Source organism: Pseudopipra pipra, chromosome 20 (genome assembly GCF_036250125.1).
Source record: "Pseudopipra pipra isolate bDixPip1 chromosome 20, bDixPip1.hap1, whole genome shotgun sequence".
Taxonomy (NCBI): domain Eukaryota; kingdom Metazoa; phylum Chordata; class Aves; order Passeriformes; family Pipridae; genus Pseudopipra; species Pseudopipra pipra.
In genome coordinates this window covers 5,602,767-5,738,873 of record NC_087568.1, presented here as the reverse complement: position 1 = coordinate 5,738,873, position 136,107 = coordinate 5,602,767, and the positions used below count along the sequence as shown (strand labels likewise).

At 49.4% G+C, this 136,107-nt stretch overlaps 7 protein-coding genes across 14 annotated transcripts in view; 4 read left to right on the top strand and 3 right to left on the bottom strand.

Moving 5' to 3' along the window:
* Positions 1 to 1,803, bottom strand: part of DOLK (dolichol kinase) — a 3,508-nt gene extending 1,705 nt beyond the window's left edge. The window contains exons 1-2 of the mRNA XM_064676978.1: positions 1,694 to 1,803; positions 1 to 124 (exon numbers count right to left, since the gene is read on the bottom strand). The exon at positions 1 to 124 is cut by the window's left edge and continues 1,705 nt beyond it. Coding sequence (XP_064533048.1) covers positions 1 to 38 — 38 coding nt within the window. The 5' untranslated portion in view covers positions 39 to 124; positions 1,694 to 1,803. The remainder of the gene's footprint in view (positions 125 to 1,693) is intronic.
* NUP188 (nucleoporin 188) lies at positions 1,768 to 30,666 on the top strand. 3 transcript variants are annotated; one of them, XM_064676963.1, is made up of 44 exons: positions 1,768 to 1,856; positions 3,727 to 3,781; positions 4,377 to 4,450; positions 4,670 to 4,754; positions 5,415 to 5,495; positions 5,946 to 5,990; positions 6,572 to 6,664; positions 6,793 to 6,912; positions 7,283 to 7,494; positions 8,236 to 8,350; positions 8,573 to 8,773; positions 9,520 to 9,609; positions 9,905 to 9,970; positions 10,491 to 10,610; positions 11,029 to 11,155; positions 11,263 to 11,418; positions 11,766 to 11,892; positions 12,494 to 12,581; positions 12,672 to 12,748; positions 12,889 to 13,003; positions 13,144 to 13,264; positions 13,496 to 13,562; positions 13,986 to 14,114; positions 14,277 to 14,410; positions 14,799 to 14,905; positions 15,725 to 15,931; positions 16,576 to 16,745; positions 17,059 to 17,128; positions 17,709 to 17,776; positions 18,391 to 18,586; positions 19,074 to 19,151; positions 19,509 to 19,594; positions 20,065 to 20,210; positions 21,268 to 21,449; positions 21,838 to 22,038; positions 22,657 to 22,749; positions 22,908 to 23,066; positions 23,633 to 23,770; positions 24,180 to 24,254; positions 24,955 to 25,164; positions 25,855 to 25,986; positions 26,121 to 26,191; positions 26,636 to 26,765; positions 29,697 to 30,666. In XM_064676963.1, the coding sequence occupies exons 1-44, from the start codon at positions 1,831 to 1,833 to the stop codon at positions 30,018 to 30,020; spliced, it is 5,367 nt and encodes a 1,788-aa protein (XP_064533033.1). In that variant the 5' UTR covers positions 1,768 to 1,830; the 3' UTR covers positions 30,021 to 30,666. The 3 variants fall into 3 exon arrangements, with proteins under 3 accessions (XP_064533033.1, XP_064533035.1, XP_064533034.1); XM_064676965.1 differs by lacking the exon at positions 29,697 to 30,666 and adding an exon at positions 26,975 to 27,820 and having other exon boundaries at positions 1,770 to 1,856; XM_064676964.1 differs by lacking the exons at positions 1,768 to 1,856; positions 3,727 to 3,781 and adding an exon at positions 3,992 to 4,135.
* On the bottom strand, positions 29,986 to 54,629 carry SH3GLB2 (SH3 domain containing GRB2 like, endophilin B2). Of its 5 annotated transcripts, XM_064676988.1 has the most exons (13): positions 54,502 to 54,629; positions 46,518 to 46,659; positions 46,081 to 46,209; positions 44,857 to 44,990; positions 44,283 to 44,375; positions 42,446 to 42,457; positions 40,751 to 40,813; positions 36,519 to 36,542; positions 33,854 to 33,943; positions 33,361 to 33,461; positions 32,847 to 32,861; positions 32,075 to 32,336; positions 31,260 to 31,418 (listed from the first exon to the last, which is right to left on the bottom strand). In XM_064676988.1, the coding sequence occupies exons 1-13, from the start codon at positions 54,562 to 54,564 to the stop codon at positions 31,311 to 31,313; spliced, it is 1,236 nt and encodes a 411-aa protein (XP_064533058.1). In that variant the 5' UTR covers positions 54,565 to 54,629; the 3' UTR covers positions 31,260 to 31,310. The 5 variants fall into 5 exon arrangements, with proteins under 5 accessions (XP_064533057.1, XP_064533053.1, XP_064533054.1 ...); XM_064676987.1 differs by lacking the exon at positions 42,446 to 42,457 and having other exon boundaries at positions 29,986 to 31,418; XM_064676983.1 differs by lacking the exons at positions 32,847 to 32,861; positions 42,446 to 42,457 and having other exon boundaries at positions 29,986 to 31,418; positions 54,502 to 54,628.
* A 254-nt stretch (positions 54,630 to 54,883) lies between these two features.
* On the top strand, positions 54,884 to 72,013 carry MIGA2 (mitoguardin 2). 2 transcript variants are annotated; one of them, XM_064676974.1, is made up of 16 exons: positions 54,884 to 54,994; positions 56,034 to 56,276; positions 56,896 to 57,106; positions 57,986 to 58,098; positions 60,334 to 60,445; positions 60,923 to 61,062; positions 62,465 to 62,582; positions 62,766 to 62,866; positions 63,361 to 63,476; positions 63,900 to 63,972; positions 64,530 to 64,616; positions 64,841 to 64,939; positions 65,305 to 65,439; positions 66,142 to 66,195; positions 67,037 to 67,153; positions 67,795 to 72,013. In XM_064676974.1, the coding sequence occupies exons 2-16, from the start codon at positions 56,181 to 56,183 to the stop codon at positions 67,996 to 67,998; spliced, it is 1,776 nt and encodes a 591-aa protein (XP_064533044.1). In that variant the 5' UTR covers positions 54,884 to 54,994; positions 56,034 to 56,180; the 3' UTR covers positions 67,999 to 72,013. The 2 variants fall into 2 exon arrangements, with proteins under 2 accessions (XP_064533044.1, XP_064533045.1); XM_064676975.1 differs by having other exon boundaries at positions 62,468 to 62,582; positions 67,795 to 68,137.
* A 2,871-nt stretch (positions 72,014 to 74,884) lies between these two features.
* On the top strand, positions 74,885 to 89,964 carry DOLPP1 (dolichyldiphosphatase 1). The gene is made up of 8 exons (XM_064676993.1): positions 74,885 to 75,009; positions 83,549 to 83,649; positions 85,258 to 85,342; positions 85,610 to 85,709; positions 86,558 to 86,656; positions 87,944 to 88,072; positions 88,606 to 88,695; positions 89,141 to 89,964. Exons 1-8 carry the CDS (start codon positions 74,934 to 74,936, stop codon positions 89,175 to 89,177), a joined length of 717 nt encoding a protein of 238 aa, XP_064533063.1. The 5' UTR covers positions 74,885 to 74,933; the 3' UTR covers positions 89,178 to 89,964.
* A 2,204-nt stretch (positions 89,965 to 92,168) lies between these two features.
* Positions 92,169 to 108,130, bottom strand: CRAT (carnitine O-acetyltransferase). The gene is made up of 15 exons (XM_064676970.1): positions 107,956 to 108,130; positions 105,641 to 105,732; positions 104,249 to 104,515; positions 103,687 to 103,805; positions 101,586 to 101,639; positions 100,529 to 100,694; positions 99,783 to 99,957; positions 99,247 to 99,425; positions 98,457 to 98,557; positions 97,888 to 98,007; positions 97,263 to 97,385; positions 96,996 to 97,131; positions 96,469 to 96,531; positions 95,820 to 95,957; positions 92,169 to 95,292 (listed from the first exon to the last, which is right to left on the bottom strand). Exons 1-15 carry the CDS (start codon positions 108,113 to 108,115, stop codon positions 95,077 to 95,079), a joined length of 2,109 nt encoding a protein of 702 aa, XP_064533040.1. The 5' UTR covers positions 108,116 to 108,130; the 3' UTR covers positions 92,169 to 95,076.
* A 221-nt stretch (positions 108,131 to 108,351) lies between these two features.
* PTPA (protein phosphatase 2 phosphatase activator) lies at positions 108,352 to 135,289 on the top strand. Its single transcript, XM_064676995.1, has 10 exons — positions 108,352 to 108,473; positions 110,537 to 110,637; positions 111,818 to 111,904; positions 116,858 to 116,983; positions 117,713 to 117,830; positions 119,301 to 119,400; positions 120,257 to 120,381; positions 120,880 to 120,980; positions 125,382 to 125,489; positions 130,692 to 135,289. The coding sequence occupies exons 1-10, from the start codon at positions 108,449 to 108,451 to the stop codon at positions 130,764 to 130,766; spliced, it is 966 nt and encodes a 321-aa protein (XP_064533065.1). The 5' UTR covers positions 108,352 to 108,448; the 3' UTR covers positions 130,767 to 135,289.
* Positions 135,290 to 136,107: the final 818 nt, after the last annotated feature.

Below are 136,107 nucleotides of genomic sequence, written 5' to 3'. Positions count from 1 at the left end.
ACCACCAGGGACTCCACCAGCACCGGCTTGTTCAGCATGATTCCAGCTTTCAGAATCTCTCTCAGGAGTCCTGATGTGCTCAGTTGTCCATTAGGAAGAATTCCCTTCCATGCTACTGTAATTCCTGTTAAAAAGAAAAGAAAGAGCAAACAGCTAGAGCAGCTTCACTTTTTAGAGCAGCTTCACTTTTTAGAGCAGCTTCACTTTTTAGAGCAGCTTCACTTTTTAGAGCAGCTTCACTTTTTAGAGCAGCTTCACTTTTAGAGCAGCTTCACTTTTAGAGCAGCTCCTAGGAAAGGCTAAAGCTTTTGCACATCCTCTCCCCCTGTCAGTACCTTAATTCCTGTTTTCTAAGGCAGAACCCCACACTCTGCCATTATTCTGGCACCTCTTTTAGGACCTTTGAAGGTCTCAGTTTCTGTATTTCTGTTGGCATTGTTATGGCTGATACAGTTGTGTGTATCCCAACTAAGACACTGCATTGCCTCATCCTTTCTGGCCCAGCCTTAAGCTGATTAGCAGCAAACTCTCATTAAATTCTGCTCCCCAAGTCTCATTGCCAATATCTACACCAGCTCCCCAAGAAATTTATTTAAAGTTCTGTTTTGGGTTTTAACTCAGTGTTGAATGGTGTCACCAGACCATGAAGCTGACAGAGATCTCAGTACCACTATCACTGAGGTTTGTACCATCAAACTCCCTCACACTGTGTGTCTGCAAGGTTTAGTTATTTATGATTTTGTAATGAAAACTCTCAATTATTAATAGGTTGCTTTCTGGCATCCTTGTTCATACAGCCTGAAATACTTGATTGCCAAACTTCATTTCATGTACTGTTGCTACATAGCTTGATCAGGCCCAGGGTGAGCTTTTGCCATCACATGTTATTTTAAAACAAGAGAGGAATTAATCATACATTAAAAAAACCCCAAGTCTAGGCAATATGTACCTATAAGTAATGATTATTTTGGGGTCTCACTCTGCTGTTTCTGCACACTGGGGAGGGGGAAGCTTAAGGCTTATTTGAGAAGAGGCAGAGTAAATCCACCTGCCAAAGAGTAAGAGTCCTCCCCCTCAGTCTGGCAACGCTGAAGTTGCAGCCCAGCTCTTGTATCGATAATGGCACATGACAGCGTCCTCCAGCCTGGCTGAGAGACAAGAATTTCACCCTCTGTGAGGTCTCTGCTCTAACGCAGCATCTCTGAAAGCTCTGGCCCCTGAATCTGCAACACGATGCGTTTAATTGCTGAATTATTTCATTTTCTTGTGCCTGCAGCAATTCCCTTCTCCGCAGCTTTCAGGTAGCGTGAAGCTCCTCAGCGCTGCCGCTCTCTCATCACGGAACAGGACCCGTCACGCCCCGATCCGAGCCACACTGAGCGTTCTCTGCCCGTTTCACTATCCGCCTCCCGGCTGCCCTGGGCAGGAAAGCTTCCCACTGATGTGCTGCCAAACGCGCGGTATCCCTCGCCTCGCTGCAGCCCCTGCCTGCCCCCTCTCTTCTCCGTGTGCCCTCAGCCGCCTCACCCGCAACCCAGCCTTCACTCCTGGGAACCTGCGGCAGGGGACAGCGGCCGCAGCCGCCCGCGGAAGGTGTGGGAGGCACTCCCGGGCGATCCCCTTTCCCCTCGCGGAGCCCCGAACATCCCCTGACCACCCCCGGCCGCCTCCCGGCACCGGAGCGCGCACCCACCTCGCAGGACGCCGCCATCTTGGCGCCGCCGCTGTCACATGACCCACCGGCGGGAGGGGGCGTGGCCCGCCCGCACCACGTGACGTCGGAGCGAGAGGAGGAGGCGGGGCGAGCGGTCACGTGAGCGCGGAGCGAAGATGGCGGCGGGCGGGCTGAGCGCGAGGTGCGGGGCTGCGGCCGCTCGGGCGGGGGGAAAGCACAGGGGCGGCCCCGGCTCTCGCTGCGGGCGGGCCGCGCTCCGCGGGGCCGGGAGGGGAGAGGGGCCGGCGGGGCGGCGGCGCCGGGAGGGTTTAACCGCGGCGGGGCGCGCGCCGGGCTGGCCCCGCCCCCCCGCCCCGCGCGCGCGGGGAGACCCCGCCCCCTTCCCCCCTCCTCGCTGAGGGACCCTCAGGGACCCCCCGGCCCCGACGGTCGGAGCGGGAGCGAATGTCGGGGGTTTTGTGTTTATTTTATGGTGTGCGAGGGGAGCGGCCGCTGGGAGCCGTTGCTTTGGCGGGGCCGGGGGGCTCCATCCCCACAGCCGCCGCCGAGGTGCCCCCAGGCCCCGCAGCTGCTGCCCCGAGCGGGGGATCGCGCCAGGGCCGGGCTGCGCCTCCCGCACCTCTTGCAAACGAAAAGTCAAAGTAGACACGTGGGAAGCGTGTCAATGAATCACAGTTTCAGTGATCACCTCACATCGGTGCCTTCGTTTGTCCTCAGAACTCTTGTCGTTTATTTTTGGCATTTCTTGTAACGTTTTTATGCTCTGAAGTTTCCCTGGTGTTTAATTTTTTTTAAATGAATGCCTCTAAGCCCTAAAGGGGACAAGAACACCACTGTTAGTTGTGGTTGCACACAGAGCTTTCCTCCTTTAGCTTCTAATTAATGAACGGGCAACAAAACACGGTCTGTTTATTCACAGACGAGGGAGTGAAAAATGGAAGGGTTGGCTCTGCCGGGCTGGGGCTCGGTTCTTACAGTGAATGACAAAAAACGTGCTCAGGACAAACAAAGGTACCAATCTAACGTGATAACTGAACCTGGGGTTCGTTGAGTTGCTTCCTTGACATTGCTCTTCAATCGCTGGTGAAATTCTGGGCTTTTGGGTGCTCTGGCCTGGAGAGTCTGAACCCAGAGCTGGTGCTGACCGTGTCGGGAGAGGCTCCTGTCAGGAAAGTGCACCCAACTATCAAGGAATGAGCAGGGAGAAATTATGTTGATAAGTGTCCTGGAAGTAATAGCTGTTGCCATTCATCAAGTGGCACCACGTGTCAGAAGTCGCAGGGAGGTACTTTCACTGCCACAGGGAGGTACTTTGATGATGTTATTCTAAAAATAAGGCAATGAGTGCTCTTGCTTTGTAGACAGTCTGTGTGAGAAGCTGTGGTGTTTACCTCCTCATTTGTAATACATTGCTAACAAATAATTTGTCTAAGTGAATTACTCTTTTTGGCAAGCACCTTTTCTCTGGGCTGTTTTAGGGAGACTTACTTTTCTGGATGTATGTGCCAGGGTCAGGATGTGATCTGTAATTCCTTATAGTGCAGGTTGGCTTTTCTGCAGAGTTCTCAGGAAGAAAGAAGAAGGTGAGGGTGAATGTTCTGGAGGCTGTGTAAAGATCTTGCAGTTTTTCACTTCACTCAGGTTTATGCTCTGCTTAGAGTGGAGGATGAAGCTGTGCTGGAAGAGTTTATTTGGAGGAGAGCATTGAATGTAACTGAATAAAATATTGCTCTATACTTTCATTAAGTTTCTTGTTAATGACCTTCAAACGTCCAAGTAGCAAAATCAAATTGAACTGATAACCTGATATAAATGGGAAGCTTTGATATGAGTGCACAGTGTCAGTTGTCACCTTCTTTGGGTCTTTCCTTGGTTCTTCCAGGACGTCTGAAACTCCTCAGCTAAAAGCTGATGTTCCTTAAATCATTTTTCTTGTATTACAGGGTGATCTGCTTTGAGTTAATTGCAGGTTTGAAAAGGCATGAGCTAAATGGAAGCCTGAAATAATGGTCATAATTAAAACACTTTGCACCTTTTCCTGTTGTTTGCAGGAGCAGCAGAGAATTATGGACAATTCTGCTGGGCAGATCAGCTTTAAGAGAACCAGTAAGTCCATGTCCTGCTGAGCACGTTTGGCCATCACTGAAAGGGCTCCGTGGCCAAATACATCATCTGTACATCTGGTTGAATATTAGTGAAAATATTCACTGTTTTGCTGTTTTTCCCTCTTCCTCAGTGTGTTTTTTGTTCCTCTGTCTCTGTTACTTTTTCATTCTTCCACTGCTTGTTTACAGCTGCTGCATGAACTGCCTGGAAGGGTGTATGGAAAAGGTGGTTCCTTTTCTGGAGTGGGCACAAGTGCTGCTTCCTAGACTGGCTGGCCTGGGGTGTTGATGAGTGGTGCAGCCTGCTGCCTTATTTTAAGGGATGGAGCCTGTGCTTCCAAGAATTTGCCCAGAGGTTGGAAATCCAAATGTTTCTGAACCCAGTCCATTACCTCCTATTTCCTTGCCCTTCCTGGGATTAGCAAGGCAGGTCTCTGCCTCCCTTTCCTGGAATCAGTCTGAGTCACAGACACCTGTCTTTTGTTGTTCCTGTCTCTGTGGTGGTGGAATTTCCTTGGTTTCTATAAATTTAACAAATCTGGTACGTGGTAGTGCACTTTGAGGAGTCTGTTCAGTGCTATTTGTTTCTTTTTTAGGCCCAGATTGCTGCAGAGTTGAACAAGCACTGGCAGAGGCTGTTAGAGGGACTGTCATACTATAAACCACCAAGGTACAGTCACTGCCTGATTTTAGAAATGAACTTCTAACGTGAGGTTTCCCAGTAAATAGAGGATCATGTTGAATATTTATCTCTGATTACATAAAAATAGGTTTTTGCTCTCTTGCATGACAAGACTTCAGGAGAGGAGGAGCAAGAGAAATTATGCCTGTTTAGTTCAGTCCTTGGGATTGCCGCATTTTTAGTAATTGAAATTTCTTTTCTCTTTAGTACGACTTCAGCAGAAAAAATTAAAGCTGATAAAGATGTAGCTGCTCCACTAAAAGAGTTGGGTCTGAGGGTCAGCAAGTTTTTGGTGAGTGAAGCTGCCATCTGGTTATTTTTTATTCCTGGAATGAATTGTTACTGGGATTCTTATATATAAGTAATCTTCTTGATGTTGAGTAGAGGCAAATTTAAGGTCCTTTCAATTCAATATAATCTAAAGGATATTAGAATGACATGTTGAAGCTGTAGGTCAAATTTTTCCAAAGTGAGGAGTGACCTTGAGGTGCTGTGGTTTTCCTGGTCCTGCTGCACAGGGCTCTGCTTTTCAGCAGCAGCACCTGCTATTGTCTGTCTTGGGTTTTCCAGGACACCTGCTCAGCTAAAAACTCATGTCCCTGGAATCAGTTGCATTGTTTGACAGCCCTCTCAGTTTACCTGCAAAGTTCTGTTTCTTTAAGCCACAGGTTTAGAGTTCAGGGACTGGTGGTACCTTTGTTTAAATGGCTCTGATGCTCCTTAAGCTGAATTTAAACTCCTGCAGCTCAATGACAGCAAAGCTTGTGTGTTTGGTTTTAAACAGAACTGCTGATTAAAGCATCTGCCTGGTGCAAGAGTGTTCTTTTGTCATATTTTGGAAATTATTTGTTTTGAAGATAAGAGCTGCCTGAGTATTTGGAGAGAATCTTAGTCTTTATTGAATTCAGTTGCCTTTTATTAATTTCAGAGCATTTCTCTTTCTTTTGTTTAGGGTCTGGATGAAGAGCAGAGTGTGCAGTTGTTACAGTCGTATCTTCAAGAGGATTACAGAGGAACAAGGGACTCCCTGAAGGTCCATAGCTCCCATTAATGTTCTGTTTACTCCACATCTGTCCTTAATACCAATAGTTTGTTGATGCCCATGGGCACACGTGAGTCTGAGTTCTGATTTGGAAATGGCTTCGTAGATTTTATTCTCTGAACCTACAATGCTCCAGTGCTGCTTTAAAGAAATGTGAGAGCAGATATCCAGGCTTATCTCTTCCTGCTTGAATCTCTGCAGGAACTCAGCTCCTCTCTCTATCATAGGAATACAGGAAAGCTACAGATTTGTGAATGAGAGTGAAGATGAAAAATAAATATGCAGTTAAAAATTAGGGTTTTGTCTTTGTGCTTTCGTAATCTCTTTCCAAAAGAAATGGAAAGAAAAATTGCCTTTTTTTCATTTCAGTCTTTTTTGTGCATATGTGTTTTGTCAGTAGATCTGTCTACAAGTCTTTATTTTGTTGTGTTTTGTTTACAGACAGTTCTTCAGGATGAAAGGCAGAGTCAGGCTCTGATGCTGAAGGTTAGTCATTTCCATTTGTTTTTTTCCTGTGGAAAAGATCTGTTGGCAGAGAACTCACTTTATTTCTGTGGAAAATCTTAAAATAATTGAAGCATTCCTTCATGTAGTGAACAAATTTTAAAAGGTGCTTTTAAAATTGATGGATGTGCATGTAGATTTGAACAGTGTTGATGATTGCTAGAGGAATGCAATTTTAGAGTATGTGAGGGAATTTAGCAGGGTTGATGTACACTCCCTTATTTTCCAAAGCTTGTATTTTTGAATGTTACTGTCTGAAGTGACAACTCTGAAAGGAAGGATGATGATAATTTTTGACAGATTTATAGGAATGTCTTTTTTCTTTTCTTTTCCAAGTTTTCTCATTTAACAGTGTAATTATAGACCTGTCCTTGTGGCCATGATTTATTGCGTTCCGTAAAGTTAATTAAGTGTTGTTTTTTTTCCAATAACTTAAAAACTGCTCAGTTGAAACTCCACCTGTAATAATGTGTGAGCACCCTGCATTCCTGTCATGGGAGAGGGAAGTGCAGGGGAGTTGGGCACGATATCAAATTGATACTGGTGGCACTGTACACTCACAGCTCGCTGACTACTACTATGAGGAGAGGATCTGCATCCTGCGCTGCGTCCTCCACCTGCTCACCTACTTCCAGGATGAGAGACACCCTTACACAGTGAGTACAGGAGTCCTGGACACCATGCCACTGAAATAGGCTAAATAGGTAGCAATTCCTCACTTGTGATTGTGAAAAGCACACGAGTGGGCACGTGAGAAGTTCATTTCTTTGTTTGTTCCTTTAAGGCACAGTACTTCCAGTGCGTGGAAAAGTTGGACAAGGAACTAGTCCCGAATTACCGGAAGCAGTTTGAAGCGCTGTACAAAGCAGAAGCTCCTACGTGGGAAACACATGGAAATCTCATGGTACTTTGTTTCTTACTCGTATTTATCTGACCTTTGAAGTCTTTCCTTATATGTAGTGCATTGGAAAATACATATGTGAAGGAGCAGTCGAACAGGATGTTTCTTCTGGTGCAAGAAACATAAGATTTATTTTCTCTCTAACAAAACACGCTTCTGCTCAGAAACAGAGGGTTGCATGAAACATATTGTTCCTTGTCATAAATCCACAGGTAGCCCTGGGCTAACAGAGCCATTTATGTGTAGTTGCTCATGATCTCTTTGTATTTATAGTGGCTTTCCTTGCCATTGACACAAGTGCTGGCTACACGGACTGTTGAGCTTCTCTGATTGCTTTGGCTGTCCTGTGATGGTGGAACTTTCCTTTGTGCAGACAGAGCGTCAGGTGTCCCGTTGGTTTGTGCAATGCCTCCGTGAACAGTCCATGCTGCTGGAAGTCATCTTCCTCTACTATGCATACTTTGAAATGGCACCTGATGAGCTGCTGGCCTTTGCAAAGATGTTCAAAGAGCAGGGGTTTGGCACGAGACAAACCAACAGGCATTTGGTGGATGAGAGCATGGACCACCTGGTGGATCGTATTGGGTAAGTGTTGTGTGTGTTTGTGAAGTGGGGACAGAGCAAAGCAATTGTTCTCCTCAGGAAAAAAGCATTTATAATTCTTGCTGCTGCCTCTTAAAATCACCACTATTTCAAACTAAAGATATGAAGGCAAAATAGTTTTTTTTCTGATCATACTGAAGGTTTACAGCAAAATGAAGGTGTGACTGCAAAGTAGAGAGGTATCCACAGACTAACTTTAATCTAGTATATAATTTTGCCTTTGGAAAGATTGGCAGTGGAGATACAGTGCCACTCCTCCTTGGATGGTCTTGTGGTAAAGTGAAATTGTATCTTCACAGTCCTGTGCTGGACTGGATGCTCCCTGTGTGGAGGTTGGTGCTTTCTCTGACTTATATTTTTACCTGGGTCACTTCAACTGTTGTGGGTCTGCCAACAAATGGCAGTGTTGCCTTCCTTGTGCTGTGTGGGACATGACTCGAGGGGCAATGAGAATCCTGCCAGGTGGCAGAGAGTTACAAAGGTGGAAAAGCTATCTTCAAATTTCGTGACTTTTTCTTCTCTGTTCAACCCAGAAATGGTGGTTCTGAAGATTGCATTTGGTCCTATGCCAATATTTCAAGACAAAATTTGGATTATGTGCTCTTAACTCCCTGTAATTTCTTATTGCTTCAAAGAAGAGCTGAACTAAAGGACCACTTACAGTTTAAAAAACCCCAAATAAAGTTTCTGACCTACTCGTTATCATTCTTCTCATGCTTGTAGGTACTTTAGTGCTCTTATTCTGGTGGAAGGCATGGAAATCGACTCCCTGCATGAGCGTGCTTTGGATGACAGGACAGAGGAGCACAAGATGGCCAACAGTGAGCACATCCACCAGGTAAAGCACTGGCACAGTAACCAACCCCTTGTCAGGCCTGAGAGAACAGAATTTGTTGTGATTACCCAGGCACTGCTGTGTCTGTGCATTTCTGATCCTTGGGTGTGTTGACCGGGTGTAGGAACTGGCATCCACATAATGTGAGAGACACAATCAACTTGTTGAGTGTGAACTGCTTTCAGAAGATGTCAGTTATTTTGCTTTTGTCTTGTCTCTGTGCAGGAGATGGACAATCAGCTGCTGCAGTTGGGGGATGTCTCCCATCACGCTCCGGTGCTCTTGGCCTGGGCTCTGCTCCGTCACACCATAAACCCCGAGGAGGCCACAAACGTGATCAGGAGGATGGGCAGCACTGCCATCCAGCTCAACGTGTTCCAGTACCTGACAAAGCTGCTGCGGTCCCTCAGCAGTGGGGGCAAGAATGTGAGTTTCTTATAATCCTGTATGTGAGCTCCTGATTTAACTGCTCCTGGTGTAAAGCTGTGATAGGAAGTGGATGATTTTGAAGCAGTGTTCTTTCAAGCTAAGTCTGCTTTTAAGCAGTGTGCAGTAAAGTGTGGTCTGTCATCTTGCCTTCTTCCAGTGAGGATCAGGAATCAAGTTGGAATGAAACTGATTTTTATGCCCAAAGAGTAAAACAAAACTTTGTAAGTTGTAGCAGAATAGATTGCAGTTAATTACATTTGCTGATTTGCCTATATAGGTGTATTTGCCATTATGGATCTTCAGTACTGGATGATTTAACTCTGCACTACTCTCTATGTATGGTTTCATTAGACAACACTGTGTGTGAGAGTAAACTACTTTGTAGGTAGAAACCAGTGGCAGCAAATAATTTAGATTTCTATGAACACTTAATAAAAAATATGAATCCTTAATAAAAATAAATAAATAATTATGGACACAAAATAAAAAAAGAAGTGCTTTTTTTTTGCTGTCTGGAAGGCATTTCTAGTGATAATGATAGTGATAAGGTTTCTCATTTCAGTCAACTATTTCATGTTAATGTGGAGATTAAGTAATGACTGCTCCCTGTTTTGCTGCCCCTGTGCAGCAAGGATGTATGAGAAAGGCAGTAACTCAGTGTGTAAAGCATGTTGAGTAGAGTTGCAGTGTGTTTGTAATTCACAGCCTTTCCCTTAATGGCTCTGTGTGTTCCTCCCTTGCAGTGCACTGCCAGCACAGCTTGCATGTGTATTTATGGACTTCTTTCCTTTGTCCTGACGTCACTGGAATTACATACATTGGGCAATCAGCAGGTAAGCACCCAAGGCCCCTTGCATCTGTAAAATAATTTAAAATTACCTGTCATAACTGATGCTAATTGTTTGTTAAATTGCAAACTTAGATAAGTAGCATGGCTTCAGGCTGGCTGTGGGGTCTGGGGTTGGGTATGTTGGGTGTGTGTTTCTGTTTCGACTCTAGGAAATAGTTACATCTTGGTGGGTGAACGTGAAAACTTAAAATTCCAAAAATGTTGCAGAACTTGGTTGGGATGAAAACCCGCTGTGTAAAGTAGCTTTGATTTTTTTTTCATCCTCTCTTCCTTTGTAGGATATAATTGATGCTGCATGTGAAGTTCTGGCAGCTTCCAGCATTCCTCAGCTCTTCTGGAAGACGGTGAGTGTGTTGGCAAATTGTTTATAACTAAGACCTGATAAAAGATTCTCTTATAGGAAAGGAACAGACTGATAGTGTTTAGTTAGTTGGTTTCTAGGAGGGCCCGAGGAGCTAAAGTTCTTTTGCATCTATCTTTGATTTACTTTTGCCCTTTCCTGCCTTTTAGGTACAGCCTTGACTTTACTCTTGAAAAGGATACTGGAGCGAGTTTTAATATAGGTGATAGTTGATAGCAGGGCTGGGGCTGCAAGGATTGAACTAACTGCTGGCAAAAGCATCCTGCTTATTTTTTGTTGCCACAGAATTAGGATGACATGTAATGCCTTACAGTCTTACTTCTTGCCTTATACTTGCAGAACTGCCTCATGCTTTAGTCTGTGCAAGGACTGGAGTGATACTTTCGTGCATGATTAATGTTAAATGCACAGCTTAAAAAGGAACTGTAGCTTTGTGCTGTACTGAGACCCTTTTAGCTTTTCTTTTTAGTAATAAGATATTTATTTTCTGTTTCCACCACCAGGAACCTACTGCTGGTCTGGGTATTATCCTGGACAGTGTGTGTGGGATGTTCCCCCATCTTCTCACTCCCCTCCTTCAGCTGCTCCAAGCCCTTGTATCTGATAAATCTACTGCAAAAAAGGTACAGGATCTCTCTTGGTGTTTGGGAGGTGATTTATTCCAAGACAGGGATGAAATGCTCTATGATTCTTTCCATTACATGTGCTTATCTCAGTTGCAGTCTTAGGTAACAGACATTAGCCCTGTGCTGTTGCAGGACTCTGTTGTCTGGCTTTTAGAATTCTTTCCAAGCCTGGTGGCTCAAGATGAAGATGCTGACTAGTTTTTGCATGGTGCTTTACTGATAAGAAGTTCTTGATTCATTAGATGAGACTTGTCTGGACACGTGGGCTGTGTAGTAGTGTTTTGGTAGGGTCGATGTATTAGAAGGATATTGTACATAAAAACAAAACTTGCTGATTCCTGGAGGTGACCTGGTTGATTAATTTTTAAGAAGCTCTGGCTCTTTGGCTGTATTGTTGAAGCTCTCTCTGGTGCAGGTATACAGTTTCCTGGATAAAATGTCCTTCTATATTGAACTGTACAAGCATAAACCTCCGGATGTGATCTCCCATGAAGACGGGACACTGTGGCGAAGACAGGCCCCAAAGCTGCTCTATCCTCTTGGTAAGGAAACTGCACTTCTTTACTTACTGAAATGCTTTGGGGAATTCAGTTCTTTACCTGGCTTATAACTAATTTGTGACTTTTTCATCTACTTTTTTGATCTTTAGGATTAGGTCAAACAAATCTACGGATACCTCAGGGAACAGTGGGCCAGGTGATGCTGGATGATCGGGCTTATTTGGTACGGTGGGAGTATTCCTACAGCAGCTGGACACTGTTCACCTGTGAGATTGAGATGCTGCTCCATGTTGTATCAACAGCAGGTGAGACAGGCTGGGAGTATAAAAGAATAAATAATTATTAATTGGTATCGATTGGAGGTTAGTAGTAGGACTGAATACTTTTGAAAGAGCATGGAATATTTTACCAGAGACCTGACGATAATGATTATTCTGTAAAATTCACTGCAAAAAAAATTTGCTGCATGGTAAGACCATGTAGTGAGACAAGATCCATTTTAGATGAGGAGAAAGTTGAGATAAATAAAATTAATGTTTTTCGGTTTGGGGAATGATCGTGGAGGCTTGTGGTGAGAATAATGTTCATTGTTCCAGGTTTGATTACTGCTTATGTACAATTTTGCATTCTAGTGTTGATTTTCTTTACCCAGATGTGATTCAGCATTGCCAGAGGGTCAAGCCCATAATTGATCTGGTTCATAAAGTGATCAGCACTGATGCATCAATAGCAGATTGCCTTCTTCCAATCACATCGCGGATCTACATGCTCCTGCAGAGGTGAGTCACTGCCAGCAGAGGTACCTGAGCAGGTACAGTGAGCTGGAAGAATGGCTAATTACTGATTTTGCCAAGAGCTTTGCAAGAAGTGTCAGTGCTTGAACTCCCCAAGACTGGTGTTCAGCTCTCAAAACTGTTCTGCCTACACACTGTTTGCAGCAGAATGCCCCCCTTCCACCTCTTTCCTGAATGTGCAGTTTTACCCATTTAAAGGCAGTTTTTATTGGTACCTATATTTACATGGAAGGGGGATAAAACATAGTGTTAGAGCAGTAACTCCTGGGTGTTAAAACAGTTGTACTTATTAGCTCCTCCTAGAGTTAATTGCCAGGGAATTAATGTTCTGCTGTATAATTATTGTTCTCTGTGACAGCCTGCTGTCTTGCCAGCCTTGCCTCTGGCAGTAAATTGATCTGACTCAGGTGTGAGGGGGAGGTGGGAAGTCTAGACTGAAAGTGCAGACTCTGCTGTCTGTATTTACCTGCTTAGATGTTATACATGTGTTCTTCAGTGAGAGAGAAGCTTTTTTGATTAAAAAACCCAGTAAATAGGCTAGACCACAGTTGGCAGTGCATTTCATGCATATGTTTCTCTTTTGTAGGCTAACAACTGTAATCTCTCCCCCTGTGGATGTTATTGCCTCTTGTGTCAATTGTTTGACAGTCCTGGCTGCTCGGATGCCAGCCAAGGTGAGGGAAGGACCTGTTTTTGCTGGGTGTGAGAACTGGTAGACATTTATAGGTGAATGAGAGGGAACATCTGTACCTTTTCTCTTGCAGGTTTGGACTGACCTTCACCACACAGGGTTCTTACCATTTGTTGCCAATCCACTGTCCAGTATGAATCACATGATTAGGTATTCATGATCCCTCCCTACTTTTTTTGCCTGACATGTCATAAGAACTTCTTCCCAGTGTGCAGTCTCTGCACCTGGCATCTCTCACTCGTGTCAGAATCCTGCTATTCATGTGATGAACCCTCTTGCTCCTTCCACAGTGCAGAGGGAATGAATGCTGGGGGCTATGGGAACCTCTTGATGAGCATAGAACAGCCCCAGGGCGAGTACAGTGTCACCATCTCCTTCCTGAACCTCGTGACAACTCTTGTCCGGGTGAGTGCTGCTGGAATGCTCTGGTGTGACACCAGCTGTGAGCTGGTGTGATTGGGAAGTGACATAAGGCATATCTTCCTGCAGCAGTTGTCTTGTCCTTTGTCCCCCTCCTGGTTAAATAACATTTCTGTTTCTCTTAGGGACAACTGGGTAGCACCCGGAGGCAAGGCCTTGTGCCCTGCATCGTGTTTGTCCTGAAGGAGATGTTACCAAATTACCACAAATGGAGATACAACTCTCATGGAGTGAGAGAGAAAATCGGTAAGGATCTTGAAGGAGGAAGAGGGAGGAGAAGGGAATAGAAAGGATCACCTTCCTTCTCAACAGAATATGTGAATTTTTCTTCTTTTTTTATCATACCTTTTCTAGCAGCCATTTGGGATTTGTATTGTACGTCTTCTGGTATTGTCAGATGCTGTGATTTGTTTGAAAATAGTAGGAACTAGGCAGAAGTTCTCAAAACCTGACTGACCCATTTTATCTCTGTTTTAGGGTGCCTAATTCTGCAGCTAATCCATGCTATACTGAATTTATGCCCTGAAATGGATCCTCGCAGCAGGTAAGACAATTGATGGGTCTCAGATCTGCACTAACCTGACAGCAGTGCAGAATTCACTATTATTCTGTGTCAGTTTTGAAATGCAAACAACTAGGAGGGAGCTGGCATAACTGTGTAGTGCTGGTTTCAGCTCTTTGCTGCATTACTGAGTACAGGAAGGGTAGAAAAAGATTAGGGACAGACAAAACCACAGAGGTTTCTAGAACACCTGGTGAAAAGGAGAAAAAAGTACCTAGATTTCCTGGGACAGACTGCCATCCACTTTTCCTATTTGGTGTAGCCGCTGTCATGAAAGTAGAAGGGAGAATAAAGGAAAGGACAATGGGGGTGTAGAAATGAAGAGGTTACTTTGTGGTAGTTTTTTAAGTCCTGTGTAGCAAAATCCTGCTCCTCGTGACTCTGTCCCGTGTTTGTGTGTCCCAGCAATGCTCCCAGCCTGCAGTCCTTGTGCATCTTCAGCCTGGCCAACACGGAGGCAGGGCAAGCTGTCATCAACATCATGGGCATTGGGGTGGACACCATTGACATGGTGATGGCCTCCCAGTCCAGCGGGTGAGTGGGATGTGGCTGTTTTGGCATCTTCTGTGTGCTGACATGACACTCTTGAGTGAAAACATAACCCCCCATGGAGTGCTGAGTTTCCTCTTTGAATGTTGTGCAAATAATAAATGTCGATTGCCAACACAGTGACTTTGGTTTCCTTTGGGAACACAGTGACGAGTCCCAAGGCCAGGGGCAGCTGCTGATCCAGACAGTGAAGCTGGCGTTCTCCGTCACCAACAACGTCATCCGGCTCAAACCCCCGTCCAGCGTGGTGTCTCCACTGGAGCAGGCACTCACTCAGCATGGTGGGTATTCCTCCCTGGGGAGCTGTGCTTTTGGGTTCTTTGCAAATGCCAGTGTGTGTCTCATTACAAACAGTAGTTAAGGTTTCCAAAAAGTGCTTGCTAGTGATGGGAGGAGGACTCTTCTCCCTCCCCTGAGGCATTCTGCCCCGCTGGGACAGCTTCTAAAGGATTAATCAAACATGGCTTATTGTTTGATGCTTTGTAATGAGATTAGTGTAATTACAGAGTATACTAAATCAGCTGCCATTAGTGCCTCTGGCTGGACCCAGGCCTTGTTCTTTTGGGAGAACAACCTAGTTCCCACTTTCTGCTGCGGAAATCATTATTTGGTAAATAGTTACATCTTGTTGCTGTTTCTTCTCTTTGATTTCGATTGTGTTCTCTCCAGGTGCTCATGGAAACAATCTCATTGCTGTCTTGGCCAAATACATCTACCACAAGCACGACCCTGCCCTTCCACGCCTGGCCATCCAGCTGCTCAAACGACTGGCTACGGTGAGATGAGACACACCAGTGCTCCTTTGCTTCTCCCCTTGTGACTGATTCCACCACTGAAATTCTTTCCAGATAATTTCTTCAGGCTTTTTTTTTATCAGGGAGCTTAATCAAGTCAGTTGAAGCAGGGTGGCCTGACAGCTGTAAGGTAGAGCACATCAAAAATCACCTAAAGGGCACTTCAGTTTTTTAACCTAGTCTGCTGTTTTCAGAAGTCACTCAGCACTCACTGAGAAGTTTCCCATGAGTGGGATGTTATCTGCAAAGTATTTGCACCTCCAATTGATCTCTTCCCAATTTTTGAGCAACTTTATCTAAAGTCAGAATCTTAGATAAAATTTCTATGCCTTTCTACCTGGAATTTTAACATCTTACTGAGAAGAGCATCCTATTTAAGTTTTTATTAGGACCTTTCAAATTTTAGACTTACTAAAAAGCAAACTCTAGATTTACTAAGCCTTTTAGACTTCCTCTCTTTGGCTACTAAACTTCTGAGTATTTGTAGTTTTCTTAAAGAATATAAATCCAGCTCTGGGTTTATTTGTTTCAAGAAATACAATTCCAAAGCTGTTTTACTCTTTCTAATTTTTTGATAACCTGGGAGAAATAGGTGAGGGAGAGGCCAGAATTGCCAAAGACGAAAATTTGGATCACTTGGCAGCTTTCTTCCCGCTTGGTGGCAACTCACTTCTGAGTACCCCCTCACAGACTGACTATTAAATATTTTGGAGGTTCATGACAGTGCAAATCACCTCTTATCTAGACAAGCATTCTGTACAGGGTGGTTATTTTTCCCTGGGGTGCTGTGTCCCTGTGCAGGTCGCTCCCATGTCCGTGTACGCCTGCCTGGGCAGCGACGCCGCTGCCATCCGCGACGCCTTCCTGACCCACCTGCAGAGCAGGATCGAGGACATGCGCATCAAGGTCATGATCCTGGAGTTCCTCACGGTGGCTGTGGAGACACAGCCTGGGCTCATCGAGCTGTTTCTGAACTTGGAAGTGAAGGATGGCAGCGATGGGTCAAAGGTACAACGGCAGATACTTGCCCAAGGTCTTTTCACAGTAGGATTACAGCACCGGTCTCTGAAATCTGGTAGTTCTTACTGTGTGCTTAATGTAAAGATAAATGCAGCTTGTGCTTGCAGTTAATGGATGTGGTGCTGTCCCAGTTTCGTTTTTCCTTATAACCAAAGAGAAACTTCCCCCAATATTTCAAGGCAGATACTGAGTTAGCGTAATAACATGTGCTGAGTCAGACCAAGGATGCCTGTGACCCACTCTTGACTCTCTGTGGGGGTGTTTTTTAAGTAACCTTAAAACACTCATCTGTGATGCTCTCGCTGTGAGAAAGCTGAAGATTGGGGTACAATGGACAATATAATTTTCCAGAATACCCACTCTGATGCTTTGCAGTTCAAGGTCTTCTGGGACCTTTTGAAGGCACTTGGCCACACTAAGTCTCAGTTTAGCTTACATTCTATTTCCCAATAAATTTTTTTGTGTCTCCTGTGCTGTGACTGCGTTCACTTGTGGTCCTATATAAAATACATGACAGCATCATATACTCAGATTTGTTTCTCTGTGTAAGTGGAATTAAGCACATTGTTCTCTGACAGGTGCCTACACAGTGGTCCTGTGGTGATGTAACCTCCTGTTTCCTTTTGCTTTAGGAGTTCAGCTTGGGGGAGTGGAGTTGCCTCCAAGTGGTCTTGGAGCTGATTGACTCCAAGCAGCAGGAGAGGTACTGGTGCCCTCCCCTCCTGCACAGAGCTGCCATCGCCTTCCTGCACGCGCTGTGGCAGGACCGGCGCGACAGCGCCATGCTCGTGCTGAGGACAAAGTGAGTTGGGGCTTTTCTACAAGGCAGTTTCCTTCCCTTTCTCCAAAAGTTTGGTTCATCACACTTTTCAGGGACATTTGCATCTTAGACTCTGCGTGCCCTGCCTCAAAGCCCATACAGTGTGTGGGTTTTGAGCTTGCAAGATGAGAAGCCCCCCTGTGCACGTTCAGAAGCAAATATCTTTCTGTTTCTTTCATACAAAGCTATATAAATTTGTGTTTACCAAAGCATATTTTCTGTGAAGTTTGGAATTGTCAAAATGCTGCTAGGCATGGGAGAGGTAACTGATGGTACTTCTGTATGTATCTTTTAGGCCAAAGTTTTGGGAAAATTTAACTAATCCCCTCTTTGGGACCCTTCCTCCGCCTTCCGAATCATCAGAGGTGAGCTACATCCAAACAAAAGTGAAGGGAGTTATGCACTTCTCAGAAATGGTTTCTAGGTGATGTGTGTGGCTGTTCCCTCTGCTTGCAGCTTTCTGTGATCAAGTTGGTTAAACACAGGACATGAAGTGAATGTTTTCTGGCTTTGCAGAGACTGTACAGCCATGAACTATTTTTTGGAATTCTCTGCTCTTAATTCACATGTCAGACAAAAATAGATGTTTCCTGACAGCTGTGGTGACACTCACTGGGTGGAATTTGTGCTGTCTGAAGTGTATCCATAGCTCAATCTGGCTGGTATCACAGAGGAATCGATCAGGTTCTTGTTATTCTTCCTTTCTGTGGGAGTTTTTCCCTTCATTCTGAAGGCCCAGTGCTCTCAGAGTTTGAACTCTGCTCTGAACACAGCATTCTGTCCTTACTGTCACTAATCCATGGTCAAATGACATAACTGTTGCTATTGTGGGAGAAACAAGTCTCCTGTGCAACTGGAGTATTAGTCATCCCAAGTGATAGGGATAAAGCAGAATTCCACTTACTCTTCAGAGCTCAGATTTTGCTTTTTTTTTTGTCTTTATAGCTCAGTGTCTTGGATACCTGTGCCTTAATCATGAAAATTATCTGTTTGGAGATCTACTATGTTGTCAAGTGAGTCTTTGGGAGTTTCTCCCTCATCCCTGTACTTTTTAATTGTCTAAACTCTGTGTGTTAACTCTTGACAGAAAGTGGTCTTTGAGGGACAAAGCACATGTAATCCTGTGAAAATGTGGGAGTGATTTATGAACACATTGCAAACATGCATTTCAGAATCTTGCAATCACTAGTTGCAGAAAGATATTAGTCTTTTTGCAACCTTTAGGTGAGAATGTATTAGTATTTTCCTTGTATCCTAGAATGAGAATATACAGTATTTGTTAAAACTAATTGTCAACTAACCTAACTAAACCTTCTGTATTGGTTGCTGAATCACATTTAGTAGTTTTCTCCCACTTGATTTGTTTTCCTGAACATAACTGACATTGAATATGTTGAAAAGTTAGGATTAACTAAAATCTCTGCTTAAAAAAAAAAAAAAAAAAATCATAGATTTTCTTCAGAGATCATGTTTTTCCTTCACATTTGATGCAAAAAGTGGGATTCCCTGCACAGGTCTAATATGTGGAAAACCCTTCACTTGCAAGCTGTGTCCCTGAATCTCAGAAGAAGTGTATTTTCTGACCCAAGAATAAATGAAGATAAACTTCTCCTCTTGATTTGGTCAGGGGCTCTCTGGATCAGTCCCTGAAAGACACGCTGAAGAACTTCTCCACCAAAAAGCGCTTTGCCTACTGGTCAGAGTACGTGAAGTCACTGGCACAACACGTGGCAGAGACCGAGGGCACCAGCTGTGCCTCTGTGACAGAGTATCAGATGCTCATCTCGGCCTGGAGGATGCTGCTCATCATCTCCACAAGCCATGTAAGGGCTGCCTCTTGCCTGGCATGACAATTTGATACTAACATTTTGAATAATTCAGCGTCAACAGCTAAGAATTCACTGGTTTTCCTTTCAGTTTTGTAGTATGTGTGATTTCAACACACGTTGGCACGAGCGTGGCACAAGAGGTTAGAGTGGGTGGTGTTCTGCTGTTTGATCAAAATGAGCACATTGTCTGTCTGAGCAGAGGAGGGAGGTAGTAAATAATTTTTAGAGCAATTCTCAGTAATTAGGTAATGCTGAAGAGCTTTTCCTGAGTCAGGTGAGGCAGGGATGCACCATTAGGGAATTAATCATTGCTGACTTCTTGCCCATGGTTAATGAAAAACTTCAGTGATTTCTGTAAAACTCATCAGCTGCAAAATTTGGGGAGTTCTAAAAGTGATAGATTGAAACAGTGAACTGATGTTAGGCTGCTAAGAAGATGCATCTTTTATTGTGCTTGTTTGATTTTTCTCTTTGGATCTAGGCGGATATCATGCACCTGACTGATTCTGCAGTTCATGAGCAGTTGTTTCTGGACGTGCTAAATGGCACCAAGGTTTTGGTAGGTGCTGCTTCCTATCAGCTCTTTCATTTTCTAATTGTTCATCTTCTTTGCATTATGAGGGGTTCTATTTCTGCAGTTGCTTGCTGTCATAGAGCTTTTTTGACCTGGGAAATTGGGCTGAAACAAAGTGTCTCTTCCTGAACTGATGAGCTGCTTATAAATCTTTATTTTGCATGTGTCATTCTTGTCATCACTGAGTGGACCTGTGAGGGTCCTGGCTCTGGCCCCCTCAGTGCTGCTGAAGAACAAACCTGGTCATTTGGTGGCAGTGCTTGGGCTGAGCATTCTTGGGCTGAGAGTTTCTGAAGTGTTCTTACATGTTGCAGCTGTAACTCTTGCAGTATTTCTCCTTAGCTCCAGGTTCCTATGTCAGTGGCCTGCCTGCAGCTGGGCTCTATGCTGTGTACCCTTCTTCTGATCCTGCTCAAACAGTGGAAGAGGTGGGTATTTTGTTTGGTTAATTTTTAGTCACTGCTGGAAGTAAAAACTTGGGAGGTTATGTTTAAGTCTTTTGCTCTAGAGAGATGCCCGTAGTGATTTGGGGAGGAAACTTAAGCCTTCTCATAGAATTTTCTTTTGGGATGTAAAATGTTCCTAGGTTGTTGTTGAAATTCTGTGGAATCTCTAGTAGCCAATACAGTTTATGGTTTGGCTTTCTGCTTGCTGGTGAAAAGTATCAAAAGAGCTTTTGTGATGGTTAGTCCTGCATTCTCACAGTGAAGGGAAAATGCATTCTCTCATTCTGTGGAATGTCTTTAGTGAGATCCAGGTGGTGACTTAAACTTTACTTTGGAAGAACTGCTTTTATTTGTGTGGATCATGTAACTTATGATCCACACAGCTCAGTCGAGCCAGTATATTTATTGAGGGATCTTGTCTAATCTGAAGAGCTCTCCCTTTTTGTTGTCAGCGAGTTGAGTTCTGTGGATAAAATCATAAACTCCTTGACGCAGATTCTGGAGGGAGTGCTACAGGCAGATCAGCAGATGATGGAGAAAACCAAAGCCAAAGTGTTCTCAGCTCTTATCACTGTCCTGCAAATGAAGGAGATGAAAGGTGAGGTGGTGCATGTGCAGGGCTGAGCACACCCTGCACCCAGTGTGTGGAGGAACATGTGTGTGGTGCTGGTGGGAGTGCAGGGTGCTGAAGGGAGTCACCAACCTGTGGGACTTTTCTCCTTTTTTCTTCCTTGCTTTAGCTAGTTTTGGAAAGAGATGAGGTTTATCATTCACACTGTGTCCGTGTCTTCTCTTGTCTTTCCCTGACAGTCACCTCTGTGTTTGATCAGTTTGGTTCCCATGTGATTTTGGAAATACCTCAGTGGGTGTGGGAGGGACACTCTGGTCAGGCTCTCTCACAGAGGGAACGAATGTCTAGTTAGAAATAACAAAAGACCTAAACACTAGAAAGAGTTTGTACATTTTGTTACAAAATGACATGTTTCTGACATTGCAGTAGCACTTGAAGACCCTCAGTGGAATCTGAGCAGTATTTCCCTGTACAGCACATACAAAAGCACTGTGATGAGAAGTCTCAGCTTGTCTTGTGTATTCCTTGTCCTACTGCTTGGGCCCTGCAAGCCCACATGTTTTGGAAAATAGATAGAAAGTGGAAGGTTGGGTTGTTTTTAGTTGTTTTTCTTTGCTGTTGAATTTGAGTTTGTAGTCGTGCTGGTAAAAGGTGGTGCAATTTATTATAATGGTTTTGATAAGAATGTAATATTTATATGGACTCACAGAGCACAGACTGCACCCAATCTGCATGGGCCAATACCAGAAATCTGGAGCAATTGGTGGGAATTGCTATAAGGAGCAGTTATGGAATAATACATCCACAGTAGTGCTTGATTTGTGCTTTGACATGAGTTTGTATGACTTCTGGGTAAAACTACATGGTTTTATTATCCAGATGACCATTTCATCCCTTATTATATCCTCCTAGACTCAGTCATCTAACTTAGTCACAGTTCATCACATTCTGTTTGGTAGGTTTTGAAATGAGAGCAGAATAAACACTTAACTCCAAGAAATGTGGCTCAGTGATGCTGTCAGTTAAACTGGAAACCCGAGTACAGGGACTGTGTGTTAACTGGTGTCTGTTGTGTGTGTCACAGTGAGTGACATCCCCCAGTACTCCCAGCTGGTGCTGAGTGTGTGTGAGACACTCCAGGATGAGGTCATTGCCCTGTTCGACCAGACTCGGCACAGCCTGACCTCGGGAGATGCTGCGGATGACAAGGACAGTATGGAGACGGACGATGCCTCCCGAGTGAAGCACAAAGACCAGCGAGATGGGGTAAAGGACCTGCTCCTCTCTTCTGCAGTCTGGTTTCTTCTCTCTAAGCAAAAGTTTCATGATGCTTGGAACAACTTTCCCTTGCAGCCTGATGCCTCCAAAGGAAGTGTCAGCAGTTTGTTTCAGAATCACTCCATGTCTTTTTGCTCATTTCAGTCTGGGAAATCAGCTGTTGCTGCCTCTCCTTCAGATCTAAAAAATATTGTCATGAGTGCTAATACAGCCACCAAAGGGTGTGCAGAGTGTAATGTGAGAGATAGCAGGGGCCTTAATTTATGATTCTGAGAATGACTGAAGTTTAGGTTGTGTTAGTAAATGCTTTTGAGATTTCTCTTGATACTCGTGTCATCCCTGTAACCCCTGTATCTGGTTCTCCTTGACACTGAAGGTGTGTGTCCTGGGTCTGCATCTGGCCAAGGAGCTCTGTGAGGTGGATGAAGATGGAGACTACTGGCTGCAGATTACTAGGAAAGTCCCTGTGCTTCCTACTATCTTTGCTGCATTGGAGATCAGCCTGAGAGTGAAACAAAACCTTCACTTCACAGAGGCCTCTTTACATTTGCTGCTGACCTTAGCAAGGACTCAACAGGTGAGAGATGCAGAGGAGTGAGAGCACATGGTTGTACACTTTGAATAGGAGATGTGTATTCATGAGTCTGTGATGCAGCTGAACAATGAGCTGTAGATAAAGGGGGTTTTTTTGGAAGCTGGGAAGCACTAGTTCCTGTATGTACACCTGCTCAGTGTACCTTGTTCTCCATAGTTTTCCCTGGCTCAGATGGAAAAGCTCGAGCCAGCCAGGGCAAACCTGTCATTTAGAGCAGGCACTTTTTCTGAATGGAAAAAGTTAAACCAGCATTGAATATTGGATCCTGTTTCCTCATTAGTTCTGATAAAGTGTAATTTATCTATTGCAAATTCAACTTGTGTGGGGCTTTAGATGAAAGCAAGGTTGTTCCAAAGCCCTTTGCAAAGATGAGGTACATACCAGAGCAGGTGATAAATGGGATTGAGAGTATAGTTATGCAGGTTAGATTTTACTGTTGCTTTTCTTGATGTTGAACTTTTAACAGCATCAAAGTGGGTGTAGATGAAAGCTCTCTAAAAGGGCAGTGACAGTGCAAAGGACAGAAATACCTAATGCAAAACAAATCTCTTCAGTCTCAGGGAGGCAGATTCCAACAGAAGTTTGTTCTGTGTCTTGTAGGGAGCAGCAGCAATGGCTGGAGCTGGTGTCACCCAGAGTGTCTGCCTGCCCCTCCTGAGCGTGTACCAGCTCAGCACAAACGGAGCCATTCAGGTGGGTGCTGCTTCCTTCCATGTGGGAATGTGCCCAGAGAGCTCCCCATGCCCTGCCTTGTGGGCTGTGGCTGGAGCAGTGCCACCCCTAGAGACCAGAGGCTGCTGGAGTGGTGTGGAGGGAAATAAGTGGCTTGTTCTCGTGTGTGATCTGTTCAGACATCTGCCTCATCCCGAAAGTCTCTGGATGCCCCCTCCTGGCCTGGGGTCTATCGTCTCTCCATGTCCCTCATGGAACGCCTGCTCAAAACACTGAGATACAACTTCCTGACGGAAGCGCTGGACTTTGTGGGTGTCCATCAGGAGAGGATCCTTCAGGTAGGTCACAGACTCCCTCTGGGATGGTTTGCTTGGCTTCTCTGTCCCAGTGACAGTGGAAAGATGTCAGAAAACAGCACTGACAAAGAGGCTCCTGCCTCAGGAAGGGTCACAGGGGAAGTAACACAACAGTGGGAGAAGGAGGACAGAATGCACAAGCCATGCAGTCAGGTAGGGGTGATTGTTATGGTACCTGTTAGAACTGGACAGTCCCATCTGCTCATCTCTTCACTCCTGGGGTTGTAACTTTGCTACAGATGTTTAATATGCCAACTCAAGAGTAGCAGAAGTGGGAGTTTGAGGGGAGCTCACTTTGTGGCCGTGGCTCTGGAAAGAAAAGTACAGGAGCCGTTCTTGGAGGCGGCTTCAGCTCAGCCTGGCTCAGATAATGAGGGGTCAGTCACCATTGGGGTCAGCAAGATTTCGTGTCCTGCAATGCTGAAATACCTGTCCTGGCTGGACTGTGTCACTGCAGACTGCACCTTCAGCTTTTTCTTCTAGAGGAAGGAATGGGATTTTTGTGATTTATCTGTCGTGGCCTTGATTTACTTCTGTCTCCTTTGCAGTGCCTGAATGCAGTACGGACAGTACAGAGCTTGGCCTGTCTGGAGGAGGCAGATCACACTGTTGGCTTCATTCTTCAGCTCTCAAATTTCACAAAGGAATGGCATTTCCACCTGCCACAGCTTATGAGGGACATGCAGGTAGGAACCAGGATATACATTGCCTTGGAGTGCAGGGATTTGGATGTCTTGTGAGAAAATGGCACTATATCACCTTTTTATTATTGCTCTTTTAATAGGAACTTCAGCTGAGATTATTTAAGTGTGTGTTCTATCAGTACCTTGTCTGAGTTGAGTGAGGAAATAAAGAGAAGTTATAGCTTGGGAAAATAACTTGGGGAATTCAGTGGCTTACCCTTAGTTCTTAGTGCCAGGTGATTCCAAGAAAATACTGAGAAATGGAGAGAATGCACGGATCCTTTATGATCACAGTGCTCTCTTATGGATCCTTTATGATCACAGTGCTCTGTTTAACTGGATTTTCCAGCTTCCACATGTGGAAGCTTTTAAGAGATTTTAAGAGATTTCTCCCTGATCTTATTTATTTCAGGTGAATCTGTGTTACCTCTGTCAGGCCTGTACCTCCCTCCTGCACAGCCGCAAAATGCTCCAGCACTACCTGCAGGTGAGGATCCCAAACCAAACTGTGAGTTCAGTGTTGCCCATGCTCCCTGTTGGAAGGCAGATGTTATTGAATAACCAGGCTCTTGGATATTGAATGGATTGTTGGTAATCCTAGTGGGAATTACTGACAGTCATCAACAGGTAGGATTTGCATTTCTCCACAGTGAAAAAAAAAGTGTGCAAAGAGTAGTCTGGAGTCTAAAAACCTCTGGGCAGAGTAAAGCCAGTCCTAGAGAACCAGCAACCTGTGTTGAATGGTGCTGTTGTCCTTATACACTGCAGCAAGAGGCTGCATTGCTGTAGGACTCTGGAATGCCATTAATAAGCCACTGTTGCCCTGGTGTCCTTGATCTGATTTAATTTGTTCAAGGGACATAGTTCTTGTTCTTGGGACATCCTCAGATGCACGAGATGGAGAAGATGCATTGCTACTGCTGTGTTATTTCAGCGTGGCTCAGGCTTGGTGTGCCGATTATTGTTTTCCTAAAATTGTTGAACCTAAACAGCCTCTGCAGCTGGCTCCCTGCAATGCAGAGCCTCCCCAGTCCATGCCAAGCGTAGATTCTCAGCTGGTGGCAGACTTTGGGAGCCTTTTTTCCTCATTCTCTTTGTTCCCTACATTTTTTTTTCCCTCAAATCATTCGTCTTAGTGCAAAATAACCGTGTCAGTGTTCAGGGCTTTCTTTTTTCTCTCTCTGCAGACAAAAAATGGCGATTCCCTTCCATCCAGTGTGACCCCCCGAGTGCAGCGGAATCCCCAGGCCTCCTCCAAACATCCCAGCCCCGAGTCAGAGGCAGCAGAGCAGAAGGCCCTGCTCACAGTGCAGTACAGCCTCCTGAAGATCCTCAGCAAGTCTCTTGCTGCCCTGCGCCACTTCACCCCCGATGTCTGCCAGATCCTCCTTGACCAGGTAGGGACAGAGGAGAGGTGCTGCTCCGTGAAGGGGGGAGATTCCAGCATTTCTAGGGATGATCTTTGTAGTGAGGCACAGTGTGTCCTTCTTGAGACAGTGACCCCTGTCTGATTCCTGCTGCACAGAGCAGGAAGGCAGGACACAAGGAATTCCCACTGGGAATCAGACACTGGTCAGTGTGAAAGGAAGGCTTGGCCAAGCTTTTGTGGGATCTACACAACACTGTCTGTGTGACCTCACTGGAGCAGACAATAACCCAGTGGGTTTGTGCCCTCAGTACACCACTCTTCAGGAAAGAATCCCCTTGCTGTCCTCCCACTGTGGTGTGAGCCAGTGCCTGGTCTCCAGGTTCAGAAAAGGAGGGTTTAATCCTTGACTCTGGCAGTGTCCTGCTGCTGACTATTGGATAGGGATCTTCCTTCTCCTGTGCCTCTGGGTACATACACCAGTGTGGAAGCGGTCAGTGCCTTGGTGTGCCAGTGATGGGAGCTGTGTGAGCAGAGCCATGGAGTCTGGTTGTGCAGTGCTGTACAGAACACTTCACTGCTCCATCTGTACACCTGAGACTTGTGAAATTATCACAGTGCTTATATAAAAAGCGTAATGAGGGACTGGATATTCCTGTTCCTATGGCAACAACACGCTCATGGCCTCGAGGGTCTCACACCTCTTTCTGTGTCTCCACAGTCGCTGGACCTTGCTGAGTACAACGTGCTCTTCGTCTTGAGTTTCACCACACCAGCCTTTGACTCGGATGTCGCCCCTTCCTTTGGGACCCTCCTGGCCACAGTCAACGTGGCCCTGAACATGCTGGGAGAGGTACTGCCCCTTTCCTGTCTGGGAGCACAGCAGGTCCAGCAACCCCAGAGTGCTCCTTCAGCTCATACTTCGAAGAGCAGGAGTAGTTCTTTTTTATCTCCTGTCTCTAATGCCTGTCTTTTTTTCCCTCCAAGCTGGATAAGAAGAAGGAACCTTTCCCTCAGGCTGCAGGGCTGAATATGCAAGAGGGAACCAAAACCCTCAAGTAAGTTTCTAATTATTTGATGTAGTCACGGCCAAGCAGCAGAACCCAGAGCTCCTCACATCAGAACTGAAGTTGAGAGGTATTTGTGTAGCTTCAGAGCTTCTCACTCTGAATCCAAGGACTTCAGGTAGCCCATCAGCAGCTCTCCAAAGCAAGCAGGGTTTTTTTGGGGGGAGGATGTGTGAAGTCATCCCATCATAAATCAACCACTGAAGATGCAAGTAAAGAGGTGTTTGATGCTTATTTACTGGTACTTCTAAATCAATTCCCTGCTGGCCACAGGGGTTTCTGGTCTGCAGAGCACAGCTTTTGGGTATGGCTGCTTGAGCAGAATGTGCACAGTAACACTATTCCCTCATGTGTGTGTGTGTGTGTGAAGCCTTTCTATGAGCATTTGACCTGGGAGGTGTTGTGTGCTGACCTTTATCTGTGTTCTTTGCACAGGTCTCTGCTCATGTTTACAATGGAGAACTGTTTCTACCTGCTCATCTCCCAGGCCGTTCGGTACCTGCGGGACCCGGCCGTGCACCCCCGGGACAAGCAGCGGATGAAGCAGGAGCTCAGCTCAGAGCTGGTGAGCACCTTGTGCCGTCCTCTGTGTGGGGTCAGGGAGTCCTGTGGGAGAAGGTCACTTGTCTGTGGCTGCCCAGTAAACCCCAGCATGAATGAACAGCCTTGGGCTGCACATACTGGCACGTTCCTGTGCCACGGGAAGCTGGTTTGGGGAGGGAGAGGGCGTATGGTGGGAAGAAGCTCTGACCTGTTCCACACTTCTGATTGCAGAGCACGCTGCTCTCCAGCCTGTCTCGTTACTTCCGCCGGGGTGGTCCCTCTTCACCTGCCAGCGGGGTCCTTCCCTCTCCCCAAGGAAAGTCTGCCTCCAAGCTGGGTCCGGAGGGGCAGGAGCCCTTGTTCCAGCTCGTGCAGGCCTTTGTCCAGCACGTGCAGAGATAGATTCTGTCCTGGCCCTGCCTCCCTTTTCAGGACCTGCAGCGGAACGATTCATGTCCACCACAGAAGGCATCACCTTTGGCAGAGCTGGAACAAGGACTGGGAAGGGAGGGAGGCCAGGTGTGGGCAGTGGTGTCACCCGAGCAGTGGGATCCCATGAACTCTTGCCACCCAGGAGCAGAGTGAATGTAAGGAGAGCCCAAAGTGGCTCTCTGGTGACCAGCCCGCGTGCACAGCCTGCTCACTCCCTCTGCCAGAGCATCCTGCCTGGGTACAAGCACTGAACAGTCAAAACCTTTATTTTTATAGCTTGTACCTCAGCTGGGGAAGCTGTGGCTGGATAGAGAGAGGAAACACTTTCTGCTGGGCATTAACTCTGCTCCTATCACAAGGTGCAATCTGCCTCTCCCGCACAGAGTCCAGCTAAGGCACACCAAGGGATCAGCCAGCAATTCAGAGACCATCTTTCTACTGCTATTTTTGTACTGAGTGGTTCAAGGCACGATGGTGTATGTGTGCTCACGCCTTCCCTTCACCCTGCAGTCTGTGTGTTGTGTGTGTTTCTGAAGAGCAAGGCCTCACTTAAGGTTTTTACGTCAAAATTCCATTGCTCCAGTCTTGCAGTTTTTTTGTAACTGTGCCCTATTTATACTGATATTAAAACCTTTATAGACAGCAGCTGGGTTCGTGGGTTTGTGTTGGACACAGCAGCAGCTCTGCAGTGTCGGGGTGGTGGTTCTGCTGGGCTGAAGTCCCAGCAAAGGCTGTGGTTTGGGAGTGATGATCCAGTGCTGTTTGAAATGGCTGTAATTAAAGGCTGATTCCCTCGGCTTCCCCACACCCACTCCCTTTCTCATGTTGGGGAACTTGTAGGAGGTTTTAAATGAGCAGCACTATAAAATACTCCTCGGGGATGATTCCCCCTGCACATCCCCTGCCTGTGCAGCACCAGGGAGGGCACAGGGTCACACTGGAAGGGACACTGTCTACACTGAAGTGTGTAGACACATTGTGTGTTGTGGCTCTTGGGTAAGTCAACAAATTCTTTAAGGTTCTGAGGCTCAGTGATGGAGACATTAAGAGAAGGTCAGTAATTACTGCTTAAAATAAAGCCTGAAATCTAGAGACTTCTCTAAGGTAAAAAAATCAAATTTCAGTGTAGCTGTGAGCTAGTAACCTACTAGTTCTTTCCTAAACAGACACTTAATTGCTTTACCAGCCAGAACCTTTTTAATCTCAATGGTTTTAAGAGACTGGAGTGAGAAAATGAGATAACCTTGCTTTGAGGTTTGTTTTTTTTACCTTGTAAGCTTAAGTGCAGGCAATATTCTGGCACATTTGCTTTATCTAGTTTCACATGCCCTGAAGGCTTTGGAGAGATCTGAACTAGCTGGCTGGAGCAAAATGGTCTTAAAGTGGAAGGGAGAGGGGCTTGTTTACCTACCAAAACTGGAGGTGAGCTGACAGTGAGGGAGGTGGTGACAGTCCTAAGCCTGGTGGTGGTTCCATGGGGAGGTAACTGTGGCTGTGGGGGGACTGAGTGTGGCCATGGAGAGTTGGAGGTAAAGATCTGTGCAGGGACAGCAAATGGGTGAGGGGAGCTGTGGGGAGGGGAAGCAAAGCTGGAATCTGGTACATCTGAATAGGTTGTTACAGCAGGGGCTGTTTCTGGATAACTCTGGTAGGGATCATTCCTTTTGTTACAGCTTTGGAAGGTACAGGGTGCTCATCACTTCACTGGTGTTTTAACAAGGATGGATAGGAAGAGAATTTAGAGAGAAGTCATAGATTCTTTTAGATGTTTACTCAACACCAGAGTGAGTTTGTGGTGCTTGGCAGGAGCCTTTGGTGCCAGACAGAGCAGTTGATGCTGTTGGTTACACCTGTTTCAGAGCCACAGCAGCATTTCAGTCCTGAGTTGTCCCTCAGCCACAGGGGGGATGGATGCAGCCAGGGGGAGCTCCCCCTGACATCTGCAGAGAAGCAGCACAAGTGTCACCTTCCTGTACAGGGGCAGGAGCAGCAAAAGATTTTTCATGTGCTCTTTTTTCTACTGCAGAGGAAACAGAATTCCTTCTGGCTGCTCTGAGGGAAGAGACACCATTTTCTGCATCATTAAGCTGCTGCTGTTTTTGCTCAAACTGTTCTTCCTATTTAATGTACCAGGGAGAGGAATAACAGGGAAACACTGGCCTGAGGGAAAGGCACACATGCTGGAAGGTGGGAGGGAAATAGATAGGGGTTAGATCTCTAATAGATTATGGGAGTGGTAATCCTGGCAATTGGAAAACCAACTAAAACAGGAACATATTTGATTTCCCTGTTCCCTTTTATTTAAGTAGAACAGGCGAGCGCTGTTGCTGCACTACAGAGCCTTTCAACAGCCTCTTCTCCCAGGAGTTCTTCCCCAAGCTGGGTGTGAGGGACAAGGCTTTAGGATTTTAGATCAGCAGCAGATCTAGTTTCCATAACAACAACAAAAGTCTGTTAGATCTAGAATAGCACTTCAGTGTCTCAGCAGCTGAAGTCATCCTGTGCTCTATTTTTGCTTCAGGTGAAGGAGGAGCTGTTGTTTCTCAGAGCCCCTGAAGCTGTAGTACAACTGAGATGTGTCATCTGGGAGAGGAACAGCAAGACATTTCCAACCCTACAGCATATTGGGAGTTTTGGGTGGGACAGGAAGAACTGGCAGCTTTGTTTTGCTTTTACCCCCAACTTCCAAGGCCAGGATAGCAGGAGGGCACTGCTCTCCCTTGAGCTGCTCCCTTTGCCTCCCTGCCTGTCCCCCTTTTTGCTGGAGAGCAGGGACAGCCCTGAGCCCACAGAAGATGCTGAGGCAGGAGGTCAGGCAGTTTGTTTATTGGCAAATAAGTGCTGAAACCCATGAGCCCCACAAACACAGGTGCTCAGTGCCCTGTTACATTAGAGTGGTCACGATACCATTGGGGAAAGTGCAAAAGATCAATAAACAAGCAAAGTTAGTTCTGACATACCCAGGGGAAGGTGGTGAACAGAGAGCTCGGTGCAGGTGAGTTTCTTTACCATCCAGCTTGAGTGGAAAACCAGTGACACAGCAGTGGAAGTCCTTTGGGTGAGCTCTAGCTAAAAGTTAATTGCAGGATGAGCAGGCACACACACACACCTGAGCTAAACCAGCACGTCCCTCCAGGGCAGCCTGGGCTGTGGGGGGTGTGTGTGTGGCCAAGAGCAGCTCCTTGCTGGAGGTGACAGCAGGTGGGACTGTCCCTTTCTGCACTAGGTGCACCAAGTCTGTTCACTGCTGATATGGGAGGGGAAACATTCATTAAATCAGTGATTCAGGGTGAAAATAAAGTCAGGCTAAAACATGCCTGGACAGACACACACTGAAAGAAAAGCCTGGACAGTAACAGGGGCAGCAAAGCTGTAAAAAGGCTTGTAAACTTTGCAGTCCAAGAGCAACTTCTCGGAGGAAACGCAAGCGAGATGATGGTCCCTTGCACTGAGGTTTGGGGTTGGGCCCTATGGTACCAGGTTGGTCTCCACAAAGAAATCTTCCAGCTTCAGAGGACACGTGTAGGGAGGAGCCACCAGGCCCCAGGACAGAGTGTGGCTCTAGGCCAGCCCTGCCTTGCTGGTCTCCCACAGGTGGATGGGTTTAACAGGCTCCTGAAGCTTAACTGCAGCTTCCTTGCCTTACGTGCTGGGACATGCCAGAGGGGGTGTGTGGGACACTTCCCCACTGGAGTGCTCAGTGGTTGGACTTGGGCAATTCTACTGTTGGAGAAGAGAGAGGAGGGGAGGGGCAGACAGGCACTAACCCACAGCAGACACAGGGAAGTGTAACTGGGACTCCATGAGCAGCTGCTGAGGGACACAGCTCGCCCTGGGAAAGCCACTGTGAGGGACAAGGCTAGGGCAGGGAAGGGAAAATAATCAAGGAATCTTGTGCCATCAAGACTGACCTCAAAGCAGGCTGCACTGGTAGGTAACAAATTCAGTCTCGGGTGCCATCAGCCCTTTCCCAAAACCTCACCATAACGGTTTTACCACTTCTTTCCCACAATTCCCATATTAGCAATGGAGTGTCAACCCTGAAGAGAGCAATGGTCTCGGATGAAGAAATCCGCATTAGAAGTGCCAGGAGATGAGGGGTGTGTTCTGCTTGTACATTCTTCTTGGAAACATTTTAACTCAACAGTTCCAAGTAAGTGACAGGAACTTTCCCTTTCTGGTTCCCTCTTTCCCCTATGAGCCAGTCTGGATCCATGCCTGGCAGGCTGTACACAGTGATCATCTGGGGAGAGAAGACAGCATTAGACAGGACCTTACTCTGCAGACAGAGCCAAGAAGTTCAGTCAGAGGGGGACTGAAAGAACAGTAGTTCCTGAAATTCATTTAACAGGCATCTGTGCCCTTTCCCTGGAGCTATCTGCAGCTTTAACACAAAATCTAAGGAGAGCTGCCCAGTGATGTCCCTTTTCACTTGCCTTTTCATTCTCCAAAGTGACTTAAGGCATTTTTACATGTTGCTGTGTCATCCCTTCTGAATACAGAAGTTCAGTCTAGAGAACAGAAGAGTTTGCAACTTGCTGAATTTCCTTTTTTTCTCAGCATGATTAGAGCAGGCCTCCAGCCAGCAGCTTATCCCATGGCTCTGGATTAGGCAGCTGTATTAGAGGGTCACAGTGAAGATATTGAGTATTGGGGTATTTTATTTTGGGTCCAGTTGGACTCCAACAGGAATCAAGGAGTTACTGGGGCAATGTTAAATATCAAATGGCCGAGAACACAACTCACTGCAACTCAGCGGGTACCTGTGTCCACGTAAAGACTCTATTAGTGCCATGAAGCAGGTTTTTAGAGGCAGGGGAAGTAACCAAAGGCCTGCTGAGCACACAACAGACTGGTGGGCAGTAACAGCCAAAACCAACACATGGGAAAGCCACCAACCTCATCTGCAAGGAGGGCCAGCTCGGTGCTGTCGGCGGCTTCGTAATCGTAGAGGACTCTGGCCTTCCGCGTCCCACTGGCAGGAGGCTTCACTTCGTTGGGGTTCAGCACACCCTCTGCCACTGTGTTGGGCACCCCAACAATTGTGGGCACAACTGGAATGGTAGGCACAGCAGGGAGCGTGGCAGCAGCGACAGCCGGGGAGGAAGGAGCAGCTGCAGGAGATGTGGAGTCTGCGTTGCCTACGAACGTGCCTGAAAATCTTCACAGGGGAGAAGAGAGCACAGTTCAGTGAGGCTCCAGGCTGGGGAACCACACAGAGCTCTTACTTTCAGCAGTTACACTGCAGAGGTGATGATTGAGAGTCCCAGCCTGCAGCTGTAACAGATCCACACTGCCCTTCACGTGGGGACACACTCAGCTCTCAGGTGCTGAGACTGTCCAACGGGTGATATTTGTCCGCTTATTTTGACTCCAGTGCCCTGTTTCAGGACTGGCACCAATCTTGCAGAGGACCAGACTGAAGTGTGGCACTGGGCTGGGCAGGGGTTTGACTGAGTCCATTGCACTGTGTCCTTGCCCTGCTCTCACATGGTCTGTGTTACCTGTTCTGCCTGCTCGTTCTTCAGGAAAGGGATGGACATTGCTGCTGTTAAACTGGGTGCCCAGCTTTGGCCCTTACTGGCCTTTGAGGCAAGTTCTCAGAGACCCCAGAGTGGCTGACAGGAGAGAGAGAGCCCTCAGAGCTCGTCCTGGCCAATGTGGTACTTACATTTCTCCTTTGGAGCTGCAGCATGGAAAAGAATGGAACAGGAGCAGTGAGTGATCACAGAGAGGCAACAGCCCCTCCTGGGTCAAGCCCCTGTGCTGGTGTGACAGTATCAGAGAGAATATCCCAGCCCACCCCAAGGGATGTGCAGCCAGTGGCACTGAATATGGAACATGGAATTTGGAATCCGTTACTGCTGCAGCCGAGCACGCTCAGGCTCATTGCCTGGCAACAGGAATTTGACTCCCATGTGATTTAACTAATTTAGAGGAAGAATGTTCAAACCCCCATGGCCTTCGTGCTTTGAGAGGAATGTATAAACCCCAGATGAATCCCCTGGCAAAGCCTGCTCCAAACACACCACCAGGACTGGTCACCACTCTGTAAACTCTGTCAGAGCTGGGAGGGGGCTTTAAAATTCTACCCAAGGTTATGAGACGTGGGAGGGGAAGGAGGGCTGAGCTGGAGTAATGAGATCAATAACCCTCAGAGAAGTAAAAGCAATGTTTTGTCTTACCCGCCCAGTTGCTTCTGCAGGTCCAGCATGAATTGGTAGCACTGAGCATAATAGTTGGTCTGAGACTCCACAAACTCGTGGAGACAGCGAAGGTGATTCACCTGGAGGGAAAAGGACCATCAGCTTGACTGTGTTTGGTTGCCAGGCACAGAAACTCTCCTGCTGCCACTTCTACCCCCCAGAGAAGCAGACTCGTGCATGCCTGTGTGGCCACCCCACAACTCCAGTCAGAGAACAAGGTTTCCTGGCCTGGAAGCATTTTGAGGGCTGCAGAACTGCAGAACCCACAGTGGCACTGCCTGTGCACACTTCAGTGTGGTTTTAGTTTGAACATTCCGGGTCTTAGGAGGATGTTGCTGTAGCATCTAAATTTACCACATCTTCTACCTCTATTCCCAGTGCAGGGCTCCACCATCCTCTTGGCACTCTTCTAGGAAGGAGCCAAGAGTCTCTGTGTTCCCTGTGACCCCCCCAGGTGCCCGGGAAGACTCACGTGTGTGCTGCTGATCCCCTCCAGCAGCAGACGGGTCACCTCTGCCTGGCGGTCGAACTCGGTCTGGGTGAGCCTCAGCTCGTGCTCCGCCTGCAAACAGGGTGGGGGGCTCAGGCAGCACAAGGCAAGACCCCTGTCCTGCCTCTGCAACCCTCCCCAGCCCTCCACCACCCCCTCTTTTGGCACCCACTGAGCGTCAGGCACAAGACACCCTGGGTTGGGATCCCAGAGGCCTCAGGCTGTATTTCAGCTTGATTCCTGCTTGATCCTACACCGGATCGCTGCAGGTCATGGAATGGCAGCTCAAGACTGATGCATCCAACTAGGAAGCTCCTGCTCCCACAAGACTAGAACATGAAGATGGAGAGGCTTTGTTAATCCTCAGGTATGTGGAAAGCCAGTCCCATGCCAGCACCAGTTTGTATCTCCCTCTTTCTGTGCCTGCAGGCATAGGAATGTGACAGCCTCCCTAAGCTTCTCCCTGGAAGTGCAATAGTTTCCTTTTTATCACCATGAAACAAAGGCTGAGGCCAGGCAGCATTTATCAGATGGCTGCTGCTAATTAAGTCTCTCTGCAATGGAGATGAACATCCAAGTCCAACTTCTACTCAAGACTCTCCTTTGGAGCTACTTACTGCTTTAGAGCTAAGAGAACTGAACACCAGTGAACAGAAGGCAGCTCCACAGCAGGAATTGGGAATTCATAGACAGACTGACACTGGAGACCCTTTTGACCAGCCACACAGAACATCTCTCCCCCACCAGCAAACAGTGCATTTACACTGGGGCAGTTCTGCAGTACCAGAACACCTGGGTGGATCCTGGCAGGAAGAGCTCCAGAAGTGCTGGAGCAGCCAAGTGCTCTAGTACAGCTCCCCCTCTCCTGCTGCTGGATGGTGACAAACAGGCCCACGTGTTCTGTCTAGCACAGTTCACTCCTTAACACCAGGCACCAGTTTCTTCTTGGGATGTGCTGTGATGGGTCACAGAGGAGTGATCCCCACTCAGCTCCAGCTCACTGGAAGGGGAACCCTTTCCCCTCCTCCAGGAGTGTGCAGCCATTGGAGAGCTGCCTGCCTTGCTGCAGTGGTTCCTTTTGCTGCTCTGGAAATGCCCTGATCATTCTGGCACAGGAGTGACATGTCTGGAATTGAGCCCAGAGGGCTGACCCAGCCAGGCTGACAGTCTCAGAGCAGAGGCCACATGGCTGGTGACCCCAGAGGAGACCCAGTATTCCCAGCAGGACAAGCTGGAGGGGCTGCTGGGGCCAGCACAGCTCTCATCTGGTACCAGTGCTACCAGTACCAGTGCAGAGCCAGGCTGCAACAAAGAAATGCTTTGACTGTCTTTTAATCAGATTTGTCTATTTTAAGCTACAACTGATCTATTTTCTTCCATCCTCTGTATGAAGGGATTATTTAAAGGAGAAGGGGGAATGTAACAGGATACACCAGTGCAATGCCTCCAAAGCACCAAGAAATTCTTGCCCCAGTGGGCTGAGACTTCAGTATTCAAGCTATTCAGAACCTGTGCCAGGCAGACCCAGCTCCATTGGCACTGCCTGGGATTTGCCTCTCCCTGCCAGCTCTGAGCAGCTGCAGGATGTAGTTTCCTATAAAGCCAGCACTGGATGCTGCCCTGGGAGGTCCTTCCAGTCTTGTGCTTCTCCAAGACAAAGAGAACTTTGATGTTTGCTGACATACTTTGGTCTATCCAAGCAGGATAGACCAAAGGGAGAGGATAGAGGAGCAGATCCTTGCATGGTTATAGCTGACTGCAGTCAGCTTGTTTGTTTGAGGGACTGAAGGGTTTAAAGAACAGGAGGAGCTGGTTCAGGAACTGCCAGTCCAGTCTGCCAATGCCTTTGGAGCAAGGCAGGAACAGCTGCTCTCATGCAGAGCAAGCAGGAATGTGCCATTCTGCCACTGCCACTTCAGGCTTCAGGCCAATGTCTGCTGGGGGTGTTCGAGGAGTGAAAGCCAACAGGATCCCAGAAGTGTCTCTGGAAGCTCTGTTCCATGCTGGAGCTCCACACAGAGCTCATCCTGGTCTCAGTCCACCACCAGCCCTCCATCCATCTTCATGGACAAGTCCCACTCCCCTTGCAGAGCCCAAGACCTGGAACTTTGGCTCTATGGACCCGCTCAGAAGGGTAAGTGCAGTTCACCCAGATAAAACCAACTCCAAACAGGCTCCAACCCTCCCAGCCTGCCCTCCTGACAGAGCTGTGCCCTCCAGCAGCTGGGGCTGTGCACAGGGAAACTCTGTCCTTGGTTCAGCTCTGCTTGGAGCTGCTGATCAGACCAGGGGCTCCCAGAGGCACGTGGAGAATGGGGGGAGCAGGCAGGGCCTTGGCCACAGGAGCAGAGCTGAGTCCCACCTGGTGCATCACCTCTGCTCCTGCCACACAGGGCAGGGCTCTGAGCTGCCTTTTGCTGCACAGAAACCTGGGAAGTCTCTCACACCAGGGACAGCCAACAGGCCCTGGGTAAGGCTCTTCCCAAGTGCACCCAGCCACACTGAACAGCGGGATCAGGACTGGGGCTGACAACAGCAACATCCCCTGATCCTGCCCGTGAGCAGGAAGGGTTCCACAGCACCCCTGGCCCCCAAACACCCCCAGCACACCCAGAAGGTTTGAGCACAATTCCAGCTGGGTACTTACTTTTTCCACCTCGTCGCTCCAAAGCTGCAGGGGCCACAGAGCAACAGGAAAGGAGGTCAGTGTTGGAGACGTCGAGAGGCACTTGGCACTAACACCAGCGGGCAAGGATGCTCCGTGGACACAGCAGGCCAACTCCAGGGACAAGCTAGCCCTTCACCCAGCAGCAGCTGCCACATCCATGCCCCTTCCCCTCATTCCTGCACCCTCGAGCTCAGTTTCACAATGGGAGAGCAAATCCACGTCACCAGAGCCAGGGCTGGTACAGTCACTGCATTCCATGGGCTCCAGAAAACAAGGATTTATAGCAGAGTCCTCTGCAGAGCAAGGGTCACTTTACTGAAGCTGCAGAGGTTGGTGTTGAAGGACACCCCTTCTCTTTGGATTGTGGGGAGGCACGTGAGGTGCTCGAGCCCATGGATAGGGCCTGGGAGCTGCCATGAGCTCTGGCCAGACAGAGCCTGGTGTTCCTCACCCACAGGTCCAGAGAATTCAGATAAATGGGATAATCGAGGCAGTCTGCACTGCCAACAGGTCTGTTTAGTACAGCAAGGAGGAAACAAGGGCTGGATGTTGCCTCTGAGCCAGGCACAACATCCCACAACTCCTTCCTACTCCCCTCACCCACGGGGCACACTCAGGGCAGCTGCTCGTGGGATCTGGCCCCAGGACATGAAACAATGGACAACAGAAGTCACACACAGCAATGGGAAAGGGAGAGAGGAGGGAGAAAAACACATTGATCCTTCCCAGAGGTCCTCGGCTTGGCCTTTCCTCAGCAGACAACTATTGCCTCACTCCTGGCAACCTGAAATCCCCCTGGATTGACTGGGAGCCAGCAAGCAACACCCCACAGCAGTGGGGCCAGGGGAATGGCCTCTGTGGAGCTCAGCTTCACCCCTGGTGTCACCTCTGCAGGCCAGGGAAGGTCACCAGAGCAGGGCTGAATTTGCAGTGGGGGTACCTGTGCTGGACATGGTGTCAGAGGGAGAACAGGCCCTGTTTGCACCCAGGCTGTCCCAGCTGAGCCTCGCTGAGGTTTGCTCACCAGTCCTCAGGTGCTGAGACAATTTCAGCAGCCAATATAAGGAGCACCTGCAGGACCTGCCTGCCCTGGTGAAGGCCTGAAGCAGGAAGATGTCCTGTCAGGCTGCTGGGCTTGCTGCCTGCTCTGGCTCCTGCCCCAGAACTGCAGCTCAGCTTCTGCTCCAAGGTACGTGGCCTGGCTGGCAACTCTTCTTATTTGAGCACAGCTATTGTGGTGGTCCCTTGGGGTTGTGGGTTGTCCCTGCTCAGTGCTCTGGGTGCTCAGGTGGGTGTTTTCTCTGACCTTTAGGGGAATGTTTTGTTAGTGCAAATCAGGAACTGGTTCAATTAAGGCCTGGGTCATTTCAGCCATGTGTAGGGATAAAAGCCCCTTCCCCTTCTCAGCCTAAGAGCTTCTACTCTGGAAGGAAGTGGTGGGAATATCCTGTAGGAAGCTGAGAAGCAGGTCCTGAACTGCTGCTCTGGCACAAGGCCTCTGCCAGCACATCCCCATGTCTTAGGAGCAAGGAAAAGCCTTCACTCTGGTCCCAAGTCTTCCTATTCAGATGCTGTGGACAGTATTTAAGCCATGTCAGCCCCATTTAATCAGTGCAACACCCACTGAATTTGTAGCCAGATTTCCTCTTCTGTTGCCCTTGCTGTGCCACCTCCAGCTCTGACCCTGCAGTGCTCTGGGGCAGCCCAGCTTTGCTAGGATCTATCCCTGGGCTAAGGCACTGTGTGGCTACATTTTGGACAGCTCAGGGAGCAGAACAGGCCATGATCTGCACTTGTCTTCCTCCTCCCCAGCTCAGGCCAGAGGAACCCTCTCTAAGGTACTCAATCTGTTTTTCTTGGAATCATTCCTAGGAATACAGAGCACAGCAGGTCTGAGAGAAAGGGATATTTGGGTTTACACAGCCCACTTACACCTTCTTACACAAAAACAAAAGGTCAGTGTGGGAGAGAGGAGAAATGACTCCTCAGCCTCCAACTTATACAAAACAAGGGAGGTGCTTTTCTCTTGGATCTAATTTCATCTGAGCCCTCCTGTTATGGAAGGGGAAAAAAAAATAAAAGCACTGTGTTATCCACCTCTCCAGAAACTAACAACAGGAATTTAGAATCCAAATCAGAGCCCTGCTGAGGGTGTGTGATCCAGGGGAGAGCTGAGCTGTTTGCTCCCCTGTAGTACCAAGCTGTTCCCTGGGGCACAAACAATCCCTCCCTCCAGAAAGGAGCTGAGCTCCCGAGGCAGGGGAGCAGCAGCCACTGCTCTGCACTGGCAGAGCACACTAAGACTGAATAACACAAGGACTCTGGCCTGGAAGAGAAGCAGAGCAACAGGATGAAGAGCTCCTACCTTGCTGCAGTGCCTGACCCCTTGGGATGAATGCTGGGATTAGAGAGCTCGCTGCAAAGCAGCTCTGCCTGCATGGGGAGCAGCCTGGGCTCAGCCAGTGTTTTGCTAATTAGAGATGCAAACTGTTATTCAGGTCACCCCTGCCAGTGCAGGGCTTCAGGGGGCCCTTCACCCACCAACTGCAGCCTCTGGAATAGTCTTGGAAGCCACAAGGCCTGTCACTGGCCGGGCCAGCACATTTCTTATGGGCACTCCTGGCTGGAGGCCCTGCTGTGCAACCATCCAACATAATCCAGTGCTCAAGGTCAGCACTGGCTGCTTTCCTGGAGCCCTGCTCTAACTGCCCAGCGCCTCTGATGAGGGAGCACTGAACTAGGCAGAGACATCCCAGGGCTGACACTTGCCAGCTAAAAACCTCTTAAAATCTATTTTTCCTGCTGTGTTACTGTACTTGGCACCTGCTCCCCAGAACAGCTTTGCAATACAGCAAAAGCAGATCCAGTTGCAGTTTGGTGAGGGCTGGAATGTCCAACTGAGGATCTGGGCACTCCACAAGATGCCAGTGCACATTTGTACAAATGCTTGTCTTCAGGTCTGCTTTAGTCTTGGGGAATGGCCAGGATACCCTGGTCTATCCAGAGGCAGGGAAAGCCCAGTCTCTCTCCTCTGATTCTTCTAGAGCTTAATTGCAGTCCATTATCACACTGCCCTTGGAACAGACCTTCCCAAGGGAGAAGCCAGAGCCACAGGCTGGCTGTGAGCTGCTGCACTAGGAAAGGAGAGAACTGAGCAGTTTCTGCAGCATCACCACTATCAGCTTCTTCCTCAGGGCTCTCACCACTGAGCCTGTTACCGATGGAAATTGTTTTCTAGGTGTTGTGCAAAGCTAGTTCTGATCCCAGCATCACTCTCCAAGAAGGTCAGGACAGATCCCCCTGGGAACTAACACTGATGCTATCAGCTCAGACACACCTTTTTCTCCAAATGGGATGGGTTTTCCATTAACCAAATCCAGCTTGTTTCCATGATGGTTTTTGTTTGCGAGAAGGCTGAGCTGCCCTTTTTTGTACCTACAGATCCCACTCCCAGATTATTCTATTACCAGGCATCAGTGTTGTTCTGAGTGCTAGTTAGGAAGCAAGATGAGCGGTTTTCAACATTTTAACGAGAAATGTGACATTGTGCAATGGGGAGCCATGAACACACAGCAGGGGCAGCCAATTGCTTGGCCACAACCACTCAGTGCAGCAGAGCAGAGATGCCACGGGCTGTTCACCCGCCCCCGGCACATCTGGCCGTGTAACAGCTGCCAACAGACAGGCCCCAGGATGGAAGGGGGGAAAAAATTACCTCTATTTGCAGAATAGACAAGCCTGCACTGTCAGCCTGAAGTGTTACTGACACTGGTGGCAGAGATTCCTCCACCTTTGCTTCTCTTGGCCAGCTACAAAGCCTCTGGCACCACAGCACAGACCAGGTGTGTGACACTGCCAGTGTGCAGCTGGAACCACCCAGAAAGGCCAACCTTGGAGGCTTCTTCTTTTCAATTGCTCCCCTAGCAATAAAAACCAGTCAGCAGATTCCCACTAGAAATGTGGAAGAGCACTGGCAGAGAAGCTGGTTTGGGAAGCAAACGAGGCAGCACCAAGGGCCAGACCCTGATCTCGCACCCCCACAGGGGTGACCTGAATCCTTGAGGTTGAGTCAGAGGAACCTGGGGCAGCCCATGTCACATTAAAATGTTGAAAACAGCAGAGCACTAGGTCTAAGTTGAAGTCAGGTAGAGAGAGGGGCAGGAAGAGGTCGGAGAGGCAACACCCAGGAGGAGGCAGGAGGCAAATCTTACCGCTGAGGCGCTGGCGGAGAGCACGTAATTACGAGGTCTGGTTTCCTGAAAGTCAGGCACAGCCTGAGGGGGAATAGAGTGTCATGTACAAGGCACCAGAGGAGGCAACAGGAGTCAGTGGGCGATGGATGGAACAGGAGACTAAAAGCTTTTGTCCTCTCTGTGCTGGGAGCTGAGCTCAGGCTCTTGAGGTGGCAGGAGGGATCTCTCCTGACGTCTGAGCAGTGGTGTGTGGAAGCCAGGCTTGAGCAGGAGGAGGTGGACTGGCTCACACAGTCACACCTGGTACCTGAACAGCAGCTACTTCTACTGTTAGAAACTGTCCCTGTACTTACAGCTCACACAGCAGCCTGCAGGCTCAGCCAAACCAGTTCTAGCCAAAGGCAGTGAGTGAGTTTTCATCCCAGAGGTCACAAAAACCTCCAAGCCACCTTCTCCATAGCTAAACCTCTGCCCTGGGGCAGGAAGACTTTAAGCCCTCTGGAGGTTTTCCTCATTGAGAATGCAATGGATTCACCCATCCCCACACAGGTGTGGGCTCACTAACTACCACATAACGTGGTCTATTGAGCTAAGACAGGACTAGGCCTCCTCCTAGGACGGCCTTTGGCTGTAGCATCACCTGAAGAGAGAATCCACCAAGCTGCCTTTTGTTGGGAATACTCAGGGCATCCTCCTGGTCAGCCCTTGCTGCACAGTGGCTGCTGTGCATGGCTGGCACAGCCCTGCTGGATCCCAGCTATGCTGTTAATCCTCTCAGATCCCACGTTTCCTCTCCCAGGTTAATCTCCCTGCAGTCACCCAGATCTACTTATACACACTGACCCAGTTTGCTGGGCCCTGAGCAGCCTACAGGAACGAGTGACCAGTGTGTGCAAGAGCAGTCAGGCAGGCCCAACAAGAAGAGATTTTTTTTTTTTAATATGCCATTTAGGAGTTTTGGGGATGGCTGGAGGAAGGAATAAGGAGGAGCAATTCCTATTACAAGTCAAACTTGAATATGGGGAGAAAAATGCACCAGTGAGATTTGAGGCCAGCACAGCAACTGGGCTGGACTCCTCCCTGGGGGGAGAAGGGATGTGTCACAGATATAGCTGCTTATGCTTTTTGGTTTTAAAAGATTAGGAGCAACTGAAGAAACCTCTCCTCCCATTCCCTGGTCTCCAGGGAGTCCCAAAACTAGTCATAGCACATGGGATGAAGGAGGCAAGCTTCTCTTGTACTTCTGTGCACGGAGAAGTTGTATTTGCAAGCAGTGGTCAAAAGGGACCCACCTCCCTCCCCCTTCCACCCTTGTAAGAGCCTGGAGGATAGAACAGCACCACAACCAGATCATCCTGCCTGTCATTGTCTCTGGGCTGCCCTTCTGGGATTGGCCACCCAATCCCAGCTCCTCCTGCCTGGAGTTGGAGGAGCCCAAGGGGATCTTTAGGGGAGCCCCTGCCTCTGTTGAGCACTGCTTGCAGGAGCGTGGATGGACTCAAGGGATGCTCCAGAGGGGCTGCAGGCAGCTGGGATCCTTCTGGAGCACCTTCCCGGGCAGCCACAGCCCTGACCACGCTCAGAACATGCTGCAGGGCCAGTCCCAATAGGACAAAGGAGATATGAATTTTCTTTTAAAAATGCGAAAGAGACAATGAGAGGTGTTGAAGGAAAAAAAAAAACCACAGCACTGTTAGCACAGTCAATACTCACATCTCCCTCACACTGAGCAAATTACAAAGGAACAAAACAAAAAGGTTAGTAAACAAAACAGCATCAACAGGAAGGACAAAGCACAAAGTCCGTGGGAAATGCACAAGCCCAGATGCTCCAACAGCAGCTCCCAGGTCTGGGCAGCAGCACTGGGAGAGCCATCATGAGACAGAAGCTGTGGGAACACCAGTTTGCACCACAGAGGGGAAGAGCAGCAAGAGAGGGGTGAGCTGGGATATCAGGGATACTTCAGCTTGGATGGGGAGGTGTGACACAGAGCTCCAGGCATGTTACAGGGGATGCTGTGGTCTAGTGATGAGTTAAGGTCCCTAGAGCAGGGGCAGCAGTTCTCCCCAGGGCTGGGAGCTTCCACCTTGTCCTCTGGCAGTCAGGGAGGCACCCAGAACCCCGAGACTTCATCTTCAAGCTAAGTTGGGGGAAAGATGGGTCCCCACAGAAGCAGCTGAGTTTGCTCTGCTGTTGTGTGATCTGTGTTTCAAACTTGGCTTGGGGAGAACACCCTGGAAAGCCTGGACTGGCTCTGCACCTGCCTGGGGCACCCCAGCAATTCCAGTGGGAAACCAAGTCTTTCTTTTCCAGCTACAGGGAAGTCCCTCACCCAGGGTGTGTGCAGGTGAGAGGCCTTGGGATTGCTTCCTGTAGGAAGCAAGGTAATGAGGGTGGAAAGGGAGGAAACACAGGAGGTATCTGAATTCCTGCTCTGATTTGAGTTTAAAGATAAATCAATGGCCACCAGTTCCTTGAGACTGGGGCACTGTCCCCTCCAGAAGGGGAATTGGGATCCCTGAATTTACCTTCAGAGGGATCTGGGGGACCTGACTGATTAGAGGAGGCTTTTTAAAAGGGCAGCTCCTACTTTTGTTCACAGCTTTCCTGTGTAGGCCTGAGCACTGTCAGACCTGCTGGTGGAGTCTCCTGAGCTTAGCACAGCTTGCCCATCTGGCAGGGAGGTAGTTAGAGCTGGAGGAAAGGGAAAACATGTGGGAACTGGTTATCCAGGGAGCTGCAAGGCCAGAGGCCCAGCTGAGCAGATGGCTAGAACAGAGGCTCATAGCAGGGCTCCTAGGCTGGTATCCCAGTGCATCCCAGAGACTGACTGACAAGGGTTGCTGCCCATTCTGACTGCACACATTTGCTAGTTGAGCTTGTGGCCCCAAGAAAGAAGCAGAATTTGGCAAGTGCCAACAGTCAGAGCACTACAGGATGACAATCTGCTTCATCCAGGGACCCCAGCAGTGCCCAGTATGGTGACTCCCCCAAAGTCAGAAGGCTCTAGAGAACACCATGAACTGAGTGAGCAGAGAGGCTCAAGGAAGGACCTTGGTAGCCAGTCTGACCCTTACAGGCTCCTGCAGCATTCCTGCCTGGGGAAGACTGAGTTGGCAGAATCTTAACTGGTCTGACAGCCTGGGAGTGCTGCAGAGCCCCAACATGCTTTTCCCTCGTGCACCTCCCAGCTCAGCTCTCTCTTGCTTTCTTTGAGATCCCCAGGGAAAGTCAGCAAGTCCTCAGAAGAAGCAGCCAGTAGGACAAATCATCCAACAACCCTGATCAGTCAGGAGGCAGGAGCCTGGGACAGGTACAAGTTTCCAGACTCTGGAAGCTCAGAACTGTTTGTTTCAGCAACTCTCCCCAGGGAGGAGATCTCGGGAACAGGCATGTGGCTCCAGCTCCCAGTTCCCTTGCACACCAGACAAGGAATTCCCCCACCCCTGCCTGCCAGAGGCAGGACATAGTAGGGCAACCTGATTTTTGACCGTGTGAGCCAAGCCCTGGGGCCAGAAGGGACAGAGGGGGGAAGGAGGGGAAGAGTTACCGCTGCTTTTGCCTCGGCAGCTTTGGCCTTCTTCAACCTGGCCTTGCAGGCGTCCAGGTCCAGGCGGCGGTTCTGCAGGATCCTCCGCTCTTTCTGGAAGGGACAGAACTTGGGTAAGAGCAGATTGCCCAGGGGAAGGGTTGGGGAGGGAAGGGGACATGGTATCATCTAGGAATGGAACCTATTTCTCTGTCAAAAAATGCCAGAGAGAAAGAAGCAGTTGCTACGTTTATCTCCTTGAGGAAGAGTTTTGGGCCTGGCTGCCAGGGATACAGGATAACCTTCTGGAAACAGGGCAGCCTCTGGGTGGGTGGTGCCCACCAGCTGCAGGAGCTGGGAAATGAGTTACCTTCCTCATGTACATCAGCTGGTAATCCTTCTCTGCTGGAGAGGGAACCCTGAGCAGATCTAGGATTGGTATTCTCCCATCCTTGCATTCTTTAGGGGGGAGGTGTGGAGTCATCCGTTCTCACAGGGAAAGAAAATGGGTTCTTCCAGCACTGTTTCCCTCTCCCCCTGCCCTCCTCAACTCCAGTGATGTGACAACCTCCCCCTTCCCTGCTTCCACACTCACAGAGATGGTTCTCCAGTCCCCTTCCAGGAAGTTTCGCAGTGGGGTCAGGAAGTTGATGGAGGCAGAGTGGATGAATTCCCGTTCCGCTGCACCCAAGCGCCTCTGGGTCTCTCCAACTTTTATCAAGGTCTTTCCTGCAATAACACGAACCCTCAGCTCCAGGAGAAGCCCATGAACATTGTGTTGGCTTCAGCCAACTCCCCCAGAGCCACGAGGCTCCTGTGTCCCTGCCTGGGTGAGGTGACCGTGCCTGTCCCACACCAGCTCCAGCCCTGACCACGGTCTGCTCTTGGCCTGAGGCCTCTTCTCACTGCTCCCAGGGCAGCTTTGATCTTATCCATCTGCTGAGGCACTTATGTCCTTTTACTGCTCTACCTACTTGCACAGAATGATCCTTCTTTGCCTCATAAAACAGAGGCACAGGAACAGAGCAGCAAATTAAAAAGCACCAGAGCAGAAAACATGAGTTGATTAGGCAGGGTGGGCTATGGATGCAGTTACAGCTGCTCTGCCTGTAACAGGATTCGATATTGAACCACTATTGACCTGGAGAGAGAAACAAAGCTCGTGGCAGAGGCAAGGACAGCTGGAAGGGAAGGCTGGGTTTCTGTGCAGGTCTGCTGCTTAAAGAAGCCCAAAATTCCCCCAGGAAGAGACAACTATTCGGATTTAAGAACAGAAATATGTTCTGTGTGGTCAGGAAGGGGCCTGTGGAGGCTTGTAGCTAAGCACCAAACTTCCAAGTCTGTTTTCCTGTTCTCTTTTCTGCTGGAGAAAGATTTCCACCGTCCACTTGCAGGATGCAGTGAGAGGATGGCTCTCCTGCTCAGTCTAGAGAAACTCTGTGTAGACACCAGCTTGGACTAAAAATATGCTCAAACTGGATAAATCTAAAGCTATTCATGGCAATTCCCTGTTCAGGCTGGTCTGGAAAGCCACAGAAACAGCACAGAACAATCTCTATGTCCTGTAAGCAGTTCCATGAGCTCCCATGGATCTGTCTTTATTTCTTCTCTAGCTCTACCACAGTCAAGGACTGCCTTGGGAATGGGGAGACTCCTGCCCCTTTTCCCCTGGAGCAGGGAGCTTGGAAGTTAGGGAGCAGGTAAGAATTGATTCCCTACATGGTGTGCTGCATATGTCTTAAACCCAAAGCAGCGTTAGGGATACTCTCCTGGGAAGGGATGAATTCCTAGGGCTTCTTAATTAGCCAGGCTGACTTACCATAAGGTGTCCCTGGCCCAAAGTCATTGGCTGCTTCTGTCATGTACTGTGCCAGCAGCTCCCCGTTGGTGACCCGGGAAGGCACCTTCCGGTCGAGCTTCTCATACAGGAATTCTTCTACTCTGGCACCTGGAATAAGACACCGTGGAGGCTGAAAGAGCGATCCCTGGAGTGGCATTCAGGGAATCCCAGCCCATGCAGTCCTCAGGGATGCACTGGTGACCCTTCCCTGTTCCTCAGGAGCGCTGCCAGGCTGTGGTCACAGCCAGTCACCTCTCAGGGGCACAGAGAAGGAAAGACAGGCCCTGCAAAGACACATTTCTTCTTCCAACCCCCACAAACCCAATGCAACAGGGCTCTCTGCCAGAGGGCAGGTCTTTTAGCACTGAGCTGCAAGTGATATTTGTCCTTCAAGCCTTGGGAGAAGCTAGACTTACTGGGGTTTGGCTGTAGCAGGACCTCAGTCTGACGCAGGATCTTCTCTGTCCAGTTCTTTGTGCAGTCTGCCCTGGCCAGGAGGTTTTCAAAGTGGGCATCAAGTTCAGTCTTCTCAGCCTGGCCCAGCTTTTCTTCAGTAAACTGCAGGAAGAAGGTAACCATTAGGTCTGTCCTTCTAAAGCAGATTTACAGTGTGCTACAGAGCTAGTAAGGGACAGCAAAGCTGCTTCTGTCTTGTGTATTTATCTTAGAATAGAGCTAAAAAGCCTTCACGGTGTCATTCTTTGCTCCCAGGCACCTTCCAGGTGAAGAGGGCAAATTTTTGCCCAAAATTAGAACAAACATTGAGCTAAAAATAGAGTCCAGGTTTGAGAGGTGTTCCAGAATAAGTAACTTTTAATGAGTCTGGTACAAAAATACTGTAGTTGTGAGGGATCTATTTAAATATGCACATGGCTTCCACTACTTCATGCAGGAGAGCAACAGACATCCTTCACGTGAGGGAAGGTGTGATCTCCCTTCACCTCCCACCAACCACCTCCATCCTGTGAACCCAAGGGGGTCAGGAATGCCACCACCACCTCACAAGTGAGGGGGCTCAAACTCAGGATTTAGGAAAAAACAGCAAGTTACTCTTCCTCTATGACACACTCTGAAGCAAGGTATTGAAATATGTGTTTAACTTCTCCCAGCACTCAGATTCACACTGGCAATGGACATTCCCTCCCTCTGCAATTCCATTTTGGTTTAAAATTAGCAGCAAGGGGAAGCAGGCTGTGCAAGTCTCCAGTGTTTTCATCCTGTGCAGTGACATCTGACAAGGTTTGTCAGTCTGGAGGTGCAGTGTCAGATGGCCTGGACACCCCCAATTGCTTCCTTGGGGGATTCCTGAGACAAAGGCCCATTGCCTCTCATCCCATCCCCATTTCCCACTTGTTTCTCTCAGTGAACCTGTCCAGCTTCAGTGTATTTTTAATCACAATTTTCTGCTTTTGATGGAACTAGCATCGTGTTGGATCATACTAAAAGACCCTTCAGTCAGCTGTGCCACTTGGGACCCTACAGAGGCTCCAGATGTCCTTTGACCTTGTTGCTGGTCTCTGGAGCCACTGCTGAGTTACCAGGATGTGGTGATGTGCAATAGTGGTACAGTCAGATGCTAGCTCAGCTCTTAGATGAAAATACAACTATCTGATGTACCACTTGTACCTCTTCTCTGCTCCCCTCTCTCAGAGCTCAGCAATAGATGGGCCAAGATGTCCTTTTCATGGATCTAGTGTCTGCTGCCCCTGCTGAAAGGCTTTCTGGCCAGCTCTGTTCCTTTCCCATCCAGCACAAAGCTGGGAACCAAGTGAGATCAGGAGCAAGCTGGAGCAGGGACAAACAGCCTTGGGGAGTCCTGTTACCAGCCCTGCCTGTCACCAGATGTCTGAGATACACAAGCCCTGCAGGTATGTTTACACAGTGACCTGTTTGGGCACAATTCAAGCTCCAGCCAGGGAAGTGCTTTGCCAGATGTGGGTGGTGACAGATCTGGAGCTGCAAGGACAGTCACACTCCCCCCTGCACTCCCTGCATAACCAGGGATGGCTTCATTGCTCTCTCTGCACCAGTAGCCCCTGGTTACTGGCATGTCATTTTAACTGGGTCTTGCCATGACCCCTGGGCACAGGTAAAAGCATATTCAAGGTGAGAGGGTGTTTGTATTGTGTTGTACCCGTGTCTGTGGTTGTGTTTGGGGGACACACACGATGCGTGAGCGGCTGTCGCTGCCTCCCCCTGTCCCCGCTGGGAGCCCAGGGCTGTTTTCAGACTCTGCCAGGCTGGGCTGAGTCACTGCCATGCAGCAAACTGGGACTTCCCAGGTATTTGGCACCAATTCTTGAGTCATCTGTTTGAGAGCTTTCTTAAACAAGCCAAGACTCTTTGATGCAAAACAGTCTCTCTCGCCCCCCTTTCCCAGACACCTCATCTCACTTTCAAGTCCATCTCTTGTTCCTGCAGTTTAGGCTCATCCTGCACCAGCACCTGCCCTGGAGCTGTCAAGCCTAAGCCCAGTTTCTTATCAGCTGAAATTAGTCAGCTTCTTACAGCATTGCTGCAGTGTCAGATCACTGCTGAAGCCCTCCAGCACCTCCACAGTGCCACTGCCAGTGTCCTGAACCAGCTCTGGGCTCCTTTGCTTTATTCACAAGCAGCATCTTTGGCATCACTGTCCTCTGAGGATGTTTTGTGTAACCCACCCCTTCACCCAGCACAGGAGTCACAGCACAGCACTCAGCCAGGACTCAGAACTCAATTCTTATCTCAGGTCAGGCTCTGAAGCTGTTTGCTGAGGGCAGCACCACTGCAAGCCTGGGGGCTCTGCCAGAACGGGAGGATGGGCAGGAATCTCAGCCACAGCCTCTGGCTCCAAAGGGTCAGGCCAGAAAACAAGCTCTTATTCAGGCTTTCTTTCAGTGTTGGTAAGCAGGGCATGAACATCAGGAAGCCGGTACAAGGGCATGGGAGGTTGTGACTCCACTTACACTTAATTCCCTCAGTGTCTCCCTGACCCCTGCCCGATGTGCTGAGGGCCAGCCCAGGCACTGCTCTGGGCAGTTGGTACCTCACTGCAGGTTGCTGCAGTGTCTGCTCTCCCTCCAGCACACATCCCCCTCCTCCCCTGTGCGTGGGGAGTCGCTGATCCAGCTCAACTTGACCTCTAATGTGACTTTTCAGATCGATTAGAGAACCCATTTGACTTCACAGCACCAGTGGGAATGTGCCATCAGGTGCAGGGGAGACCAGGACCACCTCCTGCAGGAGCACCTTGCTGGAGAGCAGATGAAACTTCTCCTGGAAGCACAGCCAGCACAGGAGATTGCAGGTAAGTGCCACTGACCTATCCTAGGAGCTGGTTCTTGTCTGGGGCAAGTGGAAATCTGAGCTTTTAGGTGACAACAGGTCTCAGCTGCTTGTCCCCTCTTACCTGGCTGCCCAGTGAAAAGCAGGGTAAAACAGCAGGGATTTCTATTCCTAAGAATTTGTTTTCATAACACAGAAATTTCATTGCACAGACACAAGATTTGTGTCCAAGATTTGAGGCCAAGAGGTGCAGAACAGATGAGCTGATCATACACTCGTGGCTCCTGACCGTAAAAGTCAGATTTAGAGGATATTATATCTTGCTGCTCCTGCACTAGAGGCATTGCTGTGTTTTGCAGCAGATTGCAAAAAATGGGAGCGTTATTTGGTTTTATCACATTGATTTACTTGGTGCAGATCCACTGGGAGATAGGCAGGGTCAGCAGAGCACAGGCAATCACAGTGCTGAGGAGAACCTTCAGCTCCTCCACCCTGCTGTGGCAGAACTACTCCCATTTGTCTTCTACAACACGATGATTGGGTCAACAGCTCCTGCCCAGGATCTGCATCCTGGGATCACATGCCAGGTCACAGCTGAGAGGCTCAGGAAACATCCCTGCACTGACCCAGCAGAGCACTGGGAGCTGAGGGGGGATTAATAATGCAGGGCAGCCTTTTGTCAGTGCCACTCTCACTCTCCAGGAAGAGGAGAGAGTCGAGCTGCATTCCAGGACATCAATAATTCAGCCAAAGGTTGGGTTTCCTCTGGAAGGTTGGCTGGCCAGCAGGAACATGAGATGCATTATTGGGGCCCATGTGGGCAAAGAGGGTGACCCAGCAGGAGAGCAGCACTTGGGCTACAGGCCCAAAAGAGCAAGGCAGAGCTGGACTGCAGTTAGGGCAGCTGCCTTGGGCATTCACAGCCTGGGGAAAATCCCCTTCCCCCAAGAGACCTGGTAGACACATGTCTGGGATGTCAGGAGGGTCAGTCACAAGTGCTGGGCTGGAGGGGTCCCTCTGCACTACAGGCACAGTATCAAACAGGCTGGGCCTACAGCCCTCTGACTTAAGGCCACCAGGATTAGGCTTTAAAATAGCATGTGTTGTTTGCTTTGCTGGAAGCATTGGCACCTTTCTCCGCTTAAAAGCGAGGGGAATAAAATCCCAGTGCTCCCACTGCGTTCTGCCACCACCACAGCTGTTCTGGGCCACGCTGCACCAGCTGATATGTGCCTCTTCCATCCCTCCTCCTCCATCTGGCCCAGGCCTGTGCACTGGGAGCTCTGACAGGGTGGCTGCAGCCCCCTTGCAGAGGATCTGGTGGCCCTTTTACCACTTGCAGGGCACCCATTTTTCCCAACTGGACATTCCTTATAACTTTCCACCTTAAATTAGGAAGATCGAACCAGGGCCAGGAGTCTTGCACCAAGAATAGCCTCTTGTACCTGCCAGCAGATTTTGGCTGTTGGGTTTTCTGAAGCCTCCAAATAGCTCAAAACACCCAGGCTACAGTAACACAGGAACATTTGCTCTTCCAGTGATCAGAGGCACAAGAGAATCAACTGAGGCAAATCTACCTCCCACTTGGTACAGGGCTGCAGTAGGAAAGAAGCCACAGCCACTCACTCGGCATCTAAAAACTACCTGAATTTCAACAACCCTGGACTAGATACAGAGTATTTGGCCACCAGGAGTCAGGAAAGCCAGGCTGGGAGCCAAGGGAAACTGTGCTAGAGGACAGAAGGAAGCCATTACCAGGACAGCTTGGTTAACTCATGAGCAAAGCATTTAGGAGAGGAAAAAAACCAAAAAAACACTGCAGTGGTGGGTTGACCTTGGCTGGACATCAGGTGACCACCAAGCTGCTCTATCAATTCCCTCCTCAGCAGAACAGGGGGGTTGAAAATAAGGTGGCAAAGCTCATAGGTCAAGATAAAGGCAGATTAACGAAGCAAAAGTTGTGTGTGGAAGCAAAGGAAACCAAAAGATTTAATTCTCTACTTCCCATCAGCAGGTGATGTCTGGCCACTTCCCAGAAGAGAAATGTTGTACATAATGAATGTTCCCCTTTCTAATTTCTCTTAGGTTTTACTGCTGAGCAGATGCCATATGGTCTGGAATACCCCTTTGGTCAGTTTGGGTCAGCTGTCCTGGCTGTGTCCTCTACCAAGATCTTGAACTTTTAAGGTGTAATGTCAGTAAGCAGAGGGTCTATTTTATCTATCAGTGAAATTGTCTATTTTACCATCAGAGTTCAGGGAGGTGGGGGAGTCTGTCAATCTGCAGGGGCTTCAGGGTAAAGTCAGCCTCTAGTTGCTACAGTAATGACATTAGCAGTGGGATAAGCACCCACGAGCTGTACTCACACTTTCACCCAGAGCCATTTACATCAGAACTGACAAAAGACAGACACCTACAATTATTTCCAGACCTCCTTGAGAGAGCCTGGCTTACAGCCTGTCTAGAACAGAGACATCCAATGTGTTGCCACAGAGCTTCCTCTGCTGAGATTTGGGATCAGACCCACTCCCTGATAACTGGAAGGTGCAGCTGATCAAAGATAAAGACCTTTCTTCAGTGAAGATGAAGAGTGACCTGTCTGAAGTCTGCCTGCAGGTGCTGCATCCCCTCTGAGGATCTGATGGCTGCAACTGGTAGTTCAAGTGTCAGCACAGTACATCCTCAGGTGAGATGCTGAATCCTACAAAAGCTCTATATCCTTGCAGCTGCCCAAGCCTAGAACCTTGTTTCCCACTCCCAGGGTAGCAGAGCTTCCAACCCCAGCTTGAACAGTCTGCTTTGCTTTTCTGAAGAGTACTGCTAACTGATTCCTGAGCTCTGAAGAGCCATGTAAAGGCAGCAGTGGGTTTTGAGGTCTTTTTGTTGAGGTAGGTCAAGCCTAGTCCAAAATCCTTCACCCAGCCACCTACACTGGATTGTATTTGACAGGTTTCAAGCCAGGACTTCTCCTGCCCTGAGCCACCCCAGGGGTGTTGTGCTGACCATGCTCTGCCTCATTTCCCCCTCGCTGGGCCCTAATTCCAGTTGGAGTGAAGCTCTTGTGTGCTGGTCAGAGAGCTCAGGCAGACAGCAGGAGCTAATGCTGTCTGAGTGGTACAGCACATAATGGCCAGTCCATTTATCTCCCAGTCGCTGCAGTTCCAGTAAAACATGACTTTGTTAAATGCCTGGAGCTGGAGAAAGCATCTCCAGCGCTACAGAAAACAGCTCTTTCTAGATAGGTCTTGCTCCTCTCCTAGAAGATCTGCAGTGCTAAGGAGTGCTACAAACCCAGACCTTGCTGCCCACAGACCTCAGCTGTGACTTGTGGCTCTGGGGGGAGACAGGGCAGAGCTCACTCACTCCAGGGCTCTGTGGGGACACGAACAGGCTGAATTCCCCCAGCAATGACACTTCACAAAGTGGGTTTTTTCAGCCTCAGTGATCTCTTTCCTTCCAGCCTCCTCTCCTTACACCAACACCTGCACGCTGTCCACGAGCAGCAGCGCTCCTTTGGTTTCAAGAAATTACTACTGTAATTAGGCACATGAATATTCATGTACGAGCCAGTGGAGTAGGTGTAGAGGCAGAAGCCACGATTTATAAACGCCTCCTTGCTCTGGAATCACTGTGTGCAGACACTGTTCTCAGGCCTGTCTCCTTCCTACGCCTTGGAGCTAAAAAACACTTATCAGAGACTTACAATAAGGCTTCTAAACATGAGATTTCTTCACAGCCTTTCTTCTGCTACCAAGGTCATTTGCATGAGAACGGCATCTTTAAGCCTCCCATCTGCTCCTTGTTTTGCACCTGTAGTTAATATCTCCCTTTTTCATGGCATATGACTTGCTGGCACGGCGACAGGAGGTGATATCTGCTTACAGGAGACCAGTTCCCAATAGAGCCGGAATTACTCCAGTGCACAGAAGGTCTGGAACGAGGCAGCTCTGCTCTGTTTGTTTACCAGCCCCCACACAAGAGGTGGAACAAGAAGCCCAGTCCCAGAGCCACCAGCTGGACTTCACTTTCCAGGCAGGATCCCAACCTGCCTCTCTCTCTTCTGCCCAACTAAAGAGCAGTTTTCCATTATTACGCCCAAGAGGTGGGTACACGCAGCAGCCCCATCTCACCACCTGCTGCTCAGGGATACCCAAATCTCTTCACAGCTCCAGAGGGGTCACTTTGTCCACAAGCAGCTCCTGATCTCAAGTTTGTGAATCACAGAATATCATGAATTGGAAGGGATCCACAAGAACCATCCAGTCCAACTCCCTGCACAGGGCACCCCAACAATCCCACCCTGTCCCTGTGCGCAGTGTCCAAACCCTCCTTGAGTTCTGGCAGCCTTGGGGCTGTGACCACTGCCCTGGGGAGCCTGGTCAGTGCCCGACCACTCTTTTCCTGATATCCAGCCTAAACCTCCCCTGACACAGCTCCAGCCATTCCCTGGGATGATCCTGCTGCCACAGCAGCCCACAGAGACCCGACCTGCTCCATCTCAGCAGCTCCATCGCATCCCTTGAACAGCACAGTGTTTGCCAGGGCCTGAGGTCTCCTGCTCCTCCTGAGGGGCTGAAGAGCAGAGCAGCTCCAAGGGCACCCCCACCACACCCCCCCGGCGACAGGGAGCATCGCACAGAACCACAGATAGTTTGGGTTGGAAGAGAACTCTGGAGATCCCCCAGTCCAACCCCAAGGCAGCGTCACCTGGAGCAGGTGACACAGGAACCAGGTGAGTTTGGGACGTGTCCAGAAAGGGAGACTCCACGCCCTCCCTGGACATCCTGTTCCAGAGCTCTGCCAGCCTTTCCCGATGGGTGTGGGCACGGAAAACAGCAGCTGTGTGCGATATCGGCTTCTCTAAGAACAACCACCCTCAGGTACAGCGTCCGCCCGCACTCCCGTCCCTGCTGAGCATCATCCCCGGGGCTGTTCCCTTGGGACCCTCCCGGGGTGGTGCCTCTGCGAGTGATGCTCCCGGGGCTGCGGCTCAGCCAGATGGGCCCACCCAGCCCCGATCTCCCCCTCCCGCCCCCCAGGCCCGGCCAAACCTCCTCGGCCCTGCCTGGGCCTGCACCCGCGGGTCCTCCTGCTCCCCCCACCCCGCCGTTGCCATGACGCCCCGGCCCCCCTCACCTGCATGGCGCGGGAGAAGAAAACCCCGGCGTCCGACGCCAGTTTCTTCACGTTGAACTCCATATCGGCCGCGGAGCCACCCCGGCCGCGCCGCGCCCCCACTGTCACCGCGCCCGCCGCGCCGCCGCCTTTTATAGAGTCGGCCCCGCACCTCTTCAAAGGGGTCGTTATACTGTGGGGTCCGTCCCCCACCTCGGTCAGGTGCGCGGCGGGCGCGGCCGCTTTAAGAGAGGGAACTGTCAGCGAGCGCCAATGGGCGCTCGCACCGCGCCGCACCGCCCCCTTCCCCTCGCGCTCCGCCGCCGCATCCCCCGAGCCGGGCGCGCTCCCATTGGCCGGGAGGGCGCCTTGGGGGCGTGGCCTCAGGGAGGCCCCGCCTGCGGGGGGGCTGCGGCGCGGGGGAAGGAGACGCTGCCCTTCCGCGGCCATGGCGGGCAGCGGGGCCGGCGGCGGGGCCCGCCCGGCCCGTGGGGCCCGCGCACCCCCCGCAGCGGTGAGTGGGGGGCCTCCCTCCAGCCCTGCCCTGACCTGCCCGCCGGGCCGCACCACGGCTGGGGAGAGGGGGGAAGAAAGGAGAGGGGGACCCCCGGGTGGAGCCGGGCATGGGGGTGCGGGGGGTGGCGCGGGGGGATGCTCGGGGGTGCGCGGGATGTGGGGGTGCGTGGATGCTCCGCGGGTGCGTTGGCGGGGCCCCGAGTGCTGCAGTGCAGGTGCGGGGGGTCCCACGGGGCGCTCCCCGCACCGGGGGGTTTGTAAAGCGGGGCTGGGGGGGTGCGCGGACGGAGCGGCTCCCGCGGTGCCGTCCCGGCGCGGTGACCCCGGGCTGTTTGCTGTGCCCGGGGTCTCTGGCACTTCGCTGTTCTCAGCTGTGCTGTGGCCGGAGCGTTGTGTTTAACCTTGTGGGGAGCCCGTGTCCAGTCCCCGCGCGCTCCCCCTGCCTTGGGACCCTTCCCTGCTGTGCTCCCAGAGTGGGTTTTGGCAGTGGGGGGCGAGGGGTTGTCGGGCAGGGGCAGGGGGTCGTCACACAGGTCTGGGGTCACACATCAGTGCTCTCTGTAGCTCTGCCCTTGAGCACATCCCTCCGGCCCAGCTCCTGGCAGAACTCTTGAGTGAACTCCTGCTCAAACCCCCCTTGGTTGGTGCCTCTGAAGGAAGGCTGTGATGGACAGAAAGCAGAGTTTTGACAGTGAAAACATGTGTGTTGTTATTTGTAATAATTGGGGTGGGTTTTTTATATGGAGACTGCAAACAAAGTCCCCCCAGCCATGTGCAGCCGGCTCTGGTGTGTGTAGAAACCTCTGGCAGGTCTCAAATCCCAGCATGCTGCTGCTGCAGAGCAGTTTGGGAATGTGCCCCTGTGGTTGGTAGGAGAAGCAAAGGAATTGCTGCTGTTGGTGAGAAGATGGTTTAGATCTCCTGCCGGGCACTGCTGCTTCAAGTGACCCGGTGTGTGGTTTGTGAAGTGCAGTACAAGGAGGAGGGGCAGGCCTCGTGTGTCACTCACTTACCCAATTTTTCCCCTCTTCCCACAGGAGGAGGATTGCTGGATGAAGGCCAGCACCAGGACTTGGAGCCAGATGTCAGAGAGAAGCTGGATTCCCTTGTGAGCAGCTCCCACAGCCCCCACAAGTGCCCTTCCCCTCGGCAGCTCCGGGAGGTGCCAAGGTCCCCGCGCAGACATGGCATTTAGGAGGACAGAGGGAATGTCCATCATGCAGGCCTTGGCCATGACTGTGGCAGAGATCCCCGTGTTTGTTTACACGACTTTTGGGCAGGTACAACAAAAGGCTTTCCCATCAGAGTCCTTGGATTTGCTCTGTGGGGTTGTGAGGGATGGAGGCACAGTGGGGTGGTACTGGGGGTTTGCAATTGGAGGGTTTGGAAGAACTGCTGGGAGAGTTTGGGCTGGTGGAAGAAAGTTGCTCAGGGTGGGCTTGGAGAGGGGAGAGAAGCTCTTCCCACATCCCTCCCTGGAACACCTGGGTTCAACCTCTCTCTTCATCAGAGGTGCTAAAAAAAGACTTTTGTTTGAAAGAAGGGTGACACATTTCCCACTTGTAGCAATGCAACGCTTGGAGCAATAAAGCTCAGCTTTATAAAGCACGCCAGGGTTTCAGAGCTGGACTTGGGTAACTGGGATTGCATCTGCTACGGGCTGTGTGCAAATTTGGCAGCGTGTTGTGGTAAGACTAAGTTCTCCAGGTCCTGTCAAGATGATGCTCCGCAGTTTCTCTGCTGCTGAGTCTCGGTTGCGTGGCAGGCGCTGCCTGTGGGTGGCAGGGGAAAGCCAAGGTATCTCGTGTTTAACACTGTATTTTTTTTTCTTAAAAAAAAAAAAAAAGGTGGTGGAATTGGATTTTCACTGTTGCTCTTTCCTATCTTTTGTGTTCAAAGTCTGTGTTCTCTCAGCTGAGACTCTCTCCAGGCCTGAGGAAGGTGCTGTTTGCCACAGCCCTCGGGACAGTTGCCTTGGCTCTCGCGGCTCATCAGCTGAAGCGCCGTCGCCGTCGGAAGAAGCAAATCGCTCCCGAGAAATGTGGATTTAAACCGGGAGGGATCACAGTGCCCATCCTGCCAACCAGAAGGGTCTCCTCTGTGAAGAAAGGTCGGCCTTGCACAAAGGGAAAATCCCCCAATTCCTTCTGTGAGGGTGCTCAGGGAGGCACGGGAAGTTCCTGATGGGAAAGCAAAGGCATTTGTGTAGTGCTTCGATGCAGAATGAAATGAGAAGCCTGAAGCTCAGTGCCATGAACATAAGAGTTTGGGGAGGAAAGGGAGAGACCCTGAGGTCAAAGTCTTTGGGGACAAAAAGATGGCACTGAGGTTTTCACCAAGGTTTGCAGTTCCTATACCCTTTCCTGCAGACAGCCTGTGGCTTTCCCTGATAATAATGACCAGGCACAGGGTGACCTGGTTGCATATTGATCTGGTGATGCCAGTGTGATGTCTCATCCAGGGTCCTGTGCTGAGCTGAGGGGAGGGTGGCCTGGGCCAGGCTGGGGAGTCAGGAGTGTCTGTCCAGCTCTGGCTGGTGGCTCCTGGACCTTGGGCAGCTTCGTTACTTGCTTGATATTTGGAGTAAAACTGGCCAAAGTCCTCAGCAAAGCACTTTAGGGATTAAGGATTTGTTTTTTGAAGTGTATGAAAATCTTTAGGTGTTTTTAATAATAACCAAGGGAGCAATGTCTGTTCTCTGCCTGGCCGGAGGGAAGGTGGAGGAGTTTTTCCTTTGTTCTTTCTACTTGCCTCTTGCTATCCATAAGCACTGAATTCATTCCTCAGCCTCAGTTTCCCACTGACAGCAGTTTTCTTAGTGTTTCATAGCGAAACAGAGCATAGAGAAGATCTATGACTTATTTTTAGGTATTGGATGCTGCTTTGCCCATTTGCAGTCACACTGGACAGGGTGATGTTCCCCTCCCTGTTCACAGCTCGAATCACCTGAGCCTAAAATCCTGGTTTTGTGTGACCTTCCCAACTGCAGGCTACTCCAGCAGAAGGGTCCAGAGTCCTGGCAGCAAGAGCAATGACACGCTCAGCGGGATTTCCTCCATTGAGCCCAGCAAACATTCCAGTTCCTCCCACAGCCTCGCCTCGGTAAGGACCTTCTTGGCAGGGCTGGGAGATGTGAGTGCACGGACCTGTAACGAGATCACCAAGTCCTTGGGCTTGTGCTGGCCAGTGGAAAATGCCAAAGCCTTTGGAGCAGAACAGGTTACAGTGTAATTGTAGGGCGGGTTCTGTCATTAACCTTGCACTGAGTGTCTGGAGTTCCCTGAGTGAAACCAGAGCAGCAATTTCCTGTGGCCAAGAACTCCAGGGAACATCCCAGTTCTTTGGCCAACAAGGAGCTGCAGGAGGGACTTCCCTGTGGGACATGGGCACAATTCCTTGGGGCTCTCTGTGACCCACTGAAGGAGTGAGGTTGGGTTGTTGCTGGGTCTCACAGCAGTGTTTGCTTCTTTGCTTCCCTCCATGGTGGAGGTTTGGTGGCCCAGCAGCCCCTGTGCCAGCACAGCCCCTCCTGTGCTGGGGCTGATCACAGGTTGCTTTGTTGTCAAAACCAAATTGACTACCAAAATCTGATAACTCTGTTCAGGAAACAGCACAGGCTGAAAACACAGCCTTGTCGTTCTACCTCCTCCAAAGCCAAAAGCAGCCTATAAATACAGGTAATTCGGGCTTAGCCAGGCAGGAGAAGCCATCAGTGATTATATCCATCTCTTGTGAGGTTCAAAACGGAAGTGTTTGTGGCTTCAAGACCTGTTTTACATCCCCATTGCTCAGAGCCTCACGTTCTCTTGGAGCAGCAGGGGCACAGGTGAAGTTCTGTGATGGTGAAACCCTCCCTTGTCATCACCCAGGCTTGGAGGCTGGTTGGCACTGCTGGGGAAGGAGAGGGGAAAAATCACCCCTTAGAAGGGATCTGTTGGGCACCAGCACCCTCCAGGACGTGCAGCTATTGCTGTATTTAGTTAAAGCATCAAAAGTTGCCAAAATCTGTGCGGTCCCAAGCGTGTCTCCAGCAGGCGGCAGTGCCGGCACGGCCCTGCTCCAGCATTCCCTGGGGAACTGGGATGTGATGGGACGTGTCAGCGAGGACCAGGCTCTGGCCTCTTTCCCCCTGCAGGGACTTTCACATACATTTAATTCCCCCACGGCTTCTCCATTCCCACACACGCTGTCCCAGGTTTTGTATTGCTGAAGTCTGTTTCTCTTTAGATAAAAAACTATCTAAATTCCTTTTTTCCACTGCTGGTGCCTGGGTGGGGATATTCCCACAGGGAGGGATCTGTTCCCATACCCCCTTCATTGTGTGGGAGCTGAGTCTGTGACACTGTTCTTACTGATTTCATGTTCCTTGATGGACAAACAGCTCATCCCTTGCACAGCTGCAGGTTTTACCTGTGGTCTCATCTGCTTCCTGGGGCTCCTCTCTGCCATCCAGTGCACTGATGATTTGCAATTCTGGATGTCAAAGGGATTTATTAACACTCCACAGGGATCAGTCAATGGAGGTGGAGCAAGAATTCATCTGTGAGCTGATTATTGCAGCTTTTTTCTAGCACCAGGCTCAAGTTTCTCTAAGCCACATGCAAACACTGATCACTGATAGTCTTGAACTCGGCACTTTTTTGGGTCAGACTTCAGGAGACATTGATGCCCTGGTGGGAAATTGGACAAAGCTGCCACTTTTCTGTGTGGACTGTAGTGCCCAGCCCTCCCTGGAGAGGGTTTGGTTCCAAAGAGAAGAGCAAGGATTCTCCTTGCCCTCTGGGGATTCCTCAGCTGTAATTTTGCTGGGAATCTGTTCCTTTATTTGGACTGTGGTTGTTTCCCCCCCCACTTCCAGTGGTTTTTGTACAGACAGCTGGGGCTGACATGAGCTTTCCATCAAAATCCTGGTGCCTTGGTAGGGATTGCTTTGGAACTTTCCCAGGCTGTCACCTTCATCAGTGCTCTCCTGCTCGTGCTCATCATTGTACAGCTCAAGTTTCCTAATGAAGCTTCAGCATGAATTGGTTGGGAAGGTATTTCCCACACAACTTTCTGTGCTTTCAAAGGCACCATTGTGGTGCTGGGTGGAGAAGGGCAGGAATTCTCACCTTGCCTCCCCTCCTGAGCACATCTCCCAAGCAGGGTGAGGGCAGTAACCCTTGACATCTCCCCCTTTCCAGGCAAGGGAGCACCAATACAGGGAAGCACAAGGGAAAACGTGGGGAAGGAAAATGCCTTTTTGTTAAAATTGAACTGTTGGTGGTGTTTGTGTGGTCTTACCATGGCTACCTTTGGAGAGAATTCAGTTTGGTGCCCTCTGCTCCCTCCCTGCAGATGGTGGCTGTCAACTCCTCCAGTCCAACACCCGCAGGAATGTGGGAGGCCCAGGCAATGGGAGATGCTGGAGCCATTGGGGATGCCAGTGCAGAAAGCCTCTATGTTCAAGGTAAGCAAGCACAAGGGGGACATCACCCTGGGGGAGTTGTGGGAGCAAGAAGAGGGTGGGAATTGACACAGAGCACCAGCAGCTCAATGTAGAGCTCTGACAGGAAGCTCTCTCATGTTCTCAACTTAAACTCAGTCACTTGTTAGTTATAAAAATCCCATTTTCTCCTAAAAATACATTTATCTCTTTTGTCAGTGAGTAATTTACTTCCAAAATACTGTTCTTGAGCAACAGGCCCATCTTGTGCAGAGAACAGCATTTTGGAAGTAACACAGCTGATGTTTTAACTGATTTGGGGATGTTCTCCTCAACTTTAATAAAAAAAAGAAACATATTGGGAAATAAATACTTTTATCCTTTCAGCTGGCGAGAGATTTTCCTCTTTGCTGGTTTGTCTGAGTGAGCAAAGACTAATCCTGTATTTCTGTTCCTGAGTGGCCTGGCACTCTCACAGCTGGTATTTGGTTGCATTTTCAGGCATGGAGCTGTTTGAGGAGGCCCTGCAGAAATGGGAACAGGCACTGAGCATCAGGCAGAGGGACAGTGCCAGTACCAGCACCCCTGTGCCCTGGGACAGCAGGAAACAGCAGGAGAGCATATCTGAGAATATTTCAGAGGTAGGTGCCCACTGTTCCCTTGCAGTGGCCAGCTGGGGAACATGCTGAAAGGCCAGCCTGGGTGCTGGAAGGAGTAATTAGGGGAGGTTAAAAGGACAGCAAATTAAGGGCAGAGTCAGGCCAGACTCTGTTTAAGAGCTGTCTGTATCTGCAGCTTCCTTATGCAATGGGGACTGGGTGTTTTTAATTTCTTTCTCTTTTTGATAAGTCTCGCCCCCTCATTCCCCAGCTTTCCTACCCACCTTCCAGCCTCATGTCACTCACTGTCACTCGTGTCCTCCCATGGCAGAGCCTGTGGTAGGAAAAGGCTGGGATGAATTCAGCACTGCTTTGCCTGCCAGTGCTGTCTCTGTCATTTTTTAATGCATTTGAAAGTGGAGAACTTGACGGTCACTGTCACTTCCTGGGGATGAGTCAACTGGGATTCCTGGGGATTCCAGTATTTGAGGACAGCCCCTTGCTGTCTTGGACTTGAGGATTATGCAGGGAAGACCTGGGATAAGAGGAGGTTCATCCTAGGATGGCTCAGTGACAGCCACAAAGCTAAAAAGAGCTGCTGTAGCTCAGGACTGTGGAAGTTGATGCACTCTCAAATCTCCAGTTCTCACTGGCAAAAAGTCTTCCCAGTCCCCTGTAAACAGGACCTGGAGTAGTAAGTCTGTGGGACATTTGTCTTTTGTGCTGGATAATGTTTATCCAAGTCAAATCTGGATTCTGCTGTTGTTGGCTCTCCTTGAAGAGTCCTGTAGGATTTCTAAAACTGCCTTAAAAACCAGTTGATTCCTTATCAAAATAGATTTTGTGCTTCTTGTTAATGCTTCTGTCTTCTGGGTGAGATACTCATGCAAACACAGGGGCATGAAGGCAGGATACTGTGTAAGTCTTATTTTTCTCCCTTTTTTTTTTTTCCTATCCTCCTGTGTTGCTCACAGCAAACTTTGCTTATGCCCAGCACCTTAATCCAAGGACTCTTACTCTGTTATCCAGTTATCCAGTTCTGGATACTCTGTTATATTCAACACAGGTTTCCTGATGGGAGTTCCTCTTGAAATTAGGCTAAAGTCACAAGTCAGGAGAATTAAGTGCTCTGTAACTCATTAAAATACCTGTTTTTCTGGACGGCAGGTTAAAGTTCTTTAGTTCTTTCTTCCTTTTTTAACAGGAAAACAAAATTGTGAAGCTCAAAAGCCAGAGGGTTTGAATAGGCTGTATAGAAGCTTCTCTCCCCTGTGCATTATTAGCTGCATTGTAGGATTAATGATTCCTCTCTCTTTTTATTTTTAATCATTTAATCTGCAAACTGTAAATCCCATTTTTACTGAAAATTCCCTCCCGTATTTCGTGCTGTCAATCTGCCCCTGCCCAGCTGGCTAACTAAGGGTGGCATTTCTGTATGTTCAAGGAGGAGTCCCAGAAAAGGGAGTTTGCTGAGAAGCTGGAATCCCTCCTGCACCGAGCCTACCACCTCCAGGAAGAGTTTGGATCTTCACTCCCATCAGACAGCATCCTGCTGGATCTGGGTATGGCACCTGGGGTGGAGATGCATTAAAATGGCACGTTTTTGTCTGGTTTTACATCTTTTCTGTAAGCCAGGCAATGGAGGAGTGACACAGGGCTGCTTGTGGGGGTGGGAGAGAGCACAGGAGCAGAGAGGAGTGGTAGTCCATGAACTCCAACCCATCCAGGTTCTTTCCCTCCTCCAGAGAAGACTTTAATGCTCCCGTTGGCGGACGGATCGCTGCGGCTCCGGACGGATGATGAGGACAGCTCAGCTTCTGAGGATTCCTTCTTCTCTGCAGCAGAGGTGACTTCAGTGCCAGCTGTGTCACAGTCCAGTTGCTTGGAGGGAAGGCACAAAAGCTGCAGAGCCAAACACATCTGGGTAGAGGAAGATGATAAAACTCAGAGCAACAGCCCCAAGCTGGGGGTTCATGATGGATGTTAGGAAAAGCTTTTTAATTAGGGGGGTGGTGCAGGCTGTTCCAACCAGCACTTCCATGTCATCTTCCTGTCTACTGTAGAAAACACGGTATAACAGCTAGGAAAGTATTGCTATCTAACATAAGGTGACCTGGCTGTGTAAATTTTAGGGGATATTGAGCTGTGTCAGAGCTGAGACAGCTTTTGGTGGGAAAAGAAATAGCTTTGCCTGAAATAATTGTCACTGAAAGACTTTGCTAGCTGAAGATTCTGTGATTCCACGCAGCAGGTCTGTCTTGCTTGTGTGCGGTCTCTGAGCATTTGCAAATATTTAACAAGATCATTTTGCTCTCCCCATGTCTCTTGCCACCTCTGCAGCTCTTTGACTCTCTCCCCTTTGAGGAAATGCCATTCCACCTCTCCAGGCCAGTGGCAGCATATGAAGAAGCCCTGCAGCTGGTGAAGGAAGGGAAGGTCGCCTGCCGGACGCTGAGGTGAGGGGCCAGCTTGTGCAGAGGCTCTTTTGGGCAGTGTCAGCACATCATTTGCCTTTGAGCAGCCCCATTACCAGAGAAACGGGGTCCTAAATTCACAGCATCCTTCCTGCTGGTTTGGACTTTCCAGGGAATTAGCCCCAGATTTTAGGCCATGCATGTTAAGAAAGAGTAATTGTCCCAGGAAATTAGGAATAGGAATGTGACTGTTCTGGGACACTGTTACAGGCAGAGCCCTGCACTGTAACAGCCTGGCAGAGGTGCTGTGGTTCCCCAGGGAGCTGGACAAAGGGAATGTGGTTTTTCCTTTCTCCTATCCATAGACTGGGAATTCATTTTTTTGGTTTTAGGGGACCAACAGTTGGTAGGAACACCAACATCAGGAGTACTGGAATTTATACAATCCTTCCCCTTTCCCTCTAGGACGGAGCTCCTTGGCTGCCACAGTGACCAGGATTTCCTGGCAAAGCTGCACTGTGTCAGGCAGGCATTCCAGGTGAGAACAGCTCCAGGCTCCTGGGTTTCCATGGCATGTGGCAGCATGTTCTCCTCCAGCCTAAACTCCTGTTGCTTAATTCTGTAATCCCATTCTGATCAGTATGATTTGGAAAAAGAGGGGATCCCCTGGTGCCTGTGCCCAGCTGGAGTGATGGTTACATGGCCACTGATGCTGGTTTAGTTCTGGAAAGTTAAAGTTTGGGAAATTCAGAGTTGCCCAGAAGCTTTTACTCCCACTTATGAGCTTTCAAATGGGCTGGTGTCAGACCTCTGAGGTGGGGGAGCAAGGTTTCCTTCTTCCCACAGTCCTCTTCTGGCAGTGTATGGAGCCTGAACAGCAGCTTCCAGTATTCTTGACAATTCTAGTCCTTCAACCTAATTTTGAACTCGTGTCCTGGAGGGAGCAGTTTTGTTTTCTAGACTCCAGCTTATTCAAGGTTAACAACACTGGTGTGTGCAGCTTTGCACTGCTTCGAGTCCTGTCCTTTTCCTTCCTCCCAGCTCAGGATCTGTGTGGGAGAAGGTGCTCACACGACTTCTGTGTTCCCTCTGCAGGAGCTGCTGGAGGATGAAAGCAATCAACTGTTTTTTGGGGAGGTTGGGAAGCAGATGGTGATAGGACTGATGACAAAGGCTGAAAAGGTAGGAAGTTTGTGTAAGAACTAAGCTATGTCTTGAGCCGGGGGACACTTGTTCCTCCATCCCAGCCCAGAGTCTGTCCAGTGTGCTGGAAGAAGAAAATTTCATCTGCATGCTGGTGACTTTTGTGATGTTGATGATAGCTCAAATGGGAGTAGTCAAACTTTGCTGAAATGTGCCCACAGCTGTTGTACCTTCTGAAGTGTTTTGTTTCTCTGCTCTCCCAGAATCCCAAAGCTTTCCTGGAAAGCTACGAGGAGATGCTGCGTTATGCACTGAGACAAGAGACCTGGCCGACTACTCAGCAGGAGCTGGAGGGAAGAGGGGTTGGTAAAGACATTATCTTTGCAGAGTTGCAGAGGAGTTGGAAGATAATTGTTGAGAGGTTGTGGACACCCCATTCCTGGAGGTGTTCAAGGCCAGGGCTGGATGGGGCTCTGAGTAACCTGGTCTAGTGGAAGGTGTCCCTGCCCATGGCAGGGGATGGAACTGGATGATCTTTAAGGTCCCTTCCAACCCAAACCATTCTGTGATTCTGTGGTAAATGGATATGTAGGAATGGCCTAGGAATGAAAGAGCTGAAATATGATTACATTGACTTCAGCTACATTTTGTTGCTTCAAACCAAAAGCGTAAAGTCTCTTTTTTTTTAAACCTGTTCCCTTTACAGCCTGTTCTGCTCCCTTGACAGGTGGTGTGCATGAGTTTCTTTGATATTGTGCTGGACTTCATCCTCATGGATGCTTTTGAGGACCTGGAGAACCCGCCCTCCTCCGTGCTGGCCGTGCTGCGCAACCGCTGGCTCTCCGACAGCTTCAAGGAGACGGTGTGTGAAACAGGGAGTCCTTGTGCTGAGCCTTGAGATCTCAGTGACAGGGCTAGAAAAGAGCATAACCTCGTCTGCTTTGGCTGGACTGAATTCTCTCTTTGTAAATACCATGCTTTCCTCGAGCTCTGAACAACCATCTTCTGCTACATGGAAATTGTTTACAGGAAAGCCTTCCTTGTTTTGGAAGCATCTCATTGGCAACAAGACTTTATTGCTCTGGGGGCCTTTATCAGCGATGTTAAAAGATGACAACATATTTTTATGAATGAGAGTAAGAGGATCAAAGTGTAGGGAAAGATACGTGTGTTAGCACGTGGCCATTCATTCTGGTGGTACCTCATCAGACACTGATGCTCAAATTGCAGTGATTCCCTCTAGTCCTGGCCCCCAGCTGCATGTTTAAGTTTGATAGAGTGGGAATAAGATGGTTGGGAGGCACCTTGTAACAGCTGTCTGTTTACAGTGGATCGTGGGCTGTTGGGCAACTGTCAGATCATATTAGAAATTTAAAAAGCCCTTTGGCTTCTCTGGAATGGATCTAGAGTGGCTAAATCTGCTTCCAGTTCACTTCAGTTTTGTCATTTTAAGAGTTGTTGGCACAAAAGGGCCACTGCTTTGATGTTTTGACAGCAATGTGTTGGTAAACTTTAGGTTTTTTTTAATGTAATCCCAGTAACTGATAGTCTCTTTTTATTGTAGGCTCTGGCAACTGCCTGCTGGTCAGTTCTGAAAGCAAAAAGGAGGCTTCTGATGGTAAGCAAAATGAATTAAAAGGGAAAGAATGTAATGTATTTGAAGATGAAAGGAGAACACCTAGATCTTGACAAAATATAAAATCTTAAGTGGTAGAAGACTGAACTGAGTCACATTTTTTGTGATGCTTTAGAGCACTGGGGTCCTGTTGTCACTGCTCCACTGCCATGCCAGTATTTTACTCTGTCAGATGGAGTTTATTCTCCCTTTTTCTTAATGTGAGCAAGAAAGGTTCACATTCTCCACTTCTTCGCTCCCCAGCACTGATCCTGACTAGTTATTACTTGATGAGTTTAACTTAAATCTCTGACTTTCTGAAGTATCACAGTGGATGAGTTCATAGACCTGGGGAACAGGAAGCTGCAACTTCACAACTTCAGTTCTACCACAGGATCTGTGGCCTCTGGCAGGTTTTCAGCTCGATCCCACAGCCAGCTGGTACCACAGGGCTTGCCCTGTGAGGTGGCACAAAGAGAAGTGAGAGCTTTGGAAGCTGTGCTGGTGTTGTCCTGCAGTAGCTCTGGCTTGGATATTTACATCTCCTTCCCTGGCTTGGGCTGGAGATTTTAAATAGAGGCTGTAAAGACTGGCTGGTGGTTGCTTTTCATTTTCTTCTCTTTGTTTTTCTCCTGACATAGCAGTTTAAAAACATGAAGATAGTAATCCTTCAGGGGATCTAAAAGATAAATTTAGTTCTGCAGGAAGAGATGTTCCTAATAGCTCTGAACTTCAGTTACTGAAGTTCAGTGCTTTCTGGCAGGGAGTTTGGTAGCTGATATGGAATAAGCTGCTAATTCTGTTGAGAATGAAGACCAACCAATTCTTGCCTTCCCTGTGGCAGGTACCAGATGGCTTTATCTCTCATTTCTACTCCGTATCGGAGCATGTCAGTCCTGTTCTAGCCTTTGGTTTTCTGGGGCCCAAGCAGCAGCTCTCTGAAGTCTGCAGTTTCTTCAAGGTAAGGTGGCTTTTCTGTACCTGGGCTGTGTGGGACTCCTGTCTGCTGGCTTAGAGCTGCAGGTGTGTGTTCTTGGTGACTTATGTGGCATTAAGAAACTCGACTCTGTACAAAAGCCTTTTGAAAGTCACTTGGTTTTGAGATGCAGATTGCTGAATTGAGATTGATAAGGATTCTCGGCAGAATTTACTATAGCTGACAGCAAAACTGTGTGATGAGATCAATTTATATCATCAGTATTGGAAAAGATTGTGGGTGCATATGCTGAAAGAATATTTTGTCTAAGAGCACAGGGGATCTTACAAGTTTTGTATTTGATCTTAAAGCCTGAATTGTCTTGTTCTGGTTGATAGTGTTCGGAGACGTGAGACACGAGAACGTGTTGCATCCATTAAATGTTTGCATGGATATTGCCATGGCCATCAGCATTGCTTTCCTGGCTTCAGGAGCTCTGCTGTCCTGTTCCAGAGGCATGAGGGGATCTGTCCACCAGAGTAATCCCCAGCCTGATGCAGGTCTTTGCTTGGATGGCAGATGTGCAGAATTCCTTATGGGGTTCTCTGCTTGCTGCAGTCCAGGCAGCTGGTGCTGGCAGGTGGAAGGAGGTCCCCTGACTGTAAACCTTCCCTTTTTTTTTGCAGCATCAGATAGTGCAGTATCTGAAGGACATGTTTGATTTCGACATCGTGAGGTACACGACGGTGCAGCTGCTGGCAGAAGACATCCTGCAGCTGTCGCGGCGGCGCAGCGAGATCCTCCTGGGGTACCTGGGCACCGAGAGCTCCCCGGAGATGAACGGCACGCTCCCTGGGGAAACAGAGCCACTCAAGGAGGAGCTCATCTGATGTCAGGGGAGGAAAACACTTTTTGTACAAGGACCTTTTTCCCCCCAGAGGTGGATAAAACTACCTGCAGCGTGCAGCGGTGGCAGCAAGACTGTCTCAACACACCTGACGGGACCTTCTGCTTTTTGTAGCCAGTAGTGTTTGCTGGGATGGATCCAGGACCACTTGCCAGCTTATGGTTTGAATTTCTTCTTTGTTCCACCTTCCCGTTCTTTTTATTATTATTACTTTTAATGTGTCATATATACATTGTGTCCTGAACTGCCCGGGCCCAGATTTTTGCCCATTCTCTTGAATAGGGCAAACACACGTTCCTGTTTTGCCTGTGTGTGTTTTCTGGGAGGTAATTCCTGATGTTTACGGTGTGGGAACAGGAATGTCATTAGTAAATTCTCCACTTGACCATTAGCTTCTCAAGGAGGCTTTGCTTGCTTTGGGATTTTATTACTGGTCCTCTCTGCTGTGTTCCTACAGACATTAATTACTGCTGATTTTTACTTTCCCTGTGTTAACACATGCAATGTGACTAGTGAAAATTTCTTTCCTGGGGAGGAAGAAATAGTTCTGTAAAGCACTGAAGCAAAATGCAGTCTGAAGCTCTAGGGAAACTGGTCTGTTCCCTTGGTGTTGCTGCTCTTTGCAGACCAGATGACGGGGTCTGAGCTGTGGTAATCTTTGCTTAGGAGGTTGCTGAGGTCTGGGTTTGCCCCCAGGGCAAGTTAGTGTGAGGAGGGGATTTGCATCCTGCCTGTGCATGCACAAAGTGTTTACCATCCATCAAAGTGCCTTGCTGGATTTAAGAATGAGCCAGCAGCAGGTTTTTGCTGGGTAGAGGTGTGGGGTGTTTGCAGGAGGGAAACAGTGTAATGTGGTGCCTATTGCTGTTATGCTCAAGGTGGTCAGAGGTGTAAAGGTTGGATGTGTGCACAAAAGGGGTTGTGTGTGCAGATAGTTGGAGAGCTGGGGTCAAGCTTCTAGAGAGGAAATGACTCTTGATAGTCTGTCAGTCCTAACAAACAGAGTTTTGGGTAATGATGGAGAGTGTGTGGGTGTATGATGTGGTTCTGCTGGGGTTGGGTCTCCTCAAATGCTGTGGTCCTGACTGCATGGCCAGCACCTGGAATCTGGCTGCTTTGGGATGTGAGCTGAGTTGGATACTCGTGTGGGACAGCAGCAGTGGAGTGTGCTGGACTTGCAGAATCATAGAATATGCTGAGTTGGAAGGGACTCATCAGGATCATCAAGCCCACCCCCCCGGCCCTGCACAGGACGCCCCAAGAATCCCATCCTGTGCCTGAGCGTTGTCCAAACTCTCCTTGGACTCAGACAGGCTTGGTGCTGTGACCGTTTCTCTGGGGAGCCTGTTCCAATGCCCAACCTCCCTGTGGGGGAAGAACCTTTTCCTAATACCCAATCTAAACCTCTCCTGACTCAGCTTCATGCTGTTGACTTGAGGGAATCCTGGCTTTTGTGTGAGGTTTGCAGTGATTTGCTGAGTCCTCTGAATGCAGTGTCACAGGTGAAGTTGAGGTCCAACCTGTGCTTTCTCCTATTTCAGTCTGCATAAAGCTCCAAGTCTGACCCTTGGAATGGGGAGGTCTTCAGGACTTCCACAAAAACATGAGCTTCACTGTTTTTGTTCCAGACTGACTGGGTGCCCCTTGTTCTGTTCCAGGTAAAAGACCCAAGTCTTATCCAGCCATATTTTTGCAAGGGGAAAAAAATAAATATGTAAGAATCTGGAATTTCCATATGAGTGGAAAGTCAGTGCATGGGCTTGGAGAATACAAATCTCTTGTCTCTCTTCAGATATCCAGTGTGGATTCTGCTGGTAAAAGCAGGTAGGAAGTAAACAGAGAAAAAAGTAAACAGGAGGATGTAAAAGGAGCAGATAAATGTGCTGTGCCATGTGCTCTGGGGTCACCCTGCTTGAGCAGGGAGGTGGGACCAGATGACCCACTGTGGTCCCTTCCAACCTGACACGTTCTGTGGTTCCCTGAAATGTTCCTGAGATGTTTGCAAGGGGGTAAGTGTAGAGCACGTAACATCTGGTGCTCTGTAAGCACATCAGGCTGATGTGGCTTATCCTGGAAACCAGATTAATGCAATAAACAGGACAATGCTGAGGCAGAAATGAGGAGCAGCTGCCCAAAGTGAGGCTGCATGGAATAAACTGTTATGGGAAGGATTTAAGAGACAGCAGTTGAAACTAGGAAAGGTCTCTGAGGTGTCTTGCTCCTGGCAGTGTGCAGGAAGAGGAGAAACAGAGGATATTGTATTAGCATGACACGCCTGCTACATGTAAACTGTGATTCAAAAGGATGGTATATTCTGAAAGCAAGTTACTTTGCAGGAAAAAAATGGTTATTGTGCTTTGTGCTCTTGTATGGCTGGTTTAGAAGAAAGAGTCACTTCAGCAGCTTTTGTACAGTGGTTAAAAAGATGCTAAAATGTGAAGATTAATGTAACAAGACGGATTGTGATTCTAAACAATCAGTGCTGTTAAATGCTCATTTTTAGAGTTGTTTTATGTGTATTTATTTACTGTTTTGAGTGTCTTTTGGCCTCAGTGCTCGGGCAGCCTGCCTGCTTTGTGTACAGACAAGAACACTGGCTGCTGACTTTGGGCTTTCTGCAGCCTTGCAGGAAAGGAGGCTGAAACAGGGTCCCCCTGAAGCAAACACTAACTTGCACTGTGGCTTTTTAAGCTGAGAAATTGTAAATTCCTAATCAATCCAATGAACAAAGACTGTTTTATTACAGCTTGATGCTTTTCTTTTCCTTAGCCTTTTTTGCAAGTAGGGCACTGCTGCCCTCCCAGTGAAGGTAAATAGGAATCTGCCTCGGAAACTTCCACAGCTTCTTGAGCATTGAGTTCTCCCTCTCTGCCCACAACACTGACTGGGTCCTGCCCCAACCAAGGTTGTCTGCCCAGACAAACTGGTTTTATCTTTACTGGGATGGATGTTTCATTTCATTGCTGCTCTTGGTCCCTCCCCAGTCCCAGTGTAGCTTGAGAGGAAAGGCAGAAAGGGGTTTGCAGGAATTGCAAGGAGGGAATTGCAAGGACCAGTGGGTTCAGAGGAGTTATTCCTATGGAAGAAGCTCTCCTGACCTCAGGAGTGGTGGTCAGTGACCTGCTGTGTTCAGCTCCTTTGGATCCAACCCTGAGCAGGGGCTTGGCTGCTTCCACTGATCCCAGAGCAGGGCTCAGCCCAAATGGTGACTGTCTCGGACTCACCTGTTTTGCTGGGTAGAGTAAAAGGTTATGTCAGAACACCTGCCTGCCCTCTGGCTTCCTGACATCCCTAGAAAATCCTTTCCCCAGCATATTGTGTTTAGCAAAGGAAATTCTTCAGCATTAGTAGCAGAGATACATATTCAGGTAGAATCCCTAGAGATGAGACATTTGCCTTTTTATGATGAACCCTTACTCTCAAGGGGTTAAATCAGTCTGGGCTGACACTTGCAAGATTTTAACACTGATGGGGATTTAAAGTGGCTTAGCAGCTCTGAAATAAAATCCCTCAGTAGTTTCTGATGCTTAAACAGAATTTAAAATATGCATGACTTTCATTTTTTATGTGGAGGTTGTAACAAGCTTCACCAGTGGTTAAAGTACATACTCAGTACTTTAGTATGTATGTAGAGACTACGCCAAATGGCTTTAGGAGGGTCTTTAGGATCTTTAAAGCACATTAATAAAAAATTATGAGGAAAAATCTGCCTTGTATCTACAAGATCAGTGTGGCTTTGAAGAGCATGACTTGTGCTGTCTCATACAGGGAGGTGGGAAAGCAGGATTTTATTTGCCCCTCTTCAGTAGAACATTCCTCTGCCATATCTGAAACTAATGAATGTAAACTTGTGCCTATTTTTTTGTTGATTTCCTAAAGGTGTAAAAATCTGTTCTTGTTTTGCTTCTATCTTTTTTTCTTTGCAGCTAATTTTTTTTTTAATATCTTTAATCTTAGGATGTGGGCATTACAAGTCAAATAAAACTTTCCTTCATTGATTGTGGTTTTTGTTTCTAAATTTCCTAGCAACACGTGCTAGAAACTTAGTCTTTGGTTTCTAACTTAGGTGACAATTGTGGTGACACCTTTGGTGCTAGTGATGGTATAGAACAAGGTTTGCTCTTCCCAGAGTTAAAATTATGAACTTAAAGGATTTTGATGTAAACTTAAAGGGTTTGTTTGCATGCAGAGTTTTCCATGGGTCTACTGACACATCCATAGACTAAGCAAGTTATAAAATAAACAAAACAGCTCCTGTGCTTTGAGCAGTGGTTGGAAACTATGGGGTTTCATTTTTCAGATTTTTCTGTGGTGGTTTGGCTGTGTTGGGGTGTGGTGTGTGTAGAGTAGCAGGCTGTGATGAAGTGATAACAGGAATCCCAGTGAGGAGCAGAACCTCTTAAACATTGTCCCGGGTTCTTGTAGCACTTATCAGCCCCCCAAACTGCATGAGAGAAACCCAGAGCAAAGCCTGTGGGTTGGTATCAGAGGGGCCCATCTGCTGAGCAATGCAAGAAACTCATCTTCTCGCTCTTCTGAGGCAATTACAGTAGATTTAAATACTCTAATTTTCAGACGATACAGAAACCAGAGTGAATCAGATAGGCTGTTTCTTCCACAGTGATTAAAATTTCATCCCTGTGCTTAAAAATAAAAAAACCCCTGAGCCTCTGTTGGCATTAATGCAAGCCTGTCATGAACTCTGATGTATGCAAATAAAATGTTCAGGGAGTAGGAAAATTTTTGTCTCGCGCCACACCCTGATCATTAGTTGAAAGAGTTAAAAGGAGTTTATCTCAGTTTCCATGGAGTCAGACTCCACACTCATTACAGCTCAGGAGCAGCTCTGTGCTTTCTTATGCTGAGGAGCAGAGCAAAGGCTGCTCCTGTGTATTGACACTTTTTTCTCCTGTTCAGGAAGGAGTGGGTGAATACAGCAATGAAGCCCACAATTTTCAGTACTTGTCATGGTACATAGATCAAATGTAATCCACTCTGCCAGCATAACTCTACATTCAATAGCTTGGAAAGGAGGAGATTTATTTAACCTGAATAATGAAAGCAGTAAATCACTCATGCTCCCTCATAGCAGTCTTCTGTGATGAACTGAGCTCCTGCAGTAAATATTTGCTCTTTCTTTCCAAATAATAAGACTTTAATGCTGTTTTTTCTTCTTGCAATGCCAAGGAGAGTGTCAGCTTGAAGAGCCTGTTGAGTTTAATGGGATACAATCATAATTAAAGCAGGTATATTATAACTGCAGGAAAAGGAGATTTCTCTGTGTTCTGAAATCTTACTTTAAGGCATAGAAATCACGGTCCATGTGTTTTCCTGACACAAATTAAAGGCGTGACCCTGTGCCTGTGTTTATCAATTCTTGCATATTTATTTTTCTGTAAGTTTTATTTTTTTAAATTTAATTAACTTTGGTGGTTTGGTCTGAAGGTGGATTTGCCTTCTGAAAGCTTTTCTGTGCAGTGCTGCTCGTGTACCTCACTTTTGCAGTGCTGCACTGTCTGTGTCCTGCTTTTCCTCAGGCTCCCCAGGTAAGTTTTACCTCTGGGGTCACATATGGGAATATCCCTTTGGCTTGGTCTTCAAAGCGGGTGATTTCAGTAGTTAAAGGTATGTGGGGACCAAAAAAAGGTGTCACCTGGACCATGTGTTGCCTGGCCTTTGCAGAACCTTTAAGGGATGTACCTGATTTTCTTCCAGGGCTTAGATAGTAGGAAGAAATTGTTCCCTGTGAGGGTGGTGAGAACCTGGCACAGGCTGCCCAGAGAAGCTGTGGCTGCCCCATCCCTGGAAGTGTCCAAGGCCAGGTTGGACAGGGCTTGGAGCAACCTGGGCTAGTGGAAGGTGTCCCTGCCATGGCAGGGGGTGAAATAGAGGAGCTTTGAGGTCCCTTCCAACCCAAACCCTTCTGTGATTCGATGACTTTATTCCAGGCTTTTATTTTCATGTGTGCATATTCACAGGGGAGGTGCTCGTTCTTTACAGAGCTGGAGGTGGTTATAAAAATCCATCTTCTTCTTAGTGTTATTTAAAAAAACCTCAAATAAATATGTATTTTCAACGGAGCTTGGACCTTATCAGTGAATCACTCCTGTGTGGTGCAAGTAAAAATGTGCTCGGGGTAGCACAGTGATGCTGCAAGGTGGAGGTGAATGTAGTAATACCCTTTTAAAATGAACGATTCTAATTTAAAAAACATGTATTTTTTTAATGTTTTTTGTTGTTTGTTTTTTTTTTTTTAACAGCGACTGAGGGGGCTGCAGGAGCAGTGTGAGGGGAGCCCGGCCCAGACATTTCTCCCTCAGGGGTGTGAGGGGAGCCCAGAGCGGGACCCGCCGGGGGTGTGAGGAGATCCCTGGCTTTTCCCACTGGGGATATGAGAGGTGTGAGGGGAGCCCGGGCTGTCCCCGCCTGGGTGTGAGTGGACCCGGGGCTGTTCCCACTGGGGTGTGAGGGCTGTGAGGGGAGCCCTGGCTATCCCCGCCGGGGCTGTGAGGGGAGCCCAGCCCGGCCATTTTCCCGCCGAGCCCCCGCCTCAGCGCCCCGCGCCCGCCGCGCCAGCGCCGCCGCTGATTGGCTGAGAGCAGCCACCAGTGCGAGTCGCTGATTGGCTAATCCGCACCGCCCCTCCGGCCAATGACGACGCGCTCTGCCGCCCGCCTTTCTTCCGACTGGCTGCGCCCCTCCCTGTGCCCGCCCCCTGCTGGGCAGCGGTGCCGGCAACCGATTGGCTGCGGCGCTGCCCGGGCCGGGTGTTTAATTGGGCGGTGCTGGGCTGGCCGGCGCCTCACCTGCCGCGCGCCGCCATTGGCCCGCCGCTCCCCGCGCCCCCGCCCATTGGCCGCACCGCCCCTTAAGTGCGCCCCGATTGGCCGCGGCGGCCCGGCCCGGTATCCGGGTAAGATGGCCGCAGTCGGCGAGTGCTCGCTGCCCGCGCCGTGGCGGCCGGTCTCCCTCACTCACGTCGAGTACCCTGCAGGTAACGCTCCGTTTCGCCCCCGCCGGGCCCCCGCGCCGCCCCGTCGGCCCGCGGCGGGGCCCCTCCCGCCGCCCCGCGGCGCCGCCGAGGGCCGGGCTCGCGGCTGCCAAATAGTGAGCCATTGAGCCGCGGCGCTGGGGCGGCGGGGCGCGCGTGCGCGCTGGGGGGCGGCGGGGCGCGCTGCCAGATTGTGAGCCTCGGCGGGAGCAGCGCTGCGCATGCGCGGTGGGGGGCGCCGGGATGGGGGGCTGCGAGGGGGGGGCCCGGGGAAGGGCCCGGGGAGGGGGCGGCTCCGTCCCGGCCCTCCAGTGCCGCCCTCCCCGCTCCACACCGCCTCCTGGCCCCCCCTGCAGCCCCCTGGCCATGTGTGGTAGCCCCCGGCCTCGAGGCGAGGGTCCCACCCATGTTGTGCCGCTCCAATCAGCAGCGCGGTGGGGTCGGTGTCACCTCCCTGCCTCCCGTGTTGGGGGTCTGGCGTGCTGTGACACAGGGACAGCGGGCTCTGGGGAGCCTCGTGGCACCCCAGGGAGCGGGGCCATGGCAGGGTCGTCTCTGTCCCCGGGATGGGTTCGGCTGCCAGTGGGTCTGGGGGCTGTGAGAGGAGTGGGGGTGGCAGGGTGTCACTGTCCCCAACGTGGGCTTGGCTGCCAGGTGGGTCTGGGGTCTGTGAGAGGAGTGGGGCAGCGACAGGGTGGCCCCTGCCCTGAGGTGGGCTCCGATGCCGGGTGGGTTTGGTGGCAGTGCTGGGGGCAGGGCAGTGGCACCGTGGCCGTGTCCCTGAGGTGGGTTTGATGGCTTTTCAGGGAGCACTTGAGTCAGGGAGCGCTGAGGGAGATGCCTGGAGGACTCCAGGCACAGGGTGTCCTGTAGCTCAGCTTGTGGCAAGGTGGGTTTGGGTCCAGGTGGTTGCTTGAATACAGGATGGGCTGTTCCAGCTGGGACAAGTGTGATCCATAAAGGTCCTGTGCCCCTGGATCCCTGTGGTGCTGCACACCAGAGCAGCCTGGCCCGGATTGTGGTGGGATGAATCCCTGATCTGTCACTGTGCAAGAGGAACCAGTCTGTGTTCAGAGAGCAGCAGCATAAGTGGTGTCTCATCAGTAACTGTGGTCCTTTGGAGCTCCCCTTCAGGTGCTTTGTGTTCTGCTGGTTTTAAGTGCTTGTAGATAATAAAAAAATGAAGTGTCAGAGTGTTAGTATTGAACATGTGCTCAAAATCCCACTTTGGTGTTAACACTATTTCAGTATTTCCAGTTCTCCCAGTGAGTCCCCCCTAACTTGCATTGTGCTGCTGTATGTCCCGTTTCGATAGCTGAATTTTAGTTCCTGATGAAAACTCCTCTCAGTAGTGCAATTCCTAAAGCTTCTACAGTGCTTAGGGATCTTCTGGGTTGAAAGTGCCCATTTAGCCAGGAGACTTGAAATGTGACAACAACTGAAAAGATCTGGCACTGGAGATGCATTATTTCTTGGCCCTCCCTCTCATGGTTGTTTTGTGGTTCTGTGAGGTACTTTATGTGAAGTACTGGCATTTCCTTTTCTGGCTTGTATTTTCTTTCACCCTGTACACACTTCTGCCATCCCCCTTCTCAAATATGTTAATTTTACAGTTTGAGGGAGATGGGGAATAATCTTCCCAGTAGGACTGATATATTCATCTCTGTATCTCATCTCCTTATCTGAACCTAGCAGAATACACAGAGCACATTCTGTGCTCCATTTGTTGGATTGGTTTGGGAAATGAAGGTGGTGGAAGTTGTTGCACAAGGGTTATCTGTCAGATCTTGAGCAATGTGACATAACTCGATTATTTTCTCTCTGCATTGAGAGTGTCTTACACAGGGAAAGGGAGGAGGGTAAAATCAGCACTGAGGTGAGGGTTATGTGTGGATGAGGATGGACACTGTGGCAGGGCTGGACAACCCTTTCTATGAAGAAATTTTTCCTACTATCCAACCTGAACCTCTCCTGGCCCAACTTGAGGCTGTTTCCTCTCATCCTGTCCCTTGTTCCCTGGGAGCACAACCTGACCCCCACCTGGCTCTACCTTCCCTTCAGGGAGTTACAGAGAGTGAGAAGGTCCCCCCTGAGCCTCCTTTTCTCCAGGCTGAGCCCCTCCAGCTCCCTCAGCTGCTCCTGGTGCTCCAGACCCTTCCCCAGCTCCATCCCTTCTCTGGACATGCTCCAGCCCTTCAGTGTCTTGTTGTGAGGGCCCAAAACTGACCCTAAGATTGGAGGTGGTGCCTCACCAGTGCTCAGCACAGGGGGATGGTCACTGCCCTGATTCTGTGCCCACACCATTGCTGGTACAACCCAGGTGCCATTGGCCTTGCCCACCTGGGCATAGATGGGCTTATGTTCAGCTGCTGACAAACAGCACCCCCAGGTCCTTTTCCAGCTTTCCAGCCACTGTTCCCCCAAACTGGGGTATTCCATGGGGTTCTTGTGATCCAGGTGCAGGACCCAGGACTTGGCCTTGTTAAGCCTCATACAGTTGGTCTCACCCCTGGATCCAGCCTGTCCAGATCCCTCTGCAGAGCCTTCTTGCCCTCCAGCAGATCAAAATTCCTGCCCAACTTGATGTCATCTGTGAACTGCCTGAGAGTGCTCTCCATCCCCTCATCCAGATCATTAATAAAGATATTAAACAGAACCTGCCCCAATACTGAGCCCTGGGGAACACCCCTGGGTTTAGAGGTGTTGCTGGATTTATCTCCATTCCCCACCACTCTGGGCCCAGCCATCAGCCAGTTTTTTACCCACTGAACAGTGCACCCCCCAAGCCATGGATGTTCTGCAGGAGAATGCTGTGGCAAATGGCTTCAAAGGCTTTACTAAAGTCTGGGTAGACTACATTGTGGTCTGAAAAAATGACTTGCAGTAAGGTGGAAGGTCTGATGCTTTTACCTGGATTTGGGGAAAGTGCTCTGACTTTATTTAGAAAACTGTTTAGGTTCTGCCTGTGTACAGCTTAAGTCTAGGTCCATAAAGCTTCTAGATAATGTATATTTATAAAATAATGATGTTGGCAGCGTGCTCAGCACTGTGGAGTTAATGTGGCCTCGTGCTGCTGAGAGGGTCAGAACGAGAAATAGATCCTGCTTTTACCAACATAAATTATTAAGCTGTCTTGGCATGTCATGCACTGCTGTGTGGCAAAAAGCTTTGGCTCTTGGCTGATCCCGAGGCTGCTGAGCCTCTGTGGCAACCAGCTCTTAAAATCTCAGGTCTTTAAAGACTTCCAGCACAGAACTGCTGCCACCCCGGCTTTCATCTGCCACGAGTGACAGTCCCGCTCGCTGTGAGCAGGTAAAAAGCTGTCACTGCTGATTTGTGCCTGCCACACAAAGCCTGGTTTTGGGCTGCTTCTTGTAAATGTGAAGGGGAGAGGTGTCTCCAGAAGGGTGCTGATCCTCCCTGTCCTGATCTAGTGTTTCCTTATCAGTCGTGATACACCAAACCCATCCTTACTGCTTGTGTGGCTGCACAGCTCTCCAGGGCTTTCTGTGGTGTCCACTTTGAGCAAAATAAATGAGAAACAACAGATGAACGTTGTGGTAATCAACTGCACACTGGTCTGAGGAATGGGATCTTGGAGAGCTGAAATACTGCCCTTAGTGAATGTCAGGATGAAACACAGGGAGAAGAAACCAGCCATGGCAGTGCTGCTTGAGTGTGCTAAAGCATGCTGCTGCAGAGGACAGCCTGGAAAAATGTCAGCCTGGTGCTGCTTTCAGAATTTTTTGATCCTGAAGCTTTTCTTATCAGCAATTGTACTTTGGTGAGACCAAGGGATGATCTGGCAGTGCTGGGTTGCTGGCAGGTAGGCAGGAACAATCCTTCTTCTGTATGTCCTTCCAGTAATGAGCTGGTGATTGCATCAGGACTGTTAAGTCCTTTGATGGATGTATAAAAGCTGTATGTCTAATTGCTCTTTGAATCCATTTCCACTTTGGATCTCACAGTATCTTTGGCACTGAGCTTTGCAGCTTAATGTGGTTATTGTTTCTTCTCTAAGTTCACTTCTTGGTAATTCCATCAAACGCTCTCCTTCTCATGTGCAGTGAGAGGTAACAATTGTTTGCTGTCCATTTCTCCATATAATTCATGACTTCATGGAACTGTTACATTCTCTGCTTTCCTTTTCAAGCTGAAAATCTGAGTTATTTGATGTTTTCTGAATGGCTGCTGTCACATACTTATCTTTGTCCTCTTTCAATTTGCCTTTCCTGTGTGTGCTCTCCTCTCCCTTTTTAGCTGTGACACCAGAATTGCATAATAAATTTTTGTAGTGCTGTAACAGTAACTTCTGTTTTGCTCTTAAAAATGTTCTTCTTGCCTTTTTCACTGCTGCAGAGCACTGGATGCTACTCTGAAGGTATTGGCTCACACTGAGTCTGAGGGATTTTGTTTGATAACAACTGAACTAAATCCTGTCATGTCATGTGTATAATTAGGGTTGTTTTTTCCCGTATTCATTGCTTTGCATGGGATGACTTTGTGCTGCAGGCTTAAAACTCATCTTCAGGAACTTCCTGTCTGTAGGGTGAGTTTCACTGGAGAAACATTGAGTTCCTGGTTTGTTTGGGTTTTTTAATTACTATTTGGAGAAAAGAAAAAAACTTCCTCTCTTCAGTGCAGCTGGGATTCTTAAAGCTCTGGGACTTTCTGGACCTCCTCTTCTCACACTGGACAAATTCTTTAAGGAGACAAACCTGATCAGACCTTTTCTCTGCAGAATGACAGGGAATCTTCCCTTTTTCCCAGTTGCCCAGGTTATTTCCTACAGCCAGGCAGAGCTGGAGGGGCTGGTGTGCAGAGGTGAAGAGGTGCATCAGAGCAAAGGTGCTGGGGCTGTGTGGGTGCTTTGGCTCAGCAGTTTGTGTTGCTGTTCAGCGTCAGCACGTGCTGTTCCTATAGGAATGTTTGTTCTGATAACCCTCCTGTGATTCTGTGCAGGGTGGGAGCTCACAAGTCAGGGCTCATTCCATAGCTGAGCAGTATCTGTTGGAAGAAGCAGATCCCACTCTTGTTTGGCTGCTTTAATGCAGAGCTTTATGTTTAATCTCCCTGCAGAAGTTGTGTCTGATTCCTGCCTTTATGCCATAATTTGAAGCCTCCTGAAGATATTTCCGCTGTCCCACGTGTGCAAGCTGAGGAAATGGCTTTCAGAGCATGAATATTTAGTGATGTAAATGCCCATGACACACACACACCGCGTGTTGTCTGTGCAACTTGCACACATGCACTTGGCCAAGAACACACGACCAGCAGCAGGGCCACAAATAGATGCTTCAATAGGAAGTGGTGGTGGCAAAGCTCAATCTTGTGGTAGGATGTGGTTTGGGGGCTGTTGATTCACATTTTTACATCCTATACAGGTTAGGCTGATGTGGTGGAGCTCGGATATTTCCACCGAAAGAATGCTGGGTAAAATGCTGAATTGGAGCAGAAGTAGATGCTGAATGAAGGCTGAAAAAAATAGCCTTGTGTGTCTGAGCTATGTATAGTGCTGCACGTATTTATCTCTTGGCTGCCCAAAAATGAGCTATTGCCTTCTGTATTTTTGCTTTTGGAGCTCCCAAGGATGTCCAGGGAAGGCTGGACTTTAAAAAAAGCAGAATTTAAAACTAAACAAACCTCAAGGTATACATTAAATAGATTCTCCTTTTGCATTTTTGCAGAGGTTTTGTCTCTGTTCTTACTGGTTGGAGGAATTGCTTTAGAATTCCCAAGCTTAGTAAAATAAAGGAAAATTAATCTTTATAAAAAAAGGGGGGGGGGAGTGCTGCTTGCTAGATCTTACTGGACTTCAAACCGTGGCTCTCCTGCACGTCTCCTTTCCCTGGGAATAAGTCTGGGAGCTCACTGGAGCGTGAGAGGAGATGGGAGTGACATCAGTAATCAGGCTGGGAGGCCCCCGGAGCTCTGTGCGGTGATCAGCGCTGGCCTTTCTCTCAGAGCTCACTCTGCCTCCTTCACTGGGGATTTCCACTCATTTCGGAGCTGGTTTAGTTAATGCAGCTCTGCCTGGAGCTGCTGATCCAGCGAGGCATTTGTGGGCTGCTGGTGTAGCTCCTTCAGATAGTGCTCAGCTATTTATCTGCCTCCTCCCCTAGAAAAAGTGGCTTCAGGATGTGCCTGTTTAATTGCTGTTAGCTACAGTAATATGAAGTATGATTAATGCTATCTGTTCTGCTCTAAATGGACACCTGAAATGTTTGAGGAGCTTTTGTGTTAAGATTGATAAAGGACTTGGTGCTTGCAGGCAACATCTGGGAGTGATGGTTTCTGGTTCTGCACTCTGGGACTTTCTGGATCTCTTCTCACACTGGACAAATTTAAGGAGAGAAACCTGGCCAGACCTTTTCTCTGCAGAATGACAGGAAATCTTCCCATTTTCCCAGTTGTCCAGGGTGTTTCCAGGCAGAGTTGGAGAGGCAGGTGTTAGAATCAATGGGAGTTGTGCAGTCTGGGTGGTTTGATTTATTGGGAATGTTATCATGTGACGTAACAGAGGATCATGAATTTGGTACTGCTGGTCCTATTTAAATTAAAAGACTACTTGCTTAAGTATTCCTCCACCATCTGCACAAGAAATAGAATCCCCCAAGAAGATAAATAATTTAATTTGGTTTCTACTTGACAAAATTACAGCTTCTAGTCTGGAAGTGCTGAGTTTTTATGTACTGTGGGTTAACAGAGTGAATGATCTGAAATGTGGTGATTCCTTGATGATGAGCTCTCTTCAGTTGGTAATGCTGAAAGTGAGACTATTGGAAAGTATTCCTAAGGCTTCTGGGGTAGTTTGATTGTCTGGTGCTTTGTCTCATGAATTCCTTGAAGACGGGATTCATTTTGTTGAGAGTTTCTGATTTATGTAAAACCATAAGGGGCTTGATTTTCAATTGCCAGGTAACTGATCCTGTCGCATCCTCTTTGTGCTGCCACAATCCGTTGCTGTTCTGCTTTGGAAGCATTTGGAACCCACCTGATGTGAGGCAAACCTGCCATATGGTGCAGGAAAAGTTTCAAATTCAGAGTCTTCCAATGCTTCTGAGGTTAAAACCAAAATAGAACCTCACTTCAGTGAAAGCTCAGTGTGCTTGGGTATTTTGTCCTCCAAATCTTCCTAATTTCACTGGTGCAGACTAACACTCCTGCTAGTAATCCTTGCTGATGCTGTTGCTGGTTCCCAAATCTAACCTAGAGTCTGGGATTCCAGAGGCTTCTGTGCACTGTACCTGGTGTAGCCACAGCTATGTGGCAATAACATCAGCAGCATGAACTTTGTTGTAGCAGGGCAATAACTTCTTTATCAGTCCCAGCACTGAGAGGCTGAGGTTAAAGTCCTTTCTGCCAAGTGCTGCTTTAAAATGTGGGTGCGTGGGCTGGGGAGACTCAGTATCTTGCAGTGGAATTGATCTAGGAATGAGTCCAATGCTCAGCCTTGCAGAGGCATCCTGTTTCCTTTAGAGAGGAGAGAGGAAGGATAAATTTGTGTGGAGGCTGATCCTTTTGTGTTTAGTGATGGGATGGAGAGGATCTGGTCTCAGAACCAGTGCACAAAGTACCCATGTCTTTGGTTGCTCTCTGGGTTCATACAGTGGGTTTGTGGTGACTTCTATCTTTAAAGATTCTCAGGTAGACAGTTCTCACTCTTCTGATATGAATTGCTGATCCTGGAGCAAAATTACTCTATTCTTGTGTTTCCCTGGAATTCATGCTGCCATCTTCTCTCAAAATGCTTCTGTGTGTGTCCCTTTTCTGGGAAGAGAGGCAAGGGAAACATGGATCTAAACACACAGCTGCTCTTTACTGTTGCTGCCCGCTTCTGTGTCTGGGATCGTTCAGGATGAAGTTTTTGAGGGATCTTATGACCTCTTGCGAGGTCTCACTGCTGCTCCCTGATTCTCCCTCGGGGACAACTAGACCATTAGTTATTTGGTTTGGAGGCTCAAAGCCCCTTCTGTGTCATACAAGTGGGCTACTGGTTAAAAAGGCAGAGTCTCCTTTATTTCCCTGTTATCTCCTGCTCTGTTTAGCTATTTATTTCCTCCCCATTTTGCTAATGCTAGTGTTCGTGCAGACACATGGTGAGACAGATTAGGAAGCTGATCCAGCTGAAAATGAACCCATTTTAGTAAGGGAATGGGAAAGGATTTGTTTGGGGAGTGTTTGCTGGTAATTGCTGGCATAGGGAGGCAAAATGAATGAGGGGGAGGGAAAGATGCTGCCTCTTTTGCAGCAGCCTGTGCTTATGTTGGATTGAAGTGCCTCTGGGCCCACACCTGTGGTCATTGTTGTAAACTGGGTGGCAGCAAACTCTGATGAAGGATGCCAGGCTCCTCTCATCCCTGATTTTGAGCCTGCATGTGAGCACTGCTGTCTCCTTGCCTCGGCTCCTCCGGGTCACTCTGCAACCCAGGTTTGCCCCTCTGCTCCCAGTGATCCAGGGCTCCAGCTGGGCCATGCTCTGGTGGCAGGCAAGTTACCTGTGAAGTTCAAACTGATTTGTGTCTCTTGTTTGTTTCCCCAGGTGATTTCTCTGGTCAGCTTTTAGCTTATTTGAGTCTTGGTCCAATATTCATTATTGTTGGCTTTGTAACACTCATCATATTCAAGAGAGAGCTTCACACGGTGAGTCCTTCTCTCCCTTCCCAGCCTCTCCTTATGACTAAAGCCTCTTCCTTTGTCACCTGGTGCTGCTGTGTTCACACTTGTTTTTCTCTCTTTAAAGTGCAAGCCTAGGTAAGGCATCTTCCTGTCACAGAACAGCAGGAGACACTTAGCACCAGTACCAGGTTAAAAGGCTGCTCAGCCTTTGCTGATTTCTCTGTTGCTCTGTGGTGTGTTTTGTACATGATCTGTCCAAAACCATCGAGGGAGATGTCTGAGGAAGTAAAGAATGCTGTTTGCAGAGTGGGAACACTCCCAAGATCCAGTAGGATCATAGCACTTAGTAGGTTCCTGCAAGCTGGGCAGCATATGTGGGAAATGGTGTGTGTAACTCAGGAGGATGTACTTTCTTAGAACTACTGAGATGGAAAAGGGGATACAAAATAAAACCTACAGATTCCCAGGGGAGTGGATCTGTCTTTAAGGGCTGCTTCTCAACTGTGAGTCGAATACCAGGGACTGAAGAGGCTTTCTTCTGTCCAAATTCTTGTAACACGTAATGCTTTCTGTCTGCTCTGAAAGGTAGTTGGGAATCAGTGTCATGGATAAATTCTGTATAAACCTCTTGTAACATTTACCCTCAGTAAACAGATAAAATAGGGGCCACTGAAAGGGTTTTGACAGCAGATTTCTAATACAGGGCCACGGTGTCATGGGAACCAGTGGCTTGAGGGACTTGGGAATGGGCCTTCTGACTAGGAAAGGCAGCTGTTAAGTTTTGGCAACCCAAAAGTCTCTTGTTGACCCAAAAGAGAGAATGAGCTGGAGTAACTCTTGAACAGATTTATGGGTTTATACAGGGACTTGTTAGGTGTTGGTAAGGAGACAATTGTGGAGGTTGATTCCTGGTTCTTCGTGTGGGAAGTCACCATTGAGCTGGAGAGAGACACTGCCTGACCCAGGGCTCAGGATATGGAGTGAAAAATTCCTTTGTCATCTGGAATGGGACTGTGTGTTAAGGAGGCAGAGTGTCATCACCAGCTGGGAATCTGATCACAGCAGCAGGACTAATTTAGGGAAGGTGTATGGGCTGTGGAATTAAAGAGTAAAAATAAATGCTACCAGCCTGGCTTAGCTCAGAATGTGAATCCATTTCGAACTGAAGACAGCAACTTCAAGATGAAAATAGGCATAGAGGGAAAAGACAGAAAGCCTAAAAAGTCACCTTTATTTTAAGCTATTTACCCAAATAACAGTGTCTGCACTCCCCCTGTTGGTCATCCGGAAAAGCCAATCCCCAAAAACCTGCCCTGTTAAAAAAATGCCACTTTCTACACTTGCTGGTGGAAATGTGGAAATGTCCTGGCAGAAGTGCTGTACAGTGTCATTTGTGTCTCATTCTGTGTCATCTGCTGAAAAGCTGCATATACACAAAGTGTTGCCAAATACACAAAGTGAGCTGAAAAATAAGTGCTTTCCTTCCTCACATAGTGAATTTGGAAGCTGTTTTAACTCTAGTAGTCAAAAAAGAAAATTAGAAACATAATGTTTGGGGTTTTGTCAACAGAGAGAGCCTGGTAAGTGGAAGGGTCTTTTAGAGGGGGTGACAGAGCTGTCTTGCCTTCACAGATCTCTTTCTTAGGAGGGCTGGTGTTCAACGAGGGAGTGAACTGGTTAATAAAAAATGTAATCCGGGAGCCTCGGCCGTGTGAAGGTAGGGAATGGACCGTGGGTGTTGTGGTGTCAGTGGAGTTCTGAGTGGAGTGCTGACTGTGAGGGGTTGGAGGGTATTTTCCCCTTTGCCTCATGTTGGTTTTGTATGTTTGGATGTAAGAGGGCTGGTAGAGCCATCTGAGCAGGGATGTGTCCTGTGAACTGCGTGCACATATTCCAGCAGAGTGTTCTGGCTTCGCATCTGGAGTGTTCCAGCTGCTGGGTACAGAGTAGGCCTTGACCATACTCTTTCTTCTTCTCTTCCCAGAAGCCCATTCAACAGTGACCACAAAATATGGGATGCCGTCCAGCCACTCCCAATTCATGTGGTTTTTCTCTGTCTATTCCTTTCTGTTCCTTTATTTAAGGTAAAAATTCCAAGTCAGGTTTTGGCTGTTAATATGTTGAAACACCTGAAATATGTGTCTCCCTTGCCGGGTGCCACTTGAGTGGGATAAAGGAATTAAATATGAGGCCCTGCACAATTTACTGTGGCCTGGGTGGATGGAGCATGTCTGTCTCCATCTGAATGTAGGGCTGGAGTTACCAAGGCTGAAAACTGGAGGGTGTGGGTGGGCCTCCTTTTACCTGTTGGGGTACAGGTCTCCCAGTTTTCTTTTTCTAAGCTATGATGATCCCCCAGTGTGAGGGAAGAGGGGGAGAATAGGGAGGAGGAAAGAAGAGCTGCTTTCTCATGTGTCTACTCAGTTTGTCAGTGGGGTCGTCTGCAATCTTTTAGGTAATATCTGTTGCCCACTTGCATGACCTTTTAGTTCACCTCCCTTTCCAAGGACTGGGTTTACATGCTGTGCTGTGCTTTCCTGAGGTTCCTGCTGGGGCATGGCTCTGCCTTGTGGCTCCACGTGTGGAGGAAGACAAAACTCACAGTCCCTCCTGGCTCTGTGGGTGATGGAGGGACTCTGATGTCTTGGCTCCCTGTTGCATATGCTCAGCATGTGCCTCTCACACCAGTTGCAGTAGCTGTGAGCATTCTGCCTTCCATCACAGCAATCCCTGTTGACAGCTGGAGAGACACACGAGTGGCTCTCTGGCTGCTCTGTAACTGCTGCCATGGGACAGGTTGCTGCTGGGATGGGGTCGAGCTGCCCATGGCCCCACTGGAGTAGGGCTTTCCTAGGGTTCCCAAGGGAGTGAGGACAGAGGTAAGGCCTGCTCAGCTCCCTGCCCTGTGCTAATGGCTCTCCATCTCTTTCAGAATGCACCAAACAAACAATGCGAGGTTTCTGGATTTACTATGGCGACATGTGCTGTCCATCTGCCTCGTCACAGTGGCTTTGCTAGTCTCATATAGTAGGTATGGAGCAACTGTTTGTCTTATGCTCTCATACAGTCCCGGGGCTTGTCACAGCCCTGTCATTCCTTATCCTGCTTTTCCAACCTGGTTCTCGACTGCACTGTACAAGTCGGAGCTTTATGGAAGTCGCTTTTTTGCCACGAGACCCTTCCAATAAGCAAAGGTGCTGCATGTGTGGTGCTTCACAGAAGCATTTATAAACCCCCAAATCAGCTGAGCTTGTACCAATTCCCTATGGGCTCCATTCCTATGCTCCAGCCTCACTGCCTCACCCTCTTTCCAGCACTAATCGTGGAATCATTGCCCCATGCCTTGGCACAGCAGCCTCTGCAGCACATGGATTGCTACAGTTGATCAATCTGATTGTTTTGCTTGAGCATTAGTTAATCAAAACATTTATAGCTGTTTGACTTGCAAGATTTGTATTAAGATGAATAAAGAAAACAAAACTTTGATCATGTTTTTTTTCCCCCTTTAGTGGATTTAAAAAAACAATTGTATGCACACACCACAAATATCAAGTGAGCTCCAGTGATTGGAAAACAGACAAATTCAAGCTAGAAATAGGGCCATGTCTTTCACAGGAAAGTAATTACCTGTTGGCACAGTTGACTGTACACTACAGCTGATTCCTTATTACTGATTATTTTAAATCCATAACAGGTATGTAGTCTAATTTAAAAAAAAAAATCAGAGGAAATCAAGTGGCCTGTGCTAGGCAGAGGGTCAGATAAGATGATCATAATGGCTTTATGATATATGGGTGAAAAGAATTTTGAATGTAGCTTGTGCACACAGATAACAGGCAAACAGTGCAGCTTTCTGGATGGCTGCAGTCCCAGTGAGCTGTGCAGCCTTCGTGCCTGTTATGTTGGAGAGCACCAAAATCACAGCAAAAATGCTGTCCATGTTCTTAAAAGCCTTCAAGCCCCAGTTTTGGTGGCTTGGAGGGGACTTACCTTGTTACTGGCTTTGGAAGTCTCCTGGGGAGGAACCAACAGTAACAGTTCCTCACCTGATCAGGATAGATGAAGAAGAATGTGGAGTGTTATTGAGTTAAGCTCAAAGTAGATGTGCTCTAAGCTGAAACTGCTGTAGCAGGGAAGAGTTTTTCCCAGTTTTTTTCCCCCAGTATTTTTACCAGCTTTTTTTGAAAAAAAATACCCACTTTTAACATCTGCAGGATAATTCACTCACAGCATCTGCGAGTCCAGTGGAACCTCAGCTCTCGAGCCTTGCCTCCTCTTGTTTTAAAGCCTGTCTGGTGACTCTTCTCTTCCACTGCAGGGTTTATTTGCTTTACCACACCTGGAGCCAAGTCCTATATGGAGGTGTGGCAGGAAGCATTATGGCCATAGCCTGGTTTGCCTTCACACAAGAGATCCTAACTCCTCTCTTCCCGAGGATAGCTGCGTGGTAAGGCTCTTTATTCTGTGCAGGCTTGTTACAGATGTTAGAAATGAGAATTCCTGGGCTCTGTCCCAGTTTTGCATACTGGCTGTTGTGTAACCTACTTGTTCCTCCATGTTTTCTTGTGCATGCTTATACAAAGGATCATATGTCCTCGATTTAAGGGTGGGGAAGAGAGGGAATTTAATCAACTGCTACGTTTGTAAAGCTCTGCTAAAGCTGAGAGGTGTGGCAAAGTGCTGGAGGAGCTTTGCAAGCAGAACAGACCTTTCTTAATGAATGTCTAATGACCTAGTAAAATTGCAAGGCCATTTAACATGTGATATAGTCTGGAAATATTGTATAAGGAAAGAAAAGAGCTTTTGATTAAATGTAATGAAGAATCTTTTTCCCAGCCTGAAGTGATAGGATAGTACTGTTAATTCTGGAGCATATTTTGTGCCTTTTTCTTTTTGTTTTGGTTGTTTTTTTGTTAAATCAAAATCATGGTGGAGAAAGTCTAATTATTTCCCCCTTTCCCCCACCTTGTCTGTTTTCAGGCCAATTTCAGAGTTCTTTTTAATCCGAGACACCAGCCTCATTCCCAACATCCTGTGGTTTGAGTACACAGTCACGAGAGCAGAAGCAAGGTGAGTTCTGTTGGGGGATGGAGGAGCTGTTGCTGGTTTGACTCATTAGATGCAGTTATTAATTAATTTTCTGATACGTAGCCACTGCCGTGGGTAGAATAGCACAGAGTAAAGAAAAATACCAAGTTGTGGGTTAACAGCTGCATCTGAGAGGTGAATCCAGGGAGTGTGGGACTTAAGAATGTTTCATATAAGCATTATTTCAGCTCTCTGGTGTTTGCAGGCAGTTGTTTATAATGCTGTGTACACTGGAGATGGGGTGGATATTTAGGACTGGGAAGGGCTGATCTCCCTGTAGGGTATGTCGGGCGCAGCTTTAGTTTTGTGTGGAGCTCAGCAGGGCCTTCCTTTAATCCTCCTGTGTTTTCCCGCTGGTTTGGTTGGTTTTATCCCCAGCAGGGCTGGTGTCCCCTGTCTCACCTGTCCCCCCGTGTTGTCGTCGCAGGAACAGACAGCGCAAGCTGGGAACGAAGCTCCAGTGACGCGGGAACGCGGGACCAGAGTTTTAACGGAGACAGACAAGAGCAGAGACCTGGGAGCAGCAAAGGAGCCTTTAAACAGACGGACCAAAGGAACAGGCAGGGACCATACCCAAAAACCTGAAAGCCTTTGCTCTGCTTTAGCAGCTAAGCTGGATTGCTCCCTGATGCATGTGGGACCGTGCAGGAGTAGAAGCTCATTTCCAACACAGATGCACATTGCCGGTCGAATGTACCATCCTGTCTACGTCAGGGGAGGGGGGAGGAAATGCCTGGTGTCGTGTTCGGGGGAGGGAAAACCAAAAATGAATCCTTTCTGTGACTTTTTTTTTTTTTTTTTCAGCATGAAATATACACACTATTTATTTATTTTTTTAAATGGAACTATTGTTTTTGGGGCGGGTGAGGCGTTGATTGTGTGTTCTGGTTTTTTTTGCCTTTTTTTTTGGTTCGGGTTTTTCTTTTTTGGAAGAAGATGACAAAACTAATCTCAAGTGGATCCTGTTTAAGTAGGGCTTTTAACTCTTACAAACTTCTTAGGAGGGAGGGGAACTAGGATGGGGTGACCTAGATGGAAGGGAGAGGAAGACTTTCCTTTCTGCAACCAGTTTGGGAGATCAAAATCAATTCCAACTGCACTTTGTACAGACAGAAAGACAGACTATAAAGATCTGATTTTTAACACTAGTGACAGTTCTGCAGGGAAGCCTGCACGGATACCAATTAAGGGGAGTGTGTGTGTAAAACAAAGGAAAAACACAAATATACTGACTCTTATTTTTTTTTTCCACTGCTGCTCCTGTTGTGTAATTAGCAAGAGTGTCCTTCTCAGAATCTCTTCTAGGTGGCAAGATTATCGACATATCTCACATTTATTCCATCTCTTCCTTTATACTTTTATTACCTCAGGGTTGCTGTGATCTGTACAGCTTCTGTTGTACTGAGAGTGCTGAGGGCACTGGGAAGCCCATTGGTTACAAGCAGTGCTGTGCTCCAGCAAGAGTCAGCCCAAAGCCTTACAAAATTCAGCTGCTGGTCTCTGTCTTAAGCACTGGATTTTTAATTTTTTTTTCTGTTACAGTTTAAGGGAGGGATTTTTAGGAACGAACACAGTGACAACCATAAATGAACAAGGCAAATGACTAATGACTAGCTCAGCTGCTCTCTGAACTATTCCTTGAAGAGTCCTGTTAGAATCCAGCCGTGAACTTCAAGTAGGGAACTTGTAACTGGCAGGAGCCTCTGCTAGGACCACAGTAGCTTGATAGGTGGGGGTTCTGCAGTTGTAGCCTTGAATGCTGAACTCCTGCAGGCAAGTTTTGCTTTCCATCCTTCTTCCATTCCGGTTCTCCGTCTGGCCAGTGGGCTCTCTGGATGCTGTGTCTCTGTGGGAGTGTGCCTGCCATCTCTGTGTGCTGGTGATGCCTCCGACCTCTGTGACCCATGAGTTCACCTGGCAAGGGCTAAACTCCAAGTGCTTCAGGGCTGTGCATGGACACTTTCTGTATTTCTAGTATATAATGCAGCAGTTCAAGTGTAACTACAGAGAAGTATTTATTCAAAGCACAATTGACTTGAACTTTCACAGATAAAAGGACAGCTTCTGAACTGGCTCAAAGGTCATCGGTGTGCCTTCGATGCAGTCATGTGAGCAGAGGTAAAATGACTGTCACATCTCGGTCTTGCTGCCTGTTTTACTATTTCCACTTTAATCAGACTCCTGCATTATAAAGCTGCTTGAAGTGAGATGTTTTTTTCTGTTCATCTTGCTTATTTTCTTATTTTTTTTTTTTTAAGTTTTCATCTGTGCCTGTTGCTCTAGGAGTTTCTGTGTTCATGTGGAGTGGGAGGTGCTGTTGGACAACCAGAGTGTTAACTGTAGAAAGGGTCCTGATCCAGGAGATCAGGAATGAAAGCTGTTTAAATTTCTGTGTTTAAATACCTATGGGTAGTAAATTAACTGTTGTCAGTTGTTACATCAAGTATATATATATTTTTTTAAGAACTGTTTAGTATTTGCATAACACAAGCATTCCTGTAACATCTGAAGGACCCAAGCACTGGATCTGCTTTGAAGGTGCATCATAATAAAGAGGCATCTTGCAGCTTTCACAAGGACATTTGATCTGACTTAGACCAGCTCTGTTAGCATGAGACAGGACATCAGACAGGCCCTGTGACATGCTGGTACCATATGTTTCAGTCTGAAAACTGGTACTAATCGCTTATGTCTTTCAAAACTGTTTATTTTCTCTTTCTGTCTCTTGTGAGTGAACTTACAAAGCCAGAATGGAGATCACAGCTCTCTTTCCCAAGGCCAGGGCTGAAAGAGAGGATTGTTTTAGGAGTGGCTTAGCACTTCCCCAGCCTCTCGAGCTCTTATGACAAACTGCTGGAAAAACTATATATGGAAGCACCTATTGAGAACCAGAGCACAGGGAAGAGGGTTCATCTCCTCACAGAGAGCAGTGTAGTGTAAAAAGCTGTTCCACTTCATGTTGCCTTCAAACCCAAGCTTCCTACAGTAATTCTTAGGAGTGAGGGAGAGGAAGAAGAGCTCTTGTAAGACACTGTAATAAACTCCCCTCTGTTCTGTGAGTTGTTTGTAATCTGCATCTTCTGCCTACTTTTGCTGTACCTTTTCAGAAATCTTTGCAATACTTGATACAGTAGAAATTCCTTAGTGATTCCATGGATTTTCTTAACTAAATGGTGCTGTGCAGGAAAAGATTTGAGCTCTGCCTTATTATCCTACACTTGTATGAAGTCTCCTGCCACTAGTTTTCTGAAATGGAATATTTTCTTTGGAATATGTGGCTTTGCAAGCAGATGCTTTCTATTCCTCCCCTGTACTCCAGGGGGCTGGATAGAGATAAGACAATAAAAAGGAAGGTGACAGAATGCTGTTGTTCACTGTTCTTGCTGTCCCCACACAAACATCCTCCCAATGAGGGCAGTTATGTAACTTCTGCAGTGTCTGAGGAGATTTAAGCCTTTTTGTAGCACTTATCTGTTTATTGTGTTTCAGTTTATTCAACGAACGGTTCCCAACTTTACATGACATGGATCCCTTTACCCAAACAGGATTTTAACACAGCTAACCAGCAAAGCATGCAACACTACCAGGCTGTATCAGAAATTGCACTCAGACCCCAAGAGTTATCCGAATGTTTTCAGTCTCTGAATTCCTTAAATTATTTGTTCCAAATCGGTAGCTTTTCTGGAGCTTTAGTTTCTTGTACCTTGTTTGCCTTTAAGACAATCTCTTGATAAAACAATCAGAAATAGGGAGAACAGTTTTAAGTCAACACTGAAAAAATTTAAAGGGTATGAACCAGAAGGACATCACATTTTAGAACTTGTACAATAAGAAAAGACTTTTTAAAGGAAAAACCTTGTAATGATTTTAGCAGTGTCCTTTCAAGCACTCCAAAAATCAGCTTCATTCATCAGAATTTCAGCTCTGTGTATCAGTAAGGATGCATTAAGTGGGTTATGAATCTTGTATCTCTTTCAGTGGGACAGTCTGCTCCTTGCAGCTGTACTCTGCTGAAGCTAGTGGGATATCTAGATTTAGATCCAGGATAGATCAATCCCATCTTCTGAGGTACAGTCACAGCAGCACATGCTTATGCTTAATCTTTAATAGGCACTTTCCTTGGAGAGCCTTCCCCCTTTGAGACAGAAGTGAAAAGGGCCAGTCTCAAATACTTCAGTGGCACTACTTGTGCTTGAAGGCATTGCAGACATGGAAAAATAACTCATCCCCTGGCAACAGAGGCTGATTCAGTATGGGGGCAGGATTACTTTGGCAAAAGAGTATTTTTACCACGTGAAAGGCTCCATAAAACCAGATGTAATTCCGGTAAGGTTTGATCTTTTTTGTAATTATTTACACAGTCACTTAGAGTTTGATAATACTGAGTTATCCTCTTGCAGTTTTCTGTCTGATTGATACAGAGGAGTTGACAGAGCAGAGAGGTGTGTGCTTGCAGGTTTGTAGTGCTCCTATTCGTGTCTTGAGGCTGTCTCACTCCATTCAGGATTCTTCTAAAAGATCAACTAAACCCATGTAGATGATGTAAAAGTGACAGTTTATACAATCACTGGCTGTGCAGGTGAGTTTCAGTTAAATTTTCTTCTTTAAGGTTTAAGTATAAGATAGAAGCTTTGAAATAACATCCTTTCAGGAAAAAAAAATGCCAAAGCATTTAGTGCAAATTTCTTCATTTTTGTTCACCAAGGCACTTTGATCATGTCCCTTGCAATTATTTCCCTGTTAAAAAAACAGGCCCTCACACTCCTAATGCTTCTTGTCTATGATGATGTCCCAGCAGACATATCTTGAAGGGTGTGCAATTTAAATACAGAATTCCTGTTGCAGACACAGCACTAGAATTCCTTATTACCATACAGTTTTACTAAATGAAAGTGTAGTCAGGAACTTGGATTCTGGCAGGATTGGTTGGAGGTAGTTCCTATGCTACCATTGTATGTTAGTGTTTATATATCATCTTTTACTGTCTCAAGTTTGTCAGCCGAACACGAAAACATGATCATGAGATCATTCTCTTACAGAATAAAGCTGACACAAATTGGAGTGATATTTCAGTAAGAAATAACTCCCAAGAGTGGCAGGAAAGGTGCTGATACTGCAGGAACAGTGGCTGCCACAGTGCACAAACATCTACAGTGTCCACGTGTTCCCAGCTTCCTGCTTTTCAAGATTTTCTGCCCTGTTAAAAGCTGAGTGTTGTGAAAGAAGGGTGATTCTGCAGCTGGTTTTCCTTTGGCCCTTAACAGATTTTAACTCTGTGGGCCAGAAATGGAAGAATGTTTGGAGTTCCCAATCAGAAATGTCCTTATTTGTCCACAGCTCAGGCATAAGTGTGCACAAAAAGGCTGTTTCTGAAAGCAAGGTATAAACATGTGAGTCCTGAAGGAGATGAGGCACGTGGCCTTATGGCTGGTAGGCAGAGTCAGCATCTTTTTCCTTTCCTCAGTTCCAAAGAAAGGTACAAAGCTTAGCAAGTGTCCTGCTGAATGCATAGACAATCTCTTCTCATCTCTGCAGATGTGAAGCCAAAGCTGGCAAATCCTATGTGAGAGGAGTTTCATAGAAGCTTTGTGGGGGAAAAAGCTTTAGGCTGAGCTGGAAGATCAATGGCAGGACCACAGCAGCAAGCTTAACAAACAGCCCAGAGCAACAACTACAAAACCACCAATAAAAACCACCTTAGTTTGCAGCGAGTCACGTTCTGTTGTTAATAAGGTCAGTGCAACAGAAGGGAGATCCCAGTGTCCTAAAATGAAGGGAAGGGAATGTTCCTGTAAAGCAGATACTGGTTGGAGTGCCTGGGATTAGTAGTGCAGTGCACTCTAACAAGGCTGGATCTGCTCTGGCTTAACTTCTTTCTCCCCTTGCCAAAGTTCAGTGGTGAAGTTTTGCTGGAGCAGCAGAAAAACCTTCAGTCAAGTTTGAAAGACGCTCTTCGGAAGACTTAGTAGTTGCATCACACAATAAACATTCCCTGCTTTTCCTGGAGAACTACCTTCCTCACCAAATGGATTTAGATACTGGTAAGGACTGTGCTTTCTGTATTCCTTTATAGTAAGTTTTGTAAAAATCATATTTGAGTCCTCTTTGAGGACAGGAAGGTGCACTTTGCATTGACAGGAGAGGACCAGTCAGTTCTACTTTGGCTTGAGACTGTTTCCTTTCACTACAGAGTCTGCTATCTGCGGGTGACTGTTGTGTAACCTCTTGATGAAAGCAAATGATAGAAGCCTTCCTGGGTTCCAGGGGCAGCTGTTCTCTCAATTATTGTCTGAGGAATTGGGAACTTCAGCGCATGAGGCATAGCCCCTTTAACTAGGGGGGGGTTTGCATCATGTTTGCCTCTTACAGTTTGGATTTGGGAGCAGCCTGGAGCAAGATCCTCATGTCTAGCAGTGCCTTCTCGAGATAATGTGCCATGCGGGCGGCGTTTGTGTCAGCACAGCTGTTGAAGGCTGAAATTGCAAAGTTGATGTGTTCTTCCATGGGGTTGTAACAGATTCCATAGCCATCTGGAACCACGGGACCAAAACACATCACGCAGTCTGTCTTTGCTGGGACCTGTGGAGACAATGTGATTAAAACCTTCTGACCGGTCAGAGAGAAGGGAAACCATCAAATGCCAACAGCTCTGTCAGCAGGAAACTCATCTCATTAAGGTGCTCTAGAAGGGCCTCTGGTCAGCCCCACCTCCCACCACACTCATGCTGGATCCTACAATTTAGCAGCAATGTGTCTTCCTCTGCATTTCCCAAGGAGTGCTTCTCCCCAGGATAAACTTGTAGTAAGTCACAAGTAAGAATCAGAGCACAGCAGATAAGATGAAGCTGTCTTGGCAGCTGGCTTCATTGATCTCACTTGCATTTAGGCACCAAACACTTCTGGTGATCCTGGCTTTGGTTAGGTTAGTTTTTACAAGGCTGTGAGGGACTGTGGCAGCTGTAAGGTCGGATCTGCACCTTTATGGGATTGGCAGCTGGCTTAAAAATTCCTGACCCCAAATGAAGATTAGTTTACAATAGAAAGGAATGAAAGAAACATGGAGAAGAAAAGCATGAAAAGAAGCAGAGAAAGCACTTTTGTCCTACCTGGCTGGTTGAGAGATTGAAGTGCATTGCAACAGCATAGGCTGTGTCCATGAACAGCTCTGGCATGCTCACGAGATCCTCAATAGCCTGGAGCTTCAGGCCGAGCAGGTGCCGGTCTATGGCATTGCCCCGTATGGCCTGGAAGGAAGGAAGGGCAGATGAAAGCCAGTCCAGCAGGCCAGTGAGCAAAACTATCCATTTTTTTGGGACAAAGAAAAGAACACTTCTAAAAATCTCTACATGTTGGAAGTTAGAAGGAAACTAGGTCTTGCCTTTAAGACCAATAGTCAATTGTATGGACTGTGAAATTAAACACACCAGTGGAACCAACCTTACAGTTCCTGCCCATGGATTCCCTCTGGTTTAAGGGGTCCTTGTGCAACTTTAGCATTTATGAGCAGCAATGATGGTAAGAACTGAAGCTATTGTAATATGTGATCCTCTCCTTTAGGTCAGTCACAAGGGACACTTAACCCACTAGCTAGAGAGAAAGGATTCACTCCGTGGCCTCAGAGCACTGTCAGATCAGAGTTAGACCTTTGCAACAGCCATATTGCTGTGTCAGCAAAAGCTCTTAAGGTCTTTTCTTTCCCCAGAACCATCATTTGCTGGGTAAAACCCCAAGTCTGGCTGCACAGAGGACACTCACCATGTCTGTGTATTCCCTGTGGGCCTTTGTGGCTCTCCTCAGCAGGTCTGCTTTCTCCTGGTCCTGAGAACACACAGATGTAATTTTTTTTCAAGAATGGAAAACCTCATTTTGGCTGTTCCTCTAGGATGGAGGGCATTTCTGTCTTGGGTGTCTGTACAAAACTAACTTTTATATTTACTAGATTTAATTTTTACATTGTTTTGTTTTGCTGTGTTTGTTCATTCTGAATGGAGTTCATCCATCAGTAGCAGAACTCAGTCTGAGTAGCCAAACAGACTTTTAGAAGGGACTTTTTGGTGGGATTAGAAACATCCATGTGTTGTTTCCCAGGCTTTCAGCACATGTAGAAGAAAAGCCAAATGAAACCCACGGTTTTATATTTGTAAATACGTATTTCAAGCTACGTTTTGGCTCAGTTTCGTAACGGGTGCAGTTCCGCTCAGCTGAAACCAGCTGACACAGGGTTAGCCAAGTAAGCAGCTTTTATTTTTAGGAGCGGAGTCCTCTCACTCCAAGTTCCTCACCGATTTGTCAGGGCTGTCCATGGATTGCACAAACTTGAGGGAGTCCACGGAGGTGGAGCGGATGGTGTCGGTGCGGCCCAGGCGGAACATCCTCAGCGACGCGCTCTCGTACGTGGCACAGGCGTGGCCGTACATCCTGCATGTGGAGGGGACAGTCACAGCAGTGAGCCTGCCCTGGGGGAAAGGCCCTGCAGAGGCTTCTCTGTGCCACCTTTATCAAGCTCATGTGTTTGAGGAGGTTGAGGAATTCCCTACTGGTGCTCTTACCTGTAGTACGCCAGCTGCAAGGCCAGCTGGATAAAAGCATCAGGGCTTATCTTCTCTGACTTGGGGAAGCCTTTCCCAAAGTGATGAAAGACCATGACTTTGATATCCAGGTCTTCGACCATTCTGCAAGGAAAGAAAAAGTGTTTCTTTGCCTGTTGCTTGTTCTTGTAACACAGAGGAGTGGATTTGCTTTCACAAGGCTCAGAGGGAACGGGCCATGTGGATCTGACCTATGCAGGGACAGAGAGCACCACCACACACAGATTTCTTTGGCCAGCACCACAGAGGTAAGATTTTTTTGGCCACTGCTGAAAATCTTCACCAGCTCAGATGGGCTTGTGTGTGTTTATGCTGCAGTATTCCCAGTTGGATCCAGTAAAGTCTTGCTCATTCTTAGCAAATGGGATGGATCAGTAATTACCCCTTTCCAGCACCTTTGACTTTATTCCTGGCAGGTGGCTTTAGTACTTTTCAGCTCAATTCAGTGCTGTTGACCCCAGAAGTCCCTGGGAATGCTCCCTGGCTGCAGCAGGGAAAGCCTCATTTAAACCACTGACATGCTCCGAAGGGGGACATGAATTAATCCCCCAGTCACTCACTGACCTCTCCACTGCTTCATACTCACATGTTGAGGTTTTGCTTCGCATTCTCTATGTCATTCTTGATTTCTGGGGTGATGTTAAACCGCAGCTTTTTGGGCATTGGCAGAGGAACCGTTGGTGATCTGGCCTTCTCGGGTTTCTTCCTGCACAGAGAAATGGTTCTGTTTGATCAGACCTTTGACATAAGGCTCAGCTTGAACACCAGAGCCTGGATAGAAATGCACAGGAGATTCTCCCTAACACCTTGTGACCCTGGTTACATTCTGAAAAATTCCTCACAATGCCAGTATGCTGTTTTACGAAGGGTGTGAATGAAATGTCTTCTGTGCCTTCTGCCCAAAAGAAGAAACAAACATTTCTCCCTGGCTCAAGTTAGTGGAATTCCCCAAGAGTGGAAGCAGTACTACCAGAGTGGCTTGGCCACTCAGTTCTCCTCATGGATACAAGAACTGCAATACCTAATTAGCATCCCACCACCCTTCCTCCAGAACAGATTCCTGGGGATTGAGCTGTGAAGAGGCATGTTCCTGGGGAGTAGGTGGTTTAGAAACTGTTCCTAACAGTGAGGAAGAGCAGGGGAGGCAGGACTCACGTGAACTCCACGACATGATCCAGAAGAGCAACGATGGGAGGACCTTCAGAGGGAGCATGTTCATACACGAGACCACAGGAGCCATCTTCAGCAATGATGAACTGGGAGAGAAGCAGCACAACTGGAATTAGCTGCAACTTCTAAATTTTATCTCATCAGTGAAGAGTTCCAAATAGGAACAAAACAGCTGAAAACATTATGAACAGTTCAGCAAGTACAAGAAGAATCTTCTAAAGCACCATTGCTACAATCCACAAGGCAGGATATGCCAACTAATGAAGGAAAAGCTCCAATAGCAGCTGCTGTTGAAGGCTCTTGACAAGACTGAATGGAGAAAAGATCAGAGGGATGCTGTGGGATGGCAGCTTATGTTTGAGAAAACAAAACAAAACGCCATTGGGCAGCTCCTGGCAGAACCAGGAAAAGTGACAAGCCTGGAGGAGATCCAAGGAACAGACCTCCCATCGTTTGGGCTGCCTCTGAGCAGACAAGGAATTGTTCACCGCAGGCAGAAAATTGATTTATAAGGAACACAAAGACCTGCTGCACTGAGTAAGCGTGGGCAGAGGCAGTAGAAGAAACAAATCCCTGAGGCAGCAGAGTGCTGGTGACTGCAGGGGGAACCACAGGATCTCGCACTGTCAGCCACCACACCTCGTCTGCCTTATTTTTCCACCCTCTTGACAGAAGGAAAACTCGCCTGCACAAGGGATTTCTTGGACCTTTGTAGTCTCAGGAGAAAAAATCTGCAGACCCAGACCTGCAGCACCTTTGGAGCACCAGCACTTACCTGCAGGGTCTTGTCGAACCAGCGGTTGCCGCTGTTCCAGCGGCTGCCGCCGCCGTGCAGCATCTGCGCGGCCACGCGGCTGTTGTAGATGTCCTCGGACACCCGGGGCATGGGGGCATCGAGGCACACAGTGCAGATGCTCTTCTCAATGGCACGCACAGACTCCTTGTTGGTCTTGTCTGGGAGAGAAAGGAACCACCAGTAAGGAAGGGGAGTTGAAAACCTTGTTGAAAGAACAGGTTTGGAGGACCCAGTGTTGGAATCCAGTGGGGGTGTACACAGCTATTACAGGTGTGAACATGCTGCATTCACCCTCCTTTTTTCACATTGTTTACATGTGCAAGGCAACAAACTCTGGGATTTCAGGTCTAACAAACCAAGCTTCAGACCTTGCATTGATTGCCCTTTGAGGTGAAAACCTCATGTTGCCTGTCCAGAACAAGCTTCCAAATTTCAGAGCAGAGCACAGTGGTGAGGTTGGCAGCTCAAGGATCTGCAGTGTTTGTTAGCACTTGTGTGTTAGGGGCTCTACAGACCTTTCAGGAGGTTGTTGTAGGCTTTTGCCCAGCTGTTTCGGTGGTTGGTGGTGAGGATCCCAATAGGTTCTTTGTTTGTTTGGAGGGAGGTGTTCCATATCTTCTCCAGCTGGATGAAGAGCTGCTCGGCAGTCAGGGGAGATCCATCACTGTTGTAAACATCCAGCTCAAAGAACTGAATGGTGAGAAGAGTGGACAAGGACAGAGGGAATGAGAGAAGCTTGTTATTGTCCAGACCCAAAAAACAGGCAACAGCTACTTTGAGAAGGTAAGACCTGACCTAAGAACTCGGCTTTAAGCAGAACTTTGAAGGATACTCAGAACTGAGAAACCCAGGTTCAGCTTCCCTTGCAGGGCATAAATACAGTCCTGGTTTTAAGAAGCTCAGAAACCATGGTAATGAGAGCCAAAACACATGAGGAATTCCTGTTTCTGAGACCAAGCTGTGGTGGGAGGGTTTGTTATCCAATTTCCACTTGCAGTTTCCAATTCCAGGCATAATCTCTAGGCTTTGAGAGATAGGAATTTCAGGAACAAGAAACAGAGGAAGAGATCATTTTTGTGCCTCACACTCTGTTGCTCACACATGGTAATTCCAGCTCTTGGCCTTGCTGGCCAAAGAGGATCAAGTGAGCAGGAATGACTCCCAGGTGAGGCAAACCTTGTGGGCAGAGACTTTCTCTCGTTCCCTTTCTGGATCACAACTAGCTGAAAGGGACACTTTGAAAGCTCAGGAGCTGCCATACCTGGAAGTTGTGAACCACTGTGATGTGCCTGGACTGCTTGTTGCCTTTGGCATAGTTGACAATGGAGTCCCGCTTGGGCCCGGGAATGCGGCAGGAGGAGAGGATCTGGTAGTACTGGTTCATGCAGAGGGGCTTCCCACCCATGTACTCCACTGGAAGGGTCTCACTGGAGGCACAGCAAGGTAAGGAGGGAGGGAGAAAGAAAACAGATCAGTGTGAGCAGGGTGTGCTCCCCACAGGGCACAGGCTCAGCTCTGCTGCTGTCACTCCAGCAAGACCTAAAGGTGCTGGTGGGATAAAAAAAGGGGCCGTGCTTCCCCATTCCTACCAGCTTTCCTAGTAGGGGCTACAAAAAATGTCTGTTTGCTGGCCTTCCATTTGGGAAGGAGAAAGCACCGTCCTCTCTGTGACACCAGAGAAATCTCTGGACTACATGGCTGTAGTTTTGAGTGATGAGTGTCTGATGTGCTGATATGACATGAACTAGGCTGGGGTCAATCACTCACTTTAGCAGTCATATTCCAACTACCCTTTTCACAGCTAGCCCTGAACCTTGTTTGACTGTTGGTGCTGGTAAATGTATTTTTGGACCATAAATATGGCATGTTCAGCAGAGATTTGCTGGTGACTAAAAGAAAAAGGGTAAGGGAGGCACAAATTTCTCTAGAGCTCATCCCGTCTGGCTGGGAGATGAGAAACACCAGGAACCCAAAATGAGAGAAACAGATTCCTGCTGCCTGAGCTGTACCTTGTCCTGTGAGCAAACAGAAGCACGAAGCTCCACAGGACTGGCAGTCGGGCTCGCTCCCTCCAAGCACGTTCGTGTGCCAATGAAAGCATTAAGGTAAACAAAGAACATGAAGAAAGAAAAGTAAGCTTGCTTTCTTTCCAGCAGTAGTGACTGTGGCAGTGAGCAGTGCTGGGGATTACAATATCTCTTTTCAAATATGCGCTGTCTTCTCTTGCCTTTCTATTTGGAAGGGAGATTTATGGACGAGGCTCAGCCTCTCTATGACAGGAAGGAATGTGTGAGCAGTCAGGAGGGTCAATAACTCACTTGTCAATCATGGACTTGAAATCCAGGATGCCCTCGATCAGCTTGGCAGCAAACCTGGAAAAATATCAAATGTAACAATCTGAGATTTGAGCACAGACCATCTGGGGCTGAGGGATGAGCAGAGGAGGATTAGCAGAGCTGCTCTCTGCTCCTTAGAAAGCTCAGCCTTTCTGCCAAGCCCCTGTTGTGCCTATCTCTGGTTCACTGATACAACTACTCTGGGCTGTGATTTGAGATACCTGGGTAGTCCTCCCACATGGCACTTTTTTAACATATCTTACTGTATAACCAAGGAATGCTGGACAACTTACAAGAAAGCGGGATTCAGTCCAGATGACCCTCTAACAGCAGCGTTTGTTACTGATCTGTGAGGATTTTATCACATCCGAGTTCTGAATCTCAGCATTAAAACAGCACCAAGAGAAGGGGATTTCTGCCCTTTCCTGGCCAGGGGCCACCTTGGAGTGTCAAGCCAAATCACAGAAGTTTCTCCCTGCATCCAAGACTCATCACTGCTGACTGAATTCCTACCCAGTGAACATCCTGCTGCTTATGCAACCCTGAAGAACCTTCCTCTAGCACTGAGGGCTCTGAAACAAAGGCAGAGGTGCTGCATGTGGACACTGAGGTGTTGTGTTTACCAGGATCACGTGAACACTGCCAGTGCCAGCAGGGCTGTGACAGGATTAGCCTTCTCTGACCTGGGAGCTCCCACCCATCCATGGGGGAAAGGAGGTAGGGGGTCACTGGGACAAGAGGTTGTGGTCAGGTGGTGCCAGCATTTGGCATTTGCAGGCTGTGTCCTCTCAGATGGCTCAGCCCACCCAGCCCTAGGAAAGACCAAAGGACACAACTCCAAGAACTTAAGGGCTGTTAAACGAGACATCCTGTGAAATAGTTTACAATGAAAATTTCACAGCCTAATTGTAAAACCTGAGGGAAACACCAGTGAGAGAGCCTATGTTCCTTTTCTGAGATTGAACAGCCTGGGAGCAGAGTTTGGGCTCGAGGAGAAGTTGGTTGACTCATTTTCAGACAGCAGTGTTACCAGATTAAGGAGTGGAGAACCACCACTTTCTAAATTTGCCTTTTGGTTTCTGAAGCTTTAGTCTGAAGTTGCACTTTGTACAACTTCTTTGTACAGCCACAAACTACCCAAACACACATTTAGATTGTAGTTTTACAGGGAAGCCCAGATTCTTATGCAGCTTCTCAATTCTACTAGTTGGGGCACTGGCAGTTCTCCAGATCTTATGTGCTATTTGGACAGCTTAAGGAATAACATGACAGAGCTTTCAAAGATGTTTGTGTACTCTTGCACTGTCGTAAGGTTTATCCTCTGCACTTCTGCTCAGGTGTATCACGGGGGTGGGAGGGAGGATTTTTTCCTCACTGATCCCCTGGCTGTTACTTTTGATCTCCAGGGCAGTGCTGACTGATAACTGTGGCAAAGGTAACTGTGTAAAGGTCGGTGCTAAAGTTTGGAAAGGTGAATTCAACACACTCATAGCAGTGGTTAAAAATTAAAGGGAGGCCACAAGGAAGAGAGGGCATGGCAAGGTCTGATTGCAAGGAAAGGCTTGGAGTGGAGAGGCTGGTCACTGTGAAGTTTCCCAAACCATAAATCACAAGTGAAACAACACAATAGGGTTCCCTCATCCCTATAAACCAGAAAACTCCAGAGGCATTCCCGGATAATCTCCCTTGCATGCCTGGGCTACTTTTTATGGCTCCTTCAAATGCACACACAATCTTAGTGGTTCAGATACATCCTCACAATGCCTCCAGCCAGTGATTTGACCATCTTGCAATGAAGATCTGTGCTAGGGCAAAGAAAGGGTAAGTGTTTAGTCCCTGTTTAATACCTGAACCACTGGACTCTTTGGTTTTCTCCCATAATGAAATATTTAGCCTGGTGCAACCAGGAGTTTCCTTACAGCCTGGCAGCCTTGCCCTTGGAGTCCTCTTGCACAGCACAGACAGCTCAGACTTGGGGACCACATGATAACTACTTTCCAATCAGCCTGAACACCCTCATCCTTGTCCAGCACAGAAAGTTTATCCCACCTGTAACCTAAGGGAAAGGAGAAAAGGACTTTACCTGAGCTGACCTTGTCGATCCAGAAAATCCTGCTTGGGTAAAACCACACCTGGGCTGGAGTGGACCACAACTGGCAGGCGATATTCCAGGTAAGCTGTCTTCAGCCACCAGTCTGAGAGCTGGGATGGAGAAAGGCAACATGCAGGGATGAGCTGCTGTTTGACCTGAGCCTGGCTCACAGGTCTCAGCACCCTGCCCCACACTTTACAAACTGTTTGGGGTTTCTGCTTTGCAGGTGGGAAGGGGAGAGGGCAATTTGAGCAAGGCAGGAGGGGTTCTTAGTGCAGGGCTCTAGTAAAGGGTTTCCTTCAGTTTCTTGGGGCAGCTGCGTGATGCTGACAGAGCCTTCAGCAGCCACAGGCAGGGCCAGCAACTCCCTGTCCTGCCATAAACCTCTCTGCTCACTCAAGTCGTGCTGAGGAGCTCAGGGAGGTCAGCAACAAACTGGTCACAAAGGTGATGCCATTAAAACACAGGTGCCAGTGACCCAGCCAGGACATGGGAGAGGTGACCATCAGCCCTCCACCCTCCCTCCCCAGAGCTGGGAACAGTCCTGACCTACCCAGTTCTCTGTTTTCTTGGCTCTTCTCTCCAGGCCCTTCTGCAGCCTCTCCCCGACGCCTCCCGGCTTGCGGAACTCGGCCACCAGCTCCTGCGTGTGGTTCAGCTCCTCCTGGCTCAGTATGGGCTGCAGGGTCAGCAGGTACCTGTCCAGGGTCTGCTGGAGTGGTGGCACGGGCAGGTGGGGCAGTGCTTCCTGGTGGAGCTGGATTCTGCCCAGGATCTTGCCTAGAGATGCTGTCGGCTTCAGCAGGCCACAGGGCCTGGCCTGCAAAGCACAGAGCAAGTGTCGAGACAAAACTTCCCCCTGGTGTGCACGAGCCAGCAAATAACCTGGATCTGGGAATCTCCATCCCAGCCTCTCCACAGGCACACAGGTGTCCCAGCCTGGGAGCAGAGCACAGCTGTTTGCTGGAGAGGGTGCAGGGCACCCAGGAGAGCTGCAAAAGAGGAACTCCATCTCCCAAGACTCTGATTCTCAGCTCCTCTGAGAAAATGCTGCTGGGATAATCTCCCACACTGGGCACCTTCCAGCTGAGAGTCTCCATGTGTTTGACAAAGTCAAACCCTTCCATCCCACGGTAAGTGGGAAGAAAGTTGTGAAAGAAATAATCATCCTATGTACTGTCAGAAACTTTCAGAGTTTCTTACAACAGCAGAAGGCAAAAAAGTTAAACCCTTGTGCCAAACCAAACTACCCTTTTGGCTCTGAGGAGGCAGAATTTAGCTAAGTTTGGAGCAGGATTAAAATGCCTCTTCTCTGACTGTACAGGAAATTGTGTGTGATGCCAACAGGCTCCTGGGGTCCAAGTGGGTTGTGTTGGAGCAGAAGCCTCAGAAAGCACCAACCATTTCCCTGGTCAGAGAAATGAAACAGAGCAAACCCAAGTGCTAACCGGGAAACGAACCTGCCTGTTTTCCCCCAAAGGAATAACAACATCCTCTTGGGTGAACAGGATGAACATCTTTCAGCTTGAAGATGTTTAAATTGTACTCTAAAGGTTTCCAGTTCCCTCTGCATCTCTCTCTCCATTGGATCTACTGAATCAGACACTCCTGCAGGACTCTGGACTTTGCATTGTCAGTGTACTGAGGATGCAAAGCCAGAGAGAACAATCCCTTTCATTTTCAAAACCATGAAAATAGCTGTCCCCACACCTCCTCCCAGCAGTTAAGCACAGAGAAGAAGAAAGAAAGATCTAAATCTGCAAGGTGACAAAGTCCCCAGGGAAAATGCCCTGTGCTCTTTGTGGGACCTGGCAAGAGCTGTGAGACCAAGGTTTGGAGAAGGAAGGAGAAAAACAAGAGAAGGAGGAATTACTGAGGCAGGAAAGAAGAGCAGGGCTGGGAAGGAACGAAGGGTGTTAATCATGGAAGTGTGGGCATACTGTACCTTCTCTGCTTGCTCCTGCTTCCTATCCATGGCTGGGAGGACAGAAAAGACCGTAAACCTCTCCCTCGGCCTGTCTGGGTCTCCTCTTCCACCTGACAATGTGTTGCCCGTGCAGGGCGGCACCTTATTAGCCAAGTGCCACATGACTGCTCCGATCAGAGGGCTCAGGGGCTGGCACAGCCCCGGGAAGGGATGGGAATAATCAAACCAGGGTTGCGACAACTGCCCCAGAGGTGCCTCTCTGGGCAGCCCTGGCAGACACTGCCTGGCAGTGCTGATCAATAACTGTGGGCAGAGTCTCTCTGATCAACAGCTCTCGGCTCCAGCCACGGCAGAAGTGACAGCACCGGGAATGTTGTTCCCTCAGCCTCTGCATGGATGGTGAAACTACTGCAGCTGTTGTGAGAGGTGCCTGGATGCGAGGAGAGACCCTGGTTTATGTCCTGGAAGGAGGTGGCACCGTGAGCTGGCACTGGAAGGGAAAAGCTGCAGGGAGCCTTTCTGTGGGGGGTGGGCAATTCTGTCCCTTTAGTCAGGCAAAGGTGGCCAGAGGGTGTCAGGTGAGGACAGTGACCCAGCCTCACTGGTGGTAGTGTAAGATTAGTTGGAGATGGGGGCAAATTCAGGTTGGGGCTAAAGGAAGTATCTTAACTGCCCTCACTGCATGTGTGGGCATTATTGCAAGCTGAGACTTTGGGGAGTTCTGGCTTGTCAACCTTTAAAAAAAATACCCCAAAACCCAAAACGTATCTCCACAGCAGGGCAATGAGAGACTCATGCAGCCACAAGGACTATCAGCCCCTCCTTCCTGTCTGTCTAATGAACTGAGCACAGTCTGCAGAGCTCAGCTCAAGAATGATGATTGCAAACAAACACTTTCAGATTTTCCCCTGGGGTAACAATGAAAATCCCAAACCAAACTAACTGAAGCCACTGCATGTTAAAACGTGGAATGCATTTGCATCTTCCCTCTTTTATGTCCCCTGCTTGTTCAGTCTGGAGTTAAACTCCAAAGTGTTTGGTGGGAGGAGGAACAGCCTTCGGAGCTGAGCCGAGGAGGCAGCTGGCAGCAAACAGAACAGCCCACCTCCCCCCACAAGCACTCGGAAAAGGAACACCAGTGGAGCAGGATGTGCAGACAGGGCCAGCCCGTGGGCTGGCATCGCTCCCCAGCCATGTCCAAGCATGACAGATGACCTTTGCCAGAGCCTGCAAAGCTGGTGGGAAAGGAAATCCACCTGCAGCCAGGGGCTGGGGGGCAGGAGGAATTTCACAGCAGTGTCTGATTCTCAGCACGGCCACGGTATGTGAGTGTCAGATGTCAGAGGTTTGTCTTTGTCTTTTATTTTTAAATAAGAAGCTGGAGACTGCCTCAAGCCCAGAGACAACCAGCCCTGCCTGGGCCCTCCAACTCCGGGAGTGGATCCATCCTGTAGCTGCTCTCCTGCTGCTCTGCCTCCTCCTCCCGGGACCTGACAGGGTTTGCAATAAGCAGTTCCCAAGCCCAGCCCCTACGTGCTGTCCAGCCCCAGTGGGACACCTCAGCACAGGAACGACAAGGAGCTACTGGATGGGGTCCAGCAGGGGCCACAAATACGATTAAGGGACTTGAGCATCTCTTTTATGAGGAGAGACTGGGGGAGCTGGGCCTGTTTAGTCGGGAGAAGGGAAGGCTGAGAGGGGATCTCACTAATCATCCTCATGCAAGGGAATGGTGTCAGACTTTTTTCCATGGTGCCCAGCAACAGGACGAGGAGCAATGGCCATAAACTAAAACATAAGGAGTTTCACACCAACGTGAGGAAGAACTTCTTTCCAGAGAGCACTGGAACAGGTGCCCAGGGAGGGCGTGGAGTCTCCCTCTCCAGTGACATTCCAAACCCACCTGGACCCGTTCGGGTGTCACCTGCTCCAGGTGACCCTGCCTGGGGATCTCCAGAGGTCCCTTCCAACTCTGACTACCCCGTGATTCCGTGATTTCCATCCCGGACAGCCCAACCGCTCACGCTGCCGCCGGGCACGGGGAGGAACCGACCGGCCCGGGGGGACTGACCCGGGCAGCGCCCCTGCCCCGCACCGGGGGGGCTGCGGGAGCTGGGACCGACCCTCCCACTCTGCTCACACCGCGGGACACCCGCCCTATGGCCCTGATCGGGGACTCACCCGCGCCTGTGCCCCGGGCTGGGGCGCGGGGCCAGCCCCAACAGCGGCACTGCCCGGAGCCACCGCCTGCCCTGGGAAAGGCCCCGCACGGACCCGGCTACCACCTCCCGCCCCGGCTGCAACCCAAGCCGCCCCTCCCGTGCCGCCCTTACCGCAGCCCTGGCCACCAAGGCGAGCATGGCCCCGCGCCCCAGGCCCCCGGCCCGCCGCAAGGACACCGCGGCCGCCCCCGGCACCGCCGCCCCGCTCCGCCGCCGCGGGGCGTGGCCGCCCCAACGCCATCTTGGAGCGGGGCGAAGCCCGCGCCGCCATCTTGGAGAAGGGCAGGATGATGCTGCGAGAGGGGGGAGCGCCGCGGACGGTGTCGCGGCCCCTCTCTAAGCTGCCTTCTCCCCGCGCTGGTGAGGAGGATCCTCCTGCTCGCCTCCGCGCGCCCCCGTTCCCCCACTGTGTGGGCAGAGAGGGCCGTGCCCCGCACAAACATGGCGGCGCGGGCACGACGGTGGCCGGGAGGGGCCGCGCCACGGGTTGATAGTGCCCGGAGCGGCGGGGCCGGGCGGTGTGCCCTGCTCAAAGATGGCCGCCGGCAGCTTCGGCTTGTGCGGAGGTGGGAGGTGAGGGGCGGCCGGGCCGGGCTGCGGGAAGATGGCAGAGAGCGAGCGGCGGGCAGGTGAGGGGCGGCCGGGGGGCTGCGGGGCCGACCGGGATGGGGGCTGCGCTCAGGGCCCCCGAGGGGACTGTCCTCGGGGCCGGGGTGCGCCGGCCGCGGGGCATCGCGCCTCGGGGGCACCGGGCCCGGGTTGCGGGGGGGCGGCGGAGGCAGCGCCCGGCCCAGGGCGAGGGGAGCACGGGGGCGTTTGCTGAGGGTGGGGAAGGGACGGAGTCCCGGGGCGAGGCAGGTGGTCGTGGCTTAACCCCTGGAGCCCTGGACTCCCTGGATCGGGGGTCCCTGTCACCCCCAGCCCAGTTCTTTGACTGATTCCCGCGCGGAATGGGGGGCGTGTGCTGTGGGTTACCCGAGTTTAACTCCCCCTCCCCGCACCACCACACACCCCTGGAAGGGTCTCCTCAGTCCAAGCTGCTTCTCGTCATCAAGCTGACCCGCTGTGCTCCATCGCACCAGTAGGTTTGGATTCTCCTGTATTCATCCCAGAACACTGTAACCCCTGCAGCCCTTCCGTGAGTATTCCTGGTCTCCTTCCCAAGAGGCACTAAACAAAGTGTGGGTCAGAAGGAGCGATGGCTGAGAAACAAATACAAAGAGATAAAGTTCTGTGAAGGGCAAACACCCAGATCCCTGGCCCAGGACACTGCCCTGGCCGCCCCTCTGGGATTTATGTGTCACCTGCGCTCATGGACACATCAGTGTTTGCCTTTTTATGCCACTGCTCGGGAGTTTTTCATTGTTTTCATGTTATAAACACTTTTGAAAGCAGAGCTCCATCCTGGTGTCGCTGTGAGTTGTGTGCAGAATTTTCAGAAGAGAGACATGCACGTGCCTTTCATTGAAATTCATCACATGTTGTTCCTCTCATCCTTGTACCTGGAAGTTTTGCTGTAACTTCTGCAGGAATGAGCCAAACGCTGTGACACCCCAGGGCAGGAGATGAGGCTGAATTTGTTCTGTGCATGGGGAAGGTGAAAGGCAGAGAAGTCAGATGACTGTCAAAGGTTGTATGACAAATCTATAGCAGGCTCTGCGTGGTTCCTGGGACTTTGGATTCCTTTTAATCTGATCTGCCTGCCAGGCAGCACTGTGGAAAAAGGCTGCTGATGCTTCTGGGCGGTGCTTTCTGTGTGAATGCAGTTGATAATACTTTAAGGAGTTAGAGCTGGTGGTATTTGTTAGGGAGCCAGTGCCTGAAGTGGCCGAGATGTGGAGACCAGTCGCTGAGCGTGCCAGGGCAGCTGGTGTTGGACAAGTGCCTGCACAAAACCTGGGATTAAAAAGGTGGACAGAGTGGCTCTGACAGAATTCATAAATTGACATTAGCACCCAGGTTCCTTGACAGACCTCTCTGCACAGCCTCTTGCTATTGATGGTTGCATTTACCAGGAGCAAAATACAAACTACCTTTAACCTCCTGGAGCTTTTCTGGCTCTGCAGGGTCATCCTGGGTTCAGGTGCTGGGGAAAAGAGCCCCTCTAATGTGTTAACAGCTTGCATTTGTGTTAAATATTAAATCCTGGGCTCTGAGAGAGCTTTGAATTAAATGATCATCAAAGCTTCCACCTGTAAGGGGCTGTGTCCCAGCATCCCCCAAGCTCTTGGGCTGCATCTGTTGAACTCCTCCAGATTGTCTGTGCAGGAATTGTCCTTTTTAGAGGAATGCAGGTCAGACTTAAGACCTAAAAACAAGGCTCAGTAAGTTTGTAGGAGAGTTCAGTGCTCCCACACGACCTGAGGCTTGGCTGCACTAGACAGAAATAACTAAACCGGCTGGATGTTGCCTTTGTTACCTCCTGCACCAGTCTCTCTGTCTGAGTGGGAAATGCATCTTTAGTGATGAAAACAGGCATAATGCTACTTTCTGAAGGCTTGCCCAGCCTTAGGAGTGTGTTATCTATGGATTAGGAGGATATTGGTGAGGAGGACTTGGTGAGATAGCACAGTTGGGATGGATTTGTTTGCTTTGTATCTCCTGAGAAATAAACGTCGATTTCAAAGAAAGGAAGATACAGGATTTCTTCTTCTCCACTGCCTCTGTTTTAACTCTTTTTTGCATCTCCCAGGTGCCTCTGAGGAGGTGGCTCCTCCCATCCAGCAATGCTTCATGATCCCCAAAAAGGAGATAAACGTGGTTTCTGACATGGCCAAGTGGAAGCGCTCTCAGGTATGGCTCTGGGAACTGGGAAGTGCTGCTGGGCTTTCAGTGGCAGCCAGGTCTGGTCTGGGAACAGCCAGGAGGTAAAGCAGGGTTGGGCAAGGAATGGGAAATTAATGGGTTTGTGCCTGTTTGTAGGAAAATTACTTGGCAGCGAGGTGTGGAGGAGGGAGCCAGGGAGAGCCCAGAGGCTGAGGGAGACCAGAGAAGCTTAGAAATGATTCCTGCTCCCTCCCAACAAGCTGGGCAGGAACCTGGTGACTATTTAATCCCACCTGGCCTGTATTTTATACCCAAACTGGATTTATCCAGTGCTGTTTGAGCCTGCCTTGAACATGGTCTTGCTGTCTGGATTAGTCCTGGGGCCTTCCCACTGTGCTGTACTGGAAAGGGCTCTGGAGCAAAGGCCTTCAATTTTCAGGATAATTTTTGTTTACAGCATGTGTGGAGCTGGTGGAACAGCAGGTTCTCCCCTCTCTGCCTTTGAGGGATCGGGGTGTTGGCCCAGACTTGTCCCACCAAATTCTTGCTCAATGACTGATCTGAGATGTCTGGAAAGAAGCTGAAGTTGCATCCAGGTGTCAAGCAAACCTCTGGGTGCAGCTTCCAGTTTAAGTCTCCTGGGTTTAAGGACTTGCTCTTGGTCAGGATTTTGGTGCAAGGAGGGGGAGGTGACAGTGACAGTGGCTGCTCTGGAGCTGTGGAGCTGCACTAGGGATGATGCTTCAAAAGCAGCAAATTTAAAGAGAGGAGCAGCGAGGAGCCTGGGCTGTGTCCCAGTTCCCTATCGTGTGTGAGCACGGGAGAAGAGTCCAAGGAGGAATGGGGAGATAACAGTGCAGGTCTGGGAGGAGCAGGGTGCCTTGGCACAGCTGAGACTCTGCAGAGCTCAGGAGGTTGAATTTGACCGATAGGAATTGAGGGAATGATTTTGGGGTCAATGTGAGCATTTTTAGGATGCTCCTCTCTGTAATTTTCAGAGTGCAGTCACCATCTGCCTTCTGCTGCTGGGGCTGCCAAAAAGAGCGGCGGCCTCACAGCAAGCCCTGCACCCCCGGGTGTCTCCAAGGCAGCAGTGCTGTGTGCTGGGAAGGGTTTCCTTGGGGTTTAGGATGCTCCCATGCTGTGTTTTGTGTTCAGACAGCCCGTGGGCACTCACTAATGCCCTGCACTCTCGGTGTGTTCGCAGGCGTACGCAGACTACATGGGCTTCATCCTCACCCTGAACGAAGGTGTCAGGGGCAAGAAGCTGACCTGTGAATACAAAGTGTCAGAGGTAGGAGAAGAGTTTGGATCCCCTCGTTTCTCCTTTCCTGCCTTTTTTTCCTTTTTTTCCTCTCTTTTTTTTTTTTTCCTAATTGGTTCTACAGTGAATATTTCCTAGGTGAGGAATGAATTGGCAGCTTATCTGGGAGCCAGGGAGAATAAATGTGGTTAGGTTATGCTTGGGGATGCAAATGCCAGGCTGCCATCCCCACTCCAGGAGGCAGAGGCTCCCAGTGTGTGCTCACTGGATGGGAAATTGAGCAAGTTACAAGTGGATAGAAGCTGGTGGGGAAAAGGAGGGTGCAGAAAGGGCACGTTTTGCCCTGTTTTCACAGTCTGGCTTCAATCAGTGATGCTTCAAAAATGTGATGTTCTTTCCTAATTGCAGACAAAAGCCTGAGATGTCTCTACCCTTCCTGTTCTCCCACTGGCTTTTCTGTAGGACCTTGGGCAAGTCACTTCTCTCCTTGTCCCTGGGCTTCCTCGTTACTCAGCATGTGACAACAGCACCAGTGTCCTCGTCCCAGGCTGTAGTTGAGCTGTGCAAGCTTTGCTCTGACAGTTGTGACCTCAAGGCACATCACTGGCTGCACCTGCCTTGCCAAGGGTCGTGCTGAGGGGGCTGTGGAGCTCACAGGGAGCTGGGCTGAGCTGAGAGGTTTAACCTGAGGGGCAGGATTGCCCCTTCCAAGGTGCTAAGCAGAAAGGACCTGTTTTTCCCCCTTGTATGAATGTGGCTGTCACCTGGCTCTGTCTGTTGCCATGGCCAGTTTTAATGTCTGTTCACCTTTTCGGGGCACGGTGAGATCATTTGGAGCCAGAGGGAAAGGACAGGCACCTTCACTGGTGTCACTGCTGCCCTGAGGGCTCTCTAGGTGCTGCCAGAGCACATGTTGGATGTTGGATCCCCCCTCCCTTGTTCTGCATTGCAGCGAGGAGATTTTTGGGTACATTTTTGCTGATCATGGTGGTGCAAGAAAGCTGATAATGAATGATGTAAAGAGATCAGGGGCAGCAGACTGGGCCCTGTGTGTTTATAGCTTCATTCTGGTGTGGGAAGGCAGCTGGTGATGGTCTTTAACCCAGTTGTTCATGTCTGAGTCCAGCCTTCCCTCCTAGGAGCCAGCATGTGAATGAGAAACTCCCTTGTAGTTCATGGAGAGGAATGGGGATAATGAGCCCCTTCCTAACAGGCTTCGTGCCCACCTTTTGTTCCTTCAATTCAGTAGAAACTGCTGTCAAATGCTGCTCTTGCTTTCTGCTGTTTGTGTTTCACCTTTGAGTTTTGTCTTTGTCATGATCTCGCTTGTTCCCAACCATTCACAGAGCAGTTCTAGGGAAACAAAGCATTAAAAATGAGCAAAACAAAGAGTGGGGGGAAAAAACCCAACCCTCTTCCTACAAGCCTTTGAGCTGTCAGGAAAAGCTGTAGCAGGGCTGTGTCTGCAGCAGAGCCCTCTTGGAGGGAATGTTTTCCATCCACGGTCCCAGTCCAAGTGACAAACAAGAGACACGATCCCGACTGCTTGGGAGGAGGCAGGGAACAAATCTCATGCCCCTCACACCGAGGAGAGCAGGAGCCCATGACTTGAGGCCCAGCTGGAGCATCCCCAGGGTTGCCTTGTTGATGAGGTTGCTTGTTCACACGAGCTGCTTTGTAGATCAAACTGCTTATCTGTGCTTTTAAAGGCTCAGCCCCTCGTGGCCTCTGCTTGCATCTCTGCTCAGCTTTCTTCTCTTTTGCTGTACCTGCTGCTGATGTGCTTTTGTGCCATCCCATCTTCCTCCCTGATCAAATGCCAGGGACACCTTCCTTTGGCAAATGACCTCCTGGAATCCTTTCTGCAGAACGCGTATCCTCTCTCTGACTTACTGGTATTGCTTTGCCATGGAATAAAAAAAGGAAAATATGTTCTGCTCAGCTTTTAAAGAGAAGCTTAATGGTTTCCAGAGAGCATGTGTCGATACCAGCCTTTCCGCTGGAGCAGGAGCTGGATCCTGTGGGGGCTGAGCCCCCTCAGAGACCTACTGAGCTCGCTGTGCTCCCACTGAAACATTCCGTGGAGCTGTCTGGGGTTTGCTGGAGGCATCTGACAGGCACTGATAGCTGAGCTGTTGTTTAGGACTCTGGTGTAGACACTGTGTCTGGCACAAGGTTGTGCGAGTGATAGGGTGTGACCTGCCTTCCCCTCCTGGAGGGAGTGCTTTCCATGCAGGGATCCGTCCGGGTCTGCAGCCTGGAGCAGTGACTTGGATCAGAGAAGTGCAGCGAGGAGGAGGAGGTTAATTTTGGTTGTGTGAGGAGCAGACCTTTCCTTCCAACAGCCCAGTGCACTGGGGGGAAGCTGGCTGCAAACTGGCCGGCCCTGTGGCTTGCTCTGCTTCCAGGAGGGAAGCGGGGGAAGCAGCTCCCTCCCCTGACAGGGTCTGAGGAGCCCAGAGGGGCAGACTTGGCCCCCACGGGCAGCTTTGGCTGCCGTGATGCCTCCTCAGCACCTCTGTTTGCCTGGCTCCTGCTCTTGAGAGCTGCTGACAGGTCTGTGCTCCGAAGGAAGCTCTGTGGTTTGCCTTTGGGACCGGTGGCAGACTCAGGGTCAAGGAGATGCAAAATCAGCACAATGAGAAGAGCAAGGAGAGCAGGGGGGAGGCTGCCCTTGCTTTGATCACTGGAAAGGTAAAGCAAAAATAGAGCTTAAAAGCCCAGCCAGGCAAAACAGGGCTGCAGTGGTGCTGATGGTTGTGTTCCCACAGGCTCCTTTCCTCCCCCACAGGGGTCAGCCCTGGATGTACAGGTTTCCTCTGCTGGACAATGGGAAGCTGCTTCTTTTAGTAACCCCCTTTTCAAAGGGCCTTGAGCCCAAAATGAGCTGCATCTCTTTAATTATTTATTGGTGTGGCTGATCTGGCAGCTGGGTCCTGCTCTCCCGTGTTCACTGGGGCTGGGCTTTTAATCCCTTTAAAGCCAGAGAGTGGGGAAGGGGAGGTTGGAGTCTGCTCCCCAGGGAAGGAGCTGGTCCGTGCCAGCCATTTATCCAGGCAGCACCGAGTGCTCGTGGAGAGGGTTTGAAATACGGTGGCTGCTCATAATGAGCTGCTGGTGCCGGCGGATAAATCACCAGCACGATTTAATTATTTAATGCAGCCCAGTGCTAGGGATGCTGTTGCTTAATTGGAGGGGAATGCGATAGCCAGGAAGGAGTAGGGCTGAGGCCAAACCTGGCCCGGTGCAGTGGGGATGTGCTGGGTTCCTGCAGCGTTTTAGGAGCAGGGAGCTGGAGCAGAGGGGGCTGTGCTGCTTCAGTCCGCACGTATCTGGGGCACTGGCCTGTTAGTGGCTCCAAGGCCACCCAGAGCTTTTGGCTCTCTTGTCCCTTGGCTTTTTTGTGTTCCTGGTGTGCTCAGGTCTTGTCCCAGCCTCTAGTCTGGCTCAGCAGCCAAGTGCTGAGGTCCTGTGAGGTAGGTCGATCCCTTTCCTGCCTGATCCCGCTTCCCGCTGGCTGATCCCACCATGTCCTTGGGGTGGCACCTCAGGAGTCAGTGTCTGTGGGAGGCTGTGTGTGCCATGAGACCCCTCCTCCCGGGCGCGATCCTCAGCTGGCCCAGCGGCAGCCCCGCTCTGCCGTGCCCATCTCTGCCCACCCCCTTCCAGTGGCACTTCAAGGGCTGGAAACTTGCTGGGCTCTGCTGTTTCCTCGTCCTCCCGGCAGCAGCAGCGTGAGGAATTGAACCACAGCCCAGGAGACCAGCCGGCTTCACATGGTCGATGCCTCCAGCAAAGTCAAACCAGCCGCCGCTGCCGCCTGTCCTCTTTGTCCCCTTGAAGGAGGAATCCCCTCTCGAGACAGAGGAGCCTACATTGCCCGGGGCCTGGCCAGCTGCTGTGGCGGCTGACGGCTCTCCAGCTGCTTGGAGTCAGGCAAGGAGAATCCCAGAGCCTCTGGCAGGCTTGACCAGTTGTCAGCAGAGCCTCCTAAAAGTGTCTGGAGCTGCTAAAAATGCTGCCTGTGGCACTGGCTCTTGGTGTGTGGGGCGTAGCCATTCCCCACGAAGGGAGAGGGTGTGTACTGGCCAGCCTTGGTCTGACAGCACTGTGTCACCTGCTTCACCTCTCTTTTCCTTCATGGCCACCCTCATACATCCTATACATGTTCCTCACTTACAGAACTAGGTGTAAGAATCGTGGCTGTTGTCTTGCTGTTGCTGTTATCTTCCCATCAGCTTTGTGTTTGTATTGAGACATTTCTGTGGGAGCCAAGAGCTTCTCCTGTCTGCTCTGATGGGAGCACTGGTGGGCAAACCAGGCTGCCTCTTCCCCTGGATAGGCTGTGTTTTGCCACATCCCTGGGCTGAGGGATCCCTGCCGTGGTGGCCTGGCTGGTAGGAGTTTGAAGCAACAGGAGTCATGCTGGGAAGGTTGACTTGATGTACAGGCGTGTGGTGGTTTAACAGCATTGCTGCTAATCCTGGCTCCTAAGAGACACTTCAGGACAATGATAAGAGCCTTGAGAAGGGCCTTTAAATCACATCATCAGCTGTGGGTGCTGTATCCTGTGGAGAATGCAGGGCCCTCAAGATGCAGAGCCTGAGTTTTGTGTTGGAGGCTCCTGAACTGTGTAGCACTTCCCTCCTTCTCAGCCCTGTGTGCCCCACAGCCAGGAGCTTGCTGTAGGTCTTCTCTGAGAGGTTTTGGAGCACAGTGCTCTTACAGCTTATGAAAGACTGTGGAGGCAACTGGAGAGTCTGCCTCAGGCTGGTCTTTGTACTGGACTGATCTCCTGAGGGGAAGGATGGTTTTCCCAGCCCCCCTGCATTTTGAGGAGGGTTGACACATCCCATTTCCACTTGCCAGCCCTTGAAAGAATGGTGTGGGCTTTAATGACTCCAGTGCAGGGAAGAGATGTCGGAGCTGAGGGACTGCTCTGGTTTATGCCACTGTGACCCCTCATCCTCTTGCTCTCTGTAGGCCATTGAAAATCTGGTGGCTCTGCTGAACACCCTTGACAGATGGATTGATGAAACCCCGCCAGTGGATCAGCCTTCTCGCTTTGGAAACAAAGCCTTCAGGACCTGGTACGCCAAACTAGACCAGGTGAGTGTGTGTTTCCTGTGTGGTGGTACCTGCAGCTCCCACAGAAGGGTGGTGTGTCCAGCAGGGATGGTAGAATGGCTCCATCACTGTGTGGCAGCCAAGCAGCCTGTGGAGGAATTGCCCAGATAAGCTGTTAAGGATCCACCTCTTGATATGCATCACTTACCCCTGGCCTGGTGCTTGTCTTTTCCTCTTGTGAGAGCATATGGGCCCTGTAAATGCTCTTGGCTGGGTCTCCAAGTTCTGGATGAGCCTGGAGGGCTCTCCAAGCCCAAGGAATTCCTTTTCTTTTTAACTGCCCACTGTGTCACAAAATCAGAGAAGTGTTAGGGAAACTGCTCAGCTTCCTCCAGCTCAGAGCACTTGCCCTGCACTGGGTGCTGGAGGTGGCACAGTCCCAGTCCCAGCAGCAGAGCTGCTCTAGTGATGCTTTTGTCCTGGAGATGGCTCACTGGGTAACTGGGTCAGTGGACTTGGATGCTGAAGCTTTTGTGTCCTGCAGGATGCATGTGGCCTGGGTAGGTGTCAGGCCAAGTTTTCCCTGAATTTTCCATCTCTGGAGATGACTTCTTCAACAGGAGGGTTTTCTCCTCTCTCATGCTGGCTCTGGGCACCACGGGAGAGCACCATTGCAGCTCCCCCACTGCAGCAGGGGCTGAGCACAGGGTGACTTGTCCCTGGGGACTGTGGCAAATCTGCACTCACTCAGGGAAGTCCTGTGTCTTTCAGGAAGCAGAAAAGTTGGTGGCAACAGTGATTCCCAAGCATTTGGCTGATGCTGCCCCAGAAGTGGCTGTGTACCTGAAGGAATCCGTGGGGAACTCCACCCGCATTGACTATGGCACAGGTACCTGGGCTTGCACACTGGCCAAGGCTGGGCTAGTTGGGAAGGGACCCTTTGGAGCCTGGTGCTGCATTAATTTAAATGTTATTACCACTTTTTTTAGTTCCAAACACCTTCCTTCTGGGCCCCCTCACCCCTCTGTCCTGTGTGGGCTGTGACTGAGAGCTGGGGCTGGGAGCTGTGCTAGAGCTGTGACACCCTTTCACATCTCACTGGAGGAAATGGGAACCAAGCTATTCTGGGAATAGCTGTAGAAACTGCTTCACTGCATGCAGATGTCCTGCAGTAGGCAGTTTTAAAGGGATAAAATATAATTACTTGAATTGGAACTAGAGTGAGAACCGAGTTCATGTTCAGTGGGAGGTGTCCTGAGCTCTGGTGCTCCCTAGAAGTGACATTGCTGCTTACAGAGGGACTTTGAAATCTGAAGGTAGAAACATTTTGCACCTAAGGAGGTGGTGAACTGCAGGTTGAAGTAACCACACTGGCTTCAGTGAGACATAAGTACAGAAATGTCTACACACTATACTCCTCTCTCTGGAGGACAGCTGTGCCCTCACCAAGAGGCAGGAGAGTAGGATGCTGTGGGTGCAAGGAAACTTGGGCAGGGAGAGGAAGAGGAGGCTGTGGGTAAAAAGCTGAAGAGCTGGAGTGCTGTGCTGGCTGCGGCTCACTGGCACCAGGGGGAGATGTTGTCCTTGGAAAGGGACTTGCTGGATGGGGTTTGGTCAGCTCAGAAGGAAATTCAGCCTCTTCTCCCCTCCTGTGTGTCCCAAGCCAGAGGCCCGTGTCCTTGCTCATAGTGACCAGACTGTAGGTGCATTTTGTTCCTACACTGGGAGCTGCATCTGCCCATAGTGTGGAGCTGCTGATCTTGTACTCTCCCTTCTTCCGTGATCCCTTCCACTAAAAGACATTTCTGGGGTTGCTGGCTCTTTCTTTTCCTTGATGGTTGTTTCTTTTTCTTATTGTTAGCTGGAGGACCAAGCTGCAGGGGCCCAGCCTGAGATCCCAGTACCTTCTGGGACAGACTGTTCCTGGCAGTGTCATGGGATCTGCATCCTTCTGACATAGAGATATTTTTGAAGTGGGAGGAAATCTGTTTACTTGCAGATGTGAGGTTCTCTTGCATCCCCTGAGCAGATGACTCTGCGGTGCTCCGCTTCCCCTGCTGTGCCAAGCTCCTGGGAAAGTCCCTGCCTTGCTCCCAGCATGCCCAGTGTTGGAGCTGTTTTTCCTTAAGAATCTTTTCTCAAAGTGAATAATCAACTCATGAATGTCTAGAAGGTATAATTTGGGTGGGTTCTGCATGAGGATGAAACATTGTCAGCTCATGGCATTCATAGTGACAACAGGGTTGAGAGGGGACTGTGACTGCTGTGATTTCTGAAGAGCTGTTGTGGTGCCCACAGAAAGGTTGTCCTGAGGGCCAGAGACAGCAGTGTCATGTCTCTTCATGTCTTTTCACTCCAGGGCACGAAGCTGCATTTGCAGCCTTTCTCTGCTGCCTCTGCAAAATTGGTGTGCTCAGAGTGGACGACCAGATGGCCATCGTCTTCAAAGTGTTTAACAGGTGAGGTAATGGAAGGAGAAGGGCTGGAAGTATTGGGCTGTTTGGGGGAAAGGGCAGAGTGGGAAAGCTGAAGCCAATTTTAGACAAAATTATGAGCAGATGTACTTTTTAATGGACTGTACACTGACCCATTATAACTATTTCCAAAAGAGATGATGGCCCCTTGTCTGTCAGAGGCTGAGTGTCCTTCTGGAAAGTTACTTTAGTTGAGCACAAGTTACTGAGCTCTCTGGGTGAAGCTCCGTGTTTTGTGATAGGCAGGAATATCTGATCAGAGGATGTAACGTTTCTTCAGGCATCAAAAATAAAAAATCCATGCAACTAGCAGGCTTCCACTGCTCCTCTAGATGTATTTCCAGCCCAGGAGGTAAAGCTGGTAGTGATGAAACTGGTGGATTGGGTGTTTGGAGTCCAGAGATCTAATCCCAGCTGTATCACTGTTTGGTGGCATGGAAACAATTTCCTTCAACAGCACTTTAATTTTCCACCTGAAAAGTGGAAGTAGCAATTGCTGTAAGGTGGAAAACTTTCTGAGCTCTTTTGGAAGTTGTTGAAGGAGAGTGAACTGTCAATGTTTTCAAATTACAGTGGGAATGGGGAAAGATCTGCATCAACATAAGACTGCAGGTGAAATAAACCCCTGCCACTGGATTTCTCTGTGAATTTGGTGTCAGGTACCATCAGGCTGCTTCCTATGGCAAAGGAGCTGAATATATATTGTATGTACTGTGCTGTATGTGGAGGTCCTGCTTACAAAGGATAAAGCTGTGTCCTTTTCCAGACTGGTTGTTCTTCTTATGTAAGTCAAAGGCAGAAGAAGGCCTTGTCTTAACCCTTCTTCTCTCTTTGGTCTCAGGTACCTGGAAGTGATGCGAAAACTTCAGAAGACCTACAGGATGGAACCTGCTGGCAGCCAGGGCGTGTGGGGCTTGGATGACTTCCAGTTCCTGCCTTTCATATGGGGCAGTTCCCAGCTGATAGGTACTAATACAGATCTTCTTCTCGTGTCCCAGCCTGCCCTCTGCCCCATCTGTCTGGGCTGCAGAGATGATAGGACTTGGGGCTGACTTCTAAATTCAAATCTGTCAAATTTGTGCATAATACAGCAGAAGAGTTTTAGGCTTGGATTTTTTTTTTTTCCCCCCTCAGCTTTTCAAATAAAGCAGGTTGCTTAGGTTGGGAGATGGAAGTGTTCCTTGTACAGTACATTTGTCTTTATTGCAATGACTACAAGCTTTTTAAAAGGAGAGTCTCGGGTTTGGTGCTAGAAAATGCGTTTTCTGCCCTGGGGAGTTTTCTCCCTGCAGAGGCACTGAAGTGGGAGATGAGATAGAAGGGAGCAGCTCTGTGCTGACTTCTGAAGAGCTCTGATGGGAAGATCGTGTTTCTGGAAGAGGGGCAGGACAGCACCTGATTGAACTTGGTCTCAGAAGGGGGCTGCCTTACAGGTTGCTTCCTGTTGTCTCTTACTCTTTTTAGACCATCCAAGTCTGGAGCCTCGGCACTTCGTTGATGAGAAGGTGGTAAACGAGAACCATAAGGACTTCATGTTCCTGGAGTGCATCCTCTTTATTACAGAGGTGAGGAGTGGAAGGTTTGTCCCACAGGGACGTTCCCTTGGCATCAGATACTTGGCTCTGGCTGTGGTTTTCTGTTCCTCCTTTGCTGCTTTGTTTGCTGTTGTGGAACTGTGCAGATGAACTGTTGTTGCATGTCTGAGGTGCTCTCCTTGAATGAGTTGAGACAGGGATGTTGAGAGGAAAGTGTAATTAAGCTGGATGGGCTGTGGATGGTAGTTGAAGGGAGCTGTAACAAGAGCAAACAAATAACCTTGGATCAGTCAGTGGGAACTTGGATGGAGAAGACTGGTTCCTGCAGATACTGTAGGAAGATGAAGTAGGAGCTGCAAATTGACTGGGCTTGCCAAGACAGCCTCCCTTCCCTCCAGCCCTTGGGTGCTGCTTGGCAGCCCTGGGCCACCCCTTGCTTAGGGCATGCTCCCAAACTTCTGTGCTGCTCCTTCTCCTCCAGGTTCTACCAAAAGCCCATTAAATGCACCTTATTTGCAACTGACCTAGAGCAGGGAGTGTGCTGAGACTCACCCAGCTGGCAGCACTCTCAGGACTGGGGATCCTCAGCTTGTTGCCAGCCACGGGCAGTGTCTCAGTGAGGGAGCTCAGGGCTTTCTGCCCTCAGCATCTGTGGAGGATCCAGCCGTGTTTCTCCCGGCTCCCTCACAGGCTGGAGAGGGAGAGCAAGAACTACCCGCTCTCTTGTGGTGAGGGATTTCTTGTCTCTGGCAAGAGGGAGTTGATGGGATTAATTTTGAAGGACAGAGTGCGGTTCTTCCCCTTTGTTCTGTTCACTTTCCCCCCTCCTTGCCTCTCTAATTTAGTGATTAGATGAGAAGGGAGGTTACAGACTATGAACTTAGCCTTTCATGTAGGAAATCTTCATAGGAGCCTTTGGCCCAGGAGGTGCTGTGTCAAGTCCTGCTGAATCTGGTAGGGTTTGTTGGTACTCAGCACCTCACAGGGTTTAACCCTTAATGCCAAGATAAATCATGCCACGGGTAGTAAAGAGGTGCTGGTGGAAGAGATCAAGATGAGGACAGGAAAGCAGGAGCCAAGATGGTCCAAGATTTATTTTAGTTTGGGCCTCTAATATCCAGATAGTGCACTGACCTGTTAGAAACAGAAAAACACATCTTTTGACATGTGTGTAGAAAATTCTGCAGCACCCAGATGACAGGTGAAGTTTAAAATACCCAACACCATCCTGCTGCTTCAGGTCACGCTGCTTCTGCCTGCAGAGAGTCAGCTTTTTAGCAGGCTTTTAAAATAAGTGATTTGAGTTCCTTTTTCCGCACATTTGTCAGGAATCATGGAATTCAGTGTTTCTGCCGAGTTCCTCAGTGCCACCTGGTGGCAAGGAGCCCTCCTCTCGGGCCTCCTGCCGTGAGCCTTAAGGGACAGCAACAACCTGCATTACCAAATGCATGGTATGTTCAGTCCACCTCCATGCAGGCACTGGTTCCTTTTTATAAAGATTTTGCTTTTAAAATCTGTTTTTTTTCCCTCCCAAGTGCCCAGGAAAGCTGTAACTGCCACTAGAGGGGGTGAGGCAGCCTCAGCACCCTCCCAACGCTTTCTCTCCAAAATCAACAACAAAACATAATAGCAGGGAAAAAAGATAGAAGGGATTAAAGACTTTAATAAATGAACGATATTATTTTCTTCTGAGCTTGTCAGCTGGAAACAGCTCTCCTTTAAAGGTGTTAAGCACATAGCAAACACCACAGCAGTTCCTGTAGTGGGTCTGGTATGTCTTGCTGACACGAGAGCAGGTTTTGTTTCAGCAGGCTACAACCGAGGTAGGTTGTTTTCTGTCAACTGAGAGAATATTCTCCTGAGCAGATATTGTTCTCAGCCCCTGTTGTGGTGTTTGCCACGTGTGTATTTAAACCTCAGGCTCTTAAAGCAGCAGCAAGATGATGTCCAGGCTGATCCCACCACGGCATCCTCCCCACAGCTGCGCTCAGGCACGGCAGTGAGCCTTGCATGAGCTGGCCTGATGTTGGGAAATCTGTGGGGTGGGTTTGGACCTGAACACGTGGTTCTGGAACAGGGTGAGGTTTGCAGAGCTGGCTGGGACTCAAGCTGTTCCCCTGCTGCTGCCTTTGCCTGTCAAAGTGTGCTGTGGGGTGTATGTGGCACCTGCAGGTGTGAGGATGAGGTGCATTTGGAGCATCTCTGCCCAGGGGCTGTGGAGGGCAGCGATGCAGGGCTGCCTGTGTGTGTGCAGATGAGGGGTGCTGGGTGCCCCCCAGCTGTTGTGGGCGTTCGGTGCACTCGCCCCAGATGCTCCTCCGAGAGCTCAGGGCAGGCAGCAGGAATTTCAGCTTCAATCTGGCTTCTAAATTTGGAGGTTTGGGAAGGGAGGGCTCGGGTTTCTGCTGGAAGGGAAGGAGCTGACAGGAAAGCACGGCCTCAGCCGTCCCCCTCCCCCCTGCACTGACAGAGGAACCATTTACAAAAGGCCGATTCTCTTGGGAACCGAGAGGCAGGAACGCCGCGTCTGTGAGTAATTTCCTGCTCAATATGGCTGCTCTGACTCACTCTGTTCCCCTGGGGTCACTGCGGGACTGCAGCGCTCTCGCTGCCTCTCGCTCTCCCCCCCAGCTCTCCCTCTTCGCCCTTTGTGGCTGGAAGGAGATGGATTTTTTTTGTTCCCCCTCTCAACCCTCTTATTTTTCCCTCCCCAGTGTGAAGCCATAGCAAAGCCATCCCTCTCCAGGTGCCCTGGGTGAGGAGGGCCACAGTGGTGGCCGTGCCAGCCCTGCCCGCCTCCTCCACACTCTGTCACGCTCACTCCAGCTTGGGAAGGGAGAGAAGCAAAGCCTGGTGGTGGTGGCTGGTGCAAACTGTGCCCCTCTGAAGGGTGGTGATGCCAGGAGAAAGTTTGGCATCAAAATTCATGCAGCCAAAGCTCCTGTGCGGGGAGGAGGTTCTTTGAGGAGCTGCCTGGCACGGAGCTCCCTGGCTTTGGGTGCCTGCTGGTGCCGAATCTCGGCGCTGGATAACGCGCCGGCGCTGTCGGTGAGCGCCGTGCTTTGTGTGCTTACACGTTTCATCCTGTACCCACGAGGAAAGCGTGTGGTGTAGGGGAGCAGGAATGGCCAAGCGGCTCATCCATCATCCCCCAGCTCCTGGGAACCACCGAGGGGAAGCGGAGATGCATCCGCGCCCTCCCGGCACTGGGCAGAGCTACAGACCCACTTCCCCTGGTGCTCCCACCCCAAGGTCAGCGGGTGTGAAACATGTCATAAGAAGTGGGGGTTTTTTTGGATCCCCCCACCCTTTCCCTCTCTTTTCTTTCTCTGCCTCAGGCTGGTGCCACACAGGCATTGCAGAAATTTCCCAGAGCAGATTGATTGGCTCTGCTTGCTTTTACAGAGAGGTTCTTTTGGAGGCTCTTTTCCCACCCTCTCTCCCGGCCTGTGCGTGCGTGGAGGGAAGGGGTTAGTTGTTCAAACCCCAAGTCGTGAACGAGAGTCCAAGAGATTCCTCTCTCCCCACGCTCCTTTTTAGCGTGAGCTTCGGCCTTGTGGTTTCTGATGTCATGGGAACTTCGCTCAGTCAGAGTGGCTGTGTTGTATTTCTTTTTTCTCCCCGAGGGTCTGTTTTTGTTCATGGAGAAGAAGGGGAGACAACTACCCAGGGAATCTACATGCAACTGTCCCTGATTGCAGCTTCACTCCCTGCCCTCTCTTCTCCAAACTGCTCACCCTGGGAGGAGAAACACTGGAGTATGAAAAAAAATAAAAATAGAAATATGTAAAGCATTTGCTGCAAGGCAGCAGCTCGCAGCTCTGGAGCTGGTTTGGAGAGCGGGACTGGAGTGTGTCCCCTCTGCTCCTGCCTCCCCCAGAGCCCTCCTTAGCTGGAGGCAGGTGTGGAATGGGCTGTGGACACAGAGCTGCTGCCAACCTGCACTGCCCTCTGTATTCAGGGAAGGCAGCGCGGTTGTCGCTGCTGCTTGTTGTTGATCTGAATGGGGAATGAGTCATTTTCTTGGAAAGCCCAGCAGAGCTGCACTGGGAGGTTTCTGGGTAGAATAGGAACAGCGTTAAGCCAAGCTCTACTGGAGGGGAGAACGGGACTTATGTGGGGCTTTTTTAATGCAGTCATTAAAAGGGAGGTGTGCAGGGGGACCTCTGATTAGGAAAGCGTGGCAGGAAAAGGCTTAATTTTATCAGGAAAGGAGGGGAACTGGATTGCCACGGCTTCATGTGATGTGGCCGCAGCGGGAGGGAGCGCGGAGGGAGGGAGGGAGGGAAGTGGCAGTGAGGTGGCTGGTGCGTGGGTCACAGGGCTTGGTGGGAATGTTTGCTTGGAGAGAGTGTGAGCGTGAGTCACTGCTGGTGCACGAGCTTCCTGGCTGGCCCGGCTCCCTCAGCCCTGCGCTCGGGTCTCTTTCAGATGAAGACGGGCCCCTTTGCCGAGCACTCCAACCAGCTCTGGAACATCAGCGCCGTGCCCTCCTGGTCCAAGGTCAACCAGGGCCTCATCCGCATGTACAAGGCAGAGGTGAGCACTGTGAGCAGGGAGAGGCTGCTGGGCCTGCTCCCCTCCACAGCACTGTGGGTCAGCTCTTGTTCTGCTCCTTGGTGTAGGGACCCTGTCACAGTCATTGGCTGCCCCTTGCTCACTGAGCCCTTGGACAGTTCAGGTGCTGCTGGCTAGAAGGAAGCTCCTGCCTGCCTAGTGTTTGCCCCAAAACTAATCCCAAAATGGCCATTCCTTGCAGACATGACTTTTGCCATTTCTTGTCTTCCCATAGTGCAGGTTTCAGGCCTACAAATTAGGGCTGATGTCTTGACCTCCTTATCTGTCTGGTCCCCCCACTATTTTTCCGGCTGGAAGAGACTTAGTTAAAATTATCATCCCGTGTTTTAAGGGCCCCAGAGCAAGCTGAATGCTTGCTACTGATCTCCCCTTGCTACATGTCCTGTCCATGGCCACAGCCACCTCCCTGGTTTGGCAGCCCTCTGCCCACCAGCACTGCTGGCGCTGCCCTAGACTTTCTGGTGAACCCCTGACCTGGGGAACCAGGCAGTTTTGGCTCTCCCTTATCTATCCTTCCTGCTCGAGCTAACCCTGAGCTCGAGGAAGCAGGACAGGAACCACCACATCTGGGCCTCCAGAGGGAACATCTCTTGCTGGGCAGGATGGGACAGTGCTGGCTCTGCAGGACACACTGGCTGTGCCAAGGGCGCTGAAGGAGCAGAGATGGTGCAACTCCCTGGTGCACCCAGTGGTGCCTGAATGAGTTAATCCCACCCCTTGTGGTCTGTGCTGGTGACAGATCTCTGCTCCTGTTGCTGGGACAGGGGGCTGAGGCTCAGGGACAGCTCTGCTCAGGCCCAGCGCACAAAGGGGTTAAACTGTGCCGAACTGCCGCTCCCTCCCCCAGCCCTTCCTCTGCACTGCACATCCTGTGTTTAGGTTCCAGGCCACATACCTCTCTAATCTGTGAGGTGTCACTCCCAGGCCCGCTGGCTCCTTTCGCCCCCAGCTCAGCTTTCCTCCCAGCCTCCAAAGAGGAGAAGCGGGGCTGGGGGTCGACCCCCTTGGCTGGCTGCTCCTTGGAGGGGTGCCCCGGGCTGCTCCTCAGAGGGGGAGGTGCCCCTGGGCTGCCCCTCTGAGGCTGCCCCTGTTCACAGCTCCCTCACAAGGGCTGGAGACACTGCCTGCTGGGAAACCCTGAGCTGGAGGCTCTGTTGTGAGAGCTGGGGGGTCTGAAGGGAAGAGTGCTGTTAAAGTGAAACGTGAGTCCCCTAAATCCTAGAGCATCAGTGTGGTTTGCCCCTGCCTCGGCAGCCCTGCCATGGTCCTTCCTTTCCTTTGGATCAATTCCTTTGCACAGCTCTCTGGGTACTCCCCTGGCATCCCACATGCCCCAGGGTGTTCAGGTGCTCCTGCCTGGTGCCCCACATGCCCTTTGCCATGTGGTGGCTGCCACCTGTACATGACTGGAGGAACTTGACAGTGGCGTGCCCACGGTGCAATGTTCATGTCTACTGATGTCTTGGGGCCACTCTGTGCTGGCAGATCTACCTGTGCCCTGGCTGGGGACAGCACAGCCTGGGGATCCTCTGAAGACTGGGAGATACTTTGGCTCTTCTAAGTGCACCCAAGGTGTGGCCTTTTCTGGAGGCCTTGATCTGTTTTGAGTAGCTGGTGACATTCTGCATGAAAATGCTGGATCCAGTAGTGGTGGGTTTCTAGAAATATCTCCAGATGTGGCTGTGTCAAGGAAAGAAAGCAAAAACTGCCAGGAAGGGTAATGACACAAATTTAGGCTAAGGTGTAAAAAACATTGAGTCAACCAAAGAGCTTTAAATTTATTTTTTTCCTCAAGGAATATTTGACCAGACCTAAGAACACATGATTCTTGTGCAGCAGTGTCTTCCCCTGGCACTGCGTGGTGCCTGTGTTCACCTGGATGGGCAGAGGAGAGGGGAGACCCTGCTGTGAGGGGTCCTCACTGGTTCTTTATATATAGATATAATATATCTTTATATATAATATACTCTGGGGAGTCTCCCACCCCACTGCTGGCTCAGCCAGTTCCTGCCTGGCTTAGCTGAGAGGAGTGTGGATGTGGATGTGGACATGGCAGCGTGGCTGGGCAGGGCTTTCAGCTATGGTGTGCCCAGCCATGCAGGTTACACCAGCATTTACAGCTGGAGGATCCCTTTGGCTGATTTTCTGGGAATCACACACACAAGGTTCAGGAGTCACTGAACCTTCATCCTTTGGGTGTTTCAGGCTGGGCACTCAGTCACTACTGGAGGTCTGGTCTATTTGCTGCTGGTTCCCAGTGCATTTCTGCTCACTGTGCCCAGCTCTGTAGCCTTCACCAGTGCAGTCTTTCTCCAATTAGCCACTGCCAGCATTAGCAGAAGGGAAGTCAGCAATAGCCCCTGAGTTCTGACATGAATCTTTGTCCAGCTCAAGGCAGGCAGCTTCTGTAGCAGAGCCTGGAGTGTGTGATGGCAAAGAGAAGGAAGGTTTGGGGTTGCGGTGTTGCTTTGACTGGCAAAGATGTCCTTTTATTTATTTTCCCCTCCCTTCTCCCTGCCCCTCTGATGCCCTGTTGTAATGAGATCAGGTGAAATCAGACACTCAGGTGGAGGCTCCAGCTCTGTAACACATCTGGGCTGGCTGGGAAGCGCCGGGTGCTGGACAGTGCTGACCGTGCCAGGGTTTGAGTGGAGGCACAGCACAGCCAAGGGGTCACTGGCTGGAAGCAGAGCAGGAAAAATCAAATGCTCACTCACAACCTCCTCTCACTTGGTGGGAGTGGGGCAGCCCCAGACTTGGTTCATTTAAAAAGCTTTGTCTCTCCTCTGTCTCCTCTGTGGGATGACTTTAACCAGCCGACAGAAAGCTCAGGTGTGTCCGTGTGGCTGGGAGCTCTGGTCTGGATCCAGGCACTCCAGGGTGCATGGGCAGTAGACTGAAGACAACATATCTTCAGCTCTGTGTGTTTATGAAATCCCAAATGTGTCTATTTATAATATAATGGGTGAAGATGTGTTCTCTTGGAAGTCCAAGGGCTTTTCTTATTCTCTCCATCAAAGGCAAGTGAAGAAGTCGACAGAATAGTGTGGTTAAAGCAGCAGCCTTGATGTTTTTCCCCGAGCCTGCTTTTGAGTCTCCTGACCTTTCCTTCTCTGCAGTTAGTCGGGAAATACTTTCCATTGTAACTAATCTAGTCCCAGTTCCATCTTTAAAGGTTGGACTTGGTGTGTGAATCTGCTCCTCAGTTGAGTCCCAAGCAGACCTTCACTATGATCAAGATGATGGCAAGAAGAAATAAGCTTGTCCTCTCCACTGAGCTAGTGTTGGGTACATCAGTTTCACCCACATGTGATGCAAGGAGGGTCCTGTCTCTTGGTACCTCTAATAATCCAGTAAATTTGTGTTAGTTCTGCTGGATACAGAAGGAAAAGTTTCTTTGCTCCTCTCTTCTTGGGCTGGCGATGTGTTAAATGGAATGGATACCCCTTCTTCCCACTGGTGGTTAAGTCTCTTCATCTGGAGCCCAAACCAGTCTGGTCTTCCATGGGATTCCTTGGATCTAATTGGGCTGACATTTCTAGCTGTCAGCATCTCCGGTGTTCATGTCTCTCTGCTCTTCCCTCACGTCACTGTTATCCAGTGCTGCTTCCTCTGAGGATTTGTCTAAGTGGTTGTGTGGAGAGATGGCAGCATCTCTGAGCATTAGGAAGCTTTGAAGGTGACGTGCCCTGATGGTCAAAGGACTTATTTCTCCTTGGTGCCTTGCCATGGAGGTTTGTGGTTTTCTGCCTGGATATTATTCCCCAGGAGTGGATACAGCCATGCTGTACCTTCACTACTTCCAAACTTGTTTTGGATCCAGTATGCTTGTGCTTGGAACCAATTGTCTGACCTCTGGCTCCAAAGGGATTACTGTAGGCCTAGGTGTCTGAGCACAAATCCTCCTGCTTGCCTGTGGGCCGGGTGCCTGTGCCTGAGTCCTGCCTCGAAGGAAGAGCTGTCTGCAGCACACTCCTCCTCGCCAGCCCCAGAGCTGGGGTATCCCCTGCTGCAGCAAGTCCAGCTTGTCCCCATGGAGAGCACAAGGCTCCTTCCTATGGAAAGGAGAGTTGTAACTACACCATGGCTCTTGTCTCCCTTTGGTAGGAAGGAACTGTCCTTCAAAAAAGTGCCTGGAGGAAAGAGTTGTGCATTTTGTCCCAGAGATCTGCCTGGGAGGCTGCTGACTGTAGGCAGGGGCCAGTGTGGCCATGACACCCTCCTGCTGCTGCGTCTGCAGCCTGTGGGGAGCTGGGCAGCATCCTGCCCACCTAGCTCTCTGTGCCAAGGAATTGCTGGGACTAGATGGATTCCTCTTAGCTGGTATCTGCTGGGCTTTGGTTGTACATACTCCATATCTCCTGTGGAATGAGAGTCCCATCAGCAGATCTGTTCCTCAGCTGGGTGCAGGGAAAAGCCTCTTTTCCCAGACACTGCGAATTTGGGGTTCTCTTCTCCTCTTCATATCATGCTGTCTAGGGAGGGAAGCACTCGCCCCTCTGCCTGTAGCAAAGAGGTGGCCACCACCTCACAGCCCGGCTCACCCTGCACAGAGGAAGAAGCAGCTCCAAGCTAAGCTGCCTTGTAGTGGATGTATATAACTGATCTCTGATCCATTACTCTTCAGTGGAGTGAGGGGTTGTTGAGAATAGGATTATGTCTTAAACTATGGCAGCAAAATCACTGGTTCTTGTCCATCAAAGACCTGAGAGTCTGGAATGCGGTTTGGGCAGTGCCTTGCGGCTGCAGGATGGTGCCTAAAACCTGGAGTGTGAGCACTGGCCTGGGGAGGGAAAGTCTCTTCCCTGGAGGGTTCTGCAGTTCTCAGTGTTTGTAGGGTGAAGCTCTTCAAAGAGATCAGCTCGAGCAAGGAGAGTGGTGAGAGAGAAAGCTGCTGACATAGACATGCTGCTTCTGCTCATGCTCCAGGCCTGAATGTCAGTAAGCAAAAGGCTGAAGGGAAGGGGATGGGGTTATGAAGTGTTACTGGCCTGAGGAGCCTGATAGGAATGTGGGGGGAGACATGGAACTAATCCCTCTGCCTTCGGCTGAGCTGCCCTGAGCTCACTGCCTCCTGACCCTGCGGGCAGGATGTAGCTCTGGCTGCCTGTGTAAGGTGGAAATGTCTCCTGAATTCACCTCTCTTTATCTCCTCTCCTGCAGTGCCTGGAGAAGTTTCCTGTGATCCAGCACTTTAAGTTCGGCAGCCTGCTCCCCATCCAGCCTGTGACATCCTAAGGAAGCCGCGGGAGGAGCCGGAGCAGCGGAGGCACAGTGCGGCGCTCTTCCTCCTCCCCTCACCCCCTCCTCATCGCCCTGCCCATCCATCCTGCACATCCTCATCGGCAACCACAGATCCAAAGCACTCGCTGGCCTTGCACGGGAGACAGGATGGACCTGGAGCAGCTCCCCCTGCACGTCCTCACCACGGAGATGTCTCGCCCGCGGCCAGGCCAGGGCTGTGTTTATCCACAGCTGCCGTGTGCGGCTCCAGGCATGGGAACGGGTTTGGGTAGGGGCTGCTTTGCAGCAAAGGCCCTCTGCTTCCCTTCCCAGGAGGAAGGGGTGTGGAGGGGAGGAAGGCACGTGTGGGTGTGTTGGGCAGTGGTAACTGCGATTTCCCTTTTGAATTTCATTGGAGTTTCCTGTTGCTGTTTGCTTTGGGAAACCACCGCACGGGGCGAGGTGTGAGCCTGTGCGTGTCTGTAGGCAGCCAGCTCTCCCTGCTCAGGAGGTCTGGAATGGGTAAAGGGGGTTGTAGGGAATGTCTGTGTGTTGTTGGAAGCCCAGGGTGCCATCTCTCCCTTTTCTGGGTAAGGAAAGCCCCCTCCCTCTGTCTCTTCTGCAAGATTCCCTTTCTTTCCCACTAGCACCTCTTCTCTTAGGTGAAGCTGGGAACCTTCGGGCTGTGGCTCTGGAGCCGGAGACAAGGTCCCTGGAGGGACCTGGCTCTGTGGGAACAGCTATGCAAAGACACTGCTCAGGCTCCCTCTTAACGGGTACAAACCCTGACACGTTCACACACATCCACGGCTGGGTCCAACCTGCCCTCTGCACTCCCCATGCTTTGCTGCCCCAGGGCTGGGCTGGCCTCAGTGGCACAAGGTGACCGTGGTTGCTCCTGCTTGGTCATAAATTGTAGTGACAGCCCCATAGCAAAGGGATTTCCCCATGGAGCAGCATGATCCCAGCTCTTTGAGGGAGACATCCCTGGAGCACAGGCAGCATGAGAGGGCAGCATGTGGCTTTACATGCATTTATATCCCCATGCTGGAAACAAAAAGCATAAATAGCCCAGGGCAGCAGGTTATACCTGGAGAAGGCTCTTTCCCTTTGTCATTTCCTGCTGGTGTTGCTGTGCTGGACCTCGGGCAGAGGGACCAGACTTCCAGTGCCACTTCCACTTCCAGCAGCATCTTGAAGGCAGGTGGTCTGGATCACACCAGCAGCATCACTGGAGGGCAGAAATGGCTGGTGCTGTGTTTGAGATGAGCTGTTGTATCCACAGGTCTTGACCAAGGTGGTCCACAGCTTTGCAGCTGGAGAGGAGATGCTGCTTCTTGGGCTTTCTGGGCTGGGTGTGGAGCGACAGGGCTCTGGTCTGGTGTTTGCTGAGGATCAGGAGCAGCAGGGATCCTTCCTCTGGCACTCCTGCAGATCATGGAGGGGGCAGTGGGGCTGCTCAGTGCCAGGCTGCTCAGCTTTTGCTGCTGCTTTACTGCTGGGGAGGGGGAGAGAAACCTGCTTGTGATTTTTTTTTTATTATTATTTTATTTTTATTTTTTCATTATTTTTACCAGAACCTACTCACTCCCTCTTGTAAAGGTTCTCACAGGCGCTCAGGGGAGGGAGAGCAAGAAAAGAGTCTAAATTAGGAGGCAGTGAAGTGTCCACAGAGCTGAAGTAGAGCTTTCTGGCACTGCTGCTGTCCTGACTGCTCCTGGCTTGGCCCTGGGCAGGGGGTGGGGGACAAAGGGCTTTTGACCTGCCTGAAACAACTTATAAACTTGTATTTTAAATGAAAATGGAAGACTGGGATTAAGTCTATTTTACTTCTGAATGAGATGTGTTTTGTCTTGGCTTTCCAAATGGATCCACTCCTGGAATGATGGTGGAGACCCCTGTGCTTGCTGGGGCTTGATGAGTCCATCTCCAGCAGAGCAGCCCGTGCCTGGCATGGAGACCCTCAGTGTCTCCACCCATGTCCCCTCACATTGCTGTGTGGCTTTTGGCAAGTGTCCCCATGCTTTAAATGGCTGTGTGGCTGTGCAGCACCTGGCCAGCAATGGCTGAACAAAAGCCTCTGGTCTCCCAAGTCTGCCCAAGGGTCGGGAAAGCATCTCTCCTGGTCATCTTACGGAAATGGGGCTTCCATGCAAAAGGATGGGTGGAAATGTTGACATCCGTGCATGGGAGGGACATCCAGAATGTGGAATACAGCACCAAAGAATGGTGGAGAGATGCTTCCTTCTCCTGCAGCTGCAGCCACTGCTCCCTGGGGATGGTGTCCCTGGGCTTGGGACCTGCGGAGGAGGTGGGAGGAGGCTCGTGCAGAGCTGTGTTTGTTGCTTGCCTGAGTCTGCACATTAGTCCTGCTGGGTATTTTGGGACTTCAAGCAGCTAACTCTTATTTGAGTCTTATCAGCCCGCCTGGGATGTGCCCCTGTCACGTGGCAGCCACCTGTTTGCCTCCCTCTGACTCCCACAGCGTCCGTCACGGCTTCTCGGGGCTCCGCTCCTCTCCTGGCACATCCACACGTGTGGCACCACCCAGGGCTGCTCCATGTCCAAAGCAGCACTTCCCACCTCCTCCCGCACTGTAGTTTGAATTAAAGTCTCTGTGTTTTGCACCAGTGACTGTGTTGGTCTCTCTCAGACTGGGGTTTGCTCCCACTTTGGGAGTAGAGCCAGTGAAGCCGAAGGCCGGAGCCCTTGGCACAAGGAAGAGGCACTTGCTGTGTTGGTGGTTGATCTTTTGCTTGCACCAAAATGGACTCGTTATTTACTGCATGATCAAGTGCATCCAGTCTTTGTGTCCTTCCTGGGTGTCTCTCTGTTGTGTTGTATGTTTTTATTTATTAACTTTTTGCTGTGCCCGCCCCCCTCCCGGCTGGGATTTGGCAGGTAGGTGATGTGTGAATCCTGATCCCAGGCCAGCAAATACTTCTTGAAGATCAGAGACTCTCATGACCAAAGGATGTTTGAGCCTTGTTTCTGAGGCAGGGTGAGAACTGGAACCTTTTTCTTCAGATGTTTTTCGTGTCCTGCTGTAGGAGCTGACTCAGGACTTCCAGCATCAGTTTAGTTCAGCAGCTTTGTTGGATTTATATTATACCTGGATTAAATTAAACCTGGACCTTCTCACGAGTGGTTGGAGGTAGGGTAGCTGTGCTGAGCAAAGGCTTGTTTCCTTGTCTCTGGGTTACATTGTCTCCATCAACACGGGCCAACTGTGTGAGCGAGTGTTGCTAAAAGCGGCAGCAGCGTGCAGGGATGGATGGTGAGCAGAAATGTCATCTTGGATCACAAATGTTTTCTTTGAAGGCGCTTGAATTCGTCTTGAGCACGTCCCTTAGTGAACATGACGTGCAGTGAAGGGGAAGCAGACGTAGTGTGGGTTTCTGGCCACCTTCCCTGTCAGACCACTGGCCAAGCCAGTTTTTTTAAGTTCAGTTTTCAGAGCTGGGGTTGCCACACGTAGGGCAGTTTGTGTTTCTGTTTAACAGGTGTTGCCTTTGCACGGGGCAGGTTTGCAAATCGCCATCAGCCTTCCCCTCTCTTGTTCTTCATAACCCTCCTTTATATGATCCCTCATGGCAGCCACTTGTAAATGAAGTAAGAGTTGAGAGAAGGAGCCTCATGTGGGGTTGGGAGTAACAGAATAAAAACTGCTTGATGCCATTGTTGCTGCATTAACTTCTCCCCTCACGCAGTGCTGAGATCCTGCTGGTGAATAAACAACGCAGCCCCCAGTGCAGGACCAGCAAAGTCTGAGCTGGCACTTGCCAGCATGAAGGTGCACTCTGTACCCCAAGGACCTGGAGCTGAACCACGCAAGAGCCCTGGAGTCTTCAACCCTGCAACTGTGTTCCTTCCTGAGAGAGGGAAGGAGGCAGAAATGAGTAGGAGAAGGTGGAATGGGTGGTTAACAATCATTGCTAATGTAACCTGGACTCTCTCACTGCCAACCTGCCAGTGGGAAACTTGTACATTTGGGAAGCTCGCAGGGATCTCGTCGCTGCTCCACCAAGGACTCTCCTGGCTCAGCTGTAGAGTTTACAGGGCTTTTGAAGGTTGTTTCATGCTCTAATAGCCAAGAGGAGAGATCTTCATCCTTTAGCATTGTTTCCCCTGCAGTGGATGAGCACTCTTCCCATTGACATTGGAGAAACTCTTTGAACGTCCTGGGGACAGACAGGTCTTGTAAAATTGTGCCAAACTTCAAACAAGGATGAGCCAAATTGAAAAAGGGCCTTCACATCGGATTCAGCGAGGGTGGAACCACGATGGGCATCCTCAGCTTGGAGATGCACTTGTTCTGGAGAGCACAGGGCTGTGAGCAGGTTTTAGAGGTTAGAAAAGGCCTTCCAGGGGGTGGAGTGGGTGCTTCTGCTTGCTATAAAAAGCCTGGGCTTGGGAATGTCTCCATCGGCCGGCTCAACACAGGGCGTAAATACAGTTGTCGCTAAAATTGGAACGAGTCACTCCCCATGTTCCCGGTTGCAACTGTAACACGGATAATAAATAACATCGAAATCCCACATCAGAATTCGGGCTCCTTAATGCTCAGTGTGTGCACACCCATGGAAACAAAAAATCCCAGGATTGGGGTCCTGCAGGAGAGGTGCTGCTAGGCCCCGACCCAGCGGGCACCGAGGTGTGTGTGTGAGTCCTGAGCACATTCTGCTTCCTTTTATAAAGCAGACTAAGGATGTGCTCAAGGATTTGCTGACCCCATAAATGGAGGAAGTAGAGAAAGCAGAGGAGCAGTTCTTTATGGGTTCTTCTATTTTTAAGACACCTGGGAGAGAGAAACCCAAGCAACCTGCACTGCACAGGTCGAGGTACCGAAATTATCCATTTGGACGTGAATTCCTCCCAGTTTTACGTGTGGAAACAGGTGGGTTTTTTTGAGATGGTGATGCCTGTGATGCTGGAGCCCAGCCTGGTAAGTAGTTGTGTGGCTGTGACCACTTGAGGTGTGCAGAGCTGATGACATTAACCACCACCACACTTCTTTAGCCATCATGTAGACACGATGCTTTGGGTTCCAAGTGCTGATGCTGCTAAAGGAAAACTGTTTTACTGTTGCTAAAAGAGCAAAGCATAGCAATATTCCTGAGTCTATGTGTCCTGTAATGGGTCCAAACTATAGAAAATTGACTGCTGTGGTGTTTAGAGAGAAATTCCAGCTAGATTGTAAGATAACAGAGCATATTTTTTTCCCAGATACTTGCTGATCACCTGAAGTGACTGCTTTGCAAAGGGTCTTACTTTTCCATGTTTGGAGCATATACCTTTAAAAATATTAGTTTAGGTATTACATATCCTCTTTGAAAAAATTCCCTTGTAGGCAAGA

What these genes read in the sequence shown, in the direction of transcription:
- NUP188 (XM_064676963.1), top strand. Translation starts at nt 1,831, where the DNA reads ATGGCGGCGGGCGGGCTGAGCGCGAG. An exon ending in AAAGCTGCTCTATCCTCTTG is followed by an intron (nt 11,156 to 11,262) that starts GTAAGGAAACTG and finishes TTTGATCTTTAG; the next exon opens with GATTAGGTCAAACAAATCTA. An exon ending in ATCAGGAGAGGATCCTTCAG is followed by an intron (nt 23,067 to 23,632) that starts GTAGGTCACAGA and finishes TCTCCTTTGCAG; the next exon opens with TGCCTGAATGCAGTACGGAC.
- SH3GLB2 (XM_064676988.1), bottom strand. Translation starts at nt 54,564, where the DNA reads ATGGAGTTCAACGTGAAGAAACTGGCGTCGGACGCCGGGGTTTTCTTC. An exon ending in TCTTCTCCCGCGCCATGCAG is followed by an intron (nt 46,660 to 54,501) that starts GTGAGGGGGGCC and finishes TTCTTCCTGCAG; the next exon opens with TTTACTGAAGAAAAGCTGGG. An exon ending in TGGCCCTCCTTGCAGATGAG is followed by an intron (nt 31,419 to 32,074) that starts GTTGGTGGCTTT and finishes TTCTCTCCCCAG; the next exon opens with ATGATCACTGTGTACAGCCT.
- MIGA2 (XM_064676974.1), top strand. Translation starts at nt 56,181, where the DNA reads ATGGCATTTAGGAGGACAGAGGGAATGTCCATCATGCAGGCCTTGGCC. An exon ending in GTGTCAGGCAGGCATTCCAG is followed by an intron (nt 63,973 to 64,529) that starts GTGAGAACAGCT and finishes TTCCCTCTGCAG; the next exon opens with GAGCTGCTGGAGGATGAAAG. An exon ending in AGGAGCTGGAGGGAAGAGGG is followed by an intron (nt 64,940 to 65,304) that starts GTTGGTAAAGAC and finishes CTCCCTTGACAG; the next exon opens with GTGGTGTGCATGAGTTTCTT.
- DOLPP1 (XM_064676993.1), top strand. Translation starts at nt 74,934, where the DNA reads ATGGCCGCAGTCGGCGAGTGCTCGCTGCCCGCGCCGTGGCGGCCGGTC. An exon ending in TCACGTCGAGTACCCTGCAG is followed by an intron (nt 75,010 to 83,548) that starts GTAACGCTCCGT and finishes TTGTTTCCCCAG; the next exon opens with GTGATTTCTCTGGTCAGCTT. An exon ending in TTGCTAGTCTCATATAGTAG is followed by an intron (nt 86,657 to 87,943) that starts GTATGGAGCAAC and finishes CTTCCACTGCAG; the next exon opens with GGTTTATTTGCTTTACCACA.
- CRAT (XM_064676970.1), bottom strand. Translation starts at nt 108,115, where the DNA reads ATGGCGGCGCGGGCTTCGCCCCGCTCCAAGATGGCGTTGGGGCGGCCA. An exon ending in TTCAAGTCCATGATTGACAA is followed by an intron (nt 100,695 to 101,585) that starts GTGAGTTATTGA and finishes CTGTGCCTCCAG; the next exon opens with TGAGACCCTTCCAGTGGAGT. An exon ending in GCGAAGCAAAACCTCAACAT is followed by an intron (nt 97,386 to 97,887) that starts GTGAGTATGAAG and finishes CTTTCCTTGCAG; the next exon opens with AATGGTCGAAGACCTGGATA.
- PTPA (XM_064676995.1), top strand. Translation starts at nt 108,449, where the DNA reads ATGGCAGAGAGCGAGCGGCGGGCAG. An exon ending in CCAAGTGGAAGCGCTCTCAG is followed by an intron (nt 110,638 to 111,817) that starts GTATGGCTCTGG and finishes GTGTGTTCGCAG; the next exon opens with GCGTACGCAGACTACATGGG. An exon ending in GCATCCTCTTTATTACAGAG is followed by an intron (nt 120,981 to 125,381) that starts GTGAGGAGTGGA and finishes GGTCTCTTTCAG; the next exon opens with ATGAAGACGGGCCCCTTTGC.